The 125,332-nt window shown below is 42.1% G+C and overlaps 3 protein-coding genes across 3 annotated transcripts; 1 reads left to right on the forward strand and 2 right to left on the reverse strand.

Annotated features, from left to right (window-relative positions):
- Positions 1 to 10,833: 10,833 nt before the first annotated feature.
- Positions 10,834 to 33,775, forward strand: LOC121580590 (AFG3-like protein 2). The gene is made up of 17 exons (XM_041895551.2): positions 10,834 to 11,070; positions 12,472 to 12,571; positions 12,736 to 12,828; positions 14,537 to 14,682; positions 15,020 to 15,172; positions 15,365 to 15,439; positions 15,565 to 15,689; positions 15,770 to 16,046; positions 16,353 to 16,490; positions 17,716 to 17,869; positions 19,880 to 19,987; positions 20,212 to 20,337; positions 22,683 to 22,793; positions 26,453 to 26,568; positions 28,089 to 28,289; positions 30,733 to 30,927; positions 31,073 to 33,775. Exons 1-17 carry the CDS (start codon positions 10,969 to 10,971, stop codon positions 31,313 to 31,315), a joined length of 2,463 nt encoding a protein of 820 aa, XP_041751485.2. The 5' UTR covers positions 10,834 to 10,968; the 3' UTR covers positions 31,316 to 33,775.
- Positions 33,776 to 38,896: 5,121 nt separating this feature from the next.
- LOC121580589 (E3 ubiquitin-protein ligase rnf213-alpha-like) lies at positions 38,897 to 94,737 on the reverse strand. Its single transcript, XM_041895550.2, has 61 exons — positions 94,509 to 94,737; positions 89,089 to 89,384; positions 86,423 to 86,685; positions 86,118 to 86,318; positions 85,747 to 85,939; positions 85,464 to 85,519; positions 85,146 to 85,302; positions 84,658 to 84,777; positions 84,403 to 84,501; positions 83,840 to 83,962; positions 83,502 to 83,685; positions 83,051 to 83,224; positions 82,787 to 82,939; positions 80,473 to 81,095; positions 80,044 to 80,203; positions 79,692 to 79,909; positions 79,192 to 79,329; positions 78,736 to 78,897; positions 77,257 to 78,550; positions 76,804 to 76,988; positions 76,557 to 76,712; positions 71,952 to 75,551; positions 71,731 to 71,861; positions 71,375 to 71,470; positions 71,125 to 71,249; positions 70,779 to 70,901; positions 70,517 to 70,566; positions 70,230 to 70,374; positions 67,346 to 67,481; positions 67,030 to 67,215; positions 66,357 to 66,478; positions 66,005 to 66,150; positions 65,672 to 65,881; positions 63,762 to 63,949; positions 62,377 to 62,497; positions 61,644 to 61,744; positions 61,359 to 61,538; positions 61,093 to 61,259; positions 60,848 to 60,950; positions 59,371 to 59,485; positions 59,026 to 59,233; positions 58,653 to 58,852; positions 58,314 to 58,436; positions 58,071 to 58,181; positions 56,179 to 56,421; positions 55,984 to 56,077; positions 55,692 to 55,726; positions 55,507 to 55,610; positions 54,921 to 55,077; positions 50,281 to 50,455; positions 49,844 to 49,938; positions 49,472 to 49,720; positions 49,122 to 49,251; positions 48,891 to 48,971; positions 48,522 to 48,702; positions 47,777 to 47,978; positions 47,551 to 47,628; positions 47,242 to 47,439; positions 46,774 to 46,866; positions 46,366 to 46,544; positions 38,897 to 39,750 (listed from the first exon to the last, which is right to left on the reverse strand). Exons 2-61 carry the CDS (start codon positions 89,245 to 89,247, stop codon positions 39,600 to 39,602), a joined length of 13,950 nt encoding a protein of 4,649 aa, XP_041751484.2. The 5' UTR covers positions 89,248 to 89,384; positions 94,509 to 94,737; the 3' UTR covers positions 38,897 to 39,599.
- A 182-nt stretch (positions 94,738 to 94,919) lies between these two features.
- Positions 94,920 to 108,238, reverse strand: LOC121581635 (cell surface glycoprotein 1-like). The gene is made up of 6 exons (XM_041897123.2): positions 108,020 to 108,238; positions 107,432 to 107,546; positions 97,329 to 97,474; positions 95,758 to 96,870; positions 95,477 to 95,667; positions 94,920 to 95,100 (listed from the first exon to the last, which is right to left on the reverse strand). The coding sequence occupies exons 2-6, from the start codon at positions 107,529 to 107,531 to the stop codon at positions 94,920 to 94,922; spliced, it is 1,731 nt and encodes a 576-aa protein (XP_041753057.1). The 5' UTR covers positions 107,532 to 107,546; positions 108,020 to 108,238.
- Between the last annotated feature and the right edge of the window lie 17,094 nt (positions 108,239 to 125,332).

Raw genomic sequence — 125,332 nt, forward strand, 5'->3', positions numbered from 1 at the left:
AGGTTTTGTGTGTAATTACTATCTTTGGATTGTTGATTATATGTTAACGACATGTATACTTTCTATTCCAGGAGAAAGGGGATTTCTTTATCTCACTGGAATATTTCCCAGGGCTAGGGTGGACTAGTTAGTAAAATTAAGTAGTCTTATTTTTAGGTTGTCATAGGGAGCTACCAAATTAAATAAGGCCTGGCCATATTTATAATTTTTTTTTTTTTTACAAATGGGTTTTTCAAATAAAAACACAACACACTGTCACGATCGTCGGAAGGAGCGGACCAATACGCAGCGCGTGGAGTGAACATGATGACTTTATTTATAAAGCAACCACGTAAAAACAACAAAAGACGATAGTGACAGAATAACCCACCATAAAGGAACCAAGCAGCGCGTCCAGGAACAAAGGGTCTGGACATGGAAGGAACTGGTGGAAGGTAAAGGGTCCTGGACTTGGGAGGAGATCCTCGATGGGATGGATCGCCGTCCTTGGAGCGAGACGGTGGAGAGGCGACGGCGAGAGGAGCAACGGCATCAGCAGGGCCATCATCGTCGGAAGGACGAGAGGCAACCCCAAGAAATTTTTGGGGGGGGGCACATGGCTTGGGCGACGGAGCAGCAGGAGGCTGCCACAAGGCAGAGTCAGAGGGCTGCCAGGTTAAGGGGGCTGACGGAGGCAGAGAAGGGACGGATTCAGTGGGCTACCAGGTCAAGGGGGCAACTGGGTAAAGCAGGGAAGGAAAGTGTTGAGGCACGGCGTGAGGTACTGGGGGTGTGTAACCAGTTCGGTCCGGCCCGTTCCTAGTCCCGTGGTGCAGCCAGTAGTGTGTGTTCCCGTGCACGGTACGGCCTGTTCCGGTCCCTCGCACTAAGGATACGGTGCGCGTCGCCAGCCCAGCCCGGCCTGTTCCTACTCCTCGCACCAGGGATACGGTGCGCTTCGCCAACCCGGCCCGGCCTGTTCCGGCCACTCGCACCAGGGATACGGTGCGCGTCGCCAGCCCAGCCCGGCCTGTTCCTACTCCTCGCACCAGGGATACGGTGCGCTCGCCAACCCGGCCCGGCCTGTTCCGGCCACTCGCACCAGGGATACGGTGCGCGTCGCCAGCCCAGCCCGGCCTGTTCCTACTCCACGCACCAGGGATACGGTGCGCTTCGCCAGCCCCGCCCGGCCTGTTCCTGCTCTCCGCACTAGGCGTTATGGGAGTCCCCAGGGTCCAGCATGCCCTGTTCCGGCTCCCCGCACTAGGCGTTATGGGAGACCCCAGGGTCCAGCATGCCCTGTTCCGGCTCCCCGCACTAGGCGTTATGGGAGTCCCCAGGGTCCAGCATGCCCTGTTCCGGCTCCCCGCACTAGGCGTTATGGGAGACCCCAGGGTCCAGCATGCCCTGTTCGGCTCCCCGCACTAGGCGTTATGGGAGTCCCCAGGGTCCAGCATGCCCTGTTCCGGCTCCCCGCACTAGGCGTTATGGGAGTCCCCAGGGTCCAGCATGCCCTGTTCCGGCTCCCCGCACTAGGCGTCATGTGCGTTCCCAGGGTCCAGCAAGCCCTGTTGCTTCTCTCCGCACTAGCCCTGAGATGCGTGTCCTCAGCCCGGTACCTCCTGTTCCGGCACCACGCACCAGGCCTACGATGCGCCTCAGACGGCCAGAGTCTGCCGTCTGCCCAACGGGGCCTGAACTGTCCGTCTGCCCAACGCCCGTCTGAACTGTCCATCTGCCCAACGCCGTCTGAACTGCCCGTCTGCCCAACGGGGCCTGAACTGTCCGTCTGCCCAACGCCGTCCTGAACTGCCCGTCTGCCCAACGCCGTCAGAGCCTTCCGCCAGACAGGATCTGCCAGAGCCTTCTGCCAGACAGGATCAGCCAGAGCCTTCCGCCAGACAGGATCAGCCAGAGCCTTCCGCCCAGACAGGATCAGCCAGAGCCTTCTGCCAGACAGGATCAGCCAGAGCCTTCTGCCAGACAGGATCAGCCAGAGCCTTCTGCCAGACAGGATCAGCCAGAGCCTTCTGCCAGACAGGATCAGCCAGAGCCTTCTGCCAGACAGGATCAGCCAGAGCCTTCTGCCAGACAGGATCAGCCAGAGCCTTCTGCCAGACAGGATCAGCCAGAGCCTTCCGCCAGCCAGGATCCGCCAGAGCCGTCCAGCCAGGATCCGCCTGAGCCAGCCAGCCAGGATCTGCCCCTCAGTCCGGTGCTGCCCTTTAGTCAGGTGCTGCCCCTTAGCCCGGTGCTGCCCCTTGGTCCGGTGCTGCCCCTTAGTCCGGTGCTGCCACTTAGTCCGGTGCTGCCCCTTAGTCAGGTGCTGTCCCTTAGTCCGGTACTGCCTACTAAGCAGTTTGTGACTGTGGTGGGGTGGGGATCACGACCGGGGCCAGAGCCACCACCGTGGACAGACGCCCACCCAGACCCTCCCCTAGAGCGTATGCTGGTGCGCCCGGAGTGCGCACCTTTAGGGGGGGGTACTGTGACACTCTGGCTCTAGGACTTTTGTATGTGAGCTAGAGTGTATGTTGTTTTGTTGGGGATTTGGGTGTTTTTCTATGTTGGTAGTTCTGTCGGGTGTATTTCTATGTTTGCAGGTCTGTGGGTTATTGTTCCAAGTTCAGTGTATTGTTACGTTAGGACTTCACTATCGTCTTTTGTTGTTTTTACGTGGTTGCTTTATAAATAAAGTCATCATGTTCACTCCACGCGCTGCGTATTGGTCCGCTCCTTCCGACGATCGTGACACACACCTAGTATGATGTTTATAAAGGGTGAGTGTTAGGAGTTTCAACAAGTCAAAGGTGATATGTCTTAAAGGAGCACACACAGAGAATTTTATGAAGTTTTAATTTTTTGACTGAGTTTTGGGTATACATGATTTCTTATGAGAATAACTGTCATGAGGATTTAATGTACATTTGGGATACATAACATTTATGAAAGGTTTTGAATGTTGGTAATGTTTAGTATACTATTGGATGGAACAATTCATTGAATGATTTCAATGACCTCTGCAATCTCTCCTGGCTTTATAGTGTGACTTGATCACCCACACTGTAAATCCTGGATAATTGTGAAGTTTATAATTTGGTAATAATATATATGAATCGAACCATAAAATAACTAAAGAGAGAGGGAGCTATCCTGAATGAGGGATACCTGTTGCTCGTTAATTGTACTAATCTTGGATTACTTTTACGGGATAGAAGTAAGTTGAGGTATTATCAAATGTTGTCATTTTAATTTTATTTTATTATTATTTAATAAACAAATGTTGGTGTTTTTGTTTTTGAAAGCATGAATCACGTTGTGACTCATGTGTTCAAAAGAGGGGGTAGTAATAATGGTAAGAGGATTTATTGGTACATTTGCATATTGTATTAAGGATATGAGCAGTAGTAAATAATGTGTTATGGGATAGATTAAATGTTTTAGGGGAAAATGTATTTGTGGTATAAGGCAGAATTTAGAGGAGGCCTTTTTATGACATGAGTGGACTGCAACAAGCTGCAAGACTGTGCACTTCCTAATCTAAAAGGCTTATCAGGACTGATAAGAAGAAAGGATGAAGTAGCATGCTGTGTCTCAACTAACAATGTTATCCAGACTTTCTTTCGAAAAGGTGAAGGCTTCTCTGCCAGACCTACCAGGAGAATCTGGACATTTTCTGCAACTTGGAGACTATGTGGTGGTAAAGGATTAATGAAGTCATTGATGGACAACACCCAAGTGGGAAGGTTAGTAATAGGTGTTGATGGCTACCTTGATGGAGGGCCAAGTAAGAGAGAGAGATTCCTAGATCTATATGTACCGTTGTAGGACTTTTCTAACGCAGAGGAGGAAGATGGCACCGCTTCGGCGGAGCATTGTTTTGTTTTGTCTGTGTGTTTTTGGAAGCAGAGACTATTGGTACGCTGATAGAAGGACACAGTCCACAGAGAGAGGGTGATAAATGGAGAAGGACTCTGCATGATCATAGAACTAGTGAAGGAAGAAGGTTCATGCATCATCACACCATCTACACCAACAGAGGTATAGATAGAGGGGAGATTTAACAGGTATCATGTCAACCAATGCAACAGATGGCTACGAGGAAACTGACGATCTAGAGATGAGGATACTGTTGATGACAATTAGCAGGTGATAGAGGACGATGTTTGAGGAATGAAAATGATGAGATGTGGGTTATGGCTGAGTACCTCAGTGGAGGAACAGAGCTATAGACCTCCAATAATTTCAAGATTTTCCAGATTTTCAGGAATCAACTGTCTGTCATTCCATTCGGTTATATGTATTTAAAGGGTTTATCTAATAGAAATTGGGAAGTATATTAGAAATTGTTATTAGGAATAATTGTTAAAACATAATAATTTGTCATATGGTGAATGTTTGTATGGATTTATTGGTTTAGAAATTAAATCAATTAAACTGTTGTGTTTTTGTCTTCTAGTGAGGTAAATACAGATGGTGTTTTGATGCATATTAGGGATAATTTGGCCTAGCATGGTGTGAACCTAAATAAATAAAAGTAACGAATTATGAACCGGCTGAAGATGAATATCAGAGGCGTTACGTTTTTGTAAAATACAATTTCCACACGCAACTGGTCTACAACAACCAATCGAAGATATCAAAGGATTTTTTCTCATGTTTTATATATCGAAGGAGTGCGAAAGGAGTTCACCATTGAGTGAGAATGGAGAAAGATCTGTTCAAATACATGTTGTTGGTAATAATGGTTGGCAAATGGAGAAGTCAATGAGGTTGTGGAGTTGGCGGTGAATAGAATGAGACATTGTAGTTGTGACATTGTTAATGGGCAAGTCATTTTTGAACTATGAAGATGTCTGAAGAACATAATGAAGAGACGCCAGAAGATTTAAGTGCCGGTGGAGAAAAAGGGGTTGCTTAGCTGTATTGATGATAAAATTGGGTTTATATAAATTTGCTAATTTGGGTAGTAGGTATATACACTGGTAAATTAATAGTATTAAGAATGCATTGAGATAATGATCTGTATTTATTATCAGGATGAGGAAGGTCATAATTGAATTATGAATGTTTTTATAATGTATGTTAATATAAGTATACATTCTGAAAGTTGTAATGGGTGATTTAAATTGAGGGTTTTAATTTTCAGTGATAAGGATAAAGTGAATAAGGATTGTCATTTTAAATTTGGTTGGTGATAAGTTATAAGTTAAGGTGAGGATTGTGAATGAAATCATGAATATGTTGATTAATTGGGTTAATGTATTAGCATATTAGTCATTATATACATTTGGAGTATTGGGTGATATTGATATGGATGTTTAGAGTGGTAAATATCTATGTTGATAGGCAAGTACTTAATTGGTTATTATCATGGGGTTATGATATTTTCATATGATCTGAATTTGGTTGAATTATTAAAGCAGGAATAGTTTAGGGATGTGATGATTTAACAGGGAGCGATAATAGAGTGTTATAATGTGTATGTTTTATTTGAGGTATATTAGGAGGACAAAGTCGGAGTTTAACATTTGTATATTTTAACAATCATGGGTTGTAAGCAATTGGGTTTGAGATGTTAATCATTAGAATGTGTAATTGATAATCACATAGCATTGGATGCTATTATATTAAGACTCATAGGATGATATGGTAATTTGAATGCTGTTGAAGTCTTTTCAAAGTTTTTTTTAGTGTTAATTCAATAGGAACATGGATGGCAAGCATTCTAGGTCCCCTAGTGGCCATAGTAATTATTGTAGCAATAGTTATGGGGTGTTGTTTTAAAAAATTTCGGGGATTGATTTTAAGATCTGTACAAACGATTACTGTCAGTTAATGTTAATGCAAGGAGGGAGAGGACTAATTATTCTTCTTTGTCATCTTGTTCCAGTTTAGATTCCATTGATAATGTTGATTGAGGACAAGGAATGTTAAGGTGGAACTGTATAACATGGAATTGAAGGTTTACAGGATCGTAGATGTGGACAGATGGATATCTCAGTGGATCAGATAGAGCCCCTTGTGACCAGGAAAAACTTGGGGTTCCTCTGACGGCGCAGAAATGATGAAGACGGATGTTTTTGTTATTTTTATATTCATATGTATAGATTATAATATCCATGTAACTTAGTAATGAGTATGTATAATTGTTGTGTATTGTTGATGTCATTATGTTAACAATTTATTTCTATGTATGTTTCTTTGGGGGTTGCATGTCTCAGAAAATGGGGTCATTTTAAAAAAGGGTGGATGTCTATGTGGGATTTTTTCCTTATATATATAAAAATAAAGTTTTGACTACATAGATTATTAGCATGAATATTTAGTAGTTAATTATGTGTTTATCTTTTCCTCAGACTGAGTTTATAGAGGTTTGAGAGGTTTGATATCACATAAGATAGATGACTGAGAATGTATACCTTTGTTTATTAAATATATGGAGAATCAAGTTGGATTCAGGTATGAAAGGTGGAAAGGATCAATTCTCAGTTATCTAGCATAGTCTAGGATCTAGTCAGAGATATATGTACTACTGATTGGAGAATATGGCCACCCACGGGCCGTTTGCTATGTGAACCCGGTACCGCAATATGAAATACTTTGAATTAACTCTCCATGTAGGTGCTTAAGTATCTTCTTGCATCCTGAATTACTCGATACCGGAAAACTCATCATAACACTTTTCAAAAAAATTGGGAAATTATGTTATTTTACACTAATACAATTGCTCAGAGAAAGATAACTACTTTTTTTTCTCAAAAGATAGGGTTCAAAATTATTGGCACCCCTGTTTTCAATACCTCACCTTGCGAGGATAACAGCACTGAGCCTTTTTCTAACATGTTTTATGAGATTGGAGAAACACATTGGAAATTCTTCATGTGAAGAAGGTTGATATTTTTACTTTTATAGCAATGGTGGTAAATAGCACAGCTTAAGTTGAAAATAAATCAAGAAAGTTTGACATCATTGTTTCTTCTGGTTGGTTCCTTGGATTAAAATATTTCATGTACTTTCTCGAGTGGCCCCATCCTCTCAGGCCCCAGAGCCTGAGTAGGGAGTTACGGATATTTTTGAATAACTGAAGGAGTGGGATGATGTTTGTTACGTATTTTAAAACATATATATATTAGTGTGTGTGGATTAATGACTTTTTTCACTTATCCGTAATGGAATGTATTTTTGTTTTGTTTTTTGTTTTTACCCCCGTCCAGTTGGTGGCGGGAATACAACATTAGTTTTGGTAGCTACACCATAAATCCTTAGAGAATAGACTGGAACCGAATCAGTTCGTTGACAGGGCTGCCTGAGGAATGTAAACAATTCGGAAGATGGCGGAGGCGGATGTTTTGTTTGAATCAGATGGTGAGTCGAGTGGAGACGAGAGTGAGAAGGAATGGATTACAGTAAATATATATTATATATTTATATATAAAAATAAAATAAAATATAAAATAAAACATATTTTATATTAAAAATAAAATAAAAAAGGAAAGAAGAGAAGAGAAGAAAAGTGGAGTCTAGTAAATCCAAGCCGAGTTCTGACTGTTCTTTAGTCCGAGTTTTGGATCGAAGAGATACCTGGCAGATCCGCTTCGAAGTCTCAACGAAAATCATAGATGCGTTAGATGAGGTGGCGTCAGGGAAAATAACAAGAAATGTGTTTACTTTGTTGTTTTTTTGTATGTCCAAGGAGCAGAAGGAGCGTGCTTTGCACCTGAAAAAGATATCGGATTGGAATGTGTCTTGTGTGGATCTGCGAAGCAGGGCACCTATCAAGGGGGTTATCTCTGGAGTGGCGCTAGAAGTGAGTGCAAAGGATGAAACTGAAGAAATAGATGCAGTGGTTGTTGCTCCCCGACTAACCCGTATGGTGGATGGAGTGAGCATACTTACAAAATTGTGGCAAAATGGCTTAAGGACAACAAAGTCAAGGTATTGGAGTGGCCATCACAAAGCCCTGACCTCAATCCTATAGAAAATGTGTGGGCAGAACTGAAAAAGCGTGTGCGAGCAAGGAGGCCTACAAACCTGACTCAGTTACACCAGCTCTGTCAGGAGGAATGGGCCAAAATTCACCCAATTTATTGTGGGAAGCTTGTGGAAGGCTACCTGAAACGTTTGACCCAAGTTAAACAATTTAAAGGCAATGCTACCAAATACTAATTGAGTGTATGTAAACTTCTGACCCACTGGGAATGTGATGAAATAAATAAATAGTTCTCTCTACTATTATTCTGACATTTCCCATTCTTAAAATAAAGTGGTGATCCTAACTGACCTAAGATAAGGAATTTTTTATTAGGATTAAATGTCAGGAATTGTGAAAAACTGAGTTTAAATGTATTTGGCTAAGGTGTATGTAAACTTCCGACTTCAACTGTATATTTGGGTTATGTGAGACATCCTGTAAGAGCCATCGTGCCCAAACTCTTGCAGTGTGATAAATGTAAACTATTTGGACGTGTCAAGTGTATGTAGACGGGAGGAGTATCGTATGCCAGTTGGAGGCGAAATGCTGCAATTGTGGTGGCGAGCAAGCATCAGAATTCATGAAGTACCCTGTTAGGGTGAAGGAGACCGAGGTGGCAAGAATAAGGACTGTCCAGAATGTTTCCTATCCGGAGGCGGTGAGAAGAGTGGAAGAAGGGAGTAACGTTGAGGAAACCATGGTAGTTGGATTAGAGACATCAGTAAATGTTGCTCGCCAAACAGGATCCTGACACACTGCGTGTTAAAAAGGTGGACTTTGTATTGTTTATTGCATTGGTTATAAACTGCACAACGCAAAGAAAGAAGAAATCTGAAAAAATTGTTTTGAGTGCGGCTTAACGTTTTTTGGGACTCGAGATTTTACTGCAGAGCAGGGGCGGTGTGTTCAATAGGGCGATATGGGCGACGCACTGCCAAACGGGAAAAGGAAGGGATTTTTTTCCTAATCAATTATATCACGGCAACAGTAGTTATCAGTGTTCTAATCTGATCTGACTGCCACTAAATGTCAAATCAGGCTAAAGTCGTGCTTCAAATGGCCCCGCCCGTTTTTGGGGCGATTTCAGTCATGTTGAAAATCGCCCAGAAGTCTGTCATAGACTCCCATGTAAAATCTATTTTTTCAAATTTCAAAGCTTTCAATACAATCTCTATGGGTGTCTGTGGGCTTGCACTTACGCGCTTTCGTCATACGTGACGTAACCATGAACGTAACTAAGAAAATAGCGGCTAGCAAGCGTCTCTGTTGCGACCTGCAGTGTGGCGTTATCTTATGTTTTTAATTTGTACACTTAGTGGCGTTATTTTATGTTTTTAATTTGTACACTTAGTTTACAAACATTCTGCCAACCATGGATTTCCAGTGGTGGGTTTTGGACTGATCTTGTTGATCGTGTACATACCCGCTACGAACGGACTAAATAATGAAAACGCTGCTGGCAGCGGAATCCAACTACAGCTGGGAGACTTGGCTGGATGACAGAGTCCCGGACAGAGAAGTGGAGCCGGCCGGCTTCACCCTGGTCAGAGCGGACCGCGATCTGACACAGTCACAGGGAAAATCGATCCTGGTAAGAGAGCGACTCTGTACCCCCGACATTGAACTGCTTTCTGTGTCACTGCGACCTTACTATCTGCCCCGTGAGTTCCCCAATTGTTTGTTACCGTTGTGTACTGTTGATAATCACAAGTTTACTGGAGAACTGAGACCAAGTAGAGACTTTGGACAGGGTGGATATGGTATAATAAAGGCAGTTTATTCAGAGGTAAAGATATCTGGAATCGCGTGCACGGACTCGTTCAGTCAAACTCTTAGGGAGCTATCTGAAGAGAGCCCCGAAAACATTGTGTGCAGACATTTTATACAATAAATGATGTAGGTTGAATCTAGTAGTTCTGATCTTCTGATTGGTCCTGATGAGTTGGCGAGGTCCCCTCCACTGTTGCATTGGCTCTGAGTCGGGTTCTCTGTCTTCAAATGTTCAGCCTAAAGAGAGGGGATTTTTGGTGTGTGTGTGTGTGTGTTTAACAGTGATGATGTGTGTGTGTGTGTGTGTTATCAGTGATTATGTGTGTGTGTGTGTGTGTGTGTGTGTGTGTGTGTGTCCTCAGAGCAAGAACTCGTGAGTTGGAAGAACTGAGAGACCTATGGCGTGGGTGTTGTCCTTGGCCACCTGCTGACAAGGCTGACAAGATAGGACTCTTTTGTCCATTGTTATAGGATAGGAACAGCATTGATTGAAAACAAACGCCCAACACAAAATGGGTCATGCACAAGATTTTAGTCAGACCAAGCTATAACATTATATATTTACTACGACAGTACATTCAACCAAAAGCTAATATAACAAAGGCATCAGAGATTATTTATAATCTGTCACAGAAACTGGAATCCATCTCCCCAGATCAGTCAATAAATGCTTCTGGTATTGATTTATATGCTGCCCCTGTCTTCATGTTGTTGCTGGACATATCTTTTTTAAAATGTGTGTAGGTCACCTAAATCATCAGAAAAATTGCCCCTCCTGAGAATTTTTTCAGGAGCCGCCACTGCTGCAGAGGCATTACAAGGAATCCTGTCGATGAATGTTCAGTCCACACAGGCTCCTGAGCCTGTTTAGGGATGTGATTTGGATTATCACTGAAGGAGTGGGGTGGGGCTTTTTTGGATAAATGTTATTTTTGTATTGTATATGATGGTGGTATTATCCCCGCCCTCCTCTTTCCAGCAATGGATATTTTTATTTTCATTTTCCGTTCACTACCCGTACAGTAGATGGCGGAAATACACCAGTAGGTGTAGTCTGCCGTAAAACCTTAAAGACTAGAGAAGAAGACTGCGTCATCGCGTAATTTTGAAGGGAAAAATAATGGCGGCTCTTGTTATGGAATGGGATAGTGCATGCATCAGATAAGTCTTCAAAACATTTTTGTGATAAATCTTTCCGAAAAAAATCCGTTAGAATAACCAAGGTGTCAACGTAACAAGTCAGAATGGCCCACCGATACCTCCGCTTGTCAAGAGGCGGCAGGAATCTATTACAAATGTTGCAGCCTCATAACATCAGAACAACTAACGTTAGCTGTGCACGACTGGTGAGTTGCAAGCTAGCTAAACAAACAGTCCTAGTCGATTCTTATTGCATGACAATGCATTATGAGTATGTTTTGGGCATAGGCAGGACAACGTCTTTACATATCGTCTGTATAAAATGTAGATACTGTCGTAATCCAACGTTATTTTGCACGTAAAACAACCTGTCATTCTAGCTAGGGTAACAGGCCTGCGAATGACATTGCCCTGGTTGGATAACACAGCGCGAGATTACATCATACATTCAATTGTTATTTAACGTTAGCTAGTCAACTATCGGGTCCCAAACCAACTTTGCAACATGTCTAGCCAGTTAGGTGTGTATGCACGTGTAGTGATTATTTGCGTTCGCCAATGTTACATGCTGACTACGCCGGACACGCACACATGTTGATTTTGTCCATCCACACCAAATGTGATCAGGACACGCAGGTTGAAATATCACAAGGAACTGTGAACAAACTATATTAATTTGGGGACAGTGCGAAACGCATATCAAACATTCATGGACATTTAGCTAGTCACACAAAATCGTGTGTTCTCTACTCCTAAAATTAATCCACAGATAAAAGGGGGAAACCTAGTTAGTTTCAAGTAATCTCTCCTAGCTCAGTCTTCATCTTTTTTGGATTTTATATGGTGTTGGCAACCGACTGGAGTGTGGACATCCTTCATTTTTCAATCACCTATGCGGGTATATGCTCCTTAAAACCAACGAGGAGATGGGAGAGGCAGGACTTGCAGCACGTCAAGCGTCTAAAATAGAACCAAGTGCTGCATCCGGTGTGGTCAGGACGTTGGTCAACGTGACAGTTCAGTGAATGTTTAAGATTTCAGATGACATTTCAGAGCGATCATTAAACTAGCTTAAATAGCTAATGATGCTTCAGTTTTTTATGTTCTAGTGTTACAGATTACAGTGGGCGCACCAACCAAAAATGTAATGGAGCAATATTTCTGAGGTGTATTCTGTGACGTTTTCACATGCACTTAGTTTTTATCAGTAGGACTCAAGTAAAGAGGAGTGTTTCCCAACCCTATTCTATTCTGACTATTCCAACACGACTACTATTTAAATACACCAATGGCTTGAAAACGAGAACTAGTTGAGCAGTTGAAGGTGTGCTGGTGTTTTAAATCGGTCAAAACATTTTAAAATGACAGTGGGCCCCACGGATGGAGTTTTGAAACGGTGTATTATTTAGTGCAACATGACTTTTTCCAAACATTCTGGTCCTGTATGGCTCAGTTGGTAGGGCATGGCGCTTGCAACACCAGTGTTGTGGGTTCGATTCCCGGGACCATCCATACGTAAGATGTATGCATACATGACTAAGTAGCTTTGGATAAAAGCGTCTGCTAAATGGCATATGTTATGTTGATTGTCATCTTTCATTTTCAAGGTCTCCAGCCAAGCAGACAGCCAGATAGTACATGAAAGGAGGACACTGTTTGAACATGTATTAGGTGCCTATCAAAGACTCTGCTCCAAACCACCAAAAGGTATGTACCTCAATGTTTACTGTATTCATCTAGCAGATTCCCATTCTCTTGGATTATATATAACTCAAAGCCTAATGTATTTATGGGTCATTAAAATGAAAGGATAAGTATTCCATGCTCATATATGATTTTGTGCTCTCTAAAGTTTGGTGTTCTTGCTTCAGGATTTGAAAAATATTTCCCCAATGGTCCGAAGAATGCTCAGAAGAATGCTCCGAAGAGCAGTGAACCCAACCCAACCAGTGGAGAAGCCAAAGGTAATTTAAACCGCTGACAAAATACACTTTCCTGTCCTATGTTGTTAGCTGGCTAAGATCTACTGAACACTGCCCTAATACAGTGCATTCGGGAAGTATTCAGACCCCTTCCCTTTTGACCACATTTTGTTACGTTACAGCCTTATTCTAAAATGGATTAAATAAAAATCCTCATCAATCTACACACAGTACCCCATAATGACAAAGCGAAAGCAGGTTTTTAGAAATGTTTGCACATTTATTAAAAATTAAAAACAGATAACTTATTTACATAAGTATTCAGACCCTTTGCTATGAGACTCGAAATTGAGCTCAGGTGCATCATGTTTCCATTGATCATCCTTGAGATGTTTCTACAACTTGATTGGAGTCCACCTGTGGTAAATTCAGTTGATTGGACATGATTTGGAAAGGCACACACCTGTCTATAAGGTCCCACAGGTGACAGTGCATGTCAGAGCAAAAACCAAGCCATGAGGTCAAAGGAATTGTCCGTAGAGCTCCGAGACAGGATTGTGTCGAGGCACAGATCTGGGGAAGGGTACCAAAACAATTCTGCAGCATTGAATGTCCCCAAGAACAGTGGCCTCCATCATTCTTAAATGGAAGAAGTTTGGAACCAACAACACTCTTCCTAGAGCTGGCCACCTGGCCAAACTGAGCAATTGGGGGAGAAGGGCCTTGGTCAGGGAGGTGACCAAGAACCTGATGGTCACTGACAGAGCTCAAGAGTTCATCTGTGGAGATGGGAGAACCTTCCAGAAGGACAACCATCTCTGCAGCACTCCACCAATCAGGCCTTTTATGTTAGAGTAGCCAGACGGAAGCCACTCCTCAGTGAAAGGCACATGACAGCCCACTTGGAGTTTGCCAGAAGGCACCTAAAGGACTCGCAGACCATGAGAAACAAGATTGAACTTTTTGGCCTGAATGCCAAGCGTCACGTCTGGAGGAAACCTGGCACCATCCCTACGGTGAAGCATGATGGTGGCAGCATGCTGTGGAGATGTTTTTCAGCGGCAGCGACTGGGAGGCTAGTCAGGATCAAGGGAAAGATGAACGGAGCAAAGTACAGAGCGATCCTTGATGAAAACCTGCTCCAGAGTGCTCAGGACAACGACCCTAAGCACACAGCCAAGACAACGCAGGAGTGGCTTCGGGACAAGTCTCAATGTCCTTGAGTGGCCCAGCGAGACCCCGGACTTGAACCCGATCGAACATCTCTGAAGAGACCTGAAAATAGCTGTGCAGCGACGCTCCCCATCTAACCTGACAGCGCTTGAGATGATCTGCAGAGAAGAATGGGAGAAACTGCCCAAATACAGGTGTGCCAAGCTTGTAGCGTCATACCCTAGAAGACTCAAGGCTGTAATCGCTGCCATTTTCTAAAAACCTGTTTTTGCTTTGTCATTATGGGGTATTGTGTGTAGATTGAAACAATTTAAAAAACAATTTAATCAATTTTAGAATAAGGCTGTAACGTAACAAAAGGTGGAAAAAGTCAAGGGTTCTGAATTCTTTCCGAATGACCAGTATGTTGTGATTAACAAAATGTTCACATTTCCAGTTTTTAGATGAGCTATGTCATCATGCAAAACATATCTGTGGAAGCCTCTGTGAACTACTGCACTACACCAATTCCATGTTCTAAACAGAGGGCTGACTTCGGTTTTAGTCTGAAAACTGATGTGTCTATCTGCCTTCTCAGAGGCCAAGCCAACAACCAATGCACAGAAGGCCACTGGTAGATCTAGTGGAGGAGGAGGAGGTGGTGGAGGAGGTGGTGGTGCCTCGGGCGGAGGAGGAAAAAGATCCAGGAAGGATGAGTCCCATTGGTATAGCCGGCTTCAAAAGGTGAGAATCAACACCTAAAACCTGGGCTGAAGTTGACTTAATATGATTTGGGTATTTGGAGCATGCTAACCAAGGTCCTACCACTCCTACCCTATGTTTTTTGCACTACTCTTAGCATCATGTCAATGCTAAAGTCTTGTAAACAAACCCAACTCCAACAGTTGTAGTGCGCAGAGCAAATGAGACAACTGCACTGTTGGAGCTAGAAACACAAGCATTTCGCTACACCCGCAATAACATCAGCTAAATATGTGTATGTGATCAATAAAATTTGATTTGAAAACGATAGTGAAATTGGTTGTTATTAATAATTCTTCCGCAATGTGTTTATCTTTAGGGTGACGTGCCGTGGGACGACAAGGAGTTCCGTATGTACTTCCTGAGTGGTGCCGCGTTTTGGACCACGGTCACGTACTACTTCTTTTTACGGGAAGGCGGGAGAGAGGTCACTTGGAAAGACTTTGTCAATAACTACCTCTCGAAAGAAGTCGTAAGTATTCTGTTGGTTTCATTGATAGGAAAAATATAGTGTGTCATTTTGAACAATGTGAGGTATTGTGTTAGGCTAGAGGTTAGACTTCAGTTTGCTCGATGTGTGGATTTGAATCTGATGATTTGTCCACTTCTTCTGTTGACCATCTCACATTCGGTGACTTCAATTTTGATCTTTTTTTCTCTCTAGGTTGATAGATTGGAGGTAGTAAACAAGCGTTATGTGAAAGTGGTATTTACACCCGGAAAGACTCCAGTTGATGGAGTAAGTTATAAATATTTGTACCCCGTGGAATTTTTTATATATTTTTTTATATTCATGTGTTCGCTTCCTTAACTTGTTAGAACAAACTTAGTAATGAGTGGTTTGTAATATTTTTTTGTACCCAGCAATACGTGTGGTTCAACATCGGCAGCGTGGACACGTTTGAGCGGAACCTAGAGACAGCTCAGTATGAGATGGGTATCGAGGGGGAGAACCGTCTGCCAGTGGTGTACTCGGCTGAAAGCGACGGGTATGTTGGACATTAGACCTTTAGTATGAGATGCTCCGAACGTGGCCCAGTAGCACATCTCTCTTCCCCCCCCCCCCCAGGTCGTTCCTGCTCAGCATGCTGCCCACCGTGCTCATCATCGGCTTCCTGCTCTTCATGCTGCGGCGGGGGCCAGCGGGAGCGGGCCGACCGGGCGGCCGGGGCATGGGCGGACTATTCAGTGTCAGCGAGACCACGGCCAAGGTGCTGCGTGACGAGATCGACGTTAAGTTCAAGGACGTGGCGGGCTGCGAGGAGGCCAAGCTGGAGATCATGGAGTTTGTCAACTTCCTCAAGAACCCCAAGCAGTACCAGGACCTGGGCGCCAAGATCCCCAAGGTGAGCCGACAGGAGAGAACTTTGTTTATAAGCATAAACAATATGTATGAGCATTTTATGAAAATTCCACTTAGCCTATCATAGGGCCAGGTGGAGCTACCATCATATTGCCTATAGATATCATTAAACAAAAAATCAGATCTCTTCAGGGGATAGGGACAGGAGGTTATTTCTGGGAGTAAGTCAGTAATGAGCATGTTCCATAGCGTTGAAATGTTATAGCAATCTTCTGGGATGCACAGCAATCATGACTGCAAAAACCAACAACCTGGAACACCACCAAAGTCATACTCTTCTCTGTCACAGGGGGCCATCCTGACGGGACCCCCTGGCACAGGGAAGACCCTGCTGGCCAAGGCCACTGCCGGAGAGGCCGACGTCCCCTTTATCACCGTCAACGGCTCAGAGTTCCTGGAGATGTTTGTGGGTGTGGGCCCCGCCAGGGTAAGTGGCAACACTGGATCTTGGTGTCAGTATTTGTGTCTTAGTGTGATGCACTTCGGGTTGATGGACATTTCTGATTGATTGCGCAACGTATTGTTCATTTCGTCAACTGAACCTTTTTTTTTCCGTCAAAGCTTAACTGTGTTCCAATGCTCTTTCATTTGGAAATCCACCTGACAAAGGGAAAGGACAGCTATCCAATTCTTTCACATCTACTGTACATGAAGTGCCCTGCCCTGTCGAGTCCTCTCCTGTCAGCCCTGCCAAGTAGTGTCCTGCATCTGTCAGCTCTGCCAAGTAGAGCCCTTCCCTGTCAGCTCTGCCAAGTAGAACCCTTTCCCTGTCAGCTCTGCCAAGTAGAGCCCTGCCAAATAGAGCCCTGTCCTAATGTCCAGCTGACATTCTTACTCACAATTCTTGACAGTTGCGTCTTGCTCTCGATTGAAAGATTGCTGAACCAGGACTCCAGTTTAAAAGTAATGTCAGCGATATGTGATAGGCATGGGCAGTATCCAGATTGTCATACCTTCATACCGACCTTGTGCCGTCCCGGTATATTGGGTAATATCAGCACTGAACACAAGGGGCGCTATTTTTAATCCGAAGGTTAGCAATGCAAACAAGTACATGTAAAATACCATAGCGAATGCTAGCTAAATGCTAACAAACGCATGCAAACATTTTATACAGTCTCTTACAAACTCTTTGCAGGACAGACATCCCAGCACATAAAGTTATAGAAGTAACTAAAAAAATGCTACAGTTTGCTGCACGCACAAAACAAATATTAGACAGTATGACCCAGGAGGGGATTCTCTGCTGTTACCAATAGAGGATCTTGATTGCAGGAAGCTAACCACTTAGCTAGATAACTAGCTGCTAAGTTAGCAAACCAAATGCGCAACTGCAGAGCATCTAGCACATATCTAGCTGGCAAACATTTAGTTGTGAATTCCTTACTGTAACTAGATAACCTGGCGCATGCTGCACAATGGTGAGTGACTCACCAGGCTCCGGTCTCTCGTTGTTGTGTGCTTGTAAATAAGCAATAAAAAGTAGCTACAAATATTAAGATTTATTAAACTTTAAAGAAATAGTTTCAACGGTATTGGAAAAACCATCCCGTGGCTATTTCCAAATACCCCGGTATACGGTATATATACGGTGTACCGCCCAAGCCTAATGTATGCTGGGTTTTATTCTCTCCCTGCTTTGTGCTCTCCAGGTCCGAGATCTGTTTGTCATGGCCCGTAAGAACGCCCCTTGCATCCTCTTCATCGACGAGATTGACGCCGTGGGGCGCAAGCGAGGCAGAGGGAACTTTGGTGGCCAGAGTGAGCAGGAAAACACCCTCAATCAGCTGCTGGTCGAGATGGATGGTGTGTATCGCTCAAGGCTCTGCAAAAATGAATAGTTCATCATCAAATCCAGCTGAAATTGCCATGACTGGGGCAATAAATGCCCCAGAAAAATACGTAGTCCACTAATTTTTGCGAGGGCTGCCTCTACACGGGCCGCCACAGTAGGGATGGGCACGGTTATTCAAATATCCGAACGGACGTTAGTATTCGATGACTTGGGAGAGTATTCATTTTTGAGAAAGAGAAAATAGGAAATGAAGTGGGAGATTTTTTATCAATGCAAAATGGAATTCAAATTACGGAATGAAGTTGGTGAAATGAGGAGTGGGCTACAATGATCAATCAACAGGCAGGCTGTTGTTTCATATGAATGGAGTTGTTGTAGACATTGGACAGGGAGCGCATCAATTAGCCATGCTACTTTAGCTAGCTAGCTAGCTGGCAACTGTAGCTAGCCAGCTAGCTTCTTTTACAACGATTTGATGCAGTCAAGACAGGCACTACCAGATGGTAGGATTGATAACCTATGGCAGCAACAAGTTTGTCTAACTAGCGAGATTCGGTTTGGCTACTCCTCCGTGCCCCACACATATACACTGTAAGAGTGCAATGCGCCGTCTCGCTCTCGCGAGTTGTGTGAGCAAGTCTCCATTTGAAGTTAGAAAAATATATACAACATCCTTTAAAACACATGTATTCCGACTATCCGAAAAAAATAAATGCTATTCGAATACTGAAATCATTTCAAATGCCCATCCCTACTCCACAGTGGTTAAATTGGGCCAGAGCCACCCGGGGCATCTTGGGTTAGAACGAGAGCTAGGCGGAGCCGGGCTTTAGCACCAAAGAGAAAAATAAATAGCCTAATTATTAATATCTTCTAAACTAATGATGACTCCTTGACTTTTAAATCTTTAAAATAGCAACACTGTAGCCCACAACCCAACAATGCCGTTATTAAACGATATCATAACCAACCATTTGGTGGGAGTAGAGGGAAGTTGGAGGTATCCATGCGCTTGTATGTCTGTGACCTGATGTATAGGAGTGATCATAAAAGTTGTTTATTTGCACTTTTACTTTTTGGGGGTTTATTGCAGAACACCAGTTATGCCCAATGTTGACTCTAATGTATGTATTTTCGGAGATTGAAATGATCATTAGACCAGTGTTTCTTAATCCTGGTCCAGCAGACCCAAAGGGGTTGACATTATATATATTTTTTGCCCTAGCACTACACACCTGATTCCGCTAATCAAAGGTTTGATAGTTGATTCAGTGTTTCCCCTAGGGGGGACTTGGTATTGGGCGTGGTCAATTGCACGGTCTCCGATCAACGTTTTTAACGGCCGCCGTCTTGGCCGCAGAGACAACATTTTTGCGGTTTAATGTTAATTTTCTGCAATTCTACACATCTTTTCATGGGGCTGAGAGGAAAAAAACGTCCGTTTTTAAAGCTACTTTCCTGCAATTCTCTGTGTTCTTATGCCATCTGAGTGACTCAAACATTATTACAAAATAAATGGGGGCCCCATGCCAAATTTTAGGTTCTCTCTCTAAATGTATTTTTGTTCTCTAAATATATATATATATTTATAGCTTGTTTATCTTTTCTACATACTTTTAGTTTTAAGTTTACACCAACCACGTTTACGTCCACAGTTTGGTGTCCGTTTGGTGGAAACACCAATGTACAAATTGTCTTTATGCGGATTCTAGAATATTCTGTGTCCCCCCCCCTATATTTCTTGGAGTGGCGGCCAGCTACTGCTAAATGAATATAGGGGAAACACTGTGATAATGGAATCAGGTGTGTGGTGCTAGGGGTGGTGCTAGGGGTGGTGCTAGGGGTGGTGCTAGGGGTGGTGCTAGGGGTGGTGCTAGGGGTGGTGCTAGGGTAAAAACTAAAATCTGCACCCCTTTGGTTCCCCCAGGACCAGGAATAATAAAAAAACAACAACACTGATTTAGACAGAATCCATATAACACTGTCGCCTACATTTTTTATTATTTTTTATCTGTTTCCAGGGTTCAACACAGCGACCAATGTAGTAGTGCTAGCCGGTACCAACAGACCTGATATCCTGGACCCTGCACTGATGAGGCCCGGACGCTTTGACAGACAGATTTACATTGGTACAAGCCCATCGTTTTTTTTTTTTTTTTATCATATGCCCTCCCCTGACTGCTAGGGTTTCCTCCTGTTCTGGATTAATGTAGTTGTTGGATATGGTAAAGAAAAATATGAATCCACTGTAATACAGGAAAATTGGGTCAACCTTTAGTTGATGCTGAAAGGAATGACCAAGTTAGGAAACTGTAAAAATCTTTTGAACATTGGTAACATTTTGTTTTCGCAGGTCATCCTGACATTAAAGGCAGATCGTCCATATTTAAAGTGCACTTGAGGCCTTTGAAAATGGATACAGAGATGGACAAAGAAGCTCTCGCCAGGAAAATGGCTGCCCTCACCCCGGGCTTCTCAGGTGGGTATTTGAGGCACACTCGGGATGCCATCCTAGACAATGGTGTCAAAACTGCCGTCATTGTGTTTCTATAGGCCTAGTTAAAATGATCACAAACTGTTATCATATGTAGAATGTCATATACTGCATACCAGGGTTTCCGTTAGCTGGTAATTGCCGGCTTTTGGCCGATTTTAAAAATAATAATAATAATTTAAAGCTGCAATAGGTAAGTTTTTGGGCGACCCAACGAAATTCAGATAGAAATTTGAGTTGTAGATCTGTCATCCTCATTGACTTCAAGTCTTAAGAAGTGGTAGTTCTGTTCTATGTGCACTATTTCTATGCTTCCTGTGCTTAAGTTGAGTTTTTTGCATCTTACTTTCGGTATTGTACACCAGCTGAAAATCTAATATTTTTGGTTATGGAAACGGTATCACAGCGGTTGAGATGGTACAATGATTCTCTACACTGTACTTGCTTGTTTTGTCACATCAACTGAAATTAGGCGAACTATTAGAATTTTAGCAACCAGGAAATGGCGGACCGATTTCTGCATAGTGCATCATTAAAAGCCGATAAATAAAATTGTAGCCGGCCAAATCTTCCCGGGATGCATATCATACAACCCGATTGCTCGCTTCAGCACCATTCTCTCACGCCTTCCGCGCTGACTTACGTCATGCTGTCTGTTGAGAGAGCAAGATTGGAGCCTTGGGCTACTGTTGATTAAGAGGATGGGAGGCCTTTTTTAATTGAAGTAAAAACGAAAATGTGAGAGTATGCCTATAGTGAAAAGCCTACAAGGGGAATGTCCTCCTTATGGACAAGTTTTAATGTTGTAGTGAACAAAGATGGGAAGAATGTTGGCACGGCCAAAAGCAGGCTACTGTGCAACTCTCTATTCAGGTAGGATGCAATTTATTTACTTTATTAATTTTTTCGTATTTATAATCATTTGTTTTATCATTATTATTGTTACTGTATATCATTGTTATTATTGCAGGCATATTTATTAATCAAAACCAGTCTTTAAATATGTAAAACGTGTTTTGTTTCATTCTGTTGACAATTTAATTGGCTAAATTAAGTTTGATCTGTCTTTTTTAATTGTGTGCTCCGTATTTAGTTTAAGAGGGGTTATAAGTAGGCCTGTTGTAAAATAAATATTAGCTTATTGCTGTCATTTGTTGGGTACGGTAGGCACTAGCCTTTCTTGGTAATTGCTGCAATACAGCCTATATAAAACTTTTGCGAAGGTTTTATTAAACCAGTTCGCAAATGTTTTGTTTCATTCTGAGCCATTTTCTTTGGCCAAATTTAAGTTCCAACTGTGATGTTGTGTTTGCCGCAATATAATGTCCTGCTCAGATTTTCCCTATAAAAAAAAATGGCTTGGCTTGGTGTTTTGGTGTGGCTGTTAGCCTATTATACTGCAGGCCAATGAAATGAAGGCATTGCGCACCGTCGCACCAACTGACAGTTGAACGTGAGGTGAGGAAGAATGTTTTAGAGTTACCAGAGTTGCACCACAATCTTACAATATAGTTCTTCTCTTTATTTTAAAAAAATATTCTGATTTGAAAATTTACGAAGTAGCCTCCTTCTGTACCCCTATATCAGACGCCGTAGTCTGACAAGGATAATGAAATGCATGTCGGTGTCGTTAGATAACGGAGGCGTATCTCTCTCTTTCTCTGGGGCTAGGCCTAAGCTTCTCTTCCTTTTTATATGAATTTGTTAAATATTAATATGATACAGTGGACTCCTAAGCCTGTAGGCCTACGCATGCAATGCCTTGCTGCATTTAGTGCTCAAATCTCCCGACAGCTGAACCGTGAGGTGGACAATTTATTATTTTAGGAAAGTAAAAACCAATAAAACAATAGGCTAGAAAGTTTTGTAATGCTGCACATCGAAACACAAAGAATAGTGTTTTTGTTATAGGGCTGTTTTTAAGGACACGTAATTATCCCTCGTTTATTGATGGCGCTGGCTGCGTGGATGGACCCCCTAATGGATTACGGATCCAATGCATATGGATGACCAGCACATTTCTCAAATGTCGGATAAATTAAAATCTTCCCGGTCACTTGTCTGGCGAAAACCCTGCTGCTTACAATACTGTATGACGTAGCATTTTCCCTGTACATTTTCATATTGATATTTGTATTTTAAAAAATTATACAAATTTGACTGAAGCAGTTTACTTAAACTTATTTTGGAAGGTCTTTCTTACAATGCTCATATTATTATACATATTTTTTTGCCTTTTAATTTAAAAAAAATGCTCGTTGAAAACTGCTCTGGATGAGGCTAAACTATATTTATAAAAAATAAATTATAATTATATTCTGCTTTGTTAGGTGCTGATATTGCCAATGTGTGCAACGAAGCCGCCCTGATTGCTGCTCGCCACCTAGCGGACTCCATCAACCACAAGCACTTTGAGCAGGCCATTGAACGTGTGATCGGAGGTGAGCACAAGCACGTACAGTTGAAGTCGGAAGTTTACATACACTCAGGTTGGAGTCATTAAAACTCGTTTTTCAACCACTCCACAAATTTCTTGTTAACAAACTACAGTTTTGGCAAGTCGGTTAGGACATCTACTTTGTGCATGACACAAGTAATTTTTCCAACAATTTTTTTACAGACAGATTATTTCACTTATAATTCACTGTATCACAATTCTAGTGGGTCAGAAGTTTACATACACTAAGTTGACTGTGCCTTTAAACAGCTTGGAAAATTCCAGAAAATGATGTCATGGCTTTAGAAGCTTCTGATAGGCTAATTGACATCATTTGAGTCAATTGGAGGTGTACCTGTACAAGCACATACACTACCAGTCAAAAGTATTAGAACACCTACTCATTCAAGGGTTTTTCTTTATTTGTACTATTTTATACATTGTAGAATAATTATGAAGACATCAAAACTATGAAATAACACATGGAATCATGTAGTAACCAAAAAAGTGTTAAACAAATCAAAATATATTTTATATTTGAGATTCTTCAAATAGCCACCATTTGCCGTGATGACAGCTTTGCACACTCTTGGCATTCTCTCAACCAGCTTCACCTGGAATGCTTTTCCAACAGTCTTGAAGGAGTTCCCACATATGCTGAGCACTTGTTGGCTGCTTTTCCTTCACTCTGCAGTCTGACTCATCCCAAACCATCTCAATTGGGTTGAGGTCGGAGGATTGTGGAGGCCAGGTCATCTGATGCAGCACTCCATCACATCCTTCTTGGAAAATAGCCCTTACACAGCCTGGAGGTGTGTTGGGTCATTGTCCTGTTGAAAAACAAATGATAGTCCCACTAAGCCCAAGCAAGTCTATTCTTCTTATTGGTGTCCTTTAGTAGTGGTTTCTTTGCATCAATTCGACCAATGACGTAAATGTAAATGTAATTCACACAGACTCCTCTGAACAGTTGATGTTGAGATGTGTCTGTTACTTGAACTTTGTGAAGCATTTATTTGGGCTGCAATTTCTGAGGCTGGTAACTCTAATGAACGTATCTTCTGCAGCAGAGGTAACTCTGGGTCTTCCATTCCTGTGGCGGTCCTCGTGAGAGCCAGTTTAATCATAGCGCTTGATGGTTTTTGCGACTGCACTTGAAGAAACTTTCAAAGTTCTTGAAATGTTCCGTATTGACTGACATTCATGTCTTTTAAAGTAATGATGGACTGTCGTTTCTCTTTGCTTATTTGAGCTGTGCTTGCCATAAAATGGACTTGGTCCTTTACCAAATAGGGCTATCTTCTGTATACCCCCCCAACTTTGTCACAACACAACTGATTGGCTCAAACGCATTAAGAAGGAAAGAAATTCCACAAATTAACTTTTAAGAAGTCACACCTGTTAATTGAAATACATTCCAGGTGACTACCTCATGAAGCTGGTTGAGAGAATGCCAATAGTGTGCAAAGCTGTCATCAAGACAAAGGGTGGCTATTTTGAAGAATCTCAAATATAAAATATATTTTGATTTGTTTAACGCTTCTTTGGTTACTACATGATTCCATATGTGTTATTTCATAGTTTTGATGTCTTCACTATTATTCTACAATGTAGAACATAGTAAAAGTAAAGAAAAACCGTTGAATTAGTAGGTGTTGTACAACTTTTGACCGGTAGTGTACGTACACAAATGGACACATACTGATTTTTGGCATTTTTCCTATTTTGTTGCCTTACAACCTGGAATTAAAATGAATTTTTTGGGGGTTTGTATCATTTGAATTACACAACATGCCTACCACGTTGAAGATGCAAAATATTTTTTATTGTAAAGCAAACAAGAAAAAGACAAAAAAAACAGAACTTGAGCGTGCATAACTATTCACCCCCCCAAAGTCAATACATTGTAGAACCACCTTTTGCAGCAATTACAGCTGCAAGTCTCTTGGGGTATGTCTCGATAAGCTTGGCATATCTAGCCACTGGGATTTTTGCCCATTCTTCAAGGCAAAACTGCTCCAGCTCCTTCAAGTTGGATGGGTTCCGCTGGTGTACAGCAATATTTAAGTCATACCACAGATTCTCAATTGGATTGAGGTCTGGGCTTTGACTAGGCCATTCCAAGACATTTAAATGTTTCCCCTTAAACCACTCGAGTGTTGCTTTAGCAGTATGCTTAGGGTCATTGTCCTGCTGGAAGGTGAACCTCCGTCCCAGTCTCAAATCTCTGGAAGACTGAAACAGGTTTCCCTCAAGGATTTCCCTGTATTTAGCGCCATACATCATTCCTTCAGTTCTGACCAGTTTCCCAGTCCCTGCCGATGGAAAAACATCCCCACAGCATGATGCTGCCACCACCATGCTTCACTGTGGGGATGGTGTTCTCGGGGTGATGAGAGGTGTTGTGTTTGCGCCAGACATAGCGATTTCCTTGATGGCCAAAAAGCTCAATTTTAGTGTCATCTGACCAGAGTACCTTCTTCCATATGTTTGGGGAGTCTCCCACATGCCTTTTGGCGAACACCAAACGTGTTTGCTTAATTTTTTTTCTTTAAGCAATGGCTTTTTTCTGCCCACTCTTCTGTAAAGCCCAGCTCTGTGGAGTGTATGGCTTAAAGTGTTCCTATGGACAGATACTCCAATCTCCGCTGTGGAGCTTTGCAGCTCCTTCAGGGTTATCTTTGGTCTCTTTGTTGCCTCTCTGATTAATGCCCTCCTTGCCTGGTCCGTGAGTTTTGTTGGGCGGCCCTCTCTTGGCAGGTTTGTTGTGGTGCCATATTCTTTCCATGTTTTAATAATGGATTTAATGGTCCTCCGTGGGATGTTCAAAGTTTCTGATATTTTTTTATAACCCAACCCAGATCTGTGTACTTCTCCACAACTTTGTCCCTGACCTGTTTGGAGAGCTCCTTGGTCTTCATGGTGCTGCTTGCTTGGTGGTGGGGCCTTTCATAACAGGTGTATATATACTGAGATCATGTGACAGATCATGTGACACTTAGATTGCACACAGGTGGACTTTATTGAACTAATTATGTGACTTCTGAAGGTAATTGGTTGCACCAGATCTTACTTAGGGGCTTCATAGCAAAGGGGGTGAATACATATGCACGCACCTCTTTTCCGTTATTTATTTTTTAGAATTTCTTGAAACAAGTTATTTTTTTAATTTCACTTCACCAATTTGGACTATTTTGTGTATGTCCATTACTTTAAATCCAAATAAAAATCAATTTAAATTACAGGTTGTAATGCAACAAAATAGGAAAAATGCCAAGACGGATGAATACTTTTGCAAGGCACTTTATGTATTGGCTACTTACAAGCTGTGTTGTCAAGACCAGCAAACCGTAGAGATGTAAGGAACTCTTATGTGAGTACTCTTGTCAATTGTAATGTCAATTACATTTCACCTGAAATTGATTAAACTGAAATGTATTCCAATCAATATGCTCAAATTGAACTGGTGTGGCTTGATACTCTCTGCTGGACTTTTTACAGAGCAACAAAGATCAAACGTCATACATCGATTACTCACGCCTTCCCTTCTGTTCTGCCTCCTTCATTCAACCTAGCTATATAAATTGGGTACCTGCTTTGTCATGCAGATTGTTTCGATAGTCGCACAGATCTGTCAACTCCTTTCTGTTGTTGAATGTCCAGGTCTGGAGAAGAAGACTCAGGTCCTGCAGCCTGAGGAGAAGAAGACTGTAGCTTACCACGAGGCAGGGCATGCTGTGGCAGGCTGGTACCTGGAGCACGCTGACCCTCTGCTTAAGGTAGACCCTAGTCACTACCAACATTCTACCTACCACTCTATATTGGTAGACCCTAGTCACTACCAACATTCTACCTACCACTCTATATGGGTAAACCCTAGACACTACCAACATTCTACCTACCACTCTATATGGGTAGACCCTAGTCACTACCAACATTCTATACGGGTAGACCCTAGTCACTACCAACATTCTACCTACCACTCTATATTGGTAGACCCTAGTCACTACCAACATTCTACCTACCACTCTATATTGGTAGACCCTAGTCACTACCAACATTCTATATGGGTAGACCCTAGTCACTACCAACATTCTACCTACCACTCTATATTGGTAGACCCTAGACACTACCAACATTCTACCTACCACTCTATACGGGTAGACCCTAGACACTACCAACATTCTACCTACCACTCTATATTGGTAGACCCTAGACACTACCAACATTCTACCTACCACTCTATATTGGTAGACCCTAGACACTACCAACATTCTACCTACCACTCTATATTGGTAGACCCTAGTCACTACCAACATTCTACCTACCACTCTATATTGGTAGACCCTAGTCACTACCAACATTCTACCTACCACTCTATATGGGTAGACCCTAGTCACTACCAACATTCTACCTACCACTCTATATTGGTAAACCCCAGGCTGATCGTTGTTTTGACCCAGTCGTTAATGCTAATCATTCTATTCATTCAACGTTTTATATGCTAAACAAATCATTAGCATGTACCTAGCTAGCAGAGATTCACTGAGGATGAGCGACAAGAACGTTCATTATTTAATACATCTACAATAGGCCGCACTGCGCTGGTTAATTAATGGAATTCTGAGTGTTTACGGTTTCCGTGGTGAATTATTCGTTTTACGTTCATTCTTGGGCTACTGGCACGGGAGATGTTTAATTTTACAAATGTGATATTGTTACACAGGTCGTAGAGGCAGACGGGTAGATCTATACAAACCCCAACTGTTGCAAACCAAATGGTGGCATGGACAAATAATCTGTAGATATTTTCCCCCCGAGAGAGATTAAGTTTATGAATTTCCTGCCTGGGGGACAGTGGAATTATGACATTAATACGTCATGGTATTTTACGGGAGTTGTTGTCCCACTAAACCTAACCCACCATCCAGGATCCAAACAACCCGTTTTATAATATTAACGCTATACTGGCCGGCTTTGCTGAGTTGGGTGGTCTTTAACCATGCATTCTTAGGAAAAGTGTTATGTTAATATTGGCGGTTTTGTAAAGCATCAGTCTGACTAGCTCTAGAGAATATATGCATACTTTGCAACATATTAAAGGGATAGTTTTAGGCAATAACAGACGATTTTAATACTGGTTGACCAATAACTGCCTGGCTCTACTTACCTCAATCTGCGTAATACATTTTACACGAGGGACATTTGCCCATTGTCTAGTTGTCCCATCTGTCTGGCTCAACTTACCTCTGAATCTGCGTCATCTCTTGACACGTCTGACATTTTGTCCTCTCTCCAGGTATCCATCATCCCCAGGGGCAAAGGGTTGGGCTACGCCCAGTACCTGCCCAAGGAGCAGTACCTATACACCAAGGAGCAGCTGCTGGACAGGATGTGCATGACGCTGGGTGGCCGCGTGTCCGAGGAGATCTTCTTCGGCCGCATCACCACGGGGGCTCAGGACGACCTCAGGAAGGTCACCCAGAGCGCGTACGCCCAGGTCCGTCTCCCCCCCCACACCCCCACCCCCACCCCAACCACACCACCAGATTTATTAGCATTTTATTGGAGTTTTTCTTTGTGTTTCACTGGGCTAGTACACAATTGGGTTTTTGGTTATGATCGGGTAAGACGGTTGTACTAATCTCATGAAGGTGTGTATATACAGTGGGGGAAAAAAGTATTTAGTCAGCCACCAATTGTGCAAGTTCTCCCACTTAAAAAGATGAGAGAGGCCTGTAATTTTCATCACAGGTACACGTCAACTATGACAGACAAAATTAGAAAAAAAATTCCAGAAAATCACATTGTAGGATTTTTTATGAATTTATTGGCATATGATGGTGGAAAATAAGTATTTGGTCAATAACAAAAGTTTCTCAATACTTTGTTATATACCCTTTGTTGGCAATGACACAGGTCAAACGTTTTCTGTAAGTCTTCACAAGGTTTTCACACACTGTTGCTGGTATTTTGGCCCATTCCTCCATGCAGATCTCCTCTAGAGCAGTGATGTTTTGGGGGCTGTCGCTGGGCAACACAGACTTTCAACTCCCTCCAAAGATTTTCTATGGGGTTGAGATCTGGAGACTGGCTAGGCCACTCCAGGACCTTGAAATGCTTCTTACGAAGCCACTCCTTCGTTGCCCGGGCGGTGTGTTTGGGATCATTGTCATGCTGAAAGACCCAGCCACGTTTCATCTTCAATGCCCTTGCTGATGGAAGGAGGGTTTCACTCAAAATCTCACGATACATGGCCCCATTCATTCTTTCCTTTACACGGATCAGTCGTCCTGGTCCCTTTGCAGAAAAACAGCCCCAAAGCATGATGTTTCCAACCCCATGCTTCACAGTAGGTATGGTGTTCTTTGGCTGCAACTCAGCATTCTTTGTCCTCCAAACATGACGAGTTGAGTTTTTACCAAAAAGTTATATTTTGGTTTCATCTGACCATATGACATTCTCCCAATCCTCTTCTGGATCATCCAAATGCACTTCAGACGGGCCTGGACATGTACTGGCTTAAGCAGGGGGACACGTCTCGCACTGCAGGATTTGAGTCCCTGGCGGCGTAGTGTGTTACTGATGGTTGGCTTTGTTACTTTGGTCCCAGCTCTCAGCAGGTCATTCACTAGGTCCCCCCGTGTGGTTCTGGGATTTTTGCTCACCGTTCTTGTGATCATTTTGACCCCACGGGGTGAGATCTTGCATGGAGCCCCAGATCGAGGGAGATTATCAGTGGTCTTGTATGTCTTCCATTTCCTAATAATTGCTCCCACAGTTGATTTCTTCAAACCAAGCTGCTTACCTGTTGCAGATTCAGTCTTCCCAGCCTGGTGCAGGTCTACAATTTTGTTTTTGGTGTCCTTTGACAGCTCTTTGGTCTTGGCCATTGTGAAGTTTGGAGTGTGACTGTTTGAGGTTGTGGACAGGTGTCTTTTATACTGATAACAAGTTCAAACAGGTGCCATTAATACAGGTAACGAGTGGAGGACAGAGGAGCCTCTTAAAGAAGAAGTTACAGGTCTGTGAGAGCCAGAAATCTTGCTTGTTTGTAGGTGACCAAATACTTATTTTCCACCATAATTTGCAAATAAATTCATTAAAAATCCTACAATGGGATTTTCTGGATTTTTTTTTCTCAATTTGTCTGTCATAGTTGACGTGTACCTATGATGAAAATTACAGGCCTCTCTCATCTTTTTAAGTGGGAGAACTTGCACAATTGGTGGCTGACTAAATACTTTTTTGCCCCACTGTATATGTCACATTCCAGTTATTTATTTATTTTAAAGTAGAGTGGATTATCACTCTTTTTGTAATATTTACATATGACATATTTGCGTTTTATTGAGACAGTAATGAAAGGAGATGGAGAGACATTCAAGTGGGAGAGTCGGTGAGAGGGGAGGACCTGAGGCTTGAACTCAAGTTTCCGGCGGGGAGAAGCATACACTGAGTGTACAAAACATTATGAACACCTGCTCTTTCCATGACAGACTGACCAGGTGATCCCTTATTGATGTCACCTGTTAAATCCACTTCAATCAGTGTAGATGAAGGGGAGGAGACCGGTTAAAGAAGGATTTTTAAGCCTTGAGACATGGATTGTGTACGTGTGCCATTCAGAGGGTGAATGGGCAAGACAAAATATTGAAGTGCCTTTTGAACGGGGTATGATGGTAGGTGTCAGGTGCCCCGTTTTTGGAGTGTGTGAAGAACTGCAATGCTACTGGGTTTTTCACGCTCAACAGTTTCCCCGTGTGAATGGTCAAGAATGGTCCACCAACTCCTGGTGTTTTGGGTTGTGTACTTGTGCCTAGACCTCCAGACCATGGTGCCTGCACATATTACATGTCTTTTTTTTTTTTTTTTATACTGACAATCTCGCAGGCTATCCAATAAAGTGTTACTCTGTTTCTACTCCTTTTTTGTCTTTACAGATCGTGCAGTTTGGCATGAACGACAAGGTGGGCCAGGTGTCCTTCGACTTGCCCCGGCAAGGCGAGATGACCCTCGAGAAGCCATACAGCGAGGCCACGGCTCGCCTCATCGACACGGAGGTACGCAATCTCATCCGAGAGGCCTACGAGCGCACTCACACTCTACTGGCCGAGAAGAAAGCCGACGTGGAGAAGGTACGTGTGGGAGAGGGAGGGAGTGGTGGTATGGACACGCAGACAAGCACTTACTCACAGGCTTACACTGTTTCACTCATACAGACACACAAGTAAAACCTAAGCCGAAATGTAATACATTTACCTTCAATGGTTGCCTGGTCAGGTGGCGCAGCGTCTGCTGGAGAAGGAAGTCCTGGACAAGAAGGACATGGTGGAGATGCTGGGGTTGCGGCCGTTCGCTGAGAAGTCCACCTACGAGGAGTTTGTGGAGGGCACGGGGGGTATGGATGAGGACACATCCCTGCCTGAGGGCCTGAAGGACTGGAACAAAGAGCGTGACAAGGACAAGGAGGAAAGCACAGAGGAGCAGGTAGCCCGACAGATCTCCGGAGGGATGCCCTTCTAACGGGGACTGCTTGGCCTCACCAAGGGTTGTTTTTTTTAGTATGTGGCTGTACTGAGATTAGAACAGGTTGGTGTTAGAACGTATCCTGTGGAAGGACCTCGGTAAGCCCCGCCTAAACGTTACTTCGACTGAACCATGCCCAGGATCCCTCTGATTGGTCAGTTGCGTCCTTTGCAATGGTCATGGGCGTATTCAGCGAGATGAAACATTCTGAACGTTGCAGATATAAATGTCACAGGAGTTAAAGTTCTGTCATTGATGAGGTTTGAGTAAAAAAAAAATACATGAAATCTTTTTCTTTTGGGGGGGGTATTATTTAGGGTAAAGGATATGCTCCAGGCCACTTGAACATCTAAAACTAGAAACTATGTAGAATTGACCTTTTTCTGGCCCTCAAAATCGATTTTCACCAACGAATCGGTCATAAAATAAAATCTGTGCGGCCCTCAGTTAAATTTCAAAATCCCGACGTGGCCCTCGAGCCAAAAGGTTTTCCTGCCAATCTAAGATCGACTTAAGTTGCAGTCATGATTTTCTGTTGTTGGTGATTTTTAACCCGCGTCATAAATAAAGTTATGTATTCCCTATTCTACATGGGGAATAAGCGTATCTGTTCACCAACTAAAATATTTGAGCGCTCAACATCCTTTTCTCCCGCTCCACAAAAAAAAAACGCTCCGCACTCGCAGGAAGAAAAAAAAAAAACTGCCACTCCAAATTCACTGCATTTATGTTTTGTTTAAAACGATAATTTAACTAATACCCCATCTACTTTTGTGACTATGTACCATTTGGTTTTGAAGTAGGCTTTCGTAAGAAGCTTAAATATTTCAACATGTCGTAGGTTACCGAACAAGGACCTACCTGCTGATATGCAGCCGCTGTGTGTAAAAAAAAACACTCACTTTTTTGATGATCAGATAGGCTACTTCAGCTGTAACCGTGGCTCTGTAGCGCTCACATTTTACAGTTGATTGACAACTTCAGCACTGTTAAATAGACTCCTCCTTTCTTTTAACAACGGCCTATATAAACATCTAAACCTCTCCGTTGCTGCTGCATGGGCTCATTCGTTGTCTTGCCCTCATCGGTTACACAGGCTGTGAACTATTTCTTTGTTGACTCGTATCAAACATCTCTGCTCGTTAGTGGTGGGTTAGGCTAAATAAATACAACAGAATAGGCCTCATTTCAAATAAGTTGTGAAAGAAATTTTAAAATGCTGCCCAGAGCTCGTGACTGAGCGGTACCAGGGCGAGAGAGAGAGAGGGCGAGAGGGAGAGGTCTACTCCTCGCTACATTTCCGTTCACATCCTCTGTTTTTACACAGTACATTTCTTTCTAGATGTTCTGTAACTCCACCGATCCTGAACAGGCCCCAGAGATACTGACTATATAGTGTCCTTTTCTGGGGATAGGATGGAAGCACTGCCCTTGATCTTCTGCTTTGAGGCCCCCTTGAGTGTGGGACACTGGAGGAGTGGGGCTTTAGAAGACTGGGTGAAAATTGAGAGGTTTTTATAAACTTCTCAACCCAGCCAGTATTTAATTATGGACTACTTCAATTACAAAAATCTAGAATCCACCGTTGATGTCTGGCTTTGTAAAGAACGTTCACCAAAGTGTAGCTTGGGGTTGTTTCCTTGTTTGGAAAAGAGATTTGTACATGAGACGTCAAGCCAAGGTTGCTGTATAGATTTTGAGTAGATAACCAAAAGTAACGCAAAAAGTCTTACAATGACTTTGAAATACTCCCAGTAGTACATGAAATGTTAGAAAAAAACGAATGATGTTCAGGAAATAAAGAAATTATGCTTGAAACCCCCCCTATTAATCTTTGCTTCTGTGAAGTGGAGTCAAACTCAAACCTAATGAAATATGTGAAGATTAAATGTCTTCACTTTCATCCAATTCGTATTCATATTAAAAAAAACAGACCAGGCTGATGAGTGGGTAATGAAAACATGCAACTGAAACCAAGGTTAGGACGGGTAAATGACAAAGTGCACACAATGCATAAAGAAGACACTGCAGAAAGATATTACATACACACTGGAGAAAAAAATACTTTATTTTATGCATAACTCAGACCTGCCAACTGGGAAAAAAATACTTTATTTTATGCATAACTCAGACCTGCCAACCTGCACGCATTTTGCGTACCATGCACGCAATCGAAGGTCAAAGTATGCTGGTATGAAAAAAACGACCCTAAAATATGCAAAAATAGGCTTCTAGTTGGTTGGCACATTGTGGTTTTTTGACTCAATCGTCTGAAGTTGGAGCTGAGCCAATCAGAGGACTTGGGCGGCGAGGAGAAAAAAAATCTCTAGCTCTCCGCTCCGGCCCGCCCCCCGTAGTCGTAGCACAGACAGAAGGGAAAACCCAGACACGTCACGGGCTGGAAAGCTGAAGCATTTGTTTAGAATGTTTTCTCACCACCAAATATAGTAGTGTGAGGGAAGTCCAGTCGCGTCAGTGGGAGAAGATGGAACTAGGTCAAACTGGGCCGACTATTTTTCTCATCGATGAAACATCTGATCTAAAAAAATGTTTTACCAAAACTAGAATCTGTTATGAACATGGTGCACTAAGTTAAATAGACTTGATGCTTTGCCAAAGTTTCAAAACATTTATTTCAAAATTCTTGCAAATGTATTGAAAATGAAATACAGAAATATCTAATTTATATAAGTATTCACACCCCTGAGTCAATGCATGTTAGAATCACCTTTGGCAGTGATTACAGCTGTGTGTCTTTCTGGATAAGTCTCGGAGCTTCCCACATTTGGATTGTACAATATTTTCCCATTGATTCTTTAAAAAACTATTCAAGCTCTGTCAAGTTGGTTGTTGATCATTGCTAGACAGCCATTTTCAAGTCTTCCTATAGATTTTCAAGCCGATTTTTAAGACAAAACTCTGACAATGTAGTCTTGGTAAGCATCTCGTGTATATTTGGCTTTGTGTTTTAGGTTATTGTCCTGCTGAAAGGTGAATTTGTCTCCCAGTGTCTGTTGGAAAGCAGACAACCAGGTTTTCCTCTAGGATTTTTGCCTGTGCTTAGCTCTATTCCATTACTTTTTATCATAAACTCCCTAGTCCTTGCCGATGACAAGCAGTATGAAAAATGTATGCACTCACTTAACTGTAAGTCGCTCTGGATAAGAGTGTCTGCTAAATGACTAAAATGTAAGCACACCCATAACATGATGCAGCCACCACCATTCTTGAAAATATGAAGAGTGGTACTTAGTGATGTGTTGTTGGATTTACCCCAAACATAACGCTTTGTATTCAGGATATAAAGTTAATTTCTTGGCCATTTTCTTCGTTGCAGTTTTACTTCAGTGCCTTATTGAAAACAGGATGCATGTTTTGGAATATTTGTATTCAGTACAGGCTTCCTTCTTTTCACTCTGTCAATTAGTTTTCTCCTATCACAGCCATTAAACTCTGTAACTGTTTTAAAGTCACCATTGGCCTCATGGTGAAATCCCTGAGCAGTTTCCTCTGGCAACTGAGTTAGGAAGGACGCCTGTATCTTTGTAGTAACTGGGTGTATTGATACACCATCCAGTGTGTAATTAATAACTTCACCATGCTCAAAGGGATATTCAATGTCTGCTTTTTGGGGGTTTTGCGCATCTACCAATAGGTGCCCATATTTGAGGCATTGGAAAACCTCCCTGGTCTTTGTGGTTGAATCTGTTTGAAATTCACTGCTTGAATGAGGGACCTTACAGATGATTGTATGTGTTGGGTACAGAGATGAGGTAGTCATTCAAAGATCATGTTAAACACTCATTGCACATAGTCAGTCCATGCTACTTGTTAAGCACATTTTTACTCCTGCATTTATTCAGGCTTGCAATAACAAAAGGGGTTGAATACTTATTGACTCAAGACATTTCAGCTTTTCATTTTTTTTTATTAATTTGTAAAAATGTCTAACATAATTCCACTTTGACATTATGGGGTATTGTGTGTAGGCCAGTGACACAATCGCAATTTAATATATTTTAAATTCAGGTTGTAACAACAAAATGTTGAAAAATGCAAGGGGTGTGGATACTTTCTTAAGCCACTGTGAATCCTAGATATGTAACTTGATGGATTAGGTGAAACAAGTTAATATAGCCCTAGTTCAGTTGTTTCATATTTCAAATAGCCTACAGTAAGCTAAACTACTACATTGCATTCAGTAATTTAATTATTCCGAATGTTTTCCCCGAACAAAATTAAGCCAGTTTACATTTTCACAAGACTATTCACATTAAGACACCTATTAATTAAAATAGTCATTACTCCTAAATTTAACCTAGAAAAATGTAAGCGTCATTGAGACCACCTCAATTTAATTTAGGATCAAACTGTGTTGGCTACGTTGTTTGATATAATTTAAGACTCTAGGTTTCAGGAAGTGGCAGTTCGTTTTTTTTTCTCAAAAATGTTGACTGCCCCCTCCCGGACCTCCTTTCTACCCAACCATAGGCCTACATCAGCACCACATTGTCAGAAGAACCTAGCCTGATTTGTACATTTTAAACATTTCCAGTTAGCTACTGAAGAGCAGCTAATTACCAAGAACCCATACGTCTGTACCCTACCATTCCTACTGAAGCAGTCTTCTGCAAAGAAAAAAATGCATTTGCCAATGATTTGAGCAGTGTGGGTGTCGCTCGTGCGCTGTCGTGGGGTCTGCAGGGCAGCCGGGGGTGTAGTGGTACTCCTAAAAATGATTTAAGGTTGGCAGGTCTGCATCACATCATATGTACCTTTTTTTAGTGCTGCTTGTAATCATCAAATGCAACAAAAAAAAATATTCAGAGCTATAAAAAATATTGGTGAACACTTCTCCAGCAATGTTCATGAACGGCAAAAGCTATCCATATTTATGCCACCACAGTGCAACGCTACATTGGGCTGTCGTTGGGAGTTTTAGGTGTGTGCCGTTGGACATATCTGGAATATTATCAATAATCAGCCGAGACAGCCTTGTGGTTTTTGCTGTTATTGTCGCACAAACTCTCACTGTAGGGTTAGCTAATATGTGTAGTGTTATGTAATGTGTACATTTTGTATTTTGCTCTGTTGTAAAAATGTTTGATGCAGTGTGAACATGAGTTATATACTGAACCAAAATATAAACATAAAATGTTGATTCCGATGTTCCATGAGCTGAAATAAAAGATCCCAGAAATTATTTCTCAAATTTTGTGCACAAATTTGTTTACATCCATGTTATTGAGCATTTCTCCTTTGCCAAGATAATCCATCCACCTGACAGGTGTGGCATATCAAGAAGCTGATTAAAGCAGCATGATCATTACATAGGTGCACCTTGTGCTGGGGACAATAAAAGGCCACTCTAAAATGTGCAGTTTTGTCAAACAACACAATGCCACAGATGTCTAAAGTTTTGAGGGAGCGTGCAATTGGCATGCTGACTGCAGGAATGTCAACCAGAGCTGTTGCCAGATAATTTAATGTTCATTTCTCTACCATAAGCCACCATCAACGTCGTTTTAGAGAATTTGGCAGTACGTCTAATTGGCCGCACAACCGCAGACCACGTTTAACCACGCCAGCTCAGGACCTCCACATCTGGCTTCTTCACCTGCGGGATCATCTGAGACCAGCCACCCAGACAGCTGATGAAACTGTGGGTTTGAACCTTAGAATTTCTGCACAAACTGTCAGAAACGGTCTCAGGGAAGCTCATCTGCGTGCTCGTTGTCCTCACCAGGGTTTTGACCTGACAGACGTCGTAACAGACGTCAGTGGGTTATGTGTCGCGCTGCATGAGGCAAATGGTGGTCACACCAGATACTGACTGGTTTTCTGATCCACACCCCTACCTTATTTAACGGTATCTGTGACCAACAGATGCACATCTGTATTCCCAGTCATGTGAAATCCGTAGATTATATTTTTGTTCAGTATTTTTAAACGCAACCATTTCTAAGATTTCACTGAGTTACAGTTCATATAAGGAAATAAGTTAATTGAAATAAATTCATTAGGCCCTAATCTATGGATTTCACATGACTGGGACTACAGATATGCATCTGTTGGTCACAGATACCTTAAAAAAAAGGTAGGGTGTGGATCAGTAAACCAGTCAGTATCTGGTGTGACCACCATTTGCCTCATGCAGCGCAAAACATCTCCTTCGCATAGAGTTGATCGTGGCCTGTGGAATGTTGTTCCACTCCTCTTCAATGGCTGTGCGAAGTTGCTGGATATTGGCGGGACCTGGAACGCACTGTCGATCCAGAGCATCCCAAACATGCTCAATGGGTGACATGTCTGAGTATGCAGGCCATGGAAGAACTGGGACATTTTATCAAGTTCAAATTAAATGGAAACCCTATCACTTTTTGTTTTTAAAAGGGTAAGTTCAAATGTATGTTTGGGTCAAAATGTAACTTAATCATAAAAATGGATGATGAATAATTACCCTTTAATGTATTCAGTCCAGTTTGGATCATAAAAACATATTTACATAATCTTAACTGAAAGAACATTTATTTACCCTTTAATGTATGCAGTCCAGTTTGGATCATAAAAACATATTTACATAATCTTAACTGAATGAACATTTATTTACCCTTTTAATGTATTCAGTCCAGTTTGGATCATAAAAACATATTTACATAATCTTAACTGAATGAACATTTATTTACCCTTTAATGTATTCAGTCCAGTTTGGATCATAAAAACATATTTACATAAATGTTCATTCAGTTAAGATTATTTACCCTTTAATGTATTCAGTCCAGTTTGGATCATAAAAACATATTTACATAATCTTAACTGAATGAACACTTATTTACCCTTTTTAATGTGTTCAGTCCAGTTTGGATCATAAAAACATATTTACATAATCTTAACTGAATGAACATTTATTTACCCTTTAATGTATTCAGTCCAGTTTAGATCATAAAAACTTATCATGGACAAATTCATCCAAAACACAATCAAGATTGCTTTCACTATATTTTTCAATATATTTAGACGCAACATGCAACGATTTAAAATATTTTACAGAGTTACAGTTCATAAGGAAATCAGTTAATTTAAATACATTCATTAGGCCCTAAAGCGAAAGCAATATTGATTGTGTTTTGGATGAATGTGTCCATGATACATAGGGGTGGCAGGTAGCTTAGTGGGTAAGAGCGTTGTGCCAGTAACCGAAAGGTCGCTGGTTCTAATCCCCGAGCCGACTAGGTGAAAAATCTGTCGATGTGCCCTTAAGCAAGGCACTTAACCCTAATTGCTCCTGTAAGTCGCTCTGGATAAGAGCGTCTGCTAAATGACGTAAATATGTTTTTATGATCCAAACTGGACTGAATACATTAAAGGGTAAATGTTCATTCAGTTAAGATTAACTTAATTTTGACCAAACAAATTTGATGAACGAAGTGATAATCATTTGCACTCAACATTTAATTTGAACTTTTAACATTTTAACTTTAGTTTTAGAGTAGCTTTTTCACCTGATATCAGCAGGATAACTGCACATCATTTAGAGTGGCGGAAAACAGTGAAGGATAGCCATGATTTAATGGCATCTCAGAGTGCGATGATGGCTCCAGCCCCTTTATTTCAAGATGCAATGATTTGGACAAATGATTTAAGACAAAGCAAAGAATCTACTCACATTCAATCAGAACAAAAAACTCAAGTTATCTTTTTAGAGATGAGGCTATATACCGAATTCTCAACCAGATACAATTCGAATGTCATGCATTTCACTAACAAGGCTGCAAATTAGACCGATAGCGCCTACTGATCTAAAGTCAATGGTGTCAGGATAGATTAACTTGGAAGAAACACCAACCAACAACAGTCTGAAGATGTAAACCTATTTTAAAAAAAACAAGGTAAAAAAGAGAACATAAAAGTATGATAAACAATTTTAAACTGCATCAAAAAAAATTATAGAAAAGTTTGAATAGAATCTCAAAGTAAACTATATTTCCCCCAAAAATGAACATAAAAAATATTCTGTAAAAACAGTTTCTTTTAACAGTCTGGGAAAATCACATTCAAAGCAGTTTTTGCATGGAGAAAGGCATGATTCTTCACATTTACCATATAAATATGCTCTGTCCACGTCTGGAGTGTCAGTGGGACACATCCTGTACTGTGCTATCACTTAAGGCTAACAACAAATCGGGTGACGAGAGGGCCACTCCTGTGATCTATTCTAACATTTCCCTGATTATCTACGGTTTGTAGTAGCCCTTTACATTCAGATGGCCGGTTGATCACATTACATCATCCATTCCTGTTGGGCAGTCACAGTAAATTTCCAGGTCTCTACAATCTGTGAGAGGAGTATCTCGTCCGGGAAGGAGGCCTCCACGTCCGGCAGGACTTCTACTTCTTTGCGGTCCATGTATGCAGCCAACGTCTCTTTGACACTAACAAAGGTAGAATGAGAGAGAGAGAGAGAGAGAGGAAAAGTCTTGTGATTTCAGACCTCAATTATATTGTTTAGGGCTTAGGGCCATTAGACTAATGCATACATGCACAAAATAATCCACATTTCCCCTTTTTTTGAAAATTTGAGTGATAGTTAACTTTATGAAGTTTTAGCTTATTTTCAATTTTCCTTGGGTGTTGTCGCTTCCTTCAAAAAAAAAAAACGAAAAAAAAAAAAAGGTTATTTAGCTGGTGATGCAAGCTGTTTCTACTAGCATTGCTACCATAGAAATAAGAATGAATTGAAAGGGCGTCTCCATTCAAGTCAATAATGGCATAATGGGTGGACTGCCAGGAAGTAAAAGCAGTAAGTGTAACCTTCAATCTGTTCTGTGATTTATTGAGTCGACTCAACTCAACTGACAAAAACTGGTCATTTGGATCCTGGATGCTGAGTGGACGAGCAGCGTTCCAAGCTGTGCTGTATTGGCCGTCACAGACACACCTATACCTGCTTGAAAAAGAAAAGGAGAGCTGCACACTCTAGGAGCTCAGATGCAATCATTTAATAACCTGATAACCAACGTTTTCACACCCGGCCATGATTACAGACACCTGTGTGTGTGTGTCCTTTGACACTATATAAACCAGTGACCCGCAGTGTTTGTCATTATACCCTGAGGAAGACAGCTTGTCTGTCGAAACGTTGGTTATTAGGATATTATTTCATCTGAGCTCATAGAGTGAGGCTTTCCTTTTCTTTTTCAAGTGTTCTACTCCTCTAGCCAGCACCTCTCCTAAACAGGTGTTCTACTCCGCTAGCCAGCACCTCTCCTAAACAGGTGTTCTACTCCGCTAGCCAGCACCTCTCCTAAACAGGTGTTCTACTCCGCTAGCCAGCACCTCTCCTAAACAGGTGTTCTACTCTGCTAGTCAGCACCTCTCCTAAACAGGTGTTCTACTCCGCTAGCCAGCACCTCTCCTAAACAGGTGTTCTACTCTGCTAGCCAGCACCTCTCCTAAACAGGTGTTCTACTCTGCTAGCCAGCACCTCTCCTAAACAGGTGTTCTACTCCGCTAGCCAGCACCTCTCCTAAACAGGTGTTCTACTCCGCTAGCCAGCACCTCTCCTAAACAGGTGTTCTACTCCGCTAGCCAGCACCTCTCCTAAACAGGTGTTCTACTCCGTTACCCAGCACCTCTCCTAAACAGGTGTTCTACTCTGTTAGCCAGCACCTCCCCTAAACAGGTGTTCTACTCTGCTAGCCAGCACCTCTCCTAAACAGTTGTTCTACTCCGCTAGCCAGCACCTCTCCTAAACAGGTGTTCTACTCCGCTAGCCAGCACCTCTCCTAAACAGGTGTTCTACTCTGCTAGCCAGCACCTCTCCTAAACAGGTGTTCTACTCCGCTAGCCAGCACCTCTCCTAAACAGGTGTTCTACTCCGCTAGCCAGCACCTCTCCTAAACAGGTGTTCTACTCCGCTAGCCAGCACCTCTCCTAAACAGGTGTTCTACTCCGCTAGCCAGCACCTCTCCTAAACAGGTGTTCTACTCCGCTAGCCAGCACCTCTCCTAAACAGGTGTTCTACTCCGCTAGCCAGCACCTCTCCTAAACAGGTGTTCTACTCCGCTAGCCAGCACCTCTCCTAAACAGGTGTTCTACTCCGCTAGCCAGCACCTCTCCTAAACAGGTGTTCTACTCCGTTAGCCAGCACCTCCCCTAAACAGGTGTTCTACTCTGCTAGCCAGCACCTCCCCTAAACAGGTGTTCTACTCCGCTAGCCAGCACCTCTCCTAAACAGGTGTTCTACTCCGTTAGCCAGCACCTCTCCTAAACAGGTGTTCTACTCCTCTAGCCAGCACCTCTCCTAAACAGGTGTTCTACTCCGCTAGCCAGCACCTCTCCTAAACAGGTGTTCTACTCTGTTAGCCAGCACCTCTCCTAAACAGGTGTTCTACTCTGTTAGCCAGCACCTCTCCTAAACAGGTGTTCTACTCCTCTAGCCAGCACCTCTCCTAAACAGGTGTTCTACTCTGTTAGCCAGCACCTCTCCTAAACAGGTGTTCTACTCTGTTAGCCAGCACCTCTCCTAAACAGGTGTTCTACTCCTCTAGCCAGCACCTCCCCTAAACAGGTGTTCTACTCCGCTAGCCAGCACCTCTCCTAAACAGGTGTTCTACTCCGCTAGCCAGCACCTCCCCTAAACAGGTGTTCTACTCTGTTAGCCAGCACCTCTCCTAAACAGGTGTTCTACTCCGCTAGCCAGCACCTCTCCTAAACAGGTGTTCTACTCCGCTAGCCAGCACCTCTCCTAAACAGGTGTTCTACTCCGCTAGCCAGCACCTCTCCTAAACAGGTGTTCTATTCCGTTAGCCAGCACCTCTCCTAAACAGGTGTTCTACTCTGTTAGCCAGCACCTCTCCTAAACAGGTGTTCTACTCTGTTAGCCAGCACCTCTCCTAAACAGGTGTTCTACTCTGTTAGCCAGCACCTCTCCTAAACAGGTGTTCTACTCTGTTAGCCAGCACCTCTCCTAAACAGGTGTTCTACTCTGTTAGCCAGCACCTCTCCTAAACAGGTGTTCTACTCTGTTAGCCAGCACCTCTCCTAAACAGGTGTTCTACTCTGTTAGCCAGCACCTCCCCTAAACAGGTGTTCTACTCCGCTAGCCAGCACCTCTCCTAAACAGGTGTTCTACTCTGTTAGCCAGCACCTCTCCTAAACAGGTGTTCTACTCCGCTAGCCAGCACCTCTCCTAAACAGCTGTTCTACTCCGCTAGCCAGCACCTCTCCTAAACAGGTGTTCTACTCTGCTAGCCAGCACCTCTCCTAAACAGGTGTTCTACTCTGCTAGCCAGCACCTCTCCTAAACAGGTGTTCTACTCTGTTAGCCAGCACCTCTCCTAAACAGGTGTTCTACTCTGTTAGCCAGCACCTCTCCTAAACAGGTGTTCTACTCTGTTAGCCAGCACCTCTCCTAAACAGGTGTTCTACTCTGTTAGCCAGCACCTCTCCTAAACAGGTGTTCTACTCTGTTAGCCAGCACCTCTCCTAAACAGGTGTTCTACTCTGCTAGCCAGCACCTCTCCTAAACAGGTGTTCTACTCTGCTAGCCAGCACCTCCCCTAAACAGGTGTTCTACTCTGTTAGCCAGCACCTCCCCTAAACAGGTGTTCTACTCCGCTAGCCAGCACCTCTCCTAAACAGGTGTGCGTTTCTTTCGCCTGTACAGTGAGGGAAAAAAGTATTTGATCCCCTGCTGATTTTGTACGTTTGCCCACTGACAAAGACATGATCAGTTTATAATTTTAATGGTAGGTTTATTTGAACAGTGAGAGACAGAATAACAACAAAAAAATCCAGAAAAACGCATGTCAAAAATGTTATCAATTGATTTGCATTTTAATGAGGGAAATAAGTATTTGACCCCTCTGCAAAACATGACTTAGTACTTGGTGGCAAAACCCTTATTGGCAATCAAAGAGGTCAGATGTTTCTTGTAGTTGGCCTCCAGGTTTGCACACATCTCAGGAGGGATTTTGTCCCACTCCTCTTTGCAGATCTTCTCCAAGTCATTAAGGTTTCGAGGCTGACGTTTGGCAACTTGAACCTTCAGCTCCCTCCACAGATTTTCTATGGGATTAAGGTTCTGGAGACTGGCTAGGCCACTCCAGGACCTTAATGTGCTTCTTCTTGAGCCACTCCTTTGTTGCCTTGGCCGTGTGTTTTGTGTCATTGTCATGCTGGAATACCCATCCACGACCCATTTTCAATGCCCTGGCTGAGGGAAGGAGGTTCTCACCCAATATTTGACGGTACATGGCCCCGTCCATCGTCCCTTTGATGCGGTGAAGTTGTCCTGTCCCCTTATCAGAAAAACACCCCCAAAGCATAATGTTTCCACCTCCATTTTTGACGGTGGGGATGGTGTTCTTGGGGTCATAGGCAGCATTCCTCCTCCTCCAAACACGGCGAGTTGAGTTGATGCCAAAGGGCTCGATTTTGGTCTCATCTGACCACAACACTTTCACCCAGTTCTCCTCTGAATCAATCAGATGTTCATTGGCAAACTTCAGACGGGCCTGTATATGTGCTTTCTTGAGCAGTGGGACCTTGCGGGCGCTGCAGGATTTCAGTCTTTCACGGCACAGTGTGTTACCAATTGTTTTCTTGGTGACTATGGTCCCAGCTGCCTTGAGATCATTGACAAGATCCTCCCATGTAGTTCTGGGCTGATTCCTAACCATTCTCATGATCATTGCAACTCCACGAGGTGAGATCTTGCATGGAGCCCCAGGCCGAGGGAGATTGACAGTTATTTTGTGTTTCTTCCATATGCGAATAATCGCACCAACTGTTGTCACCTTCTCACCAAGCTGCTTGGCGATGGTCTTGTAGCCCATTCCAGCCTTGTGTAGGTCTACAATCTTGTCCCTGACATCCTTGGAGAGCTCTTTGGTCTTGGCCATTGTGGAGAGTTTGGAATCTGATTGATTGATTGCTTCTGTGGTCAGGTGTATTTTATACAGGTAACAAACTGAGATTAGGAGCACTCCCTTTAAGAGTGTGCTCCTAATCTCAGCTCGTTACCTGTATAAAAGACACCTGGGAGCCAGAAATCTTTCTGATTGAGAGGGGGTCAAATACTTATTTCCCTTATTAAAATGCAAATCAATTTATAACATTTTTGACATGCGTTTTTCTGGATTTTGTTGTTGTTATTCTGTCTCTCACTGTTCAAATAAACCTACCATTAAAATTATAGATTGATCATGTCTTTGTCAGTGGGCAAACATACAAAATCAGCAGGGGATCAAATACTTTTTTCCCTCACTGTATATACACCTATGCCTGCTAACAGTTCCATCTGAAAATGTTCACTGCGCTTCCATAAGAATATCATGTTCATGTTGCTGTCCCAATCATCTCTTGTATTTATCTCAACTCCCCTTGCTTCCTGCCTAGCATTTAGTTTGGTACAGCGGGAGTTAACCTCTAGAAGTCTAAGCAGTTGGGTTGGGGGGGGGGGTACTAAGCAAACATATGGAATTGTTTTAAGACAGTCATACCATGGATCATTAAGCGGTTTGATTTAGAATTTTAGGACCCCTTTAGGTATATTTTTTAAAAATTAAATATTGAATTTGGGCTTCACTGCTATAGCCCATAGAAATGTATTGAATAACACATTCATATAAATGGCAAAAAAAGACAGTCCAAAAATTTATCACAAGGAATAAGGTTTTGAAGCGTCTGTCCTGTATCTAGTGGATATAAGACAGCTCAGGAACTCTAAAACATTTTCAAACACATATTTAACCCCTTATTTTTGTTGGCACAAAACTACCTCCATACTTCCATTTGTTTGTACAGGTTACCTTGAGAGGAATCCTGTGACACTTATGGGGGTCACAGAGCTAAACGGAGAACACCATCGTGTTCGTGAGAATCTCCCCTTTCCATTGAGTGGTCATAACCATTCGGACGCTACAGACGTTTTCGTGAGAAAACCGATTTTCGGGATGTCTCGTGGTCTGACAAACACCGCTGTAGCTCGACCACCTTCCACCGAAGATGCGGTGGATTGAGACACAGCCCATGCAAAAAAACGGATATCTCTAGTTTAAACAGACGGATTTGATGGGGATTTTTGTATTATGTTACTTAGATTGACTCTTAAGGATTAATATAAGCCTCGCTGTCTAACTGTTCAACCTCGGAAACAATGTTATCCAAGTAAACACCAATAGGACAACAGCTCAAACACAGGAAAATGCAGCTAGTGTACTGTCATTCCAGGTTCAATATTCAACGTGACAAGAACGTTATCCAGCCTGCATAGCAACCATTTTGTTTAGAATGGACGACCAGTCCTTTTTGTATAGCAACTACGCAAAAAAATAATGAACGACTGGGTCGCGTCTGTAGCAACATGACTAAAATAATTAACAACCAGATTTTTGTCCGGACTATATCTTCTGGTGGAAGAATGAAATTGTATGACTTGACTTATCAAAATAAAATTCATGAAAATATGTAATTCATTGTTATTTTTAATATGTTGGTAACAGTTTTATAAAAGCTATCGCGTCGGGCCGTCACTTACCTGTGATTATATTCATGATACAACACTGTGCCTTATTGCTTAAATTACAAAGAATTCATTCCATTGCATGAGCCACATCAGTTAGCATCATTTGAATTAACATTCTACATTACCATGGCAATCCAGCATCAGTTGATAGAACATTCCAAAATACCCAAATTATCGCATCACAATACCAGACAGCCATTGCGAGTATACCCATGAGTTTACCAGTCAATTGCCAGGGTTAAAGCTTCCAAGGCCGTTCTATTCATTCTTATTTCTATGATTGCTACATACTTCAAAAAAATGTTAAGACACATTATTCTGGACAGTGCTAAAAAAAAACAGCTAATATATATATTTTTTTTACGGTTTCGATGAAACAACACACCCCAAGTGGAATACAAGCCACACTAGAAAAGTGAACTATCCCTTTAAAGAGTTACAACAAGTGAATATCATTGCATGGTTTGGAACCTATGATTCGACCCAGAGTTCCTCCATGGCTGCCATTTGACCTCACCTCCAGCCTGGTCCGTAGGTGTCTGAGACATGTGGTTTCCCCAGGTTCAGCAGGAGGAACTCGTGCATCTCCAGCAGCCAGGTGTCAACGTGACCCCTGGAGATGAAGCCCTGGAGCAGCCTCTTCTGTTCCTCCGTCAGGGGCTGCTGGTACTCAGCTGACACCCCAGAGAAAGGGTCCTTGAAGAGGAGAGAGAGAGGGGGGGAAACTCAGAGCTTTCGCTCTCTCAGCTGTGCGAATTCTAACTTTTTAAATTTACAATGTAATACGTTTTGGGGTTTTAAAAAAAAACATTGAACCGTCTCTCAGAAGAGCTCACACAATGACATGTTATTTTGTGGATGATCGTGTCATGCACTGTATCTCGTGATGTGCGATAAGCTGTTGGTTGGTCTGAACGTGTCTTACCCTCTTCACACTCTTCAGCATATTCTCTGATTTGAGGGAAGACAGGAGCTGCCACAGAGCCACACAGTGCTTCAGACTGCACCTGCTCAGAGCCTACAGAAATGGGGCCCGCATAGAAAACACGTTACTGGGCCACAATGACACTTAACTGGAACACTGAAAACAATTCACCACTTGCATTTAAGGTAGAATTAGCGATAAACAGCAATATCTGGTTGATTTCTAAACAACTAAAGAGCGTTGGAAGAGCGAGGCTAAACTTCTCTGCTGTTTTGGTTCACGTTGTAGCAGCGTGAAAAGCGGACGGCCGTGCACACGCACAGAGACTCTGTGTGACTGTGTGAGGCGCAAGTATTGCGTCACGTTCATCTCAATGTCTCCGCAGTGCTGCTCGTGACAACATCATGTCGCTGAGTCTCAGTTTAAGTTGACATTGACCAACCAAATCATGTGTTTCATGACTTTCACCATTAAGATGTGAGGGTCTGTCTGCTCGCCCATCTTCAGCATGTCCTCCAGGTAGTGGACCAGGGGCATCTGGGAATTTCCCCCAGTCATGGACAGGAAGCCCAGAGCCAGCTCCACGGCCTTCAGGGCCTCACACACCTCGCTGTACGACTGCAGATCCCTGGACAGGGCTGTGAGGGTCAGGGACGGAAGATGCTCCTAGAAGAAACAACAACATTTAATCTTTTTTTTGTGAAGTTAAAGTGAATAATCACATGCCATATTAGAGTATAAACAAAAAAACTAGTTTGATGATGAAGAACGACTTGCCTGAGACACATATCCTTTCACCATTTTGAAAATGGTATCATAATCTCTCTCGTGTCTGGTGACCAGAGTCGGGATTCCCTGAAAGTCAACACATTGGTTCAGTCAGTGAGTGCCATATTACCTTCAACTATAGTACAACGTTCCATTCAGATCTGCGAACACTGAATGGGGTAGGAACTATGGAAAGTGACTAGGGACTGAAAATGGAACCAGGCCATGGACTCACAGTCAGTGTGATGAGAGGCTTGCCCTGCAGGAAGCGGGTGAGGACCTGCTGCTGGATCTTGGGCAGGTCGTACTGAGACAGGGTCTCCTTGCCTCGCTCCAGGCTGTACTGGCAGTTGGACAGCACCAGGGGCAGCAGGTCCTTCTCCAGCTCATAGCGGATCACATGCAGCTCTGTCAGCTCTGACAGGCTCACCTTGTAGCTGTTGGAGCAGAGACGGTACAGAAAGCAAACCACCTATTCAGTCAACAGGCTTTAAAACACATTTATTTTATACTGTGCGTTATTGCTTTATTAATTGCTTTTTTCATATTTTGTTCATTAGTCCACTGTTAATACAATCCCCAATTTGTTTTGCATGTCAGCGGTCCATCTTTCAAAATAGAGCACTTTTCAGTACAGAGCAAAAACTGTGGTGATGCAAATGGTCATTTGAACAAATTAACAAAATCCTAACAATATTTGAGTAAAAATCAAATCAAAATCAAATCAAATGTATTTATAAAGCCCTTTTTACATCAGCAGATGTCACAAAGTGCTATACAGAAACCCAGCCTAAAACCCCAAACAGCAAGCAATGCAGATGTAGAAGCACTAGGAATAACTCCCTAGAAAGGCAGGAACCTATGAAGAAACCTAGAGAGGAACCAGGCTCCGAGGGGTGTATAAGAGTACATGGCCATTAAAAAAATGTCCCTTTAAGTAAGTTTTCGGTGGAACCATCTCTCATTCTTCATTAGTGTACCTGGTGTCCTCCCCAGTGTGGCGGTCCACAGCGTGCAGCAGATCATTGTGCAGGGCCACCAGGTGGCTGAGCAGAGCCGTGGAACACAAGCCTGGACCCTGGCGCCGCGGCAGGAGGTACTGGAGGTCACTGTCCAGGTCCAAATCCTCCCTCCAGAAGTCCTCTGGGATCTTTATCTCATCTGCACATCCATCCAAATACACACACACACACACACACACACACACACACACACACACAATGACAACGTTCATGATTCACAGACAGGAGCTGTCAAACCACACACTAAACAGTAGATTCTTGTTTTTGACTATTAGTTCTGTTCGTATGGGCAACCTGCCATGTTTTATAGAGGACAGGGTAACTCACTGGTGGCTACAGAGACTCTGAGCAGGTTCCATGTGTTCAGGAAGATCTGGACTCGCTTCTCGTACCACAATCTCATTGGTGCTGTTAGAAGAGAAAATTGATTGAGAACAAAAATGAAATCACTAAATTCTTTTTTTTTTAAGAAATCTATATCAAATTGGCAAATCGGCAATAACTCGGCTGGTAACTATGTTGCATAGTACCAAGGATGGATTGTTATGATGCAGTTACCTGACTGTCTTTCGATGAACTCTCTGATGGAGTCATCCATCAGGTCGGATGAGTTCTGGAACTTTTTCACCAGACTCTTCTGTAGGGCCAGGATATCTGGAAGGAACTTGACCAGCCGGAACTCCGCCTCCTGTGAAATCACCAAATGAAAAAAGCAGACGATCATGTGATTTAAAAACGTCCCGGACTAATTCAAACACGCAAGGTTTAGAAAATATGCTGTTGACATTTTACCACATACAATAGCAAGAAAGAGCACAGCTTTCATAATGATAATAATACATAGCTACATTATACATACTTATAGAACGTTTTCGAAAACCCAAAAAAGACACTTCATGACTGTTTACCTTCTGTAGGAACCTCCAGAGTAACGGCAGCTTGTCCTTTCCGTCGTTCTGCTCTACGATGTGGGTGAGGCCGAGTAGGGACACCCTCTCTCTGCAGCTCCAAACCCCTGAACAGTGGACCTGGGAGCCCCGAGGCAGGGAGGACAACGGACACTCGTCCCCAAATGTCACCCTCATGACGAAGTTAGAGGAGACACGGGAGTCGTTTCTGATGGTGGCGTTCACCACCCTCAGCTGCTGGTCAAGGCGCTGTGATGACACAACAACAACAAACCGTTTGTCATTTTATTCCTTGTCAAAGCTGGAATAGGAGTACTTTTAATCAAGCTGTACAGTACTAGCCAACTGAACATGTTATCCAAAGGGATTCACCTTCAACTGAGGAGTGATGATGTCAGCAGCAACAGTTGTCTCCCAGTCATTTCTGGCCTCTTTAGTTGACAGTTGGGAATCATAGCCAGCAGGCCCTAGAAACAAAGATACAAACAGTCAACGATGGGGCTGCTGGTAAATGTGTGCTATACAGTCTCCAAGCATTTTTAAGCTTTCATAATTGTAAACAGTAGAGTTCAGCAGGTACTCGCACTCACGCCATAAAAAGGAAAAAGCCGAGATGTAAAAATATATACAAAAATATAAACAATAAAGCTATTATTTTACTTTACAACGGCACTCTGCGTATTCTTTCCAGCATGGAATTAAATAAAGTATATTTTACATCTCGACCTCCTTGTTTTGTTTCCTTTTTATGGCTTGAGTGTGAATAGCTGCCGAACTCAAACAACTCCCTTTGAAACGAATGGCCTTACATTGAGTGGTCGGTGGTGGTTCCAGAATGGATCTGACTATCAGGTGGACAGTGGTGACAGTGTCATCAGTTCCCTTCCCCAGCACTTTGGTCAGCTGATCCATGTCTTTCAGCAGGTGACCAATCAGAAATTCACAGGCGTCCTGGACTGGAGGCTGGATGATCTGCAGGACGGACTAGAAAGAATGGGGAGATTATTATCGTACTCGCACTCAAAACCATGAAAAGGAATAACCCAAGGATAGAAACTCGTTGAAGGTTTTGAAAATCACTGTGATGTCACAGAGAAGCATTTTTTTTTTTAGGACCTTCTTATCTTTTGAACCGCAGATCATAGACATTTGCTATTTACACTGTGACGTCACGAGAGGCTACACAGCTTTCAGCGGGATTGCTCAAGTAGTGCAAGGAGACAAGGTTCAAACAAAACAAGGATTTTATTATAGGTCTTGGGAAATTAACGAAAATATAACAAAATTCTGTTCTCTTGTGGCTCTTTAAGGGTTAACAGTTCAGGGATGTCTCTTCCACATCCAAAATCATAATTCTCACTCGCTCAGATAACTTTTCCACAGCCTTACTGTAGTCCACGTTGCAGCTAGTGGCCAACCCAGCAAAAAGTCCTTCCAAATGTCTCTCCCGTATTTCCACAGGTGCATATATCCAAAGGTGAGCATTTCCCAAAGGTAAGTATCTCCAAATCCTTATATTCCTCATGGAAGTGGACGTGCAGCACTCTTGTCCTCCAGAGAGCCCCGGCTTGGAGACTGTGTCTCTTCCCTTCCCAAACCTTCAGCTCATCAGCTCCTCATTTGTTTCAGCTGCGTGGGAAGATTGGCCATAGAGGGGTGGAGTTCCCGACCATACCAGCAGATGGAGCCATAGCTGTCTGGGTTTGCAGCCACCTCAGGGGGATGTAACGTCCCTCCAGGACACAGCCTCTCGTGACATCACACATCCCCCTCCCTCGGGACCGACGTCCTCGTCGGGTAAAGGCCGCGAAGAAGGCATCACGCCGGAGAGGGCGTCCGCATTGCCGTGGTGCTTGCCAGACTGCTCTCTCTTCAACTCCTCCAACTCTAGGACCAGGGACTCAGCCTCCTGTTGTCTCTCCTTGAGTTTCTTACTGAACGCATCAGCCTTGGTTTTAGCAGAGTTTAGCTTCTGTTGAGCAGCTTTCAGTTCCTTCTCTCTCTCTGCCTCCGCATTCTTCATCTTGTTCTCCAACACCTTGTACTTCTCCTCTGCCTTCTTCTGGACCTCCTTACTACTGCGCAGGGTCTCCTCACACTCCTCGATGGTCCTGCGCAGCCTCTCCAGCTCCTCCTGTTGCTTAGGGGAAGGAGCTCTGTTGGAGTTTAGCCTGGAGGATATCTAACTCTTCTGTCTTCATGTCTAACTGTTGCTTTAACAAACGATACCTCTCAGCGGTCCCCTTCAGACCAGACAGTTCTTTGTCCAGATTCTGTAGCTCCGTCTCTGTGTCGGTCTGGGCACCTGCCATCCCTATCAGAGCCCGGGCGGGGAGTGAGTAACTCGGAGGATTGCACCGGAGCCTTCCCAGGATGAGTCTTGCCTCTCCGTTTCCGAGGTACTCGGGTTATCCTCTCCTGAGACTCTCTCCAGAGTGGGTAAAAGGCTGGGCAGTCTCGTCCAATTAGGACAGGGACGGGGAGGGAATCAACCACCCCCGCCGTCGTGTGTATGGTTCCCCGTGTGCTGGTCATTGTAAGTTCAGTAATGGGGTATTCTCTGGTGTCCCCATGGACACAGGAAACTGGGAGGACTTTCCCCGGGGTCAGACACGTTGGGCCCACCAAATCCTTACGCACCAGGGTGGCCCGGCTACCAGAATCCAGTAAGGCCTCCACATCATGGTGATTCACAGTTACCGGGCAGGTGGGGGGGTCGATCTGGGCCGCCATCTACGACTCCCAAGAGCGAGGCAAAACGATGTGTGGGTGCTGAGCTGGAGGACTCCGCAGTGGGCATAGGTTCATCGGCTGGTTTCCCACACTGCCAGGAGATATGTCCCATCTCCCCCACACCGGTAACACTGTCGAGGTTCCCCATCCTGGTGTACTCTTCTTGGACCCGCCTGGTTTCTGGCTCCCCCTGGAGCCGGGATAAGTCCTGACGCGGCGGGGTTCGAGACCTTGGGGTCCTTTGGACGGGTTTTCCCCATTTGTGGTGGGGCCGCACTCCTGGGGTCTTTTCGGGAAGCATTCAGCATCTCCGCTGTGGCCTGGTACTTTTCCACAGCTTCCACGGTCAGATCAGCCGTGGTCAAGGCCTGTTGACTGATGAACCGTTTTGCCTCATAAGGCAGGGCGCGTAGGTAACGATCCACCACAACGGCCTCCACCACCGCCGCTGCTGTATTCCTCTGCGGATCCAGCCATTTCCCTTGCGATTCGGACAAGTTCATGCATCTGCGCCCGAGGAGGTTGGTCTGGTTGGAAGGTCCAGCTGTGAAAGCGCTGGGCCATACCAAACTTTGTGAGTCCATATCTGCTGAGGATCTCAGACTTCAGGGCATCATAGTCAGTAACCTGGTCAGGGCCCAGGTCCCGGACAGCATTCAGCGATTCCCCGGTTAGAAAGGGGGCTAACAGACCAACCCACTGTTGCTTGGGCCAGGCTTCCCTAGTGGCCGTGGCCTCAAATGCATGCAGGTATGCCTCAATGTCATCGGTAGCTCCCATCTTAGATATAAAGTCACTTGCCTTTATTGGGCGGGTATTTTGGACCACCCTCTGTCTCTGCAACTGCAATTCCTCTGCCTTCAGAAGGTTGGCTTTCTTTTGCTCCTCCAAGAGAGCCACGTTTGCTTGCATCTGGGCTTGCTGGCCAGCAACAAGGGCTTTCAATATGTCCTCCATTTCAGTCGGCGGGGAGCCTACGGCCAACTTGGAAAACTGGGTGATCAAACCTTCGGTATCCTCCTCTGACATGCACTATTAACGCTTGAGCGTGCCCGTATTCTCCACCATCTGTGACGTCACGAGAGGCTACACAGCTTTCAGCGGGATTGCTCAAGTAGTGCAAGGAGACAAGGTTCAAACAAAACAAGGATTTTATTATAGGTCTTGGGAAATTAACGAAAATATAACAAAATTCTGTTCTCTTGTGGCTCTTTAAGGGTTAACAGTTCAGGGATGTCTCTTCCACATCCAAAATCATAATTCTCACTCGCTCAGATAACTTTTCCACAGCCTTACTGTAGTCCACGTTGCAGCTAGTGGCCAACCCAGCAAAAAGTCCTTCCAAATGTCTCTCCCGTATTTCCACAGGTGCATATATCCAAAGGTGAGCATTTCCCAAAGGTAAGTATCTCCAAATCCTTATATTCCTCATGGAAGTGGACGTGCAGCACTCTTGTCCTCCAGAGAGCCCCGGCTTGGAGACTGTGTCTCTTCCCTTCCCAAACCTTCAGCTCATCAGCTCCTCATTTGTTTCAGCTGCGTGGGAAGATTGGCCATAGAGGGGTGGAGTTCCCGACCATACCAGCAGATGGAGCCATAGCTGTCTGGGTTTGCAGCCACCTCAGGGGGATGTAACGTCCCTCCAGGACACAGCCTCTCGTGACATCACAACACATATGTAGACACTGGTTTGGTGCTGGAGATAACGAATATGGGGTTGAAAAGGTCCAAACCTCATGTCTCTATCATAATCTGTTAAGAAGCTTTTCACCCTTGTAGGATGGCCAGAATTAGGGTGACTAAATCAAAATGGGGGCCAGAGAGAAGAAAAGTGGTCAAACATTTTTAACATTGCATTGCGTCAGCTAGGCTGGATTCTGAAGGCCACCGACAGGCTCACTTTCCTGTTGAACTCATTATCTTTCTTCTTGAACCCGCAGGACATGAAACATTTTAGAGGTAAGATAAAAATATTGATTTTGAGACATGATGTAGTATTTAAAAAAAATTTAGTAAACGCTTTTCATATTAATTCGAAATTGCTGTTCTTTTTCAAAGATTTCTCAAAAAAACAAGTGTATCTCTGAAATGTTAACATTTTTATTACATTTTAGTCATTTAGCAGACGCTCTTATCCAGTGCGTCTCACAGTTAGTGAGTGCATACATTTTCATACTGGCCCTCCCTGTGGGAATCGAACCCACAACCCTGGTGTTGCAAGCGCCATACTCTACCAACTGAGCTACAGGAGGCCTTAATGGAGCACTGAGCGTATACCAAGCGTTATATTTTCAAAGCCTTTTACATTTAATTCAGCTCGTGTCATGGCACATTTTGCTTTTAGCGACACGCAAAAACAACTTTGAAGGCGACGACCACAACAATTTTTAAATCCTCAAAAGTTGTTACGAGAAACCTGCACCGCTATGTCAACAGAGCTCGATGCTTATAAATCGGATGTATTATATGTTATGAAATCCGACTTTAATGTTGAAGATATGTCAGAGAAAGAACCCACTGAACAATTAAGAACATTATCATATTTATTGGTCAAATGTATTTTATAATAGAAGGAAGTGGAATTTCATCACCAAAGCGCGTTTTCCCTCTGGGCAGAGTGGGTGGACACCCTACTTAATTAAGGCACTGTTCTTTCACACACTGTACCCATAAAGCTAGAAAGAGTGGGCAGCCTTTGGCAGACAAGAAGGCCTACCTGTGGCTGCTCTGAGGCCCCTCTCAGCATGGCCAGGTGGGTGAGCAGTCTGACCAGGATGAAGGGGGTGAGGGACATGTTTTTGGTGTCCAGGGTGTCAGGGTTGTCCCTCCTCTGAGGGTCTCCCAGGATGTGGCCAGTCCTTGTGAGATCTCCCCTAAGAGGACACGTTCAGTTATTGGTCATGACATGAATTCTGGAGCCATGTATCAAACGTATCAGAAAACACTCTTAGAAAAAAGAAGAACCCTTTGAATAACCTTTTTTTTTTGGTTCCAGGTAGAACCCTTTTTGGTTCCAGATTGAACCCTTTGGGGGGGGGGAATCCATATAGAACCCTCTGTGGAAAGAGTTTTACATGGAACCCAAAGGGTTCTACCAGGAACCAAAACGGGTTCTTCAAAGGGTTCTCCTGTGGGGACGGCCGAAGAACCCTTTTTCTAAGAGTGTAGGAGTGCTGGATCTAGGATCAGGTCCCTAATCTTATGTATTATAATTTTAAAGTCCAAACTGATCTAAGATCAGCGCTCCTAATCCGATGCTTGGGCAGTAATATCAATGGTGGGCCCTTCGAGAGCTAACTTACTGCTGTAGCGCCATCTTCTGGAAACCAGTCAAGGGAACATGGTCCTCCCCTCCAATCTCCGCCTTACACTCCAGACATCGTGCCCTATGCGTGGGCTGACCACACTGCAATAGAGTGGGTAAATCGGTTGGCTGTTTGCTTAGCTAATATTCGTGACGCAATTTTACATGAAGAACTTTGCTCACCTTATCCACAACACAGGGGTGACCATTCGGACAAGCTGTTGAGATTTGAGTCAAAACTGAGCTTATGCAGAAATGTCACTGTTTTTTTTTTACCAGAAAAAATGTATTACATCTGAAAATGACAATCCATTTCCAACAGTAGATATCCATAACATAGTTCCTGTCTATATGCTTCCTATAGCACGATGTTAACAAATACAATTTCACAGAGGTATAACTCCAATGATTTACTCAAAGTTTAAGTTACAGTACAAGCGTATCTCAAGTTAGGATTCAACATTTCTGTACTTACAGTACCAGGAGAGTCCATAATCCACTTCATTCTGTGCTATAAGCCTTTGAGCGACAGCAAGCATGTCCTCAGGCATTGTGGGTAGAAAGGCACTCTGTTGGGGGGGTAGAGATAAGCAGATAAAGACAACTCTCACATTCAACGAAGAGAAACAAGTCAATGTAAGACATTGACAGGTGCTGATGAGAATCATACCAGCATATTGTCGGGAGACAGGCCAAGCTGCTGTAGAGGTGTAAGCACCCCTTCTGTCCCAGTGAGCAGCACAGCAGCCAAGTGGACAGCCAGGTCTATAAGGGTGTGCTCCACACTGGACCGGTCAGCCAGGACACTCAGTCCTCCCATCCTGTTGTGAACCAATTTTGTGGCAAATACCCTCACTTCCCTGCGATTTAGGTACCTTGAGCCCTGGATGAAGTCCTCGAGTTCTTGGCATTGCTGAGGGAGTAAAACAAAGTCAGCCATTTTGGATAAGCGTAATTGGGATTTTCGGGAAATCTACAAAAGTCAATTTAATTCAAAGTATAATTATGACAACATCAAAATCTGAATAGTTTGCCAAGTCTATCGTTAGTTGTGGGCTAACAGTCTATCGTTAGTTGTGGGCTAACAGTCTATCGTTAGTTGTGGGCTAACAGTCTATCGTTAGTTGTGGGCTAACAGTCTATCGTTAGTTGTGGGCTAACAGTCTATCGTTAGTTGTGGGCTAACAGTCTATCGTTAGTTGTGGGCTAACAGTCTATCGTTAGTTGTGGGCTAACAGTCTATCGTTAGTTGTGGGCTAACAGTCTATCGTTAGTTGTGGGCTAACAGTCTATCGTTAGTTGTGGGCTAACAGTCTATCGTTAGTTGTGGGCTAACAGTCTATGGTTAGTTGTGGGCTAACAGTCTATCGTTAGTTGTGGGCTAACAGTCTATCGTTAGTTGTGGGCTAACAGTCTATCGTTAGTTGTGGGCTAACAGTCTATCGTTAGTTGTGGGCTAACAGTCTATCGTTAGTTGTGGGCTAACAGTCTATCGTTAGTTGTGGGCTAACAGTCTATCGTTAGTTGTGGGCTAACAGTCTATCGTTAGTTGTGGGCTAACAGTCTATCGTTAGTTGTGGGCTAACAGTCTATGGTTAGTTGTGGGCTAACAGTCTATGGTTAGTTGTGGGCTAACAGTCTATGGTTAGTTGTGGGCTAACAGTCTATGGTTAGTTGTGGGCTAACAGTCTATGGTTAGTTGTGGGCTAACAGTCTATGGTTAGTTGTGGGCTAACAGTCTATGGTTAGTTGTGGGCTAACAGTCTATGGTTAGTTGTGGGCTAACAGTCTATGGTTAGTTGTGGGCTAACAGTCTATGGTTAGTTGTGGGCTAACAGTCTATGGTTAGTTGTGGGCTAACAGTCTATGGTTAGTTGTGGGCTAACAGTCTATGGTTAGTTGTGGGCTAACAGTCTATGGTTAGTTGTGGGCTAACAGTCTATCGTTACTTGTGGGCTAACAGTCTATCGTTAGTTGTGGGCTAACAGTCTATCGTTACTTGTGGGCTAACAGTCTATCGTTAGTTGTGGGCTAACAGTCTATCGTTAGTTGTGGGCTAACAGTCTATCGTTAGTTGTGGGCTTTAACAGTTTTTCCTCTGATGTGGAGTTGGAGGAGGTGGTCTAACGTGTGTTCCTTAGGGGTGGGGTGGAGGCCTTAGGGGTGGGGTGGAGGCCTTAGGGGTGGGGTGGGGTGGAGGCCTGTGTTCCTTAGGGGTGGGGTGGGGTGGAGGCCTGTGTTCCTTAGGGGTGGGGTGGGGTGGAGGCCTTAGGGGTGGGGTGGAGGCCTTAGGGGTGGGGTGGGGTGGAGGCCTTAGGGGTGGGGTGGGGTGGAGGCCTGTGTTCCTTAGGGGTGGGGTGGGGTGGAGGCCTGTGTTCCTACCTTAGGGGTGGGGTGGAGGCCTGTGTTCCTACCTTAGGGGTGGGGTGGAGGCCTTAGGGGTGGGGTGGGGTGGAGGCCTTAGGGGTGGGGTGGGGTGGAGGCCTGTGTTCCTTAGGGGTGGGGTGGGGTGGAGGCCTGTGTTCCTTAGGGGTGGGGTGGGGTGGAGGCCTGTGTTCCTACCTTAGGGGTGGGGTGGAGGCCTGTGTTGGCTGCTCGGTACAGACTGGTAACTTCTCTGAAAAGTGCCAGCAGGACATACAAGGTCCGCCTCCTTGGAGGTGCAGTGCATCTCTACAACAAAACAACACACACACAAAGCTGAGGACAAATTCACCAAACATCCATAAACTGAGAGAGTTAGAAATCCTTTTTTATAAAACAAACACACATACACACACAGTGGTAGTGGAGGTACGCTAATACCTGACACGTCTCCTCAATCTCCAGAACACTGCCCTGTAGTACTGCTTTGGCAACAGCCTCGCGGACAGCCTGGTAGTCCTCTCCATAGACCAGATACTGGTCCATCTGGCCAACGTCTTCATTCTGCATACGAGACGATGGAAGACCCATTACTCTTGATATCTATAACATCGTCCTTGACAGTATATGGCTAGGAAATACACGTCGTTGTATCTAACCACTCAGGTCCTCTTTAGAAACACGCCTGTAAGCAATAGGAGGACAGGAAACAGGACCGACATTTTTTCAATAGTTCAAAATGGGGTTGTACGAAACATTTCACGAAACCCTGTGATGTACCTGCTGCTGTATCTCTTCAGGGAAAAGCCACCTGTACTTCTCTGTATCCTTCAGCATCCTCTGGACACACTCTACACCCTGCTGGCTGCTGATGTTGCGGATCAGGTAAACCCGGTACCAGTCGTTCTTACTCTCCTCACACAGGATCATAACAGCCCACAGGAACTCCTTGACCACATCCTGAGGGTTTTCACATTCCCCTGCACACGACACGAGGAACCGAGGACAGATCTTGGATCAGTCAGTCAAAGTGATTGCAAGTATTTCTTATAAAACATTCCTTATTAAACAATTCATTTTACACCAACAAAACACAATTGTAAAGCAACATGGAGCAGAATTTGTGACGCTATATTGATTTGAGTGTTTTTACCAGACTGTGTGCTATGGAGTAGGTGTGAGGCCATGTCCAGGCATAGACGGACCCTCGCGATCTGTTGCAGGTGCTCGATTGTGACCGTCTCAGCCGACTCGATGACAGAGTCCAGGAAGTGACGCAAGAACTCAGTCTCTTTCGGCAGGTAGGTCTGCTGATCTGCAGGCTTGTGGCATTCATGTGGCATTCTGTCTAACATGGAGTCCTGCACAGAAAAACAGTTATTCTATTTATTTAACCTTTATTTATCCAGAAAGTCCCGTTGAGGTTAGAAGACCCCTTTTACAAATAGGATAGTGATAGCACTCCATTGACTGAGGGTCAAATCCTGTCAGATCCTACCTCAAGGCAGTTGATGTAGAGGGCATAAAGTTCATTTTTATCCTCAGCCTCTAGAATGTTGCTCTCCTCTATCGATGTCAAATACTGCTGCAGATATTCTTTGACTTCATCAAAGCTAAAAACAAAACAAAAATAGTACATTTTCAGGCAAATGTTTGACAACATCTGAAATGTTTGACAACGTCTGAAACCAAACTGAATTGCGTTGCTGGTTACAGCAACATTGCAAAGGATACACTACATGACCAAAAGTATGTGGACATCTGCTCTTCCAACACCTCATTCCAAAATCATGGGCATTAATATGGAGTTGGTCCCACCTTTGCTGCTATAACAGCCTCCACTCTTCTGGAAAGGCTTTCCACTAGATGTTGGAACATTGCTGCGGGGACTTACTTCCATTCAGCCACAAGAATATTAGTGAGGTCGGGCACTGATGTTGGGCGATTAGGCCCTGGCTCGCAGTCGGCCTTACAATTCATCCCAAAGGTGTTCGATGGGGTTGAGCACAGGGCTCTGTGCAGGCCAGTCAAGTTCTTCCACACCGATCTTGACAAAACCATTTCTGTATGGACCTCGCTTTGTGCACGGGGGCATTGTCATGCTGAAACAGGAAAGGACCTTCCCCAAACTGTTGCCACAAAGTTGGAAGCACACAATCGTCTACGTCATTGTATGCTGTAGCGTTAAGATTTCCCTTCACTGGAACTAAGGGGCCTAGCCCGAACCATAAACAGCCCCAGACCATTATTCCTCCTCCACCAAACGTTACAGTTGGCACTATGCATTCGGGCAGGTAGCGTTCTCCTGGTATCCGCCAAACCCAGATTCGTCCGTCGGACTGCCAGATGGTGAAGCGTGATTCATCACTCCAGAGAACGCGTTTCCACTGCTCCAGAGTCCAATGGCGGCGAGCTTTACACCACTCCAGCCGATGCTTGGCATTGCGCATGGTGATCTTAGGCTTGTGTGCGGCTGCTCGGCCATGGAAACCCATTTCATGAAGCTCCTGACGAACAGTTATTTTGAGGACGTTGCTTCCACTCTGTAGTGAGTGTTGCAACCGAGGACAGACGTTTTTTACGCGCTACGCGCTTCAGCACTCGGAGGTCCCGTTCTGTGAGCTTGTGTGGCCTACCACTTTGCGGCTGATCCATTGTTGCTCCTAGACGTTTCCACTTCACAATAACTGCACTTACAGTTGACCCAGGGACAGCTCTAGCAGGGCAGAAATTTTACGAACTGACTTGTTGGAAAAGTGGCATCCTATGACGGTACCACATTAAAAAGTCACTGAGCTCTTCAGTATGGGCCATTCTACTGCCAATGTTTGTCTATGGAGATTGCGTGGCGGTGTGCTCGATTTTATACACCTGTCAGTAACGGGTGTGGCTGAAATAGCCAAATCCACTAATTTGTTGTCCACATACTTTTGTATATATAGTGTATAAACGACGCTTTTGCCTGGTTCACTCACGTGTACTTGAGCAGGAGTTTGAGTATCACTGATCGCACCACAGGATTCTTGTCCAGAGACTCATCAAATGGTGAGAAATCTTTGGTGTGTATCTGACTTTGTGCTGATACAAATACAATACAATTAGAAACACTAATACAAACACTTACTGAGCCACAATCTTCCCTCCTGTCTGTTAAATAAATAGAGGAACAAACAGAATGTAAACTCTATATTTTGGGCTAGTGTGTTTGGGGGGGGGGTACCTCTGATGAGTGGGATCGGTTCTGTCTCAACCATGAGGAAGGACAACAGGTGTAGGACGACACCCTTTGATGGAGGGATGTTGTCCTTGAAGCACACAGTAGTGACGAGGTCTATGAAAAACGCATTGCAACTCTGCCTGAACCGGGCGTTTAGGGTGATGCGAGCTCTGCAGAACCATAGTAGACAGATTAAGACAGTCACTGGGAAAGACATTTCCTTTGTCATGGTCTCAGTGTCCAGATTAAAAAGGGTAAAACACACCCACCTTACGTCCTCAGACACTTTGACCTCGAAGTCATCTGGGAGTTCGTGTTTGCATACGGGGCAGTACATTTGGCCTGTGTTGAGACATCCTCTGACACAGGTCAGGCAGAACATGTGGTGACAGGGCAGGTCTACAGGGTCTTGGGGTTCCCCCATGCACACACGGCACTGGAAACCAAACCTAAGAAAAAAATTAACTGCCGTTATTAACATCAAATTCTGTATATCAGCCACAGCAAATAATGTAGACATATAATATGATATAAATTATAACAAATAGACCTACTTCCAAATCAGATCACTTGCTCTTTGCTTGCAAGTCTTCAGTACTGTGATGATGGCCGCAAAGGGTTCCTCCGATTTTACGTCTGAGTTTTTTGCCAGAATCTTCCACACGAGAGAAAATTTGCAGTCACATAGATTAGTTAAAATGAAACGATGAGTTCGGTACTTTACAACATAATGTTGAACGGTTCTTTACCCTGAAAGTAGTCTATGAGCCAGGATAAACTGTAATTCATGGTTAGGATACAGCTACAAACACAGCTACAAAAAGGTGCTAACTTTAGCCATAGCTAGCTTTAGCAATCCATGGGAGTGCTGAGGGCAACCGTGCAACGTTCTGTTCCAAACCACTTTTAATTAACGTCCAACCAATTCAGTTGATTTCAGTTGTTCTGGCAACGAAATGTAAAAAAAATTTACAAAGTTGTCGCCCATTACTCCCATTGATTTTTAGCTAGTGGTGTCAAAAGTTAGCTGAAGTTTCAGGGTAAGGAACCCTTTAAACATTCACTTGTAAAATACAGAATTTATCCTTTAAGCACAAAGTTCAATGCAATACGTTAACATAGTTCAAGAGCTCAGGTTTACATCATTATATACATAGTTTAAGTCTGACGCTAAACCTGAAATATGGGATGGAAATAAATAATGTATAAAGAAACACAAACACAGAAATATAAAACGTAATTGGTAGCATGTTGACTTAAACAACAAAAATATACTATTAAACTCACTTTGCCTAAGGTACGAGTGTGATCAAGGACCAGAGACTTGAGCTCCCTCTCCTCAAACTCAAAGCCTAGCAGCATGTGTTCCACAAACAGAGAGATGATGCAGATGCGGTTCCAATCATTACTAAAAAAACAAAACAAACAAGGAGAAATCTTTACTCATTCTGGAGGACTTAAGCTACTGTAATAAAATATGATCAAATACAGACTTAAACAATTACTAGCTTGATATATATATATATATATATATATATATATATATATATATATATATATATATATATATATATATATATAAAAGCAGTCAAAAGTTTGGACACACCTACTCATTCCAGGGTTTTTCTTTATTTTTTACTATTTTCTACATTGTAGAATAATAGTGAAGACATCAAAACTATGAAATAACACGCATGGAATCATGTAGTAACCAAAAATGTGTTACACAAATCAAAATACATTTTATATTTGAGTAGCCACCCTTTGCCTTGATGACAGCTTTGCACACTCTTGGCATTCTCTCAACCAGCTTCATGAGGTAGTCACCTGGAATGCATTTCAAATAACAGGTGTGCCTTGTTAAAAGTTCATTTGCGGAATTTCATTTGCGGAATTTCTTTCCTTCTTAATGCGTTTGAGCCAATCAGTTGTGTTGTGACAAGGTGTGGGGGGGGGGCACAACCATCAAGTGCTATGATGAAACTGGCTATCATGAGGACCGCCACAGGAAAGGAAGACCCAGAGTTACCTCTGCTGCAGAGGATAAATTAATTAGAGTTAACTGCACCTCAGATTGCAGCCCAAATAAATGCTTCACAGAGTTCAAGTAACAGACACATCTCAACATCAACTGTTCAGAGGAGACCGCGTGAATCAGGCCTTCATGGTTGAATTGCTGCAAAGAAACTACTACTAAAGGACACCAATAAGAAGAAAATACTTGCTTGAGCCACGAAACACAAGCAATTGACATTAGACCGGTGGAAATCTGTCCTTTGGTCTGATGAGTCCAAATCACCTGACCTCAACCCAATTGAGATGGTTTGGGATCAGTTGGACTGCAGAGTGAAGGAAAAGCAGCCAACAAGTGCTCAGCATATGTGGGAACTCCTTCAAGACTGTTGGAAAAGCATTCCTCATGAAGCTGGTTGAGAGAATGCCAAGAAAGTGCAAAGTATCCATACTTCCGCCCTTATAATAATAATGGTGGTAAAAACTCAAGCTTTACTACTTTATTCCAACATGTGTGGATGGACTAGCACCTTGAATTCAGAACTTTTCTTAACCTCTTTCGCAATGCATATTGACTTTCTTTAAAAATGTCAAATAAAGAGAAATAAAGAAAGTCAAAATGGCCCTCTGTATTATTTTCAAAGGGACATTTCCCTCACCGGATGTAGTCAAACCGTTCCCGGCTCCTCTCTCCATACTGCTTCAGGCTTCCCTGGGAGCAGATCAGCTCCATAGACGCCTGCAGTCCTTTCACCTGCTTCAGCCAGTCCTGGCACTGGGCATCAGAGTCCAATGCAAGCGGCTCCAGGAGCTCAACACAGGCAACTGCTGCATAAACATCCAGAACCTGTGTGGCAGAAACATGGCATACAGTGAGGGGGAAAAAAGTATTTGATCCCCTGCTGATTTTGTACGTTTGCCCACTGACAAAGAAAATGATCAGTCTATAATTTTAATGGTAGGTTTATTTGAACAGTGAGAAACAAAAAAAATCCAGAAAAAACGCATATCAAAAATGTTATAAATTGATTCGCATTTTAATGAGGGAAATAAGTATTTGACCCCCTCTCAATCAGAAAGATTTCTGGCTCCCAGGTGTCTTTTATACAGGTAACGAGCTGAGATTAGGAGCACACTCTTAAAGGGAGTGCTCCTAATCTCAGCTCGTTACCTGTATAAAAGACACCTGTCCACAGAAGCAATCAATCAATCAGATTCCAAAAGATTGTAGACCTACACAAGGCTGGAATGGCCTACAAGACCATCGCCAAGCAGCTTGGTGAGAAGGTGACAACAGTTGGTGCGATTATTCGCAAATGGAAGAAACACAAAAGAACTGTCAATCTCCCGAGGAATCAGCCCAGAACTACACGGGAGGATCTTGTCAATGATCTCAAGGCAGCTGGGACCATAGTCACCAAGAAAACAATTGGTAACACACTACGCCGTGAAGGACTGAAATCCTGCAGCGCCCGCAAGGTCCACCTGCTCAAGAAAGCACATATACATGCCCGTCTAAAGTTTGCCAATGAACATCTGAATGATTCAGAGGAGAACTGGGTGAAAGTGTTGTGGTCAGATGAGACCAAAATGGAGCTCTTTGGCATCAACTCAACTCGCCGTGTTTGCAGGAGGAGGAATGCTGCCTATGACCCCAAGAACACCATCCCCACCGTCAAACATGGAGGTGGAAACATTATGCTTTGGAGGTGTTTTTCTGCTAAGGGGACAGGACAACTTCACCGCATCAAAGGGACGATGGACAGGGCCATGTACCGTCAAATCTTGGGTGAGAACCTCCTTCCCTCAGCCAGGGCATTGAAAATGGGTCGTGGATGGGTATTCTAGCATGACAATGACCCAAAACACACGGCCAAGGCAACAAAAGAGTGGCTCATGAAGAAGCACATTAAGGTCCTGGAGTGGCTTAGCCAGTCTCCAGACCTTAATCCCATAGAAAATCTGTGGAGGGAGCTGAAAGTTTGAAACCTTAATGACTTGGAGAATATCTGCAAAGAGGAGTGGGACAAAATCCCTCCTGAGATGTGTGCAAACCTGGTGGCCAACTACAAGAAACGTCTGACCTCTATGATTGCCAACAAGGGTTTTGCCACCAAGTACTAAGTCATGTTTTGCAGAGGGGTCAAATACTTATTTCCCTCATTAAAATGCAAATCAATTTATAACATTTTTGACATGCGTTTTTCTGGATTTTTTTGTTGTTATTCTGTCTCTCACTGTTCAAATAAACCTACCATTAAAATTATAGACTGATCATTTCTTTGTCAGTGGGCAAACGTACAAAATCAGCAGGGGATCAAATACTTTTTTCCCTCACTGTAGTTACTGCCATGGTTACTATGACATTTCTATCAGCATGTTGGCAGCCTCATTTCAATACAGTATGTACTGTACATTACCTGGTAAAAGTTCAACTACCATCATACATTCATATATACTGTATGTTCAACTACTATCATACACTCATATATACTCTATACACAAACATTTGGCACAAAAAAAAAAACGTGATTTCTCATAACTAAATGCGGCAAATATATGCACTTACCATCTCTGGACTGTCCTTCACTAGTGTGATTTTCTGCAAGTGAGGAACCACCTGTGGTTGCAGGGACATCATCCTGGTGAGGTTGTGCAGACGGGTACGGTACATGTTGTAGGCAGAGTGGATCAGGGGCAGGGAGGGAATCTCTTCACTTGGAGCTTTTCGTCGTCTCTGGAGCTCATTCACACAGCAGTTCAGGGCTTCACGCAGATGCTGGGAAAATAGTGTTACATATATTCATTAGGATCACCTAATATTATGACTGTAAATAGAAATGGAGGCTATTGTTTTACTATTTGTATGTATTGAAAACATGATGATGTTGCAAAGGCATACCTTTAACTCCCCATCTGAAGCCACTTTCATCGTCATGGCAACGAAGTCCTGCAGGTATCTTTGGAAAAATTCCCTCTGCAGTTTCTCATCCACTGTAGCCAGATACTGACCAAGGGGGATTTTCTGAAAGAACGCCTCGACCCGTCCTTCCAATAAAAAATTATAAAAGATTATGAGGTTATACAATGAGAATTATGCAACTAAAATACTGTAAGTAGTCCGTCCACATGAGAATTAAGAAATACACCTTTGCGAATCATTTCTCACATTTCCATGAACTATACAATTATAATCTAACTGTATCGTTCATTTAAAAATATATATATATAAATTAAGGCATTCAATTATTTACTTCCGTATTGCATCACTAGTTCATCCAGGATATCTCTGATCCTCCAGCTGAAGGGCATAGTGCAGCACATGGTCCTCTTAGCTGTGACATGGCTCTGCACCAGGATGGTCTTAGAGTCAGAACTGTGGGAAATGGGGAGTTTGTTAGCTGTGACATGGCTCTGCACCAGGATGGTCTTCGAGTCAGAACTGTGGGAAATGGGGAGTTTGTTAGCAGTGAGCATCTGCAGCACCCCCATCCTTTTTTTACGCTGTTGCTACTCTGTTCATTATTTATGCATAGTCACTTTAACTCTACCCACATGTACATATTACTTCAACTACCTCAACTAGCCAGTGCCCCCCGCACATTGACTCTGCACCGGTACCCCCCCTGTATATATAGCCTCCCTACTGTTATTTTATTTTACTTCTGCTCTTTTTTTTTCTCAACACTTTTTTTGTTGTTGTTTTATTTTTACTTTTTTTTTTGTTAAAAATAAATGCACTGTTGGTTAAGGGCTGTAAGTAAGCATTTCACTGTGATGTCCGCACCTGTTGTATTCGGCGCATGTGACCAATAAAATTTGATTTGATCTACCTTGTTCCACTGAGACATAACACAAAACCTTACTCCATGCAGTCCAGTCGTTTCTTATTCCAGTATGTGTATCATCACACATAAAATCACTCACTTGGGATCCACATTAGGAATATCAAGCATCTCGTTACTGCCAAATATCTTCAGCCACAGGTTCCGGACTTCCTTCCCACTGTTGCGGTCCAGCAGGAGGTCCAGATTACAGTCCCTGTCGATGACCGAGACCAACTGGGCCAAGAGGGGTGTGACCACTGCTTTGATTCTCTTCCACAGAGTTTGTCTGTGGAACAAAACACAGTATGGACTGACTCTACTTCCGAAACGATGACAAAACCAAATAACCATTTGAAAATGAATGAAATGATAGATTTTCCGTATGCAGAGTAGTGCAGCATCGTTGATTAACGTACGTGAAGGTTCCCCCCTCCTGAAGAGCATCGATGTTGGACGCCTCCGTTAACACCCAGTTCTTGGGGGAGGGGATGTTTCGCTCACGGTTCTCCAGTAGAGAGTGAAGACGGCTTCTCAGGGTTGTCAGGAATGCAGCTTAAGGGCACAATACAGAGATCAGGCATATAAATGCATGTAAAAGACAGTTACCTTTAGCTACAGTATTTGCTTGCTGTTACAATCTGAGATAAGTGTTCGTCTCAGATGTTCTATTTTTCGATCTAGAGCCCCTTTCTAATGAAATGGTCGGGTAAGCCCACATGAAAAAGTACTATAGTATATTATGGTATAAATACTATAGTATTCGCTATTGTGTTTTTGCAGATTTTACTGTAGTATTAACTGTAGTATACTGCAGTATTTACAGCTAACTATAGTATAAATTACTGTAGTAAAACATTTATGCCCGCATGACTAAGTCGCTTTGGATAAAAGCGTCTGCTAAATGGCATATTATTATTATTATTATTATATTAAAAGAAAACGGTAGTATATACTATAGTATTGAATGTAGTGTTTTTGCGGATTGTAGTATACTGTAGTATTTACTATAGTGTTTTTGTTGTATTATCTAATGAAAGGGTCCAGGTAAGCCCACAATAAAAGGTACTATGGCATAAATACTATAGTATTCTCTGTTGTGTTTTTGCTTACTTTACTGCAGTATTTACAGTTAACTATAGTATAAATACTGTAGTAAAAGAAAACTGTAGTATATACTAAAGTAATTAATGTAGCATTTTTGCGGATTGTAGTATACTGTCATATTTGCTGTAGTGCTTTTGCGGACTGTAATATTCTGTAGTGTTTTTGCAAACATTAAGGAAGTATTTACTATAGTGTTTTTGTTTTATCATCTTTGACATATTTACATTTTACATTTACGTCATTTAGCAGACGCTCTTATCCAGAGCGACTTACAAATTGGTGCATTCACCTTATGAAGTGGGACAACCACTTTACAATTATTATTTTTTTTCTTTGTATTTTTTTGTTGTGTGTTTTTGCGGACTGTAGTGTTTTTGCGGACATTACTGTACTATTTACTTGTGTTTTTTGGTGTGGAAAATCATGTAGTATTTACTATAGTATTCTACAGTATACTACAACATTCTATAGTAAGTACTACACATTATCGAGGGATCCTACAGTGTGTTGTATAGTATTCTACATTATACCACAGCATTGTTGAAAATGTTTTTGATTGGCTAGAAGGGCATTCAAGAATGGGCATTAAAACCAGATAATGGACAGTTGGAAAACATATTGGGACACCTTGCAATCATGACGCAATATCCGCCTACACACGCAGACCGTACTTGCTACAAAGTTACAGAAAGCTAAACCAACAGCCACACAAACCAAAATTGGATACATTGCAAACACAGGTCCAACAAGGAAAAACTCTGCTAGTTATCTACTTTTTTTGGAGCATCTGATGACCTAACGTGGTGAGTGATGAACATTAATTTATCTTGTCCCTACTGTTGCAGTCATGACGCAAGTGGCGCTATGCTGTCAAATCCTCCCACATGTTTCTAGTTTGACCAGCTGTTTTAAGCAACTGATATTTACAGGTTCACTAGCAACAAACGATTTAGCTAGCTTCTAGCCTAGTGTTTGATATGCAATGCGATCTCCTTGTAAAGAACAGTGTTGTGTGTCCTGACGAGAAGGCAAACTTTTCTAGCTATGCCAGGCAAAAATCGGGCATCATCAGATTGTTATGGATGTATCAAAATGAATGTCAATAGAAAACAGCTTAAATAAATGCAAATGCAGCTACTTTGCTGTTATTCTATGTGGGGCGGCAGGTAGCTTAGTAGTTAAGAGCGTTGTGCCAGTAACCGAAAGGTTGCTGGTTCTAATCCCCGAGCCGACTAGGTGAAAAATCTGTCGATGTGCCCTTGAGCAAGGCACTTAACCCTAATTGCTCCTGTAAGTCGCTCTGGATAAGAGCGTCTGCTAAATGACTAAAATGTAAATGTAAATTCTGGCTGCAGAGGTTGTAAATGTGTTAGCCGTAGCCATTTGGCTAGCTAGCAAAAAAGGATAAGAACTTTGCCAGTGAGCATGGCAACGGAACACATATAGAACGAACAACTGGCCACGCCCATAAATATCGAACAAACGACTGGGTCGCATCTCTAGCAACCGAAAGTATGAATTCGCTTTTATAAACATGCAAATATCAATATATATTTTTTTGTTTCTTAAATGTCTGCTTTAGTATTCTGTTCTTTGGCAACCGTGGTATTAGCGGGATAAACGACCTCCTTTCTATACCTATTAACTTGAAGAAAAAAAACAGACTTTGCAAAGGGACTCGTCTCCGCCTTGTCCCGCTGCGTCGTCCATTATCTCCAAGGTAATGTACAGAACGTTGGCGTTTATCCCTTACACATACTACAACATTCTATAGTAAGAACTACAGGATGGAGGGATACTACAGTGTGTCGTAATACTGTTCCAGTTTATTACAGAATTCTACAGCAAGTACTGTAGTGAGAGGGTTCTAGGTCTTGTCTTTAACCTCTGAAACTACATTATAAACTGGGTGGTTTAAGCCCTGAATGCTGATTGGCTGACAGCCCGTGGTATATCAGACCGTATACCACGGGTATGACAAAACATTTACTTTAACTACTCTAATTACATTGGTAACCAGTTTATAATAGCAATAAGGCACCTCGGGGGTTTGTGATATATGGCCAATATATCACGCTAAGGATATTGCGTCGTGCTTAAGAACAGCCCTTAGCTGTGGTATATTGGCCATATACCACACCCCCCATCGGGCCTTATTGCTTAAGTAACACACTGGAAATATTGTGGGTTAGTAACCTTTCAGGTCCTCGCTATCGTCCAGAAGTGTTAGCAGGAGCTCCACCCTCCTGGTGCTGAGAGCTCCACTGTCCTCCTGATCTCTGAGCATGCTCACTGCACTCTGCACACAGCTTCGCACCAGATTTGTGACATCAAACTCAGCCTAAAACAACAACATCCTCACATGAATAACACACCCATACCTTGTTAGGTTTACAGATGCCAGAAGCGCCTGCATGTCATAATTAAGAACTGCAATAGAAAACCTGTTTACAATATGTAGTATACGAGTATATAATACTTACAGAGTGCTCTGCCGCATGTGCCTCGATGTCTGTGTCATCTGTTTGCATTGCTGGAACAAGAAAGAAAACTATGAAAAAAACAAATTATCAAGGATTATTTACAGTTAATTCCCAACTATGGCATCTGTGCTACTGAGCATAATAGCAGAGCATGTCACTTGCAACGAAAGGGTCGTGGTTTCTCTTCCCGCTGAGGCTACCCATAAAAATTTTATGTAAGTCATTTTGGATATTTATCATTTATAAGACAAGTAAAATGTACCCTCGGACGGCTCCTCAATTTTCTCAAAAAGCTGGCTGATGGGTAGGTTTCTCAAGGACTGGACATCTGATACAAACTCTTTGGATTTTCTAAGATCGTCAATGTGAACTGATTTCCAGGGTCCTGTGCAAAGAAAAATAGGATGGAAATTGCATACCGGTAAATATTAAAGAAAAGAGAAACCGCCACACTGCACTGCCTTGAGACCGATAGGTAAAGCTTAATAAAGAACAGTGATACTAGCAAGAGCAGTGTGCGGGTTTCTCTTTTCTTTCATGTTATTCAATTGTTACCGTGCAAAAAAATGATTAAATCAGCCTGTTGTATAGCATTTAACATAACTCACCTCCATGAAATCCAGCATAGGAGGTTCCACCTTCAATTCGGGGCAGTTTGGTAACAAAGTACACAAACACCCTTCCGTTGTCACCATCTGCTTTTGGTTTGTTTATTTCATTTATGGATGAATATCTGAGGAGATACAAAGATCAAACATATAAAAAAAAAGTAAAACAATACAACAGTATAACCTAATACTTCAGTTTATAACCTAATACAATAGTTGTGATGACAAATCTTAAATGAGAATCACTCACTTGGCAGATGCCAGAATGTTCATGCTCTGGGAACCCTCATCATAGTCTGTTTGGATGATGAGGACTTTGTCGGCAGATGTGGAGTCAATAAATTGCCTACAGAGAACACAGTTATTTTCCTAATCCTATAATCATTCTTATGAATGCTCTACAAGGTTACACACACACCCACAAATGATACAATTAGGGTTGCAAAATCCTGGTTGGAAAATTCCTAGAATCAGAGGGGAATAAGCAGGAAATCTAAGAATCTTCCAACCGGGGGATTTCTGGAAAACCTGGACATTTTGGGAAAGTAATTGGAATTGTGCAACCCTATACACAACTGAGCTTTTGTTCACATATTTTAAGCAGACCTGATTTCTTTGAGGAAGGAGTGCTCTGTGTCAAACTGTTGCAGTGAGAGTAGCTTGACGTTGCAACGCTCTGTGATGTTCTGTAGCTGATGGATATCTGCTGCTGTCAATAGCCGGGAAAATGTTGTGACCTTTAAAAAGAGCAAAAAAGATTTATGAGCTATATAAGATGCATTCTATTCAAGGTATATTCTTAAAAAGATAAGATTCATGTGAATTACCTCTGTAAAGTGGTAATTCCTCCATTCCTCCTTTTGTGTGTGAGAGGCAATGAAGTCTGCCAGGGAATGATGATTCTGCTCCTCAAAATAGATTTGCGTCAGGTTCTCGGTCTCAACATCAGATAATTTAGTCCCGTCAAGCCGAATGACAGAATCTGGAGTTGCACAGTTCAGCATGATGAGCTTGGCTTCATCCAGGACTCTGCTCTGAGAGTCAGATTCGTCAGACTCGGTTTTCATCTTCTCTGTCACTTGCAGGACCACAGAGGAGCATGTGTCTGAGTGGTAGCCAATGAAGACATCATGTGGCAGGTAGCGGTTTGTCTTGGACTGCTGACTTTTCAAGGAGAGAAACTGTTTGACCCATTCCTGTAGTTGTTTGACAATCTCCTTCTGGTCATTCTTGAGGACAGTGTTGATGTCCAGGTAGTGCTTTTCCAGCCGGTTTATCAGGGGAATCGGGAACTGCTTGTAGACCACCTCTTTCTCTTCAATGACAATTAGACGGAAGTCTTTGTGAACTCTGCACTTCACACGATGGGTTCCCAATCCAAGATCGACATACTTCTGACCCCCAAGTGAAACATAGTATTGGTTGAGAGCGTCGTAGAGACTTTCGTACAGATTCTGAAGGTTCAGAAGCACAACAGTCTGGCCAGTTTCCATGCAGATCTTCACTCGGTTGATATTTCTGCAGATCTGAGTGTACTCTTGATCCTTTGGGAAGCTGGAACCAAAGATGATCTCTGGATGGTTGTGATCTGAGAAGAATGTCTGCTGGAGAATCTGGAGGGCTGCATAGTTTTTGGTGAGGACAAGGAGATATCGACACTCCTCATCTTGGCAAATGGAAACAATGTTTTGTTTCACCAGATCAATAGTGCTGATGCCATCCAAATCAGGTTGAATGGATTGGCCCGGCAGCTCTTTGGTGAATATACGCACTGCGTCCACATCATCTCTTCCACTGAAGTTCCTTAGGACTGCTTCAATGATTTGAACTGTACTGGGGCTCTGCTTAGAGACCTTGGTGATGGCGAACATCATCTTCACCAGACTGTAGTAATCTCGTAGACCGAAAAACCCTTTTCCTTTCTTGCAAGTTGTCATGTACGCTTGGGAGAAAGCTTTGAAGAGGTGCTTAACCTTCTCCAGAATCATCTTGTCAGACGAGCATATGCCTTTCGCGCTCTCGAGTAGCTCATTTTGGTCCGGGTCACCACGGGACACAAAGAGGCCTCTGTTCATCTTGGCAGGGTCCAAAGCCCAATTGGAGATGCCAATGAATCCAACTCTCTTATGAGGCAGTGGCTCATCATCAATGCAGCCTTCCTCCAGTAAAGGGTGCAATGTTTTCAGAGGCATTTTTGGGGAGTCCTCCGCCAATCCAATTTCATCTAGCACAACAACAGAGATGTACTCCTCCAAATTCTTGCTCTCTTGGAAGCGGGCACATTGTCTGAAAGTGTTGATGATGCCCTCTGGCGTGGAGTGAGGGCTGCACTGAAAGGACACCATGTGAATCTGTTTCAGTCTTTTGTACAGCTCAGAATGTGCAGCTTGGCCCTGCATGGCATCTGCAACCAATGTTTTGGACAGAGATTTGGAGCTCCCAGGCTTGCCAACCAAAAACAGGGGGATTCGTAACTCAATACAGATCACCATCATGAAGACATTCTCTTTCAAAGCCTTGTTTCTTGCTATTGTCTCTCCCATTGGGACACCGCTTAGGAGAAGGTCCTGCATGACTGAGATCTCCTGCTTCATCTTCTTTGGGGTGACTTGGGGAAGGAATTTGCAGATTGCGGTCTGGTATTCACCTTTTCTTTCTAGACAGGCTTGATAACATACACCAACAGCCATCAACAGTGACCAATCAACTGGATCGCTGGCAGGTGAGTGTAGCTGGTCACTCCTGCTCCTCTCCTCCTGGGGTTGTTTCTGGAGGAATGCCTTTAACTCATCCTGAAACAGCGAGTGGTTGTTGTAGAACCACACAAATACTTGCATGCAGCGCTCCACGTCCCTGAGACTGACAAAGCTGCATTCATCTTTCCTCTCCCTCATAAATGTCTGCGATGACGACAGCACATCAGTGATCATCCTGATGGATCCTTTGTTGATTGAATTTGTTTCCACAACTCTCTGCACAATCTGCTGGATGTACATTTTCTCTGTGTGGTCACTGAGTTGCCCAAAGTCCCACACCAGAGGGATCATGCTCGGGGGCAACACTTGGACCCTATACACCAGCTGGCGAAGAGGGATGGATCCAAGTCTTTCTTCAGTCTCTTCAGCTCGGACCCTGTACCCCAAACCAGCTGCCTCCAGCCTCTTGATCATCTCATCTGTGTGTTTCCTGTAAGGATTGCATGCAGCAATGATTTGCAGGCCAGTTTGGGAGCTGAGTTGTTGTCCTTGCACAGTGTTGTCACACAGGATCTCCTTAATGCTGCTTATTGCTTCAGTGGTATTAGCTTCATCGAGGAAAAGAACAGAATCAAAATCATGTTCCTCTTTATTGGCAACCGCAATCTTCTCTGCCTCCCGCACCTTGTTGTAGATCATGTCAGACGTAGTTCCACCGTGAACTTTGACGAGTTTCATGTTCTCCGTGGGCGCCCCACTCCTTCTCAACTCACACAGGAACTTGATGAGCCGTGTCTTCCCACAGCCAGTCTCCCCCATTATGATGACTGGAATGCCACACCTGAACCTCATGTGGATGGCCATCATCTTCAGTATGTTGTCGGTGGTGAGCTCATATGTTGTATCAGGGTCTGTTGGCCACTTGATCCCCAGCACACTACATAGACGCTCAATCTTATCTGCTCGAGAAAGTTGGTCATAGTCGATGTTAAAGGGAACTCTTTGATGTCTGAGGCCATTGTACAGGTCTTTGGTCATGATGTTTCTCTTGATCACCACATTTGTTGATGGATTAATGGCATCAACCCCATTTTGCTCATTCTCCCGTAGGTGAAATCCAATGAAGGTCATGGACGCATGGTCATCATTGAAAAAGATGTATGGATGCGGTTCTGATTCCCATCTCTTTCTGATGAGGAACGGGGCAAGATCTCTTTCGTTGAGTCCATTGTCCATCGGCTGCCTCCCATGGCTCTGGTCAGCGATGCAGAGAGATGGAGTGGCAAAGTCCTTGGCCATCAAGATCATGAAGTCAACCACAAAGTTTCGGAATCCTCCAAGAGTGTCTCCAACAAACTCAAAGTTGCAGAAATCAGATGTCTCACAGTCTAGCAACTGAAGATTGAGAAATCCGGCAAAGTTCCTCAGTTCTGCCCAGGATGGATCAATTATACCACAGTAGATGAAGAGCATTTGAAGGCACTCTGCATGAGTTCCTTCAACTCTTTGGTAGTTGAAGCTGTCAAGATTCTCACCCCTGTGGAACCGTGTTAGATACTGGTATGGTCTTTGAAAGGCCTCACTCCTGAAACACTGGTCATCCATGAGTGGGTCCTCAGTGTCCAGCACCGGATCATCTCCATTTCTCGCTTCCAACCCCATAACGTCTTTTGGTGGACGGCAGAAGACCTTAGGAAAGACCTCAAAGAGAGGAAAGTGTCCCTTTGGATCCTAAACAGACAAATTAAGATTAAGATTAATATTATTAATATATCATATATATAATATATATTTATATAATATTAATATTAACCATATGAAGTATTTTGACAAACACTACCTCCACGATTAAAATGGGATGTCCAACAGAAAAAGTATTTAAATATATATTTTACTCAAAATACTATTACTAAATATGTATTAAATATTTGTGTATTTTGTTCATTAGTCCACTGTTGATATGGTCCCAAAAAAAGTGTGCATGTCAGCAGTAAAATTATTAAGATACAATTATTTTCTGGACAAAGCAAAAAGTGTGATGATGCAAAATGCATCATAAGAAGCGAAACGCATCATCATCACACTTTTTCGAAAACAATGCTAATGCTAGCCGAAAACAATGCTAATGCTAGCTGAAAACAATGCTAATGCTAGCCGAAAACAATGCTAATGCTAGCTGAAAACAATGCTAATGCTAGCCGAAAACAATGCTAATGCTAGCTGAAAACAATGCTAATGCTAGCCGAAAACAATGCTAATGCTAGCCAAAAACAATGCTAATACTAGCCGTAGATCACTGTAGCTTAGTAAACAAAGTCAAATGTTGCGTTGCTGACTCCACCCCATGGACTACTTTCAAGGTAAAGAAAATAATAACGTGATAGAATAATTTTTGTGATCCTTCCCCTTTAATATAGAGTTTTCCTAAAATGTAGTAAATCAAACTTTTCCTGCTCATAGTTGGTTAAAATTACATGATGCACACCAGATGATGGCATCGGAAAACACTTATGTTCCACTATCCTTTTTGACCACAAAACATTGAAACCTGCAGTTCACACATTATGTTGATGTTGAGGTGGTGCTGGAGATGATGAATATTAGGTTGAAGAGTGGAGAAATGTCCATTTAGCATGCTAGCAGCTAGCCACCTGTCTGCGTTTGGAAGGGCTACTTAACGGTATACTTCAAACCGTTTCACGTGAAATGACAAAATAAAAATGGATTGACACTTACAGATCTTGAGGCATGTCCGGGCGGTTCTTTGGTGGATTGTAGTGTCTCAATCACATACAAGTGCTTGTTGCTGCATTTCCACATCAGTCCATCGGAATCCGTCAGATAACGCAGGAAGAACAGTTTGAATAGAAATTCATGCAGTCCTTTCTGTACCTGGAGAACATCAATAGCACGCATGTAAATCTGCCGGCACAGAAAAACATCAACATTTTCAATATCTTATTAATGCTAGAGGAGTATTTACCGAGGATGTGACATCAAAATGAAAGACTTTGTGTTCCTTGCTCTCTGGCGTTTCAAACAAGGACTGAAGAATGATATGCTCATCAACCTTGGGCTCAATTAAGCGAATGCATTTGCGGAATGTGGTTCCCATTGTCACAGTTCCCTCCAGTTTTTCATACAACCTCTGTATGTACAGGGATTTTCCTACAAATAAATAAAACATTTGATTCAGCTCTACAAAGACCTAGGTCAAATGTATAGGCATAGAATATTTTCTGCTTAAAGAACTCATATGTGTTGAGAGAGTATAAACTATTAGTATTCCTGAAACTCAAGACTTGCAACTGAAACTACTGAATATCAAAAAAACGCACATTTTTAAAAGAACACATTCATAATATGAAATATATGTATACGTTTGGCTCTGTGGGACTATATGAAGTAACAAAACTCTTTACGGTATAAAACTCACCAACTCCAGCCCTCTGTGAAGACACAATCCCAACAAAGTGTCTACCTTTGAACACAGATGCCGCACTGGTCTGGTGTGAGGGGACAGTGTAGTGCCTGGACAGGTATCTCTGAATCCTCTCAAGAGACTCCCGTGGCACCATGTTCCGTTTGAAGTGACTGAAGGCAGAGGGGATGTAGGCGTGCTCTCTTTCTGCGCTGCAGATGATCACCAGCCTATAGCTGCTTCTGGAGCATGAACTCAGTTTCTGAAAGAGCTTCTCCACTGCATAGCTCACCTCGTAGCTCAGCTGGTCTGCGAAGAGCAGGGTATAGATCTTCTCACCCATGTAGCCCGGTGTGAGACATCGCCGGAAGAAAAGCTCCACCTGCTCATAGGACGTGGCAGGGGTACACAGGAGGACTTCGTCGTAGGTAGGCAGCTGCTCATAATCACTGGTCATATACAAGCAGATGCTTGAAGTCAAGATTTCATCTTGTGGGCAGATTATGAGATTAGGTTGACAATTGAAGAGGCCTTTTGGGAGCTTTCTCCTGACCGTATTCTCACTTGGTTCTAAAAGCATGGGTTCTTCTCCATCATCTTCTTCCTGGTTCTCTTTGTTGGCCAACATCTCTAGCAGACGACCAAAGCTTATGGTGTCTAAGGAGTCCTGGAGAATGCTCCTCATATCTCTCATGTAAGTATCCCAGACCAGATCCAGTTTTTGTAAACCAACAGCCTTGTCCAAAAGGCTCTGCAGAACATCGATGGCACCTTTTCCCTCACCAGCAAAAGAAGAATCAAAGTCTCCCAAGTCATCATGAAGGTCAATGAATGTCTGATATCTGGTGTCTTTGTCTTTCAGAGTTTCTGTCATTCTGTTCTGAAAAGTCATCCATGCCTCCCACACATCTGACACAGAGCAGTCAGGTTTGATGAAAGAGAGCATCATCAACACCTTTTCATCCAATTTAGTGTTCACATTTTTCTCTGTCAAAACATTACAAAGGTAGACTATCTGCTCTGCGGTGTAATAGTTGAGGTAATAGTGCTGAGATCTTTGTTTGTCCATGAATCTGTTCCAGTCATCCAAACACACCTCTATCTTCCTGCACAGGTCTGTGAGATGGTCCATTGCATTGCCCTCCAGCCTGATGTTTTGTAGGAGGTCGCCAAGGTTGAATTCCATTACAATACCAGTATCACTTTCAGTATTACAGTGAATCTTGGCCTCCCAACACCTAAAAAGTGGGTTCCCAGCTGCATAAAGGTCTACAAACGCTACAGCTAGCCTCTGGACACTGTCAAAAACCTGAGAAGATAAAGCAAGTTATTGTTTATTGTTCAGTTCAGTTTCTGTACATACAATCATATATTACAAATAAAAAATATCATCCCAGGGTATTTTAATTTAAAGAGCCCTGTGATAGCATGATATTTTCAGTAATTATTATTTTCAGGTGTGTGATGATCCTCAAGGTCACCCAATCGCATTACCTCAGCAAAGTGATCCACCTCACTCTGGCTTTGCTCCCCCTTTCCAGACATCAGCATGAGTTTGTTCTGCAGATCTCTCAGGTCTTCTAAGGAGTAGTTACGCATCTGACCTTCCTCCTGCTGCTCTGGAATCTGCAGCTTCAGGGCAGTGTCTAAACTCAGCTATTGAAGAAGACAAAAATGGACAAGATCCAATATAAGAAGCATCGATCTACTTCAGGAAAGTGCTTACAGATGTTTGTTAAACAATAGCGGAAAGAAATGGAAGACCTTGTATGAGTACACACATAGACAGTAGTGCTGAGCGATTAGTGCCTTTAGAGGGCGAGAATCACTCAGCACTAATAGACAGTGACTCCTTAATGAAGATACATCTTCCAACAAACTCATGTCAATTAATCTTTTTTTTTTTTTTATGTATAAAACACAGTAACCTCCCAATTTTATTGAACAAACCTTATTCTGGTTTTGTGCACTGATGATGTAGATGCCTCTTTTGTTGATGGATTTGGCCAATGATAGAGAAGAGAGTTCCACAGAACCATGGCTGTCCTTTACCGTTTTCAGCCACTCCAAATGGCGTGCGGTATCCCGCTGCAATCAGGGAGGAAACAATCGTGAATTGGTTTTTTAAAGCATTATTTTTGTCCAACTCAGTTGGTAGAGGAGCATGGCGCTCGCAACGACAGCATAGTGGGTTTGATTCCCGGGTCCACCCATAAGTAAAACATTTACACACGCATGACTAAGTCGCTTTGGATAAAAGCATCTGCTAAATATATTACATTATATATTATGTAATGTCCGGTAAATGGTGCTCTGCAAATCAAACACAATTCTGAAAGTGTAGTGCTGAAAATCCACTATCTGCAATGTTCAAATACAGGCCTCAGTCCTTCAGGTTTGACAAGCTCTCCCAAAATATTAAACATGCCATAATTATCATAACATCTAACCAGCTTATTTGGTATGTTGCTGTCATTTCCAAGCGCCTTCCATAGTTTTGTCAAAGCCTCCTTGAAGGCATGAAAGTCGGTATCTGGTGGAAGCCCATAGAGCATGGAGGAGTAACCAAGAACAGCGTCATGGAAACAGGATACACGGTCCACATCCAAGTCGTTCTCTCCAGCGGAGATGGAGGCCAGGTCAACAAACACTTTCAGCTCGTTGATATCTACAACAGCAAAAACATAAAACATTTATCCCTTTTGCAAAAAAAACTTTGAGTTCGTTATGGCGAACCCTAACTAGTTGGTGCTAGTTACTGGTGCTGCTTTTTTTCTGCCTTGCCTTCTGGTATGACCTCACCTTCAAGAGCTTCTTTGACCCATTTGACAAAGTTTATCCTCAGGCTGAGCTCTCGAAGACACCGTCTGCGAGGTTCTGTGATGTCCTCAAGAACCTTCTTGATCTCCAGCAGATTGTCATCAATGCGATTCAGACTCTCTTCTTTAAAGTCCTCAGTATTCTGGAAAAAACCATAAATAATTTATATGAATAGAGTATAGTGATGCTACATGGTTCCAGATAGAACCCTTTTGGGTTCCATGTAGAACCCTTTGTGGAAAGGGTTCTACATTGAACCCAAAAGGGTTCTCATATGGGGAAAGCCGAATAACCCTTTTAGGTTCTAGATAGCACCTTTTTTTTCTAAGAGTGTAGAAATGCTTAATATATTGAAACAAGATCACTTTTGTGAAGTGAAAATGTGGACTGTGAGAATTTTTGCCAACTCACCATATCCAGCAGTGTCTGTAGCACTTTGAAGTCCCCTTGAGGACAGATAGTCTCTCTAACATCCATAATGACCTTGGCTGATTCCAATGCTAGATGAAGGTCATGGTATTGTTGGATCTGCTGGATCCTGCTCTTGATCCATCTTCCATCATCAGATGAGTTGATCCTGCACATGATCTTCAGATCTTTTTCCATGTCTTTGTACTTGTCTTTGTAGGCTTCAAAGATGCTATCCACCTCCTTCAATGACATAGTGCCAGATCTCAAACTCTCATAGATCCTCCTGTAGTTATCGATGCAACTCTGGAATATTTTGCTGTGGATCAGATCGAGAGTGTAATCTTCTGTCTCCCTCTCAGGCTTTGGTTCTGTCTCATCTGTGTCAAGTTGGTTGTGTGAAAGCTCTTTGGCTTGGTTCTCCCAACACATGGTGAAAATGTAGCTGTCCCCGATAGCATGTAGGGTAGATGCCATCTGCCTGGTGACATCACAGAGGTTGAAGTATGTGACCACCCCAGTTACGTCAGAGGAGGCGTGGTCAAGTCTGTGAACTTCCATGAATTCATCCAGCGTCATCTGATCGATGTTCCCTTGGATTTTGTGCTGCAGCTCTCTCATATTGACTGTGGATTAATATGGTATTTACGAGGAGTGTTAACCAGGAGTGTTATGTCAAGAAGTCATAGGGCTACAATTTCCTCAAGCAAAGAAATGTATGCAATGAACAAAACTACAATCATCCAAAGTTCTGCATTCTGTAACGGTATGACACAGTTTTCTTAAATCGCCTCCTTCTCAGGGAAATAATTTGCCTAGCAACCAGTGAAAGCGAAATAATTTGCCTAGCAACCAGTGAAAGCGAAATAATTTGCCTAGCAACCAGTGAAAGGGAAATAATTTGCCTAGCAACCAGTGAAAGCGATTTTGTCATATCTTATTGAAACGACTGGACAACACTTCAGGTAAAGAAATTCTATTTTGACGATGTTATATCTGGAGAAAACATCCAACAATTGTAAGTGACATTCCTTAATATATTGTATTAGAAATCATCAGAGCTTCATGCAGGTCCTGTAGTGTTCCTTGACCCTTGACCCTTGACCCATCAAGGCTACTTTGAAGAATATAAAATATATTTTGATTTGTTTAACAATTTTTTGGTTACTACATAATTCCATATGTGTTATTTCATAGTTTTGATGTCTTCACTATTATAGCAGGATGTTCCCCAATGCTGCAACGGGGGCCCAGAGTGAAAAAGTTTGGGAACCCCTGGTAGAGAATCACTATACAATCTAAACCACTACGAAACATATTTTCCAGAACCAAAATATTGTATTTTCAGCTGTTTGAAGCTGGTGTACAAAACCAAAAGTAAAAGACTTATTAAAAATCAAAACAATAGCCGTTAAAATAATAAATAATGTTTGTAGAACAACTAAAGTTACATTAATAACTCTAAATTAAGCATATAGGAATACCTATTTCTTTGTTAACCGCTCAACACAGAATAGCCGCATGTTCGCACTCCCTCAAATCGTTTGGAGAAAATATCCTCTCTATTTTATTTAGCTTTGTTCAATTGTATTCTTCATACTATGAAATAATATAAAATAATGCCACAGAATTCTAAGCAAATCTTGTCTGCTAAATGAACTAGTGTAGCCCACAGCCATTTGGCATAGCCACATAAGGACAACTCAGAGTATGCTATTCTGTTCTTCTGAAATAGACTACATTTTCTACACAACATTTCGTGACCGCCACAGCACAAGGTGCACCTGTGTAACGATCATGCTTTTTAATCAGCTTCTTGATATGCCACACCTGTCAGGTGGATGGATTATCTTGGCAAAGGAGAAATGCTCACTAACAGGGATGTAAACACATTTGTACTAAATATTTGAGAGAAATAAGCTTTTTGTGTATATGGAACATTTCTGGGATCTTTTATTACAGTTCACGAAACATGGGACCAACACTTTGCGTTTATATTTTTGTTCAGCATATTCAACAAATGTTTGGGGGGGGGGGGCTTGTGATACGCCACTGATATTGGCCCTCCTGTAGCTCAGTTGGTAGAGCATGGCGCTTGCAACGCAAGGGTTGTGGGTTCGATTCCCACGGGGGGCCAGTATGAAAAATGTATGCACTCACTAATTGTAAGTCGCTCTGGATAAGAGCGTCTGCTAAAATGACTAAAATGTCAACAACAAAAAATATCAGTGCTGTTTTGCATGAGGAAAATTTTGCAAATACTTAAATATCATAAGCTCTTAAGAAATATATACAGTGGTAAAAACATTGAACTCACTTTTGAGATGTTCCTGCAGTTTGTGGCAAAATATGAGAAGGCCTTCAACCATCTCCTTGTCATTGGTGATAGCCTCCACTTCCTCCTCTCTCCATCTCAGCAATTGTTTCATGGCTTTCCCGTCCTGACAACGACCATCATCACACAGGACATCTGTTGTGGAAAAACACACATCCTACAGTTTGAGATGTTCTTTTTCCTTCTGGAGTGAAACAATATGAACTATATATTTGTTTATTGTTGACTATTGCCCAGAACAATCACCTATATTCAGCAGCTCAGTGAATTCTGTTTTTCTTTGGAGGACTTGATTGAGAGTCTTAATCTGGATTTCCCCGTTGATGAATTTCTTTGCGACAGAACAGAACGCAGAGCTTGCCACGGCCATCCGCTCTTTAGCTTCATCTGTCAACCGGTTAATCATTGCTCCATTTGCGCCTGAAAGTAGACAAACGTGTCAATTGAGGGTAGAAAGAAATGGGGGGGAAATGACCTTACTTACAAAGGATCTGAATGCAAAGGATCTGAATGCAAAGGATCTGAATGCAAAGGCTCTGAATGCAAAGGATCTGAATGCAAAGGAAATAGCTGAATGCAAAGGAAATAGCTGAATGCAAATTCTCTGAATGCAAATTCTCTGAATGCAATAAAGGCAGGTATGTGTTATTTTCTTTTTTGTATGTGTTGCAATGCAATGCATGTATAATATATGCACCTTGTACTCGAAAGATGCTTCTGGCCATAGGCCAGCTCAGAAGGTGCTTCATCACCAACTCCTCGCCCTCGACGTACCGTCCATCGTCGGTTTTGGGCCAGGACTTCAGGACTATCACAGACATCAGCTTCTCAAACTTGCTAAAGTCATGTTTCTTCAACAGCTCACGAAGATTAGATGTGTCCTGATAATGAAAAGTGGTAAGACGTGGTGAGACACAAATCCAACATGGAAACCGTTCAACTTTTTAAAATAGGATGAAGCATTTACTGTCATCCGCACTTCAAAGAATTGTAGCATTCGAGGTTCATACAGTATGATTAAAAACGTAATCTTGCCTGGCAAATGGCGGTGACTGCCTCCAAGGCACATTTCTCCAGAGAGTTACACAAAGAGGGACTTATCTTGCCCACTTCCTCCATCTTGTCACAGTAGATTTCAATCAGATGCATGGGCTTCTCCTGATGGACGACACACACATGATCAACAGTTTTTACTTTCATAGTAGTACAAATGGCTATTATTTTAGTTAAAGGGGCACTCCGGAAATCGAAAACTATAAAGCAGCCACCCCGCCGCGTGTTTTGGTAAACAGCTGAGGTATGGGGCTGGAGAAATATAACCACTTCATAGACAGAGCTATGAATGCAAGGACCATCAATGAGATCAAAATTATAGTTTTAACTATGTTGTGAATCTATACAATGTTTGCTTACAATTACCTTGTTTACAAACAAGCTTTTCTTTTTTGGTTCTGATGGGGAATGACAGTTCACCTAAGCGTATGATAAAAAGTCTAAAAATGTATGTACCAATCCCGGATTGACCCTTTTAAATTGTATTATATGTTTTAAAGTTTATTTAAATATGTTTTACAATTTATTTAAAGCATAATTAATACCGTTTTTAGTTTTCCTTCAAAATCATTTAGGAAAGTACTTCTCCATCGTTCAGTGAGTTCTTCATTCCCAAAAGTGACTGAGATCAACCTTTTCCAGACCTAGAGAAAATAACCTTCATGATTAATCTCTCTGAATGTTAAACAAACACTGTACACAACAAAATGCTATGCTATGTAAAAATCATTTCTGATTCTTCTGATGAGGATTTAAAACTGCACAGTCCATTGCTTGGACTTTAAGCTTAACAATCCTACCGTAAGCTCATTCTTTGAGGTAAAACAGGACCCATGGTAAACCAGTTTCTTTGGGAATGCTTTTCGCCGCCATTCCCTCATTGTTCGAAGTGTCTCCTCCAGAACTTCGTTTTCCGCTGACTGGGAACCAAGACATTGATCAAATTGAGTTATTCTTATTAATAATATTATACTATAATGATCATATTATAATTATGCAGAATAGCACTCATATTTTTCTCTCATTCCTCATTTAAAAATGTGTTTGCATTCAATCACTTTTACCAAGAATTGTGCTCAAATAAAGCAATACAAAACTATCAGAACATGAACAAGTTGAGAATTCCTGGACTATCTTCATTATGTCATTTGATTTAGTCTGTCAGAACAATTACGTTGTACTATATTGTACTTATTATACTTAAATCACATGGAAATGAACAGCAAAAGATATTCAGAACCGGCAAATATTCAGAAAGCAAAATACTTTCCATTCACATAGGGGGTACCTGTGGATGGAAGCTTCCAGCAGTTTTTGCAGTCAGACTGACCAGGTGCAGGCAGTCCAGTGGAAGCTCACAGCGGTCTGAATCAGCAGTGTTCTTACAGATTGTCCCCAGAACGCTCACAGCTGTTTTCAAGCAACATTCTCCATATCTGTTATCACTGATAATAACAAGGAATAACTTGATGGGTCAAGGGTCAAGGAACACTACAGGACCTGCATGAAGCTCTGATGATTTCTAATACAGTATATTAAGGAATGTCACTTTCAATTGTTGGATGTTTTCTCCAGATATAACATCGTCAAAATAGAATTTCTTTACCTGAAGTGTTGTCCAGTCGTTTCAATAAGATATGACAAAATCGCTTTCACTGGTTGCTAGATAAATGACATAACGTTGTTAAGTACAGTATATCACCACTAAATCTTTGACATTATATTACCTTGATATGATTACATGCCGCGATTTTCAAATCAAAGCAGACGAACTCACAAAGTTATGAACTGCATCCAAAATTCAATCACAGGGCATAACAGATTTCCTACTCATTATTTTTGCCTCACTGTTGCAAGCAATAACTGCATTTTCAACAAAGGACACATACCCCATAGTTGTAGTAAGATGTTACAGACTTGAGACTGAACTGGAGTTGCTGAAGTGTGTCCAAGACACCCACATGGATGACCAATATAAAGCTCATCAAGTCTTCCAACTCTAGCATACACATCCAGGAGCGCACAAGCAGATGATCCACCTCCACCAGGTGTGAGTGATCTGTCATGACCTTCATCAGGCCCCTGGATTCAGAGTCAGTCTCATTAAGATTTTAAGATATTAAACATATTCTACAGTGAGAAGGAAATGTTTTCTGATACAAGTTCCGAAATGCAGCTCATCAAAAACGGTTGTATTCAAGTTCCATTTAAACTCCAGCAATTGGAAACAATCTCATTCAACATTTTCACGGATTCATACCTTGTGCTTCTGTAGGGGTCTTTTATTCGGATCCCTTTAAGCCCTGCCCAGGTGGTCAACGGTGGATCCATGGTGGATGGAATGGGTTCAAAAGGCTTGCTGTCCCCTCTAAGCAGATGCAGGAGAGGGATGACTAAGATCCAGCTCACAACACTCCCCTCTCTTGCAACGTTGCAAAGCCCCTCAACTTCCTCTGCAACACTAGATATATATACAAATAACCACATATTAGCTTGACATTCATAATAACCTCCGGATTTCAAGGTTACGTGCTTTTAACTGAATAAAAGACTACGAACATATACCCAATATGCTCGGGTAGGCCTCGGGTGAAGTCTGTCCAGTATGCAAGGAAATCGTCTCTTGACTTTTTTGGCAGGCAGAGCAGCTGACAAAGATGAGAGAGTTGATCTCTGTTGTCCTCTTTCAATCTGTACTTGTTGTACACAATCAGGATGATAATTCCTGCTTTCAGTGGGTCTGAGAGGAAAACGTCATGCTTTTCTCTTCTATTTTGGGACTGAGGATCTAGGTTTTCCTCCATGAAGTCTTTCATGAGGCTTCTCACCTGAGGGAATACGTAGAAATAATGAAAAATATCACTCAACATTTTATTAATATCACTTCGCATTTGAAACAGAATTACTTTATATGACCTCACATATAAACATTTTAAAAAAGACAGATTTACCTTTTACAATGTGGAAAATATTTTGTGTTTGCGTACGCATGTTTCATTTTGTTGACTGTACACACGAATATGACAGCTATAGATTTGAAGTCCTGGGCGGTTTCCTTGGATTTCTTCACATTTTATTGTAATACAAAGTGGGATAAAAATTTATTTAATTGTAATTTGTTGTGATTCTCCATCACGTGATCGGGTCTTTCTCACAGGCTACAAGTGAAGACAGACACTTCGGGGACACAACTGCTCGCGTCCTTATCCAATTCCGAGGTGCATATTGTAGATTTTGGAAGAACTGTCCACATTTACTTTTCGTCAGCCAACAGGATGAGTAGGCCTAACGAACAGCAAAAGCACTAGCCTATGTCAATCTACTATCCCACCGTAGTACAAAAGTTGACCAATTCTAGTTGTGGGATGCTGTAGATCACAAATTAATACAACCACTAGTATTTAAAAAAAAAAAGTTTTTACGCAATGAGGATGATGCAACAGATCAGAACGTTTAATGTTGATAAACTATTAGGCTATTTCTTCACATTATAAGCGCATCAATGCGCACATGGCAGTAGGCTATAAGCGGAAAACACCATTCTCAAAAGTGACCGCAAATGCGACTACGCATGTAATGCTTTTATTATAAAGGTCGATTTCAATGGGAAATTAGGGCTTAGTGGGACTATCATTTGTTTTTCAACAGGACAATGACCCAACACATCTCCAGGCTGTGTAAGGGCTATTTGACCAAGAAGGAGAGTAATGGAGTGCTGCATCAGATAACCTGGCCTCCACAATCACCCGACCTCAACCCAATTGAGATGGTTTGGGATGAGTCCTCTGTAGCTCAGCTGGTAGAGCACGGCGCTTGTAACGCCAAGGTAGTGGGTTCGAACCCCGGGACCACCCATACACAAAAAAATAATAATAATGTATGCACCCATGACTGTAAGTCGCTTTGGATAAAAGCGTCTGCTAAATGCCATATTATATTATTATTATTATTATTATGAGTCGGACCGCAGTGAAGGAAAAGCAGCCAACAAGTGCTCAGCATATGTGGGAACTCCTTCAAGACTGTTGGAAAAGCATTCCAGGTGAAGCTGGTTGAGGGAATGCCAAGAGTGTGCAAAGCTGTCATTAAGGCAAAGGGTGGCTATTTGAAGAATCTCAAATATAACATATTTTGATTTGTTTAACACTTTCTTGATTACTACATGATTCCATATGTGTTATTTCATAGTTTTGATGTCTTCATTATTATTCTATAATGTAAAAAATTGTAAAAATTAAAGTAAAACCCTTGAATGAGTAGGTGTGTCCAAACTTTTGACTCGTAGTGTGCGTGTGAAATTTGTCTTGATTTAGAATGGAACATTATCATGCACCTGTCTCGAAACAGGGGCAGGAGAAAAAATACATGTAATCTTAAATAGCGAATGGAGGACACTTTTCCCATGGTACATTTTCATGTCAGCCAGGTAGGCTATACTCCTGTTGTAAAGAGAAGCAATGTGCTTAAGATTAGTAAAGTTGAGAAATAAATATAGTAGACCTAGACTATAGAAAGCTGATGGGATCCTCCTCTTTTTAATAGAGGCCATCACTCCGTTTTCTCTCGCAATTGCATTGCCTATAAAAAATGTTGCGCAACATGAGCTCATGTGCTCTCATGAAGTGTATGATTAGATTTTCGATTACATTTGCATTGATGTCAAAGTGATTAGAGGGACAATAGAGTGCTGAGTACCAGGCAGTTAGCAAGTTTGGTAGGCTACTAATGACCATCAGCAGCATCAGAGCTTGAAGAAGCCTAATTACCGCGACTAAACGGTCACATGGAATTTGACTGCGTTCATGACTCGTGACCTTCATGACTCGTGACCGCCGGTGTGAACAGCCCTTAAGACAGCGTGTTCCAGTTCCCGCCAAAATATCCAGCAACTTCGCACAGCCATTGAAGAGGAGTGGGACAACATTCCACAGGCCACAATCAACAGCCTGATCAACTCTATGCGAAGGAGATGTGTCGCGCTGCATGAGGCAAACGGTGGTCACACCAGATCCTGTGTAGTTATTACATTTTTATGAATTTGTCAAATCTTCTTTTCACTTTGACATTATCAAGTATTTTGTTTATATCAATAACAAAAAATTACAATTAAATCTATTTCAATCCCACTTTGTAACGCATCAAAATGTGAAAAAAGTTCAAGGGGGTATAGACTTTCTATAGACACTATACATATATTGCAGCATTCATATAGATGTCAAATTTAAATATACCTGTTCTGCTCCAAACGATAATTCCCATGGTGCCTCTCCTCCACCGTCATGGACACGGGGACAGCTGTATGTGGTGAAGAATTGCTGGAGCTGGGAAAAGAAACCCCTCACATTCACTTCAGTCCAGGTTCTCAGAAGATCAAAGATGCCTTCCAACATCACCTTTCCAGCCAGCTGTCTTCCCTTTACTAAGTTGCTCTTCACATTATTCCACCACTGAAACCAGTTGGTAACAAGTGACAGAACGTCTTGTTTTGGTTCTGGATATATGACATCGTCATACTGGTGCCATTCCCCTTAAGAGAAAAAATGTCAGAGTTTTGTTAAAATACATCTTATAATACACACTATTTGGCGAATTGTGTGTTGCATAACTCTGTTATTTAAATAAATAAAATAATTGATTTTATTTTATATTGCAAACTCAGGTTCCCTTGATCTAATATTAGGTTTTGGTTGAAGATCTGATAACATTCAGTATCAAAAATATGCAAAAATAGAGAAAACCAGAAAGGGGGCAAATACTTTATCTAGTCCCCCCATTTGAAGGTGTCATAAGTATTTGGACAAATTCACGAATAGTGTATTACATTTAGTCAAAAGTTTAGTATTTGGTCCCATATTCCTGGCACGCAATGACTACATCAAGCTTGTGACTACAAACTTGTTGGATGCCTTTACAATTTGTTTTGGTTGTGTTTCGGATTATGATGTGTCCAATAGAAATTAATGGTAAATAATGTATTGTGTCATTTTGGAGTCACTTTTATTGTAAATAAGAACGTAATATATTTCTGAACACTTCTACATTAATGTGGATGCTACCATGATTACAGATAATCATGAATTAATCTTGAATAATTAGGGGGGCACAAAATAATCTGAAACAATCAAAATGTACCGCAAATGCATCCAACAAGTTTGCAGAGTGACAAGATTGATGTAGTCATTGCATGTTAGGAATATGGAATCAAATACTAAACGTTTGACTACTTAATTTATAAGAATATTTAGGGGTGTCAATAATTCTGACCCCTAACTTTTTGAGAGAGAAAAAGTATTACTTGTTCAACATAATCTTTCTCTGAGCAATTGCATTACTATAAAATTATATAATTTCCCTATTCCTATGAGCATACAATATAGATCAGTATTTTAAATCTTTATTTTATACACAGTACCAGTCAAACATTTGGACAAACCTACTCATTCAAGGGTTTTTCTTTATTTTTACTATTTTCTACATTGTAGAATAATAGTGAAGATGTCAAAACTCTGAAATAACACATATGGAATCATGTAGTAACCAAGAAAAGTGTTAAACATATTCTTCAAATAGCCACCTTTTGCCTTGATGACAGCTTTGCACACTCTCTTGGCATTCTCACCACCAGCTTTATGAGGTAGTCACCTGGGCCCAGATGTACAAAACCTTTTTAAGAATACATTTCTTCTTAACTGCCATTTTTTCCTTACCTATAGACTTATAAAGAAAGTTAAGCAAAGTTGCTATTCCTCAAAAAGGTTATTGGAAATGTTATTGCGCTATTTCTGATGTTTCTCCTTAAGTAAAAAGTTAAGAAGAAATTAGATTCTTGAAAATAACGTTTTTTGGATTTGTTCTTAATTCCAAGATAGCTAAACCCTTGTCTTAAACTCAGGGCAGTGAGAGAATAAGCTAATGAAAGCAACTGGACATGTTTAATTCACTCACAAACTTCATCTGAAAGTTTCAGTATTGATTATTTTAAACATAAGAACATGTTCTAGAACAGTAATCTCAGTAGGAAATATGCTAACATGATTGCCGGTTGCCTAGCAACAAACATTTTAAGAAGATTCTAACAAGATATTTGAGAAGTTTGTAGGAAAATCATTAAATCTTAAGATATTTTTGAGGAAATGCACGTACTAACTATCTTATGAACTTCTTATTTTTTTTCTTAAGAAGCTTCTTAAGTTTTTGCATAAGAAGTGTTTTGCGAATCTGGGCCCTGGAATGCATTTCAAATAACAGGAGTGCCATGTTAAATGTTAATTTGTGGAATTTCTTTCCTTCTTAATGCGTTTGAGCCAATCAGTTGTGTTGTGACAAGGAATGGGGGGGTATACAGAAGATAGCTCTATTTGGTAAAAGACCAAGTCCATATTATGGCAAGAACAGCTCAAATAAGCAAAGAGAAATGACAGTCCATCATTACTTTAAGACATGAAGGTCAGTCAATCCAGAACATTTCAAGGACTATGGAAGTTTCACCAAGTGCAGTCGCAAAAACCATCAAGCGCTATGATGAAACTGGCTCTCATGAGGACCGCCACAGGAAAGGAAGACCCAGAGTTACATCTGCTGCAGAGGATAAATTCATTAGAGTTGCCAGCCTCAGAAATTGCAGCCCATATAAATGCTTCACAGAGTTAAAGTAACAGACACATCTCAACATCAACTGTTCAGAGGAGACTGTGAATCAGGCCTTCATGGTCGAATTGCTGCAAAGAAACCGCTGCTAAAGGACATCAATGAGAAGAAGAGACTTGCTTGGGCCAAGAAACACGAGCAATGGACATTAGAACGGTGGAAATCTGTCCTTTGGTCTGATGAGTCCAAATTTAAGATTTTTGGTTCCAACTGCTTTGTCTTTGTGAGACGCAGAGTAGGTGAACGGATGATCTCTGCATGCATGGAGGAGGAGGTGTGATGGTGCTTTGCTGGTGACACTGTCTGTGATTTATTTAGAATTCAAGGCACACTTAACCAGCATGGCTAACACAGCATTCTGCAGCATAACGCCATCCCATTTGGTTTGGGCTTAGTGGGACTATCATTTGTTTTTCAACAGGACAATGACCCAGCCTCCAGGCTGTGTAAGGGATATTTGACCAAGAAGAAGAGTGATGGAGTGCTGCATCAGATGACCTGGCCTCCACAATCACTCGGCCTCAACCCAATTGAGATGGTTTGGGATGAGTTGGACCGCAGTGAAGGAAAAGCAGCCAACAAGTGCTCAGCATATGTGGGAACTCCTTCAAGACTGTTGGAAAAGCATTCCAGGTGAAGCTGGTTGAGAGAATGCCAAGAGTGTGCAAAGCTGTCATCAAGGCAAAGGGTGGCTACTCTGAAGAATCTCAAATATAAATTTGATTTGTTGAACACTTTTTTGGCTACTACATGATTCCATATGTGTTATTTCATAGTTTTGATGTCTTCACTATTATTCTACAATTAATAAATAATAAAAATAAAGAAAAATCCTTGAATGAGTAGGTGTCCAAACTTTTGACTGGTAATGTGTATTTATACACTGCTCAAAAAAATTAAGGGAACACTTAAACAACACAATGCAACTCCAAGTCAATCACACTTCTGTGAAATCAAACTGTCCACTTAGGAAGCAACACTGATTGACAATACATTTCACATGCTGTTGTGCAAATGGAATAGACAACAGGTGGAAATTATAGGCAATTAGCAAGACACCCCCAATAAAGGACTGGTTTTGCAGGTGGTGACCACAGACCACTTCTCAGTTCCTATGCTTCCTGGCTGATGTTTTGGTCACTTTTGAATGCTGGCGGTGCTTTCACTCTAGTGGTAGCATGAGACGGAGTCTACAACCCACACAAGTGGTTCAGGTAGTGCAGCTCATCCAGGATGGCACATCAATGTGAGCTGTGGCAATAAGGTTTGCTGTGTCTGTCAGCGTAGTGTCCAGAGCATGGAGGAGCTACCAGGAGACAGGCCAGTACATCAGGAGACGTGGAGGAGGCCGTAGGAGGGCAACAACCCAGCAGCAGGACCGCTACCTCCACCTTTATGCAAGGAGGAGCAGGAGGAGCACTACCAGAGCCCTGCAAAATGACCTCCAGCAGGCCACAAATGTGCATGTGTCTGCTCAAACGGTCAGAAACAGACTCCATGAGGGCCTGACGTCCACAGGTGGGGGTTGTGCTTACAGCCCAACACCGTGCAGGACGTTTGACATTTGCCAGAGAACACCAAGATTGGCAAATTCGCCACTGTGCTCTTCACAGATGAAAGCAGGTTCACACTGAGCACGTGACAGACGTGACAGAGTCTGGAGACGCCGTGGAGAACGTTCTGCTGCCTGCAACATCCTCCAGCATGACCGGTTTGGCGGTGGGTCAGTCATGGTGTGGGGTGGCATTTCTTTGGGGGGCCGCACAGCCCTCCATGTGCTCGCCAGAGGTAGCCTGACTGCCATTAGGTACCGAGATGAGATCCTCAGACCCCTTGTGAGACCATATGCTGGTGCGGTTGGCCCTGGGTTCCTCCTAATGCAAGACAATGCTAGACCTCATGTGGCTGGAGTGTGTCAGCAGTTCCTGCAAGAGGAAGGCATTGATGTTATGGACTGGCCCGCCCGTTCCCCAGACCTGAATCCAATTGAGCACATCTGGGACATCATGTCTCGCTCCATCCACCAATGCCACGTTGCACCACAGACTGTCCAGGAGTTGGCGGATGCTTTAGTCCAGGTCTGGGAGGAGATCCCTCAGGAGACCATCCGCCACCTCATTAGGAGCATGCCCAGCCGTTGTAGGGAGGTCATACAGGCACGTGGAGGCCACACACACTACTGAGCCTCATTTTGACTTGTTTTAAGGACATTACATCAAAGTTGGATCAGCCTGTAGTGTGGTTTTCCACTTTTAATTTTGAGGGTGACTCCAAATCCAGACCTCCATGGGTTGATACATTTGATTTCTATTGATAATTTTTGTGTGATTTTGTTGTCAGCACATTCAACTATGTAAAGAAAAAAGTATTTAATAAGATTATTTCATTCATTCAGATCTAGGATGTGTTATTTTAGTGTTCCCTTTATTTTTTTGAGCAGTGTATATAACTATTTGTAAACAAACAATAAAATGTATCTTATCAGACTACATTTACAATTTTTACATTTACTTTTTTGAATTGCGCAGCATGGGCTTTGCGATGAATGCTAACAAAAGAGATGCGCTGTTAATACATTTAAATTTTAGTTATTTAGCAGACACTCTTATCCAGAGCGACTTTCAGTTAGTGAGTGCATACATTATTTATTTATAAAAAAAACTAAATCTATACACATTGTCTAACCCAGGGATGGGCAACTTTGACAGGGGTGTAGCCCACCTCTTGAAATGTAAGCTTTAGAGTTAATTTCGTTAAATTCTCCACATTTTGCCATGATGTGTAGAGAAAATGTTGCAGTTTTAAACAAGTGTGCTGCAATTCTACACATTTTGCGATGGGGCGGAGAGAAGATTTTGCAATTTTCTAACAAATTTCCTGCAATTCTACACATTTTGCCATAGGGTGGAGGGAAATGTGTGCAGTCTTTAATATGATATCTGAGAGAGACTGACTAACAGAATCAATAGGAGCCCCCTATTTGGTATAAGACACTCAACTGTACCTTCATGTGTCAAAAGATCTTGATTGATGGACAGGCACCTGTTGACAATATACCCGGAGTTTGTCTTGTAGATGTACTCATATGTACCGTGATCAAAGTGCTTCCCATTCCACTTATAAACAATGTATTTATAGGGTATGGAGCGAATTTCATTCTTACTCCTGTCGGGAATCACCACTTGTCCTGCAACAAGGAATCTATCTTTCTCCAAATCTCTGTGTAAACAACAGAAAATATGTTCAGCGGTGACTAAATATCATGTTGATATAAGTTGAATGAAGATAATGTCTAAACTAGTCTAAACATCCATCTTGAAATTGTTATCAGTTATAAAGGTGATATTTTTTTTAAATTACAGTAATATATTCAGGTTATACTATTATCATTCTACACACAATTCAATTATTTGAATTAAAGACCATACCGGGTGATAAACATTTCTTTGCCATTTATGTTCCAAGTTCCAAAGAGACTTTCAGATCTTAAGAATATCCGGTCAGTTTTTGAGTTCAGTTTGAAGTCTTTGGAAATGATGGCATGGAAATAGATGGTGAGGTCATCACTTCTACGGACCTGTCGTGTGCTTGGTGGCCTTTTTGAAAAGACAAGTAACAAGAGAAAAACATTACATTTCCAATATCTAATTGATCATAACATTCAACACTCAAAATAATTTATATTTACATTATTTACTTTTTCTGCTGTTAAATGTTATGATATTCTTGCACCAAAAAAATACTGGGTCCAGGATAGTTACACTAGTCTTAGATGGTTGTTCCCTCCCACCACTGGGTCCAGGAAAGTTACACTAGTCCCTTCCAATGTTGCTTTACACATGGCCAAAGCAGCCATAAAATGACTAAAATTCATCAAATGCAAACATGTGTTACAAATGGCATTGGGACTACTGGTTGGTGAAGATTAAACTGTGACAGGAAACATACATTTAAATATAAGACTGAACTTACAACTGAGGAGGCAGTGGCTGATGTTGGAAGCGGTCTTCATTGCGTTGGTTCGGAGGCAGATTTTTATCTGCAGGTGGGGCGTCAATAGTAGATGACTTGGAGGCATCACCACCACCCGTATTACTCAGCTTCTCTGGCTCCTTGTTTGGCTTGGAAGCCACTTGTCTTGATTCTTGAGGCTTGTCACCAGCCTAATTAAAGTGCAAGAATGTTACAGTACAAAAAAAAATGCAGTTCATTCCACATGCTGAACAATAACAGAATATACATATATTTATTACCTCGGCCTTGTGGGATCCAGAAACAAAGTTCCGGAAGTTTGCTTCATCTTTGCTGCTCTGGTCTCTGTGGTTACTGGCTCCAACCCCCTGCCTCCTGGACAGATCTCCCGTCTCCTGAGAGGTCCCCACCAGAACGTCTTTATATGACAGCTGCCCTACTGGTTGACTTGGAACTGAAGCAGGTCCTGCTTCGTTCTGATCTTTTCTCTCAGATGTCTTCTCTGGCACCTCCTGTGTTACTGTGGCAGCAGGACTAGCAGGTTGTGCTTGACTAGTGTTTGGCTCATCGGTTGGGTCAGAACCCCTCTGATCATCAGGGGACACTTGGGATTGGTCAACACACTTCTTTGGGTCTGCCTCATTGGTGGTATTCTCGTCGGCCTGGTTACTAGAGGTCTTCAGTTCATTCTGACCTCTAACCTCTGTGTTATCTTCACCTTCAAGGCTTTTTGATGTCTCCCTTGACCCGTGTGATGTCCCCTTCAGGACATCCTCATCCAAGAGTTTACTGGCTGGTTGAGTCGGGTTTGAGGCAGGTCCTCCTGTGTTCTGATCAGCTGTCTCGGGTGTGGATGAGGCGATCTTGTCAGGTAACTCCTGTGTGACTGATGTAGGACTAGGTCGTGTTAGACTTGGGTTTGGCTCATTCATTGGTGCGCCTACATTTACCTTTGATGGACCCTTGGCCTGGTCTTCTGGCAGTGTCTGGTGGGGGGATGGGATTGGAGAGGCTATAGGTATGGTTGGAGTACAAGTAGATGTGGCAGTGTTGACAGGAGGGCCAGCAGGTGTGGCAGTGTTGACAGGAAGTGGGCCAGCCAGTGTGGCAGTGTTGACAGGAAGTGGGCCAGCCGGTGTGGCAGTGTTGACAGGAAGTGGGCCAGCCGGTGTGGCAGTGTTGACAGGGAGTGGGCCAGCCGGTGTGGCAGTGTTGACAGGAAGTGGGCCAGCCGGTGTGGCAGTGTTGACAGGAAGTGGGCCAGCCGGTGTGGCAGTGTTGACAGGAGGGCCATCCACCGCTGGAGTAGGAGTAGAGCTCTCACTGCCAGACAACTCCTCTTTCTCTTGACGTGTGTCGGTGCTCAGCTCAGTAGCGCTGGGAGAGCCTCCATTCTATGAACAAAGTATACAAAAATGAAGACTTTTAACACATCGCAATCATTAAGGATCAGCATTTCTGATTCATAATCCCTGCTAGCACTGAAGATTAAAGCTTTCCCATTCCACGCTAAATTCACTGGGTTCCCTTGATGTAAAACCCACGTCTGGTCACATCCTAACTGCACAAAGTGAAAGTGTGACTGGTTCTGTAAAAAAATATATAACTGTAAATGCCTTATCTCATAATAATGATACTCTGACTTAATGACAGCCGTTGAGTCATTTAAAAACAAGTTACATAGAGAAAATATTATAAGCTGTTTAATAAGACATTATAAAGGCTCATCCGTGCTTATAACAGGAAATAAAACATTATAACTGTCCGCTTTAAGTAAAGTGTTACCGAATGTTTAAATATGTAAAACAATCCTCTGACTCCGCATACACTGTATTCAAGTGGATATTGAGACCTTTTTCTTGAGATTGCCCCCTGGTTCTTCACTGGAGTGTTTCAGAGGTGTGTCGGTCTTGTTCCCTGATGATGTCAGTGGTTCATCCTCCTTCTGGGGCTCTGCTTCACGGACCACAGATGTTTGGTGCTCTGAAGTGGTCCCATCTGACATGGAGGGCAAGTCATTTAGATCAACAGCAACCTCATGATAGTCATGCAACCACTCCTACCTTTCACATATTACTTTTCTGATTTGCTTCCTTGTCCTGGACAATGCTGTATACATAGGGCCTTTCTGGGTAAGGTCACATGATCAGGAGAAGCGACTGCATGGGTATGCATATGGAACAGTCTAAATTGGATCCTTGGGGCTTCCAACTCTGACATCACCCCATTGAAGTTGAAATAAAAAAAAAGGTTAAGGTTAGGATAAGGTGATATTCTGACTTAATGGCAGCCATTGTGAGTCATTTCAAAACGAGGTTAGGGTAAGGGTAGAGGTTTAGCGTAGGGACGTCCCAAGGAATCCCGGATAGCAATAACCGTATGCATACTCCTGGCCATAGATATGGATACTGTATGGCAGGGGTTCTCAAACTCAGGGCCAGCGTTATGGGCGCGCCTTAGGGGGCGTGGCCAGCCCTACCGTACCTCCTGGCCCGTTCAAATAAAATGGTTGAATGAAAAAAATATATACAGTTGAAGTCTGAAGTTTACATACACCTTAGCCAAATACATTTAAACTCAGTTTTTCACAATTCCTGACATTTAATCCTAGTACAAATTCCCTGTCTTAGGTCAGTTAGGATCACCACTTTATTTTAAGAATGTGAAATGTCAGAATAATAGTAGAGAGAATTATTTATTTCAGCTTTTATTTCTTTCATCACATTCCCAGTGGGTCAGAAGTTTACATACACTCAATTAGTATTTGGTAGCATTGCCTTTAAATTGTTTAACTTGGGTCAAACGTTTCAGGTAGCCTTCCACAAGTTTCTCACAATAAGTTGGGTGAACTTTGGCCCATTCCTCCTGACAGAGCTGGTGTAACTGAGTCAGGTTTGTAGGCCTCCTTGCTCGCACACGCTTTTTCAGTTCTGCCCACACATGTTCTATAGGATTGAGGTCAGGGCTTTGTCATGGCCACTCCAATACCTTGACTTTGTTGTCCTTAAGCCATTTTGCCACAACTTTGGAAGTATGCTTTGGGTCACTGTCCATTTGGAAGACCCATTTGCGACCAAGCTTTAACTTCCTGACTGATGTCTTGAGATCTTGCTTCAATATATCCACATCATTTTCCTTCCTCATGATGCCATTTATTTTGTGAAGTGCACCAGTCCCTCCTGCAGCAAAGCACCCCCACAGCATGATGCTGCCACCCTCGTGCTTCACCGTCGGGATGGTGTTTGTCGGCTTGCAAGCGTCCCCCTTTTTCCTCCAAACATAACGATGGTCATTATGGCAAAACAGTTATATTTTTGTTTCATCAGACCAGAGGACATTTCTCCAAAAAGTACGATCTTTGTCCCCATGTGCAGTTGCAAACCGTAGTTTGGCTTTTTTTATGGCAAACTATAGTTTGTTAACAAGAAATGTGTGGATTGGTTGAAAAACGAGTTTTAATGACTCCAACCTAAGCGTATGTAAACTTCCGACTTCAAATGTACGTTTTGCTACAACACTGATTTAATGTATGATATAGGCCATTTAAAGTTAAAATTACCTCAACAATAATTGTATTGTTAAATAAAAAATTAAATATGGCTCAAGTAATTATGACTGACAGGGTTTTAGACCTATCATATGCATCATGAAGTCACCTCTCTTTTTACCGCCATTTCAAATTAGCAGTGGGTGGAGCGTTAGTTAAACACAACAGCCTCAGTGATCAGTAGGCCCGCCTACCTTCAAAATGGAGATTAGAAATTGGTTTAAAAAAAGAATACATCAACTGCTGCAACAAGTACAGCTGAAACTCCACTCGCCCGAAACCGCTGCTACAGTTGCTAGGCGATCATGGCAACGTGGCAACGCCCACAGAGTTCATTTTATTAGTATTATATAATGTTTCTTAGGACAAAGTAATAACCAGTGGCGGCTGGCCGATAGAGGGCGCTAGGGCGCCGCCCCCTTAAATAAAATTATTTAAAAATAATAAAATAAAAAATAAATAAAAATAATAATAATAATAATAAAAACATCAGTATGTCAATATTTGTGTGTTTGAAATATGGAATGCACACAGTAATATGTGTAAGATATGATAGAAAATCATATTCGCAACCTTTCCTCTGCCTGTCAAACGCCTCGTCAGCTCTGGGCGATACAGAAAGTGCCCCGAGGAGGCGGGTCTACGTAGCAGTTAAGCCAATTGCTAATTTAAGATATGAATGTATGACATAAAATGTAGCCAATCAGCGATCTTAAATCGAATCCAAGGAGGGCGATTATTTTATCGCCCCAAGCTCGCCCCTGATAAAATAAGGACCGGGCTCCAGTGGCGCCATTTTTACTAGACGACAATGGCGAGCGCAAACGTTACTCCTCCAAGACCCAACCCTAACTCGGTGAAATCTCTCCTCCAAGATCCGTTTGAGAGGAGAACTTTGTCAGAGAAAGTTCGGGTGAAAGAGCTGGGCCCAGATCAACCTGACCTCTCAATCAGACAGCAGGCTAGCGAGAAAGGGAAGCAGTATATGCGCGGCTTCTCCCGTAGCTGGTACACCAGGAAGGCTTGGCTAGCTGGGTGCACTGATGCTAATGCTTTATTTTGCTTTCCGTGCTTGCTTTTTAAAACGACGGGGTCAGATTCAGCATGGACAGGTACCGGAGTGAGGGATATGAAGCACCTGTCAGAGAAGGTAAAGAAACATGAGAACACCAGGGCACACATGGACAACTCTGTAAAGCTAGCTGTATTAGGAAGGGTGAACATTGCTACGCAGCTGGATGACGGCCACAGGATTGCGGTGAGGAAACACAATGAGGAGGTGGATAAAAACAGGCACATTCTATCCAAAATTATCGATTGTGTGAAGTTCTGTGGGGCTTTTAAGTTGGCCTTGCGTGGGCACGAGGAGACTGACTCCTCGGACAACCCCGGCATTTTCCGGGGCTTAGTGGATTTTGTTGCCTCCCTCGACAGTGTGCTGGAGGAGCACCTGAAGACAGCTACCGTTTTTAAGGGCACGTCAAAGACGATACAGAACGAGCTGTTGGACTGTATGCTGTCAGTGCTTAAGGATTACATCCTGGAGGAAGTAAAGAGTGCTGATTTTATCGCCATTCAAGCTGACGAGACGACTGACGTTTCCACCCACTGCCAGTTGGTGCTTGTGATACGCTACATCGATGCTAAAAGTAACGTCCAAGAGCGTTTTTGAGTTCATTTTGATCGAGAACGCAACCGCCGACACCATCGCTACAGCGCTGCTGGAGAGGCTCAGCACCATACTCTCACATGGACAAAAGGCCAAACTTATTGCCCAGGCTTACGACGGAGCAAGTGTGATGAGGGGAGCCACCGGCGGAGTGCAGCGTAAAATAGTGGATGTGTACGAAAATGCGCACTACGTCCACTGCTATGCACATCAGCTGAACCTCATCATGCAGCAGGCTACTTCACGCATCCCCAGGATCGGCACTTTCTTTTCCGACCTTGCAGGATTTTCTGCTTTCTTCTCCAGGTCTCCCAAGCGAACCACCGTGCTTGAGCGAAGTGGTTCGCATAGACTCCCAGAGCCTCTACAACACGGTGGAACTTCCACAGTCGCGCTGTAAACACTGTGTACGAGTACAGGGATGACCTCCTAACGTGTTTCCAGACCATCAGAGACTCTGGGAACTTTGATGCCCCGACTGTCAGAGAGGCGGGGGCTTTGTGAGGATGCTCGAAGACGAGGCTTTCTGTTTTTTCCTGGCACTGTTCCACAAGATCATGCCAAATGTGGACATGCTTTTCAGCCAGCTGCAGAAGAGGAACATCGACCCTGTCTTCATTAAAGCACTTGTCCAGAGGTTCACAGACAGCATGCTAACAATCAGGTAAATAACTATATTTACTATTGGCTGATAAAGATGTTGTTAGAAAGATGAATAGTTCACTTACAACAGTTTAAAAGCCTAAATGTGTCTGGTCATCAAAGTGAGTGATTATCATAGAGCCGTCACAATTATATTTGTTTTAGTATTTTAAAAGGAAAGAGAAGACACAATCAGACGTTGATAATAATGCAGGAAAGTACTACACAGTTTGTAATAATTATTCAGGTGTCCACCAGGTCAATTTCTAGAAGAGGCCTAGTTGTTATTGAAGATTAACTTTATTGCTAAGTGCACAGCAGAACAAAATGATGTTGCATCCCTCTCACAAATGTAATAGAAAAAGGCTTTAAAACGTAATAACATCAGTTAATTATGTACATCACAGGTTAAAAGCAGTTACTAGACATAGTTTGTGTGTATATACACACTATCTGTCTGTCTGTCTGTCTGTCTGTCTGTCTGTCTATATATATATATAAAAGTCACTGGTTGTGTGTTGAGGGGGAATTACAGTGAGTTAAGAAGTCTGATTGCAAGTTATCAAATTAAACTTTATTTTTGGACCCAGGGCCTCAATTCCCTCTTTGTGTGGGGACAGCGCATCTGACGAGCAGCAACAGCCCATCAAGCGACGGAGGATGCTGGGACCAGGAGAACAACAGAGGTTGGCTATAGAGGTAAGTTGTGATGTAATTGTCAGTGTTTCCCCCTAGAACTTTTTTCAGGCCTGGTAGTATGTAGCCAAAACCCTGAACAATCAGCACCTTGGTAATCATATACTTGAGTTGGACATAGGCATGTGTCAGTCAGGATCACTTGCATCAAAATAGCTTAATTGCAAATTAAAGCTGATGATGTATCTTTTACAGGTATGTGATACCATCCTGAGTCATGCCAAAGAGAGGTTCTCCTTCACCCAGCACCTCATCAGCGCAACACTATTGCACGGAGAGTTGTTCCCACAACACAGTGTGAAGTTCCCCGATACAGCGCTTGAAACAACCGTGGAGGCGTACCCCATGTTGAACAAGGCCAAGCTCAAAACCGAACTGTCCCTCATCTATGAGAACAGTGAGTTCAAGGCTTGTAGTGGTGCAGTGCCCCTGTACCAGTTCTTCATGGAGAACAACCTTCATAGCACTTTCACAGAGACTGCCAGCCTCCTCAAGATCCTCATCACCACACCCATGACAACTGCTGAGTCAGAAAGGTGCTTCTCTACACTGAAAAGGATCAAGACCTTCCTGAGAAACAGCATGACACAGGATCGCCTGAACGCTCTGGCCATGCTCTCCATGGAGAAGAAACTTGTCAGGGACATTCCTGACTTTAATCAAAGGGGTCATTGAGAGGTTTGCCACTCAGAAGGACAGACGGGCAAAATTCCTGTACAAATAAGATGACAGACACACACACACAGAGCAGCTCTGGCCGCATGTTTCTTTGTATATAGTTGACCTTAGCATAAAAAATCCAGTTATATATGGTACTCTAGAAAGTCTTAATAGTGTCTTTGCTAATATTACTGTAAATATGTTGTTTTGTATCAATTAATTGTTGCAGTTCTGGAGCACATTAACAATTAGTCACATTTAGTATGATCATAAAATACTGTATGCTATTCTTCCAGTCAAAGGTTTGAGTTCATCCACTTGATATCCATTTCTATATTATACATCCTTTTATACAGTGTAAGATTTCCTATAAACTTTATAATAATTTCATGTTATTGTCCACTTTCCACTCTGTTCTGACAGCATGCCTGTTGCGTTGCCTGTTTACTACCAATGGTGAAAAGTTCACTTTAAATGCAAATGAAAGGCTTGGGTTTGTGTAATATGTTTTTGTGTAAGAATGCCTCAACTTTTTAATATTGGCATTAAATAATTACTGAATGTTTCACTGAGCACTGCTGTCCTGCAGTTTGTGTTAAAATATATCGCGATGGTTACAGGAAAAAAAAAGTATGGCACAGCCCCACCGAGAATATTTTTCACCAGCCGCCACTGGTAATAACGGAATTTCTTTGTGATGGCGTATATTCAAATGGATTTATTAAAACAGATGCCCACCTCACATCGCACACTCCCACTCGTCAAAGGTGGCGCCAGCATGCGCATGGGAGGTACAAAAGGCTTATGCCGGCAAGAATGTGGTAAAAATGGGCCTGTTGTTATTTCTATTTTATTTTTGTGAACTAGGTTGCCTCTACATAACTAGGTAGTTATATAGAGGCAATTCTATTTTGGATGCTTCCCAATCTATTTAATTACTGTCGGAATTCATATTGCCTTGGTCTGCAAATGCGAACAAAGATGCGCATTAGCCTATTATAAAGGCGATATCAACATGAACAGCTAAGAGGAGTGTTAGTAAAAGCATTTGAACTTTATTGAAATCTTACTGTATTTCGCTATTTCATGCAGTAGGCCATGCATGATACAAATATCATGGTGCTGAAGTTAGAGATCAATGTACTGTCAATGAGGAAGTTAATGAGGAAGTTAAACGAGGAAGTTAAACGAGGAAGCCTGCTGATCGCCAACAGGCCACGTCAACAAGTGGAACATGACCATGGATATGTAGGCTTATGTTATTACGGGTTTGAAATGCTCTATAACAATGGGAATTTGAATTCCAACCCCACCCGTTATATAAATTGTATTTTTTACATCTCAATAAAGAAGGCTGTTGGCACCTCCCTGAAAAAAAAAAAAAAAACGGGACCGCCCATGGAAATCAAATGCCCGTCCAAATGACCCTTTTTGTGATAGCAAATTAACCCCCCTCATAATAGGAACACAACTCAAGTGAGATAGAAGATAGCCTACAAGGAGTTTTACTATGACTTCTGCAGTGCATGGCCGGATGAACCAAGTCTCGGGCCCTGGGAAAAAACATTTTAAAGCCCCGCCTCTTGGCATCGGAGAGAAAATTATGTAGTTTTCAAGCTAATTTCCTGCAATTCTATATATTTTGTCATGTGGCAGAGACACTACGCATGTGCAGGCCGTCAAATCAAAGGCATTCGATATAAATTAGTTTTTGACTAAAATTAAAACGTGTCAGTTTGTCACTTTTCACGAGGTTGGGAGTAATACCATGTTCAACTACTTAAGACATCGGCTCGAATCTACGTTGTGACTTTAGAATTCTAGAAAATTAACAACCAAGGAAGAATATTTCACTTCCTTCATTTACTTCTGAAACCCCAAATCCCGGCCTGGTCTGCTCGGTCTGTTTCACAAGCGTCCCCGGAAGTCTCGCGATGTTGTTCCTCTGGGTTTTAGAAACTCTGTGCTGTGAGCCTTCCAGGCCCATGATGCCCAGGGTTAAAAACATAAATTGTCTATTAATAATATTACATTGTATTTTATTACACCCTCTAAATGTATTCCACGGATCCCTTGGCCAAACTGTGTTCAATCATTTGTTGTTTGTAATATTTACTTCTAAAATTAAATGTAAAAAATATTTTAGTAAATTATTTTATTGATATGTTTTTTAATCTGGCAGCTGACCCCCTGCAGTATGGACCACACTTTATATGTTGATTTAAATTCAGTATTTTAATAGAATAACATTCTGAACTAAAATATAAAACGCAACATGTAAAGTGTTGGTCCCATGTTTCATGAGCTGAAAGAAAAGATCCAGAAATGTTTCATTCGCACAAGAAGCTTATTTCTCTCAAATGTTGTGCACAAATTTGTTTACATCCCTGTTAGTGAGCATTTCTCCTTTGCCAAGATAATCCATCCACCTGACAGGTGTGGCATATCAAGAAGCTGATTAAACAGTATGATCATTACACATGTGCACTTTGTGCTGGGGACAATAAAAGGCCAACCTAAAATGTGCAGTTTTGTCACAACACAATGCTACAGATGTCTCAAGTTTTGAGGGAGTGTGCAATTGGCATGCTTTATGCAGGAATGTCCACCAGAGCTGTTGGCAGATAATTTTATGTTCATTTCTCTACCATAAGCCGCCTGCAACGTCGTTTTAGAGAATTTGGCAGTACGTCCAACCGGCCTCAAAACCGCAGGCCACGTGTAACCACGCCCGCCCAGGACCTCCACATCCGGCTTCTTCACCTGCAGGATCGTCTGAGACCAGCCACCCGGACAGCTGATGAAATTGTGGGTTTGCACAACCGAAAAAAATCTCTGCACAAACTGTCAGAAACGGTCTCAGGGAAGCTCATCTGCGTGCTCGTCGTCCTCACCAGGGTCATGACCTGACTGCAGTTCGGCGTCGTAACCAACTTCAGTGGGCAAATAACTCAGTAAAATCTTTGAAATTGTTGCCTGTTGCTTTTTATATTTTTGTTCAGTATAATAAAACACAACAGTAATGAACCTAGCCTACCAGCCTGGTCTCATAGACTAGACGTAACATAGTAAAAGTAAATCTGAGACACTCAAATTAATATGATATGTTATGTTTGGTGTGGAGAAGGATATTAAGGCAAAATCTAGTAGGGTCTAGCAACCCAAAGGTTGCGTGTTCGAATCTCATCACGAACAACTTTAGCATTTTAGCTAATTAGTAACTTTGCAACTACTTTTTTTTATCTACTTTGCAACTACTTACCATGTTTGCTAACTCTTCCCCTAAACCTAACCCAACTCCTAACCTTAACCCCTAACCTGAACCCCTTGCCTAGCTAACGTTAGCCACCTAGCTAATGTTAGCTACAACAAATTGGAATTCATAACATATCATACGTTTTGCAAATTCATAAAAGTATTGCATGAATTGCAATTCTTAACATGTACGAATTGCAATTCGTAAACATATCATATGAAATGGTTGATGGACATCCATTAATGAATACACACCATATGAAACGTAACATATCATACTAACTCCCGGATTTACTTTTACTATGTTAGGTCTACCCGAGTCCAGGTTGAGCCTACTAAAAGGGTGTGGTTGCATAACATCTAGTTAGTCTAGCCTGTTATAATGCATAGCCTAATGCTGGTCATACACTACAAACTTCTAATATCATAACTTGGACATGTTCACATTTCCTGATTTCCTTGGTCCCAAATCTTTCATTCCGTCCATCCTCAACCCCAGGATGTTGGTGCATTACATTACACGATAATTACCTAGTTGATCCTGCCCTGAGTTTCTCGGTTATTGTAGGAAAAAAATGCAGATGCAAACAGTGAGCATTCATTTTTCCCATATTGGATTTTGGAAACACTTAAAGTAAGGGCGATGTTTCGTGTAGGATAACCCTGGCATGACGTTTTGATAACTATGTAAATCTCTTTCGGACAAGGTGACTTTTATCAATATATCCGGCTCTATTTACTTTCAGATTCGAAAATGCTAATTAGCATCAAAGTAGACATTATGCAAGACTACAAATCCCTGCAAGCTCCTGCACCTCACCTCTAGCTGACACCTTTGCTAACAGGTATTGTGTCAATTTAAAACTTGCCCAAGACAGTTCACAGAATTGTCCATTTAAAGAAATGTAGCCAATTTATTCATTACTACATTTAGCAAACATTAGATAGTTAATCCAGAGATTCTTACCTTTACCTCGATTCGACAGTCTTGCCCAGATCATCATGGCATTTGAAGTTCTTTATGATAGCCATATTGGCAGCTAATTAGCGTTTCATTTGTTGGGAGTAAATACAGGCGAATATATTGATAAATATCACCTTCTCCGAGAGAGATTTACACGGTTATCAAAACGTCACACCAGGGTAAGCCTTTACGAAACACAACCCTTATTTAGGGTGTTTCTAAAATCCCCCTTGGGAAAATTGAATGGTGGAAAACAATTGGAGCCATTTCCCCGTTTGACCGCTAGGTTTAATGGTTATTATGACTCATACTGTGGTACTCTATTTGGTTGTTTTAACTGCCAGATCCAGTCTACCTCCGAAAATAACAAAAGGTCCTTGGACTTTAAGGAGTAACGGTAGGCTCCTTATGAGTACATCTTGGGCTAAGTGTAAGCATCAAAATATGATAGCTTTATTCCCCGCCATTCATATATCACATACTTGAAATAGTAAACAAATATATAGATAAATGATATATTACCTGTGGTGCAAACTTGAGCAGCTAACGTTAACTTGAAGCCGCATTCACTGCAGAATTTAGACGATTCTGCCGCTTGGTGCCCACATTCAGGACAATTCATCTTGATGTAGTCGATCTGTTTGCGATCATAAACACGCCATGATTACAAACCATTCATATAACGATTCAGCAGCCTGATCAGTATGCTTTCACTTTCAATCTGCCAACGCCTCATCGAAAGTTATCGTTGGGCTCATGACTTTTCAAAGTAGGCTATCGCTCTAGCCTATCAAAAATGAATTACAATGAATATTGAGGTAACTGTGATTTGGAATTAATTTCAACTACCTGCAGAACTGTAAGAAACAGTTTCTCACTTTTCTATCAAGAAGAGGACTTGACCAAACTAGCTTACTTGTCCCATTAACCAAGATTTGTTTTTGCTTTTGTCATGCTGTGCCGGTGATAACCAGTTTTACCCGTAAGATCATGGTCAACGAGTAATTTTAACACCTGCTGCGCCACTCCATTTAACATAATTTTGACAAAACAATGAAATATTAAGCCCAATAATATTGACAAATACAACATACAAAAATATACATTCACCTTTTACATGGTAATTAGTTCGAGTCACTCAATAAGCATAGTCTTCCCTTTTTGTCGACTCTTCTTCAAGCTGTCAACTCGTCTGGTTGATACTGAAAGTCGTTTGAAGATATAATGCACGATATACTGTACTTTCGTTTCCTGAGAAAAGGGTGGAAACTTTCCCTGTACAAATATGGATTAGGCACACGGTGCGTTATTTTTTTGACAAAGTGGCATAAGCTTGTAGGCCTACTTCTAATCATGTTTGTCATTTAACTTTTCACTACCTAGCCTAGTGGTTGCCTTTAATTTCTTACATTCACTGCTAAAATTGACCGCCAAGATATCATACTAAAAACATTCCGCTATTAATAGATGTCAAGAGCTTTTGACTGCGTGGTCCCCAGAATGGAACTGTTTCGGAACCACTGACTTTGCCTACTTTAAAAGGCACTAACCAATTTTTATTTGACAGATTTACTGACAGCCATCATTTGATGCATGGGTGGTGTCGCATACGGAGTAATTTCAGTGCCAACAGAAATTGTATTTAAATTCCATAAACTTGAATTTGTAATGCATAAATTGAATATTTCATTGATTTAAATATTCTATTGAATATTAAAATGTAATATTTAGATAGTTTCAATATGGTCGATGTTGCATTCATTGTCTACAAACCCTCAGTTAAAGTTGACCAAAATTGCATATTATTTAATTTCTCATATGCGTTCAGATTAATGGGGCGTTCGTGCTTTCGGAGTTATCCGTAGTTTGGAGTGACCGACTGGGAAGTTTCACTTTCACGACCGTCCAAGTCGGACTCCAAGAAACTGTTATGGGCGTTGACATTTTCACCAAAAGATGTCTGCTTGACAATTACAAACTTAATGTGGATAATGTCGCTAGTTTGACCATATTGTCAATGTTAAGCAAGCTAGCTAACTAACTTATCAGCAACGTTAGCAAGTTCAAGTAGTACTGGTTGAAGAATTGTTCAGACTTCTAAAAGGACATGAACACAATCATGTTCGATTTACTGGGAAGTCCCTAATTAACACACTCATTCCCTAATTCACACAACGTGACAAGCACTCAAAAAGGGGTTACCCCTTTTTCAAAGGAACGGAAGTCACTGAAATAAGATGTTAACTAAAACACAGCAGAGGAATAAATACATATTAAAGCACTTCTCTAAGTAAATCAATTCAAAATAAAGCACACATGAGGAAAAAGGACTCAAATAGAACCATAGGCAAGACATACACGTCCACAAAGGCTGAAGGCAGGCGGGAGGAGGCGAGATCAAGTGGGAGGAGGCGAGGTCAAGTGGCAGATAGGCGTGTGAACCACAGACACAACTCTGATATAAAATCGCTTTTCTCAAAGTTGCTGGAATGCCACTTGCGTCCACTTATTTCAGTACATCTGTAACAACCTAAGCATTACAAAACGTATATTCGATCAAATCTTAATATTCTGTTTCGCTACATGGAATGTTTAAACTCGTGAGATCAGGATGGTTCGTACGAGGCTACCTGTTGACGTCACCAGGCTGTAAATGAGTTAATAGACCAATAACAAAGAGTTCCAAACCTCTGCCAATAACAGCTCGTTTTCAGTTTTCCCCTCCCCACTCAAACCACTTCTCTTTGTGCCAGGCTGGGTTCAAATGCATTTCGTTTAATGTTTCTGTATTTGTATTTTTTTTTTTTTTTTACAGCTCTAGGGTTATAATTATTGCTTGGATAACTTTTGCTGTTATGTATAGATTTATTTTTCACTCTTTATGCGGTGCGCACTGCACAAAACACAGGAATAATTATTAATGAATTATCACAGTGAATTATTGTAATGTTTGTTTGTGTCAATTAATCCCATAAGGGATGGGTTGCCAACTGGCGATTTGACACGGAAAATAAAATGTTATTCATTCATTCATTCCCAGACAGTCCTAGCAAATTCTTGCTTCAGAAGCTATGTTTGTTTCTTTTTTACCATTACACAGTAAGGTTCTTAATTGTTAGCCAGAAATTATTTCATATTGAGACAAAAACAGCTGCATTGAACCTTGTTTCATTTAATGGCAGTTTCCAATTGCAATACAGCTTTATCATAAAATGAGTCAACAGTGGCAGATGACGAACGAAAGGTCCTACAAGGGAAACAAAAAGCCACATCAGCCTTTGCTGAGTATTCTAACGACCAGTCTCTCCATCGAAACCAAGTAATCACAAAATAGTGATTACTTGTAGCAAAGGGTCTGAAGACTTATGTAAATACGGTATTTCGTTTATTTTTATTTTTATAAATGTAAAACAAATTCTAAAAACCTGCTTTCGCTAAGTCATTATGGGGTACTGTGTGTAGATTGATGAGGAAAAATAATAATTTTTGTAAGTCGCTCTGGATAAGAGCGTCTGCTAAATGACTAAAATGTAAATGTAGAATAAGGCTGTAACATAACAAAATGTGGAAAAGGGGAAGGGGTCTGAATATTTTCCGAAGGCTATATAAAGGTCATCCAACTTGAACTTTAGCTAGCAGCTCATGAACCATGCGACCCTAGCACTAGCACTATCACTTTAAATTAGATTAGCGTCCATATCAATTCAAATTAGCATAAATGGTCCACAGAAAATTAAAGGTATAGCTAAAAAAATGGACATGAGCGAGAAAAGACCCACAACACAAATCTTTCAACCAACATCTTTTACTTCAACAAACAGGGAATGATTCCAAATTAATGGAGCTGTCATCAAAGTGTTGTTTTGTTTCAACTTAGGGGAGGTATTTTGTAACAGAGGGTCGGGTCATGCACTACTTAACCACCGTCACTGCATGCGGGCTAGTCAAGAGTTACTAGTACTCAGAAGTACAAAATATGGGACCAAATTACACACACATACATCACACCACTGAAGTTTTAATAGAAGATGAAAATTCCAAAGAAGACCCATTGTGGGTCGAACCATCGTTCTAGTAAGAAAAGTAAGGGAGGAGCATACACCAGTGTGCAGGTTTGTTCTACGAACAGAAAAATCCACAATATTATCCGTCCTTGCAATTTGCTAGCCTCGTGAAGTGAAGCGGAACATGAGCGCAGTGGTCAGTCTGGTTTTAATAGCTAGGCTAGCAGTGGTCAGTCTGGTTTTAATAGCTAGGCTAGCAGTGGTCAGTCTGGTTTTAATAGCTAGGCTAGCAGTGGTCAGTCTGGTTTTAATAGCTAGGCTAGCAGTGGTCAGTCTGGTTTTAATAGCTAGGCTAGCAGTGGTCAGTCTGGTTTTAATAGCTAGGCTAGCAGTGGTCAGTCTGGTTTTAATAGCTAGGCTAGCAGTGGTCAGTCTGGTTTTAATAGCTAGGCTAGCAGTGGTCAGTCTGGTTTTAATAGCTAGGCTAGTAGTGGTCAGTGTGTTTCTAATAGCTAGGCTAGCAGTGGTCAGTCTGGTTTTAATAGCTAGGCTAGTAGTGGTCAGTGTGTTTTTAATAGCTAGGCTAGCAGTGGTCAGTCTGGTTTTAATAGCTAGGCTAGCAGTGGTCAGTCTGGTTTTAATAGCTAGGCTAGCAGTGGTCAGTCTGGTTTTAATAGCTAGGCTAGCAGTGGTCAGTCTGGTTTTAATAGCTAGGCTAGTAGTGGTCAGTCTGGTTTTAATAGCTAGGCTAGCAGTGGTCAGTCTGGTTTTAATAGCTAGGCTAGCAGTGGTCAGTCTGGCTTTAATAGCTAGGCTAGCAGTGGTCAGTCTGGTTTTAATAGCTAGGCTAGTAGTGGTCAGTCTGGTTTTAATAGCTAGGCTAGCAGTGGTCAGTCTGGTTTTAATAGCTAGGCTAGTAGTGGTCAGTCTGGTTTTAATAGCTAGGCTAGTAGTGGTCAGTCTGGTTTTAATAGCTAGGCTAGTAGTGGTCAGTCTGGTTTTAATAGCTAGGCTAGCAGTGGTCAGTCTGGTTTTAATAGCTAGGCTAGTAGTGGTCAGTCTGGTTTTAATAGCTAGGCTAGCAGTGGTCAGTCTGGTTTTAATAGCTAGGCTAGCAGTGGTCAGTCTGGTTTTAATAGCTAGGCTAGCAGTGGTCAGTCTGGTTTTAATAGCTAGGCTAGTAGTGGTCAGTGTGTTTCTAATAGCTAGGCTAGCAGTGGTCAGTCTGGTTTTAATAGCTAGGCTAGCAGTGGTCAGTCTGGTTTTAATAGCTAGGCTAGCAGTGGTCAGTCTGGTTTTAATAGCTAGGCTAGTAGTGGTCAGTGTGTTTCTAATAGCTAGGCTAGCAGTGGTCAGTCTGGTTTTAATAGCTAGGCTAGCAGTGGTCAGTCTGGTTTTAATAGCTAGGCTAGCAGTGGTCAGTGTGGTTTTAATAGCTAGGCTAGCAGTGGTCAGTCTGGTTTTAATAGCTAGGCTAGTAGCGGTCAGTCTGGTTTTAATAGCTAGGCTAGCAGTGGTCAGTCTGGTTTTAATAGCTAGGCTAGCAGTGGTCAGTGTGGTTTTAATAGCTAGGCTAGCAATTTGCATGATTTAAGTGTAATATAAGGTCAGATGTAAGGTTAAATGTACCAAACAGAATCTAACAGTTGGTGGACATCATAATAATAATAATAGTATGTTGAGTATTTTACGACGTATCAACCTTGTTGTTGGTTCATGTCAGCCCACTCTAATTGAGTCAAACATCGTCTTTCATTTCCAATGTAAAATAATACTGATTTAGAGGGGGGAAGTAGTACGAACAGTATTGATCCACCAGAGTTGTGACCCAGAGTGAATGAAGTAAAATTCTAAATTATATCAAAATAGTCATACGGGTATTAGCATACAGAATACATTTGAGTCATTTAGCAGATGCTCCGATCCAGAGCAACTTACAGGTGCAATTACTCATACACATCCAGTCCACCGCCATTCTTTTGATTATCTGGTTAAAACAGTTTCCTCAAAACTGGTGACATCTATGAAAAATTCCAAGTAATATACAAGAATAAGTAGGAATAGGAGTAGTACTTAAGTAAAATGTTCATTTACATGTTTTTCACCCGACCTAAGAAATGACCAAAATTGCCCCTCATTACATAACAAGCCCATACCCTACTAATTAAAGCATTGATACATATTAAGTTTTAAAAATGCGTGCTTACCAGGCCTCTACACTGGCTGGTGAACAAGAATAAGTAAAATAAAATAATAAAACTCATTTTTTAGCAAGGGTAGGCTAAATAATAAATTACATTAACTACTCACATCTTTATAAATATCTATTTCACATAATTAGGAATGTATTTACACATTGTTTTCTAAAAACCTTTCCTTATTTTGTCAATATTAACAAAATCAAGGATGATTGTAGTCGGTATCAACCACCCAGAAATGTTTGCTGAAAAAAAAAAAGCTTAAACCTGAATGTTACAATTTTGTATCACCCAAAAGTCACAAGACATGAAGGCTTTATAAATCATCCATATACTGTTAGGTGGCATATCACCTTGTGGAGGTGTTTCGGTTACACACGTTTTAAACAAAGCTCGTAAATTATTTATAAACCTGATGTAATAATAAAATGCCATTTAGCAGACGCTTTTATCCAAAGCGACTTACAGTCATGCGTGCATACATTTTCGTGTATGGGTTGGTCCCGGGGATCGAACCCACTACCTTGGCGTTACAAGCGCCGTGCTCTACCAGCTGAGCTACAGAGGACCACATGTATGTGTGCCGTGTTTGTGAAGGCTTTATCAATGGATCATGCAGGATTTTTGACTTGCACTTCATTTAAAAGGTGTGACCCAGCTTTAATTATACTGGTGAAAAATATAAACGCAACATGTAAAGTGTTGGTCCCATGTTTCATGAGCTGAAATAAAAAGATCCCAGAAATGTTCCATACACACAAAAAGCTTATTTCTCTCAAATTGTGGGCACAAATGTGTTTACATCCCTGTTAGCGAGCATTTCTCCTTTGCCAAGATAATCCATCCAGCTGACAGGTGTGGCATATCAAGATGCTGATTAAACAGCATGATCATTACACAGGTGCACCTTGTGCTGGGGACAATAAAAGGACACTCTAAAATGTTCCATAACGTTTTGCTCTGCTGAACATGACATGACGTCAAGTCAACCTAGTTAAATGATCAAAATGACGTCAAGTCAGCCTAGTTAAATAATCAAAATGACGTCAAGTCAACCTAGTTAAATGATCAAAATGACATCAAGTCAGCCTAGTTAAATAATCAAAATGACGTCAAACCAACCTAGTTAAATTATCAAAACGCCACTACTTTCACAAAACAGAATGATTTGACTTGACAAAAGAGAAACACAGATTGTGCTGTTAGCCCGTCTGCTTGTAAAAGCTCACCTCGGTGTGGAAACAGAAGAGGGTGATGAACAGCCACACCATGGGGGTGATGCCCACACACAGCATCACCGCCATGGTGTCATGGTAACTATGGACACGGGGGAGGGATGGTGTCGTGGTAACTATGGACACAGGGGAGGGATGGTGTCGTGGTAACTATGGACACGGGGGAGGGATAACCAAGTTACTACTACCGCTGATACACACACAGTGATCGTCATAGACTCAAATTAACATCCGTAGACAGCATTTCCACACATATAGAAAAAGATGGGACAGTCTGCATTCACACACACACAATTTACCTTGCCAGCATGCCTGCCATGTAAGACATTGCCAAAGTCAAACAGTGTAGATAAGAAGAAGATGACAAACACAAAAATATTACAGATAATTTGGAGTAGCACAACGTCAGTGCAATGGTAATAATATCACTGAGGCACTAACTAATCATACCACTAACTATCAAGCAGAGATGCTGTAGCTCTGGCGGACACTTACAAATATCCCCAAGAGGATGAGGTTGGTGGGGTACTGTCGCCTGTAAAAAAGACAATGGGATACAATGAGAACATTTTAGTATGAGCAGAGCACCAATTCAGAGTTAAGACTTGAGAAGCATTGCCAGATAAAACCTTAGCACAAAACTTGATTTAAAAAAAAGTAATTCTAATTGCCGTAAATGAAAAATGGATAATCTTATTATCATTTTAGTTAAAGAAGAAGAATGAAAGGCAAGAAAGTCGTAGAAATACAAAATAATAGTAAAAAATATTGTAGACCTCTACAAGTCTGGTTCATCCTTGGGAGCAATTTCCCAAACGCCTGAAGGTACCACGTTCATCTGTACAAACAATAGTACGCAAGTATAAACACCATCGGACCACGCAGCCGTCATACCGCTCAGGAAGGAGACGTGTTCTGTCTCCTAGAGATGAACGTACTTTGGTGAGAAAAGTGCAAATCAATCCCAGAACAACAGCAAAGGACCTTGTGAAGATGCTGGAGGAAACAGGTACAAAAGTATCTATATCCACAGTAAAACAAGTCCTATATTGACATAACCTGAAAGGCCGCTCGGCAAGGAAGAAGCCAATGCTCCAAAACCGCCATAAAAAAGCCAGACCACGGTTTGCAACTGCACATGGGAACAAAGATTGTACTTTTTGGAGAAATGTCCTCTGGTTTGATGAAACAAAAATAGAACTGTTGGGCCAAAACGACCATCATTATGTTTGGAGGAAAAAGGAGGAGCTTGCAAGCCGAAGAACACCATCCCAACCGTGAAGCACGGGGGTGGCAGCATCAAGCTGTGAGGGTGCTTTGCTGCAGGAGGGACTGGTGCACTTCACAAAATAGATGGCATCATGAGGAAGGAAAAGTATGTGGATATATTGAAGCAACATCTCAAGACATCAGTCAGGAAGTTAAAGCTTGGTCGCAAATGGGTCTTCCAAATGGACAATGACCCCAAGCATACTTCCAAAGTTGTGGCAAAATGGCTTTAGGACAACAAAGTCAAGGTATTGGAGTGGCCATCACAAAGCCCTGACCTCAATCCTATAGAAAATATGTGGGCAGAACTGAAAAAGCGTGTGCGAGCAAGGAGGCCTACAAACCTGATTCAGTTACACCAGCTCTGTCAGGAGGAATGGGCCAAAATTCACCCCAATTTATTGTAGGAAGCTTGTGGAAGGCTACCCGAAACGTTTGACCCAAGTTAAACAATTATAAAGGCAATGCTACCAAATACTAATTGAGTGTATGTAAACTTCTGACCCACTGAGAATGTGATGAAAGAAATAAAAGCTGAAATAAATCATTCTCTCTACTATTATTCTGACATTTCACATTCTTAAAATAAAGTGGTGATCCTAACTGACCTAAGACAGGGAATTTTTACTAGGATTAAATGTCAGGAATTGTGAAAAACTGAGTTTAAATGTATTTGGCTAAGGCGTATGTAAACTTCCGACTTCTGAAACCATTTTGAAATTATATTTACAAAATGTAGGTATATGATCACACTGGTAATAGATCATTTGTTGTATTACTTGTGAGGCACAGCTGAGTGAGCATAATAATGAGTTGTTAATACATATGAACTAATAGAGAAAAGGTAGAGGAGGTAGAGGAGAGGTAGAGGAAAGGTAGAGGAAAGGTAGAGGAGAGGTAGAGGAAAGGTAGAGGAGAGGTAGAGGAAAGGTAGAGGAGAGGTAGAGAAGAGGTAGAGGAAAGGTAGAGGAAAGGTAGAGGATTCGGTTGTACTGCACAAAACAGCCGGTATGGTTCACTGTAAAGTTGAGCGAGAATACATTCGTTTTGACAACTTATGAGTGGATGGGCACCCATTTTTCAGCTTCAAATTATGATTATTTTTGTACTTAGCCTCATCTTTATCGAACCATCCAGTGAGAAGCACACAGCATGTACAAAACATTATGAACACCTGCTCTTTCCATGACAGACTGACCAGGTGAATCCAGATGAAAGCTATGATCCCTTATTGATGTCACTTGTTAAATCCACTTCAATCAGTGTAGATGAAGGGGAGGAGACAGGTTAAAGAAGGATTTTTAACCCTTGAGACAATTGAGAATGTATGCCGTTCAGAGGGTGAATGGGCAATACAAAAGATTTGTGCCTTTGAACGGGATATGGTAGTAGGTGCCAGGTTTTGTGTCAAGAACTGCAATGCTGCTGGGTTTTTCACACACTGGAGTCAACATGTGCCAGCATCCCTGTGGAACACTTTCGACACCTTGTAGAGTCCATGCCCCCAACGAATTGAGGCAACGCAATATTAGGAATCTGTTCTTAATTAACTACACACTACCTAGCTGAGAGAACTAGCTGAGAGAACTACACACTACTAGACAGAGCCTAGCTGAGAGAACTAAACTATCAGGCTTTACACACTACTGAGGCGAATCGAGCCGAGCCATACCAAGCTGCACTGAACTGGCCTGGTAACCATCCAACATAGTTGCCTAAGAAGATCATGTAAAAAAAGTGACAGCGCAGTTTAGTTTAGGTCGGCGCGATAGTACAGTGTGAAACAGTGTATATCTTCTATCCACCAAATAAGATTCATCTACGTTTCTAAGGATACGTCTAGTGCTGTACTGATGAAATATCACTCACTGTGGGCACATGCTTTCACGTTCTGATGGTAGTCTTTTGACAGTGATGTAAAGACTGTTAAAAAGAATAGGAGAGTGTCCGAAGAGGATGATGGTTGAGAGGATTAGAGTTAAATGGAAACGAGACTAAATAAAGACTAATGGGTCATTCCATATCAAAATGAACACAAGAAAGAGGATTCTGACACCCACCATCTCAGATTGTTCAGAAACGGTGGGTGTCATGACTTGTTGAAACAGGAAGCTGTTAAAACACATTTTTAAACTGGGTGGTTCGAGCCCCGAATGCTGATTGGCTGACAGCTGTGGTATATCAGACCGTAAAAGGCGGCAGGTAGCTTAGTGGTTAAGAGCGTTGTGCCAGTAACCGAAAGGTCGCTGGTTCTAATCCCCGAGCCGACTAGGTGAAAAATCTGTTGATGTGCCCTTGAGCAAGGCACTTAACCCTAATTGCTCCTGTAAGTCGCTCTGGATAAGAGCGTCTGCTAAATGACTAAAATGTAAATGTATGACAAAACATGTATTTTTACTGCTCTAATTACGTTAGTAACCAGTTTATAATAGCTATAAGGCACCTCGGGGGTTTGTGGTATATGGCCAATATACCAGGGTTAAGGGCTGTATCCAGGCACTCCGCGTTGTCGTGCATAAGAACAGCCCTTAGCAGTGGTATATTGGCCATATACCACACCCCCCTTGTGCCTTATTGCTTAAATATATGGTAACAACGACAAGGAGAAACAAAGTACGGTTACAACAGGAAGTAGGCTCATTTTGGTCCCTTTTTAAAAGTTACAATCCAGGAAGGTAAATATGGATACATTCACTGTGGCCAGTCAAGAAGGGCACTGTGAAATGGCCTAATTCTGGCAGAACAGCTGCTGGAAGAGGAGGTACAGTGTGGAAAAAAAGTATTTAGTCAGCCACCAATTGTGTAAGTTCTCCCACTTAAAAAGATGAGAGGCCTGTAATTTTCATCATAGGTACACGTCAACTATGACAGACAAAATGAGGAAAAAATATCCAGAAAATCACATTGTAGGATTTTTTATGAATTTATTTGCAAATTATGGTGGAAAATAAGTATTTGGTCAATAACAAAAGTTTCTCAATACTTTGTTATATACCCTTTGTTGGCAATGACACAGGTCAAACGTTTTCTGTAAGTCTTCACAAGGTTTTCACACACTGTTGTTGGTATTTTGGCCCATTCCTCCATGCAGATCTCCTCTAGAGCAGTGATGTTTTGGGGCTGTCGCTGGGCAACACGGACTTTCAACTCCCTCCAAAGATTTTCTATGGGGTTGAGATCTGGAGACTGGCTAGGCCACTCCAGGACCTTGAAATGCTTCTTACGAAGCCACTCCTTCGTTGCCCGGGCGGTGTGTTTGGGATCATTGTCATGCTGAAAGACCCAGCCACGTTTCATCTTCAATGCCCTTGCTGATGGAAGGAGGTTTTCACTCAAAATCTCACGATACATGGCCCCATTCATTCTTTCCTTTACACGGATCAGTCGTCCTGGTCCCTTTGCAGAAAAACAGCCCCAAAGCATGATGTTTCCACCCCCATGCTTCACAGTAGGTATGGTGTTCTTTGGATGCAACTCAGCATTCTTTGTCCTCCAAACACGACGAGTTGAGTTTTTACCAAAAAGTTCTATTTTGGTTTCATCTGACCATATGACATTCTCCCAATCCTCTTCTGGATCATCCAAATGCACTCTTGCAAACTTCAGACGGGCCTGGACATGTACTGGCTTAAGCAGGGGGACACGTCTTGCACTGCAGGATTTGAGTCCCTGGCGGCGTAGTGTGTTACTGATGGTAGGCTTTGTTACTTTGGTCCCAGCTCTCTGCAGGTCATTCACTAGGTCCCCCCGTGTGGTTCTGGGATTTTGCTCACCGTTCTTGTGATCATTTTGACCCCACGGGGTGAGATCTTGCGTGGAGCCCCAGATCGAGGGAGATTATCAGTGGTGTTGTATGTCTTCCATTTCCTAATAATTGCTCCCACAGTTGATTTCTTCAAACCAAGCTGCTTACCTATTGCAGATTCAGTCTTCCCAGCCTGGTGCAGGTCTACAATTTTGTTTCTGGTGTCCTTTGACAGCTCTTTGTTCTTGGCCATAGTGGAGTTTGGAGTGTGACTGTTTGAGGTTGTGGACAGGTGTCTTTTATACTGATAACAAGTTCAAACAGGTGCCATTAATACAGGTAACGAGTGGAGGACAGAGGATCCTCTTAAAGAAGAAGTTACAGGTCTGTGAGAGCCAGAAATCTTGCTTGTTTGTAGGTGACCAAATACTTATTTTCCATCATAATTCGCAAATAAATTCATAAAAAATCCTACAATGTGATTTTCTGGATTTTTTTCCCTCCATTTGTCTGTCATAGTTGACGTGTACCTATGATGAAAATTACAGGCCTCTCTCATCTTTTTAAGTGGGAGAACTTGCACAATTGGTGGCTGACTAAATACTTTTTTTCCCCACTGTAACTTCCATTATATAGGGCATCCCCTCACTGCTGTACAATGTTGAGAAAAATGGGGCAATTTAAGAGGGTGCTACAAAATTTATGTCAAAACTTAGTTTTCTTTGCCCTATGTCATTATAAATTACATAGAATGAATCATTCGATTGTTCTCTACAATATTATAGCCTTAATAGACTTGTACATGACAGTGTTGATGAAATAAGAACGTTAATTTGCTGTGACCGTTGCTAGGTCAGACTGCACCGCTCTTGGGCGTATCTCTTCCATATTTTTTGGTGTTGTGAGGTGGTACCATTTGGAGGTGTTTCTGCTAGTTGGACCAATCAAAATCAACTTGATACCTTTGTCATTGTCACCTACATACAGATCATTGGCTTTCATTGCCTATATTGGCGATCAATCTAAATTGAGAGGGACCCTTTCGATGGCGATTTAAAGGGAAAGACTCAGAAATACACAATGAAAACAGGAACAGATTGTCTTCACGGAGGGTGGATATTGAAATTCAGTCTGTTAGCTTTGTAAATTAATGATGACATTCCATTCACTCTAAACATGCTACATTCTCAGAGTAAATCGTCTATCTTTTTAACCATATATGGTAGAGACATGGGGTTTGGACTGTTGTTTTTCTGACGTAATAGACATATTTGTATAAACCTTTAATGAATTAATCATTTTATTGGGTGAAGATTATATCAAGCACTAGGTGTAAATATAGGAAAGCCACGCAGAGGTTTGGAAGAAAAAGTTGTCCAGAGAACTCATTAGAAATTGATGGCAGATCGATCCAAAGTGCTTGGCTATTCCATGAAAGGCTTATTTCTCTGATCATTGTCTTATATCAGAAACACTTGTAAATTATGAAAATCATCATTACTAGCATACAGTAGAGAATTTCAACATGAACCGAACCAAAAGCAGACCCTCATCCCCACCTCTTGAATGTGTTGTGGCGGTGAGCCTTTGTCAATAAAAATGTCAAGAGTCAATAAAAAGATGTTGACAAAAGAAAAGGACACTAGAGCCTCCCAGTTGCTTCCATCGAAGCTGTCGCTAGTGCTGGGGTAGGAGAAGGGAGAGGACATGTCGGAAGCATAGAGGCTGGTGTAGCCCGGGCCTAACAGAGGCAGAAAGAGAGAATTAGAAGGGGAGAGGAAAACTTGGCAAATAAAGTGGCGCTCATTTCATTCAGAACAGACCATGTCATTGAAAACTTAGCTCAGCACTTATTGCAACAACTAAAAGGTTTGGATGCAACAGATCTGGAGACTGTATTGCAAGTCCACACTCGTTATACATGTATAGGCTAAAACAGCTATTTTCTGGACATTGTACAATTAATGCTGTGAGAAGTACTTGAAGTTAGTGACATGGTCATTTTGTAGCGATACAATTGGGCCCAGAGGGTGGTGAAGAGAATGGAAGGACAATACTCTTCAAGAGAGTCAAACATTGGGAGTAAAACTTGGAACAAATAAGAGGTCAAATCATGACGTCAGTGATCTTCAGGTCGGAAAGTCGGAGCTCTAGAGAGAGGCCAGAGTTCCCGAGTTGGTATTCCTTCTTCTTCTTCTTCTTCAATGAGGTTTAACGGCGGTTGGCATCCAATTTGTTGCATTACCGCCACCTACTAGACTGGAGTACAACTCCCTTATCTTTTCTTGAAAAATAAAATAAACCAAAGCAAAGAAATATCCTACCATCTAACACTACAGTCACAACTTCAACACTACAACTAATAATTAACCCCACCCTTCTCCACTATTTAAATATACTCACTCCTACCTCATGCCCTCAACCTGAAATGATGGGACATCACCCAAATATCTCTCTGCAGCTGCAACCACAAACTCAATTTTCTTCGATTTGCATTTGATCCCTGCAGTACAATTAATAACCATTGCTATAAACGCTAAAAACCCAATCTTACTGAAACATATATCACTTGCTTGCCTATCCCACTGTACTGGTATATATCTCCTACTCTCACCACCCCCCCTCTCCTCCTCTACTTTCTTCACTGCCTCAGCATGACAACTTCTTCACTACTCTTACCCTGGAAACCTCAACCTGCCTCTCTCGCACCGGACATGTCTGATCCCCAGCCCCATGGCCACCCCTACAATTAGCACATACCACTACTTTCCCCACTGCTTCACACTCCTTAGTATCATGCCCTTCTGCACACTTCTCACACCTTGGAATCTCTCTCCTACATACTGCTGCCACGTGCCCATAAGTTTGACACCTGTAACATCGTAACGTACTCGGCACATATGCTCGCACAGGATAACTTATATATCCTAACTTCACTTTATCCAGCAAAGACTCAACTTCAAAACTCAAAAGAACAGACAATGACTCTTCTGTTTCCCTGCTCTCGCCACCCTGTTTACGTCGCACCAAATGACGAGCATCACACACACTGGGAATCTTCTCCTTCAGTTGGTCAACTTTTACATTTACTGCTACCCCAGTAACACTCATATCTCATCTAACCAATATCTATTTCTTGCCTTCACAACTGTAAGCTATTTTTTGTAAGCTCACCATTAACATGTAGCTAAATAATTATCTTGTTGTGAGTTTATTTTCCTGTAATAATTAATAAAAATGGCAAAAGTTAAGAAGTTGTCAGCTATGCTCTGGTCATTATTTGAACTGGCTAGCCCGCTAGCTAGCTAACAAGATGGAAACTAACCAAAACATTGTTTAGAAAGTTGCTTTTAGTTGCCTGGCTTTACTAAATTCCTTTTTAAAAGGATGGGTTTATTGGTGTTAATATATCAACTCCGACTGGGAAAATTGTTACGAACGGTCATCCAACTCAGAATTCCAACTCTGGAACTTGGGCCTCTTTCTAGAGCTCTGACTTTCCGACTTGAGGATCACTGACGTAATGATTTGACCTCGTATTTTCCGAGTTCCCAGTTGTTTTGAACGCGGAATTAACCCTTACCTTAACCATTTTAAATGTCAACTTCAATGGGGTAACGTCAGCATTTGGACGTCCCAAGGATTCTGAGTAGCAAAGACGTTAATAGAAAACACACCACTAAAGTATTTTCCGGTTTCTGCCTTCAAAATAAAAGCACCCACACCAGAGATAACCTGCTTTGCTTTATCTTGGCCAGGTCGCAGTTGTAAATGAGAACTTGTTCTCAACTGGCTTACCTGGTTAAATAAAGGTGAAATAAAATTAAAATAAATAAAAATATTAGAAAAAGGAGGAGATGGGAATCCGATTGGGCAATAGCGAGCGATAGTAATGGAGTCTTATACTTAAGTATATTTAAAACCAAATACTTTTAGACTTTTACTCAATTAGTATTTTACTGGGTGACTTTCACTTTTACTTGAGTAATTTTCTATTAAGGTATCTTTACTTTTACTCAAGTATGACAATTGGGTACTTTTTCCACCACGGTAATTAGTAAGGAACTCCCCTCACCTGGTTGTCTAAGTCTTAATTGGAAAGGAAAAAGCAAAAACCTGCAGCCACTTGGCCCTTCGTGGAATGAATTTGACACCCCTGATTGTACTGTCTTTGGCAGGCCAGGGGTGTTAAACTCATTCCACGGAGGGCCTAGTGTCTGCTGGTTCTGTTTTTTCCTTTCAATTAAGACCTAAGCTGTGTTCGAATACTCATACTAACCTTACTATTTGTGACATAACTTGAGTATGCAGTATGCTTATTGGTCATAGTATGGATACAGTTAGTATGCCAAAAGTTCCCGGATGTCGTACTACATTTGTCAAAAAACGAAGTATACAAGCAGTGGACACTATTTCCGTGCTTTTATGGTCCATAATGAAATTCTTCAGAAAGTGGGCGTGGCTTCACAATATTTTAAGAAAATGGCGGAAAATATGCAGCCGAAGCCCAACGAGAGCTTATACAAATTCATTGCTTTAACTAATTATGGCAAATGTTAAGAAATATAATAAGGTAATGACTTTTCAAATAAGTAACGTTGGCTGACAATTTGTTAGCCTTACGAACCGCATAACATATCATTGCAGAAGTTGCTTGTATGTTTATTTAACCTTTATTTAACTAGGCAAGTCAGTTAAGAACAAATTCTTATTTACAATGACGGCCTACACCGGCCAAACTCGCCGCCCAATGGGACTCCCAATCAGGGCCGGTTGTAATACAGCCTGGAATCGAACCAAGGGGTCGCTGCTGTACCTAACTACCTTTAGTTGGCTACTAATCCATCGAACTTGCCAGTATATTAACTATATGCTATCTAACTAACTACCCAAGGTTTATTGACTTGACTATTCATGTCATTCTTAGCTTAGCTAAGTGGTATAGTCGTTGTGCGTTCTCAATGGACATTGTTAATGAAGTCGTAAAACGTCTAGCTAGTAATTTGTTAGCTATGCTAACAAGCTAGCAAGAAGTTGCATAGCAACAGCATCAACTATCCGGTAGACAGGCGAAGCGCTAGTACACTCAACTGAAAGGATACCATTCGTTTACAGTATGTTAGTATGGGTATTCGAACACCGCTCTAGACAACCAGGTGAGGGGAGTTCCTTAGGAAGAATGTTTCACATCTCTCATTGACTTATAAAATCCCGGCCTGGTCTGTTTCGCAAGCGTTCCCAGAAGTCTCGTTATGTTGCGCCTCTGGGTTTAGACCAGGGGTGTCAAACTCATTTTAGCTCAGGGGCCACATGGAGGAAAATCTATTCCCAAGTGGGCCGGACCGGAAAAATCATGGTATATATAACTTAAAAACAACAACTTCAGATTGTTTTCTTTGTTTTAATACGATCAACATACAACATAAAGCTGGAGCCTGAGGACAGTGTGTCCAAAATAGTACAAGCACAACATCACTATTAATCATAAAACACGTCAAGTTTATTTGAAAATTCTAAAGAAAAAGAACACACAATGCCTCAGTGATTAACAGAACTGTTTCACAGATCACAGAACTATATCAGGGTGTCATTTCTCAGGCAGAAATGTAGATAAAAATAATGAAATCCTGTTCCCCAAACAAGTGCAAGAACCACAGAGTCAAGAATAGGTTAAATATACAAATAAAATAAAATCAATTAAAAACAATAGCACATCAACATAAAAACATATAAACATAAATCTGAAAGCGTTGCTCAAACTCCCGTAACAGTCCCGTTATTTTATCTTTGAACCGCTTCATGTCTGCCACATGTTGGGTCGCGCACAATTTTTCAGACAGGGGAAGTGAGCTGCATCACCACCGGCAAGTTGAGTCTCCCACAATGACAGCTTCAACTTGAAAGAACGTATGCTGTCATAATACTGCGTGACAACTTTGTTGCGCCCTTGCAGCTGTTTGTTCAAGTTATTC

Source organism: Coregonus clupeaformis, chromosome 14 (genome assembly GCF_020615455.1).
Source record: "Coregonus clupeaformis isolate EN_2021a chromosome 14, ASM2061545v1, whole genome shotgun sequence".
In the NCBI taxonomy this organism is placed as follows: Eukaryota; Metazoa; Chordata; class Actinopteri; order Salmoniformes; family Salmonidae; genus Coregonus; species Coregonus clupeaformis.

Bases quoted from the DNA above. Each gene is read 5' to 3' on its own strand.
- LOC121581635 (XM_041897123.2), bottom strand. From the start codon at position 107,531: ATGAATTGTCCTGAATGTGGGCACCAAGCGGCAGAATCGTCTAAATTC. The intron at 96,871-97,328 runs GTCTCAATATCC...CTTTGTTCATAG, and splicing joins GGGGCAATCTCAAGAAAAAG to AATGGAGGCTCTCCCAGCGC. The intron at 95,668-95,757 runs GTAATAAATATA...CACTTTAATTAG, and splicing joins CTGGATCCCACAAGGCCGAG to GCTGGTGACAAGCCTCAAGA.
- LOC121580589 (XM_041895550.2), bottom strand. From the start codon at position 89,247: ATGTTGGAAGGCATCTTTGATCTTCTGAGAACCTGGACTGAAGTGAAT. The intron at 71,862-71,951 runs GTAATTCACATG...CTCTTTTTAAAG, and splicing joins GGAATTACCACTTTACAGAG to GTCACAACATTTTCCCGGCT. The intron at 46,867-47,241 runs GTGAAAGTCATG...CCATTTCTGTAG, and splicing joins CAGACCCTCACATCTTAATG to GCTCTGAGCAGGTGCAGTCT.
- LOC121580590 (XM_041895551.2), top strand. From the start codon at position 10,969: ATGGCCCACCGATACCTCCGCTTGTCAAGAGGCGGCAGGAATCTATTA. The intron at 12,572-12,735 runs GTATGTACCTCA...TTCTTGCTTCAG, and splicing joins CTGCTCCAAACCACCAAAAG to GATTTGAAAAATATTTCCCC. The intron at 26,569-28,088 runs GTAGACCCTAGT...TCCTCTCTCCAG, and splicing joins ACGCTGACCCTCTGCTTAAG to GTATCCATCATCCCCAGGGG.